The sequence below is a fragment of the Balaenoptera ricei genome, chromosome 7 (assembly GCF_028023285.1).
Source record: "Balaenoptera ricei isolate mBalRic1 chromosome 7, mBalRic1.hap2, whole genome shotgun sequence".
Classification (NCBI taxonomy): Eukaryota; Metazoa; Chordata; class Mammalia; order Artiodactyla; family Balaenopteridae; genus Balaenoptera; species Balaenoptera ricei.
In genome coordinates, this window is record NC_082645.1 from 107452231 (window position 1) to 107574126 (window position 121896).

General features: G+C 39.8%; 1 protein-coding gene, 1 non-coding gene and 1 pseudogene across 2 annotated transcripts; all 3 read right to left on the reverse strand.

Moving 5' to 3' along the window:
- Positions 1-23917: 23917 nt before the first annotated feature.
- Positions 23918-24623, reverse strand: LOC132368825 (proteasome subunit alpha type-2-like; annotated as a pseudogene).
- Positions 24624-62476: 37853 nt separating this feature from the next.
- AP1S3 (adaptor related protein complex 1 subunit sigma 3) lies at positions 62477-119815 on the reverse strand. The gene is made up of 5 exons (XM_059927545.1): positions 119633-119815; positions 80286-80464; positions 77953-78061; positions 69766-69903; positions 62477-64509 (listed from the first exon to the last, which is right to left on the reverse strand). The coding sequence occupies exons 1-5, from the start codon at positions 119813-119815 to the stop codon at positions 64474-64476; spliced, it is 645 nt and encodes a 214-aa protein (XP_059783528.1). The 3' UTR covers positions 62477-64473.
- Positions 64672-64744, reverse strand: TRNAK-UUU (transfer RNA lysine (anticodon UUU)). The gene has a single exon. It is a non-coding gene; the product is annotated as a tRNA-Lys (tRNA).
- Positions 119816-121896: the final 2081 nt, after the last annotated feature.

The window sequence follows — 121896 nt, forward strand, 5'->3', positions numbered from 1 at the left end:
AGCAGTGACATTTACTAAAGGTGAAATGTAAGACAGCAGTGTGTGAGTATTAGATAGAATTCGGCAGAACTGGACAGAAATAAGGCTACATCATTTACAGGCTAAAGTGAGTTGGTCAGTTTCTTCACACTGGGTTGAATGAGCATTTCCTCAGATATTTTCCTCCAAAAATGTTCCATGTAAATTAAAAATAATTTAAATAGCTCTAGACATCTTACCCTACCCATTTGAAACCTTCAACAGCTCAGTACCCAAAGGAAAATGTCCATAACCCTAAACAAGGAACCACAGGTCTTCACAATCTTCCCCAAACATACCCTTCAGCCACCCTTTATCTTCCCCCCAAGCACATACACTGACCCTAGGTCACAGGACCTCATACCTCTGTTACCAGAACATGCCTTTCCCTCCATGTCTTTGTTCATGCTGATCCCTCTACCAATTATACCTTTTTCCTAACCATTGTCTGTCAAAACATCCATGCGTATTAGTGTGCTAGGACTGATGTAACAAAGTGTCACAAACTGGGTGGCTGAAAGACCAGAAATTTATTGTCTCACGATTCTGGAAGCTAGAAGTCTAAGATCAAAGTGTTGGCAGGGTTTGTTCCTCCTGATGACTGTGAGGGAGAATCTGGTCCATGCCTCTCCCCAGCTTCTGGTGGTGTTCTGGTCATTTCTGGCACGCCTTGCCTTGTAGATGAATCATCCCGATCCCTGCCTTCATGTTCCCATTACATTCTCCGGGTGTGTCAGTGTCCAAATCTCCCCTTTTTATCACGACACCAATCAAAGTGGTTTTGAGACCCACCCCACTCTAGTTTGACTTCATCTTAACTTATTACATCTGCAACCACCCTATTTCCAAATAAGTTTACATTTTGAGGTACCAAGGCTAAGGGCTTTAACATAGGAATTTGGGGGAATACAATTCAACCCATAACACAATGGCTCAATTCTTACATCAAAAACTACCACTTCATTTAAAAATGCTCCCCCCTCAAAAAAAAAAATCCCCAAATTCCAAGGCAAGTTGTAAGTTCCTCTCCTCTGAATTTACAAGGTTGATTCACATTGAATGACTTTCAAATGTCTTATGGTACATCATAGACTTCTGTGTTTCCTAGTTGTTCACCATGTATGTTTTTCTCCTGAAGGTAAGATTGATGTCTTGTTGATCTTCATTTTCTCTTCATGAATAATGCCTTATCCGTGTTTGCAGTATAGAATTTTAATCTCCTCTTCATTCTCGTGTAGTCACTTTTTCATTCCTCTTTTTCTACCAAGAAGCCACACTCCAGAGGGTGTTCATTCCCTGGCAACATACATCACCACAGAGCTGAGCTGGTGACATACATGAAGTAACCACATTCCTTAACATTTTAACTGATGTTTTAGAAGCTTTACCATAGAAGCACAGACATTTCTCATAAATAAAGCCACTTGGTCCAGAACACCAGGCTAGTGTCTTACACGGGTAATTATACACATGTTTAAATTCTTGCTCTACTAGCAGAATGCCACTAGACTTACCATAAAGAATTGACGTATTTAACCTGCTAAACCTGCAGCTGAAGACAAGAGCCTCTTCAGATTCCAAGGAGCCTGTGTTGTGTGGCTTTTTCTAGTTAACACTAGTAGCATCTCAGACAACTAGGGGGTTTATAGGTAAGGATTGCAGAGGATTCCAGAGACTACTACTTCTAATGTTATTTCCTTTCCCTGAAAAAAATACACATTTAATCACAGCATCTACATAAATATTAATAAGTTTATGTTCATGCACGTGATGTAATACCTTAAAAGCAGCATTTAAATGCCTGCACCTAAAGCTAGTATTTAAAAGACAAGAAAGACTGATCTATTTGAGATTCCTTACCTTTTACTCTTTATTTCTTGCATATCTGTTGTTATTTAGCTTATCTAAAGTTAAAACAGGCTGGTTTTACTCTCTCTGCTTTACCCATTCCTTTCACAGATTTCCAAGAGCCAGCATGGAGAGGATGGGATGTCTTCCTGCTACCCCATCTGTCCCTGGCTTCACTCTTTGTACAAGAAGCTTGTTAATCAGGAGAATCTTAAATATAAGTCAGTGATTCTTATCCCTGACTGCATATTAGAATCACCTTGGGAGATGTAAGTGATTCTGATCTCTCAACCCCAAATTTTCTGATTTAATTAGTTGTGAAAAGGGTCCATGCACAAGCATTGCTTTGATATTTTTGAAGAGCTTCCCAGTGATTCTAACATTCAGCTAGTTTAAGAACCGCTGAATTAACTTTAGCCTGTATCTCAAAACCATTGTTTCTGAATGTGTGATTCACAGACTTCCTGCATCAGAGTCGTCTGGGAAGATTATTAAAAAGGTAAATTTCCAGGTCTTATCCCAAACCTGCTGAATCAGAATCCGTGAGACTGAGGCCCAGAAATCTGCTTTCAACAAGTTTTAAATGATTCGGAAAACTCGAAAATGACTGTTCTAAGACAGTAGTTTCCCAATTTCTTTTGCTGGGGCTTGTTTTTGGTCAATTTTTGTCACTCAAAGGCAAGACCTAGGACATGCCATGATACACACTGTTGGTTGGCTGACCCAGTAGCCAATTTTAGCCTGGTTCTCCCACTTGCTTTCCAATGTAGATGCCAGAAAAGCTGAATATTCACTTTTGTAGGATCTCTCTCAGCTACTACAAATATGATGTCACTATGACCCAGTTTGGCAAATAACTCACAAGGGGAGACCTGCTAGTGTGACTGGGAAACTCTTGCTTCTTTATAAGAAGGACTTGTGCAAGCTACATCCTCCTGGCTTCACCTCTTCCCTGTTCTTCCTGCACCTTTGAAACTGGATGCTATGCCATCCTGTGACCACGGAGGAGCAAGAGAAAAGACAAAAGACCAGCACACTATGGCTGAAGAAGTAAAACAATGGAACGACGCTGGCTGGTTGATATCATTAAGAAGTCCACAAATGATTTCAGCATTCCTAACTGATAAAGGACTTTCCTCCATAATCCATTCCACAGAAGAACCACATTCAAAGAAGTATGACACATTAGAAGTCTCAATTTTTATTCCTTTTCAAGCATTTAATATTGTCCAAGAATTAGTCTACAAAGCCTAATATATAAACCCTTGTACCCCAGTCTCCACTTCTACTTCCACCCTGTCTAATCTTGGAGGTCTTTCATTCTACTGCCCCCCACCTCAAAAACAGAACTATCTTACCCAAGTCATCTTGCTTCACCTTGAGGTCCCTTGAGTCTTTCATTCTTCCTCACAATGCTCTGTCCTCTCTCGGGGGACAGAGTACATTCACCGGTTATTTCCTTACTCACCTAAGAGAATGGGAGGAGCAAGAAGAATTCAAGAAGGGTACAGAGAGTGCAGAAGCTGTGGACACTTCATTTTAATGATTTCTAACCCCTCACACAAAGAAACCTAAAATGTAAAAACGGCACAGGCTTAGAAGTTTTAAAACTGAAGACACACACCAGTCAGAATGGCAATCATCAAAAACTCTACAAACAATAAAAACCCAGCTCCACTCAATGACTAGCAAGCTACAGTGCTGGACACCCTATGCCAAACAACTACCAAGACAGGAACACAACCCCACCCATTAGCAGAGAGGCTGCCTAAAATAATAATAAGGTCGCAGACACCCCAAAACACACCACTGGACATGATCCTGTGCACCAGAAAGACAAGATCCAGCCTCATCCACCAGAACACAGGCACCAGTCCCCTCCACCAGGAAGCTACACAACCCACTGAACCAACCTTACCAACTGGGAGCAGACACCAAAAACATTGGGAACTACAAACCTGCAGCTTGCAAAAAGCAGACCTCAAACACAGTAAGTTAAGCAAAATGAGAAGACAGACAAATACACAGCAAATGAAGGAGCAAGGTAAAAATCCACCAGACCAAACAAATGAAGAGGAAATAGGCAGTATACCTGAAAAAGAATTCAGAGTAATGATAGTAAAGATGATCCAAAATCTTGGAAATAGAATGGAGAAAATACAAGAAACGTTTAACAAGGACCTAGAAGAACTAAAGAACAAATAGAGATGAACAACACAATAAATGAAATTTAAAATTCTCTAGAAGGAATCAATAGCAGAATCACTGAGGCAGAAGCACAGATAAGTGACCTGGAAGATAAAATAGTAGAAATAACTCCCACAGAGCACAATAAAGAAAAAAGAATGAAAAGAATTGAGGACAATCTCAGAAACCTCTGGGACAACATTAAACGCACCAACATTTGAATCATAGGGGTCCCAGAAGAAGAGGAGAAAAAAAAAAAACGGGCTGAGAAGATATTTGAAGAGATTATAGTTGAAAACTTATGTAATATGGGTAAGGAAATAGTCAATCAAGTCCATGAAGCACAGAAAGTCCCATAGAGGATAAATCCAAGGAGAAACATACCAAGACATATATTAATCAAACTATCAAAAATTAAATATGAAGAAAAAATATTAAAAGCAGCAAGGGAAAAACAACAAATAACATACAAGCAAATCCCCATAAAGTTAACAGGTGATCTTTAAGCAGAAATTCTGCAAGACAGAAGAGAGTGGCACGACATATTTAAAGTGATAAAAGGGAAAAAACTAAAACCAAGATTACTCTACCCAGCAAGGATCTCATTCCGATTAGACCAAGAAATTAAAAGCTTTACAGACAAGCAAAAGCTGAAAGAATTCAGTACCACCAAACCAGCTTTACAACAAATGCTAAAGGACCTTCTCTAGGCAGGAAACACAAGAGAAGGAAAAGAATTACAATAACAAACCCAAAACAATTCAGAAAATGGTAATAGAAACATACATATCGATAATTACCTTAAGTGTGAATGGATTAAATGCTCCAACCAAAAGACATAGACTGGCTGAATGGATACAAAAACAAGACCTGTATATATGCTGTCTACAAGAGACCCACTTCAGACCTAGGGACACTACAGACTGAAAGTGAGGGGATGGAAAAAGATATTCCATGCAAATGGAAGTCAAAGGAAAGCTGTAGTAGCAATTCTCATATCAGACAAAATAGACTTTAAAATAAAGACTATTACAAGAGACAAAGAAGACACTACATAATGATCAAAGGATCAATCAGAGAAGAAGATATAACAATTGTAAATATTTATGCACCCAACATAGGAGCACCTCAATACATAAGGCAAATGCTAACAGCCATAAAAGGGGAAACTGACAGTAACACAATCATAGTAGGGGACTTTAACACCCCACTTTCACGAATGGGCAGATCATCCAAAATGAAAATAAATAAGAAAAAACAACCTTTAAATGATATATTAAACAAGATGGACTTAATTGATATTTATAGGACATTCCATCCAAAAGCAACAGAATGCACTTTCTTCTCAAGTGCTCATGGAACATTCTCCAGGATAGATCATATCTTGGGTCACAAATCAAGCCTTCATAAATTTAAGAAAATTGAAATCATATCAAGTATCTTTTCTGAGCACAATGCTGTGAGACTAGATATCAATTACAGGAAAAAATCTGTTAAAAATACAAACACATGGAGGCTAAAAAATACACTACTAAATAACCAAGAGATCACTGAAGAAATCAAAGAGGAAATCAAAAAATTCCTAGAAACAAATAACAATGAAAACACGACAACCCAAAAGCTATGGGATGCAGCAAAAGCAGTTCTAAGAGGGAAGTTTATAGCAATAAAATCCTACCTCAAGAAACAAGAAACATCTCAATTAAACAACCTAACTTTACACTTAAAGCAATTAGAGAAAGAAGAACAAAAAACCCCAAAGTTGGCAGAAGGAAAGAAATCATAAAGATAGGATCAGAAATAAATGAAAAAGAAATGAAGGAAACGATAGCAAAAAACAGGAAAACAAAAGCTGGTTCTTTGAGAAGTTAAACAAAATTGATAAACCATTAGCCAGACTCATCAAGAAAAAAAGGGAGAAGACTCAAATCAATAGAATTAGAAATGAAAAAGGAGAAGTAACAACTGACACTGCAGAAATACAAAGGATCATGAGAGATTACTACAAGAAACTATATGTCAATAAAATGGACAACCTGGAAGAAATGGACAAATACTTACAAAAGCACAACCTTCTGAGACTGAACCAGGAAGAAATAGAATATATAAACAGACCAGTCACAAGCACTGAAATTGAAACTGTGATTAAAACTCTTCCAACAAACAAAAATCCAGGACCAGATGGCTTCAAAGGAGAATTCTATCAAACATTTAGAGAAGAGCTAACACCTATACTTCTCAAACTCTTCCAAAATACAGCTGATGGAGGAACACTCCAAAACTCATTCTATGAGGCCACCATCACCCTGATACCAAAACCAGACAAAGATGTCACAAAAAAAGAAAACTACAGACCAATATCACTGATGAACATAGATGCAAATATCCTCAACAAAATACTAGCAAACAGAATCCAACAGTCCATTCAAAGGATCATACACCGTGATGAAGTGGGGTTTATCCCAGGAATGCAAGGATCCTTCAATATACACAAATGAATCAACGTGATAAATCATATTAACGAACTGAAAGACAAAAACCATATGATCATCTCAATAGATGTAGAAAAAAGCTTTCGACAAAATTCAACACCCATTTATAATAAAAACCCTCCAGAAAGTAGGCATAGATGGAACTTACCTCAACATAGTAAAGGTCATATATGACAAACCCACAGCAAACATCGTTCTCAATGGTGAAAAACTGAAACCATTTTCACTAAGATCAGGAACAAGACAAGGTTGCCCACTCTCACCACTATTATTCAACATAGTGTTGGGAGTTGTAGTCACAGCAAACAGAGAAGAAAAAGAAATAAAAGGAATCCAAATCGGAAAAGAAGAAGTAAAGCTGTCACTGTTTGCAGATGACATGATGCTATACATAGAGAATCCTAAAGATGCTACTAGAAAACTACTAGAGCTAATCAATGAATTTGGTAAAGTAGCAGGATACAAAACTAATGCACAGAAATCTCTTGCATTCCTATACACTAATGATGAAAAATCTGAAAGAGAAATTAAGGAAACACTCTCATTTACCATTGCAACAAAAAGAACAAAATACCTAGGAATAAACTTACCTAAGGAGACAAAAGACCTGTATGCAGAAAATTATAAGGCACTGATGAAAGAAATTAAAGATGATACAAACAGATGGAGAGATATACCATGTTCTTGGATTGGAAGAATCAACATTGTGAAAATGACTATACTACCCAAAGCAATCTACAGATTCAATGCAATCCCTATCAAACTACCACTGGCATTTTTCACAGAACAAGAACAAAAAATTTCACAATTTGTATGGAAACACAAAAGACCCTGAATAGCCAAAGCAATCTTGAGAAAGAAAAACGGAGCTGGAGGAATCAGTCTCCCTGACTTCAGACTATACTACAAAGCTACAGTAATCAAGACAGTATGGTACTGGCACAAAAAAAGAAATATAGATCAATGGAACAGGATAGAGAGCCCAGAGATAAACCCACGCACATTTGGTCAACTTATTTTTTGGTAAAGGAAGCAATAATATACAATGGGGAAAAGACAGCCTCTTCAATAAGTGGTGCTGGGAAAACTGGACAGCTACATGTCAAAGAATGAAATTAGAATACTCCCTAACACCATACACAAAAATAAACTCAAAATGGATTAAAGACCTAAATGTAAGGCCAGACAGTATAAAACTCTTAGAGGAAAACATAGGCAGAACCCTCTATGACATAAATCACAGCAAGATCCTTTTTGACCCACTTACTAGAGAAATGGAAATAAAAACAAAAATAAACAAATGGGACCCAATGAAACTTAAAATATTTTGCACAGCAAAGGAAACCATAAACAAGATGAAAAGACAATCCTCAGAATGGCAGAAAATATTTGCAAACAAAGCAACTGACAAAGGATTAATCTCCAAAAGTTACAAGCAGCTCATGCAGCTTAACATCAAAAAAACAAACAACCCAATCCAAAAATGGGCAGAAGACCTAAATAGACATTTCTCCAAAGAAGATAGACTGATTTCCAAGAAACACATGAAAGGATGCTCAACATCACTAATCATTAGAGAAATGCAAATCAAAACTACAATGAGGTATCACCTCACACAAGTCGGAATGGCCATCATCAAAAAATCTACAAACAATAAATGCTGGAGAGGGTGTGGAGAAAAGGGAACCCTCTTGCACTGTTGGTGGGAATGTAAATTGATACAACCACTATGGAGAACAGTATGAAGGCTCCTTAAAAAACTAAAAATAGAACTACCATACCACCCAGCAATCCCACTACTGGGCATATACCCTGAGAAAACCATAATTCAAAAGGACTCATGAACCACAGTGTTCATTGCAGCTCTATTTACAATAGCCAGGACATGGAAGCAACCTAAGTGTCCATCAACAGATGAATGGATAAAGAAGATGTGGCACATATATAAAATGGAATATTACTCAGCCATGAAAAGAAATGAAATTGAGTTATCTGTAGTGAGGTGGATGGACCTAGAGACTGTCATACAGAGTGAAGTTAAGTCAGAAAGAGAAAATCAAATTCCGTATGCTAACACATATATATGGAATGTAAAAAAAAAAATTGGTTCTGAAGAACCTAGGGGCAGGACAGGAATAGAGACACAGACGTAGAGAATGGACTTGAGGACATGGGGAGGGGGAAGGGTAAACTGGGACAAAGTGAGAGAATGGCATGGACATATATACACTACCAAATGTAAAATAGATAGCTAGTGGGAAGCAGCTGCATAGCACAGGGAGATCTGCTCGGTGCTTTGTGTCCACCTAGAGTGGTGGAATAGGGAGGGTGGGAGGAAGACACAAGAGGGAGGAGATATGGGGATATATGTATATGTATAGCTGATTCACTTGGTTATACAGCAGAAACTAACACACCATTTTAAAGCAATTATACTCCAATAAAGATGTTAAAAATAAATAAATAAATAAAAATTTTAAAAAGGGTACTAAATGCAGAGTATAATTTCCATAGGTAAAATATGTCATTAGTACCAGTTATTAGTTCATCTATTTTAGTAAAATGATTCTCCTTAGAAACTGATTTTCCTTCGTTAAACATGCTGAACCCAAATAAAATTGAGGGCTTGTAATTACCAGGAGAAGGAAAGATCAACTGCATTGATACTGTTCCATAGGCTGTCCTTTTCATTTCTTCCTTGTGAATCCTATGAACTTTAGTGAGATCTCACACCCATGTTTTTCATTAAGGAACAGGTAATGCATTTAGCTTTCTTTTTATGACTCAGTCTAGAGAACACTATGATCTGGCCCCTGGGGTTTCGAAATAAACAAACTACTTTCTCATCAATATTGAGATAACCTCAGAGAAGCTGAGAGATAGGTTTTACTCAGCATAGGAAAAAACCAGTACATTTTACAAATACATTATATATATATATATATATATATATATATATATATATATATATATATATATATATACACACATACATATACAGCACAGTGATAGAAGTTGTCTGCCAAGATGTGTGACACAACACCCACCTGGGCTTGCAGGTCAGGAGGGTAATTTTCTCTGACACAGCAGCTTCCAGGGTCAACTCTGAGAGGGAGGCTAAGGACTGATTTATCACCTGCATTGGGAGTACTGATTCCCACTGCTCTCCTGATTCAGGCAGTAAATCACCTATACGTTTTGTACCCACATTATCATCTGAGGCACAATTTGATTCTAACTACAAGGTGAGCAATACTCGGGACTCGGTGGGGCTGAGGGGCCGGGATCTGTCTCCTTCACTGGTGGGGCAACATATGTATAGCCCCCCATCCCCATAACCATCTATATACCTTCCCTTTATTTCACAGTCTTGCTTTTCCTAAAATATTCTCAACATAGCCTTCCCTGTTGAGTTAACACATTACTCTTTTTTTAAATAGCTTTATTGAGGTACAATTGATATACAAAAAACTGTATATATTTAATGTATACAACCTGATGAGTTTAGACATATGCATATACGTGTGAGACCATCACTACGATTAAGGTAATAAACATATCCCTCACCTTCAAAAGACTCCTCCTGCCCCTGTGTGGTTTTTTCTTTGTTGTTATTGTGTGTGTGTGTGTGTGGTAAATACACTTAACATGAGATCTACTCTCTTAACAAAAGTTTTAAGTGCACAATACAGTGTTGTTAACTTTAGACAACATATTATTATAAAAATATTGTTGAAAAGTAGCTACATTTGCAGAGTGTGCTCAAGGAGAAAGACTGTTTATCCTGCTCTTCCCCTAGCAGTGCTTCTTCTTGTCATTAACAGATTTTAAATGGTCACTAAATCATGTCATCACTGTCCTAAAGAAAGAGAAACTATAGGATGTATTCTTTAAAATGACTTTGTATGGACTCTTGGAACAAACTGAGATCTAAGCTATATGGACCCAAAATCTTATCCTTTCCCAGAGGCTATTTCTTACCTCTAAATGACATTCATTCAGATGAAGAAGGCAGGGTTTTTTGTTCATTACAAACAAGTACAAATACTGTTAGAAAATATGTCCCAATCTATTCTTAGCACCTTTTGAAGTCTCTCAATTTCATAAAATCTAGCACACATTGTTTCTACTCTTTCCTTGTCATTCAACCAAATTTTCTCTAAGGTCTCCTTCTCTCCAACACAGGAAATGGAGATTGACTCAGTCTGCACACACATACCAAACCAATGTCTTTATCATCCTGACTACAATACAAGAACGAATTCAAGTCATCTATGTCTCAGACTCCTGCCTCTGTGTTTTGAATCCAGCCACCTTGTCCTCTTAGGAATGGCTTTATTATCCCATCTCAACAACTAGCCCTTCTCACTGGTAGAGGGGCATTAAGATGTGACGGGGGAGGAAATTATTGTTTTGGTGCAGAAGCTAAATCCAGGAAAGAGAGGGATAATTGTCAGGTAACTTGAGGTAGGTAACAATTGAAAGGGAGTGGATTTTTGACTCAGTTGTAAAACTTGACCTCAATTATGGGAAAATTTCACATCAGTTCCAAGCACAAAGTTTACTTGGATTGTGTTAGAGGCAGAAAAGGGGATGTGAAAGTTAGAGAAAGTTTAAAGGAGGACAAGTATGTAAGAAAGGAAAATGAGGAGAAAGAGCCTGAACCATTCAGTTAATGTTTAATGATAACTCATGGTGCTGCCCATGAGTCACTTAATATATTGTTGAAAGAAAATGAAGATGCATTTAGATACCTCCCTACCTAGTTAAAAAGAACATAAGGTACTTTGGAGTTCATCATGAGACATCTTGCGTGGATATGATGAACAAAGATGAGTTATGACTCAGTGACTAACTAGAGGAAATGAGTCATAAGATGGAGTATGTAGCTGTTTGAGCTTCTGCACCAAAATCAGCCAATATGACATTCAGTTTGTAAACTTACTGAACACTATTACTATTGCTAATATATTCATTTATCAACATAACATGCATTTCTTGATCCTGTAACTTGAGATCCAACTTTATAATGAAGTTTTCTCTCAAGAGCCAAGAGATTTTTATTTTCTTTTGTTTTTTTTTTTCCAAGTAAACATCTGCATTGATCATGGAATTTATTCAAATTACAGGAAACTCATAAATACAATGAAATAATCTATGCTCTCTTCCTGTGGGGCATAAAAATTCATATGTATTAAAAAGAAGCCAATCATGGCAGCTATGTCACAGCCGCATCATAAAATATACAACCTCAGGGTCTAGAAAATGATTCATAATTTATCCAATGAAATACAAAATACCAAATTTTTCATGTTAAAGGAAAAGATGGTCTTAAATTTCTGTTGCATTTGGTTCTCTTATATTCATCCAAACACTTGGATTCATATTCATAATGAATAAACATCTCTTTTTAAAGCAAAGTGAGACCCTGAAGATAGAACATATTTTCTTTCTTCCAGCTTTATTGAAGTATAATTGACAAATAGGATTGTACATAAAGTGTACAACTTGAGGAATTGATAAATATGTATTATGTATCGATAGCCATAATCAAGTTAACACAAACACCCCCACACAAATCTATGCTGTGTGTGTGTGTGTGTGTGTGTGTGTGTATGGTGAGAATGTTTAAGATCTACTCTCTTAGCGTATTTCAAGTATACAGTACAATATTATTAACAATAGTAACCATGCTGTACATTAGATCTCCAGAACTTATTCATAACTGGAAGTCTGTACCCTTTAACCAACATCTCCCCACTTCCCCTCCCTCACCTCTGACAACCACCGTTCTACTCTGCTTTATGAGCTTGACCTTTTTTTAAGATTCCATATATGAATGTGATCATATAGTATTTGTCTTTCTCTGTCTGGTTTATTTCACTTATAATGTCCTCCAGGTTTATACATTTTGTCACAAATGGCAGATTTGTTTTTTTTCTGGCTAAATAATATTTCATTGTATATATTATACCACATTTTCTTTATCCATTCATCTGTCAAGACAATGAGGTTATTTCCATATCTTGGTTATGTATAATGCTGCAACGAACACAGAAGTGCATGTTTTCTTCAGATATAAACTCAGAAGTGAGTTTGCTGGATCTTATGGTTGTTATATTTTTTATCTTTTGAGGAACTTCTGTACTGTTTTCCATTATTGTTGCACCAGTTTACATTCCCACCAACAGTGCACAAGGGTTCCCTTTTCTCCACGTCCTCGACAACACTTGCTTATTTCTTGGTTTTTTGACAACAGCCATCCTAACAGGTGTGAGGTGATAGCTCATTGTGGTTTTGATTTGTATTTCCCTAACGATTAGTGATGTTGAGCACATTGTTATGTATGTGTTGGCCATTTTTATGTCTTCTTTTGAGAAATGTCTATTCAGGTTATTTGCCAATTTGGATTACTTGGGGTTTTTGTTTGTTTGTTTGTTTTGCTATTGAGTTTGAGCGCCTTATACATTTTAGATATTAACCCCTTAACAGATGTATGGTTTGCAAATATTCTCTCCTATTCTATAGGTTGTCTTTAAATTTTGTTGATCGTTTCCTTTGCTGTGCAGAAGCTTTTAAGTTTGATATAGTCTCACTTTATTTTTGCTTTTGCTGCCTATGTCAAGGATATTTATCCCTATGTTTTCTTCTGGGATTTTTATGGTTTCAGTCTTACATTTAAGTCTTTAATTCATTATGAGTTAATTTTTGTGAGTGGTATAAGACAGGGGTCCAGTTTCATTCTTCAGCATATGGCTGTCCAGTTTTCCTAACACCATTTATTGCAGAGACTGTCCTTTTCCCATTGTGTGTTCTTGGAGCTCTTGTCAAAGATTAGTTGACCATGTATGGGGTTTTATTTCCAGGCTCTCTATTCTGTTCCATTGACCTATGTGTCTGTTTTTAAACCTGGTACCATACTGTTTTAATTACTATAGCTTTGTAATATAGTTTGAAATCAGGAAGTGTGATGCCTCCAGCTTTGTTCCTCTTTCTCAAGATTGCTTTGGCTATCCAGGGTCTTTGTGGTTCCATATGAGTTTTAGAACTATTTTTTCTATTTCTATGAAAAATGCCATTGGGATTTTGATAGGGATTTCATGAAATCTCTAGATTGCTTTGTATAGTATGATATTTTAACAATATTAATTCTTCCAACCATGAATGCAGGAAATCTTTCCACTTATTTTTGTCTTTTCCAATTTCTTTTATCCATGTTATACTTTCCAGTGTAAGGTTTTTCACTTCCTTTGTTAAATTTATTCCTAAGTATTTCATTCTTTTTGATGATATTAATGAGGTTGTTTTCTTAATTTCTCTTTCAGATAACTCATTGTTAGTATATAGAAACACAACTGCTTTTATATATTTACTTTGTATCCTGCAACTTTACTGAATTTGTTTATTAGTCCTAACAGTTTTTTGGTGGAATCTTTGGGGTTTTCTATATATAAGATCATGTCATCTGCAAACAGAGACAATTTCACTTCTTCCTTTCCTATTTGGATGCTTTTTATTTCTTTGTCTTGCCTAATTGCTCTAGCTAGGACTTACAGCACTGTGTGAGTAAATGTGGTGAGAGTGGGCACCTTTGTCTTGTTCCTGATCTTAGAGGAAATGTTTTCAACTTTTCACTGTTGAGTGAGTTTTTCATATGTGGACTTTATTATGTTGAGGTACATTCCTTCTATACCTAATTTGTTGAATTTCTATCATGAAAGGATGTTGAATTTTGTTAAATGCTTTTTCTGCATCTATTGAAATGATCATATGATTTTTGCCTTTTATACTGTTAATGTGGTATATTATCAGATTTATTGATCTGCTTATATAGAATCATCCCTGTATCCCAAGCACAAATCCCACTTGATTATGGTGTTTAATCCTTTCAACATGCTATTGAATCTGTTTTCTAATATTTTGTTAAAGTGTTTTGAATTTATGTTCATCAAAGATATTGCCTGTAATTTTCTTTGCTTGTAATGTCCTTATCTGGCTTTGGTATGATGTTAATGCCAGCCTCATAAAATGAGTTAGGAAGTTTTCCTTCCCCTTCAATTTTGCGAAGTTCAAGAAGGATTGGTGTTACTTCTTCTTTAAATTTTTAGTAAAATTCACCAAGGAAGCCATCTGATCCTGGGCTTTTCTTTGTTTGGAGACCTTTAATTACCAATTCGATCTTACTAGTAATTGGTCTTTTCAGATTTTCTATTTCTTCATGGTTCACTCTTGGTAGGTTGTATGTTTCTAGGAATATTTCCATTTCTTCTAGGTTATCCAATTTGTTGGTTTGTAATTGTTCCTAGCAGTCTCTTATGATCCTTTGTATTTCTGTGATAGCAGTTGTAATATCTCCTCTTTCACTTCTAATTTTATTTATTTGAGTCATCTCTCCTTTTTTCTTAGTTTAGCTACAGGTTTGTCAACTTTGTTTATTTTTTTAAAAAACAGCACTTAGTTTTGCTGATCTTTTCTGCTGTTTTTCTAGTCTGTATTTCATTTTCTGCTCTGATCTTTATTATTTCCTTCCTTCTGCTAATTTTGGGCTTAGTGTATTCTTCTTTTTCTAGTTCCTCAAGATGTAAATGTAGGTTGTTTATCTGAGATCTTTATTTTCTCTTAATGTAAGCATTTTTCACTATAAATTTCCCTCTTATAACTTCTTTTGCTGTGTTTCATAAGTTTTGGTATGTTGTGTTTCCATTTTTCTTTTTTTAAGATACTTTTTGATTTTCCCTTTGATTTCTTCTTTGAATCTTTGCTCAGAAGGGTGCTATTTAATTCCACATATCTGTGAATTTTCCAGTTTTCCTCCTGATTTCTAGTTTTATGCAATTGTGATCAGAAAACATACTTGATATTTCCATCTTCTTAAATTCGTTAAGTCTTGTTTTGTGACCTAAAATATGGTCTATCCTGGAGAATGTTCTCTGTGTGTTCAAGAAGAATGTATATTAATGTTACTGTTGAATGGAATGTTCTGTAATGTCTGCTAGGTCCATTTGGTCTAAGTGTAGTTCAAGACCAGTGTTTCCGTACTGAGTTTCTGTCTAGATGATCTATCCATTGTTGACAGTAGGGTATTTAAGTCCCCTGCTATTATTGCATCACTGTCTATTTTTATCTTCAGATTTGTTAGCATTTGCTTAATATATTTGGGTACTCTAATGTTTAGTGCATACGTATTTACAATTTTTGTATCCTGTTGTGGAATTGATGCCTCTGTCATTATGTAATAACCTGTTTTGTCTTTTGTTACAACTTTTTGTTTAAAGGCTATTTTTCCAATATAAGTATAGTTACCCCTACTCTCTTTTAGTTTCCATTTATGTGGAATATATTTTTCCATCCCTTCACTTTCACCCAATGTCTGTTCTTAAAGTGAAGTGAGTCTTGTAGGCAACATATAGTTGGGTCTTTTTTAAATCCATTCAGCCATTCTCTGTGTTTTGACTGGATAAATAATTTATTTACATTTAAAGTAATTATTGATACATAAGGACTTACTATAGTCATCTTGTTATTATCCTTGTCTTGTTATTTGTCTTCTTGGCTTCAATATGCAACATCATATATTGAATATATATAATTTATTTAAAATATTTGATCAATCTTCATTACCTAAAGGTGTTGGCAGGATGTACAAATTACTTTTGATAGGTAGAAAATCAAATAGCTGCTCAAGATTTTTATTTTCCTTTCCTGATCTCCATGGCTTGACATCTCCTGAGAAATGTAACCTCATCTGGTGTAGGAAAAAAAAAATGATAATGACCCAAAGATTCACTAATTTAAATCAGGAATTGGCAAATTGGCATTTTCTATAAGCGATCAGATAGTAAATATCTTAAGTTTAGTGGGTTTTACAGCCTCTGTCACAGCCTCTGTCACAACTTCTCTGCTGTTGTAACACAAAAGCAGCCATAGACTGTATTTAAAAGAATGGACCTTGCTGTGTTCCAATAAAACTTTATCTACAAAAACATGTGGTAAGTCAAATATGGCCCATAGACATAGTTTTTCTGACCCCTTATCTAAATTATCACAGGTGATTTTACATGTCCTACTCTTCATTAATCAGGCAGTAATGAGAAAATGAAAAATATAAAACAGTAAAATTTAGTCATGAAAATAATCCATAGGACTTTAGTTCTCAGAGAATAACATGACAAACATCTTTTCCTCCATATTTAACTGATAGTAATGTCTTGAACTAGTAGATGGGTTCAAAGTATACTTTGGCAAGAGAAGCAACAGCAAATAGGACTCACTAATGTGAAAGAGGAATCAGTGATGACTCCAAACTTTTCAGCATAAGTAAATGGTGATGCCATTTATTAAAATAAGAAAGACTAGGTAGGAATATACTTGTGGCTGGGGTTAGAATTAAAATTCTAGATTGGAATGTTGATTTTGAAATGTCTATGAAACATCAAAGTAGAACTGCCAGGTAGGCTGTTGAATGTACTCAGAGAAGAGGTTTTTGACTAAAATAAATTTGGGAGTCATCAACTCATTGATGGCATTTAAAGACATAGAAATGGATGAAATTAGGCAGAGGATGTAAAAAAAGAAAGCAAGACAAGGAAAGATCTTGATGTACTTTCTGAATCATCCAAGAAAGAACTAATCACGTTCAGCATAGTTAACCAGTGCTAAGAGGATTTTATTGTACTCTCAATCTTGGTGAATCTATAATATGTGAGTGGCAATAAACCCACTATTTTATTCCCCAAATCATTTTTTTTCAAATTTATTGAATCACATAACCTTTTTCCAAGAACTGTCTTGGTGTACATGTTCATCTAAACAAAATTTGGGAAATGCTTATAATTGTGATTAGTGTAATATATTTAATATAGCTTTTTTTTTTTTTTTTTTAGTCACGCGGTGCAGTATGCAGGAGCTTAGTTCCCAGACCAGGGATTGAACCCATGCCCCCTGCAGTGTAAGTGCAGAGCCCTAACCACTGGAGCACCAGGGAATTTCCATAGTATAACATTTTTTAATAAATTCATTTTCTTATACACATCACCTATTTTTTTCTAGTCAAAGGGATAATACTAGCCTTCCCAGCATGAAGAAAAGCTGCTGATTTCAAATAATCTCTGCAATTCAGACTTGCACTGCATTTTTATTTCTATCTATATAGCATACTCAATGCACTCCCTCTTTTGGTGTTACCTGCCCAGAGATATAGGTAAATTCCCTGCAGTTTAATAATGTGAAGAGGACAAAAAAGAGTGGATACTTTCTGTCATCTGCTCAAACATTCTACCCTTCACATGTACAAGACCACTCCCTATTTTTAGGAAGGCAATAGGAAAAGGAAAAGTGAATAATAGGTGAGAGAAGAACAAAAATGCTCAAGACAATGAATTTTTTGCAAACAGCCATTCCATTTTCTGGAGAATGGGGAAAGAGGTGGTGTAGTTCTACTTTCAGTATGGTTGAGTGGCTCCTATCAGACCAACCCTCCAGGAAATAACAACTACAAACTCTGGACAAGGTATAAAACAATTAACTGAAGGTACTGAAGGGTGAACAGAAGCAGGCAGAAAATGGAGTGGAGTCAATACTTGTAAAAAGAGAATGGCACTGGGTAAAATTTTAGTTTTATAACTTTCTGATGGATGGGAGTCTTAAGGATAAAAGAACTGAATTGAAATTTGAGCTGCCACCTATTGCAGGAGAGACAAAAATTTTCAATTTCAGTTCAGCCAAGTTACCAGCCTGATTCTTTTTTAAAAAAATCAATATTCTTCAAAGGAACATAATAGAATCAAGAGTTTCTATAACACATTCTTCACAATGACCAGGATACAATACAAAATTTCTCAACATATAAATAAATAGAAAAACATGGCCCATTCTCAAGAGAAAAGACAATATAATATAGACCAGTCCTGAGATGACTCTGATGTTGACATTAGCAGACTAGGATTCTAAAGCAGCTACTATAATTATGCGCAAGGATGTAAAGGAAAATACTCTCATAGTGTGTGAAAATTAGGACATCTCAGCAGAAAAATAAAAACTATAAAGGGATCAAATATAATTTCTTCACCTAGAACATGTTATATCTGAAATTAAAGTGTTACCAGATGGGCTTAGCATCAGAGTGGAGATGATAGAGGAAAGATCAGCCAACTTGAAACTAGATCAGTGGATGTGATCCCATCTAAAGACGAGTAGAGGAACTTCCCTGGTGGTCCAGTGGTAAGAAATCTGCCTTCCAATGCAGGGGACACAGGTTCAATCCCTGGTCGGGGAACTAAGATCCCACATGCTGTGGGGCAACTACTGAGCTCACACACCTCAATGAGAGAGCCTGCTTTCCACAAACTACAGAGCCCACTCACACTGTAGCCTGCGTGCCACAACAAAGAGACCGTGTGCCACAACTAAGACCCGACGCAGCCAAAAAAATTAATTAAATAAGTAAATAAAATAAATAAATATTTTTAAAAAATAAAGACAAGTAGAAAAGAAGATTGAAAATATGAAAGGAACAGAGCCTCAGGGACTTGTGGGACAATATCAAAAGTCCTACTATATGTGTAATTGGAGTCCCAGAATGAGTGAAGAGAAAGTATGGGGTAGAAAAAATTTTTGAAAAAGTTTTCAATTTCAATAGTTGAATTGTTTTCAAATTTGGTCAAAGTAATAAATTTACAGTGAACACCAAGCAGAATTAATGCAAAAAGAACTATTCCTAGACCCATCATAGTCAATCTGGTGAAAACCAAAGAGAAAATCTTAACAGTAGACAAAGAAAAATAACACATTGCACACAAAGGAAAAAGAATCACTGACTTCTCATCAGAAACAACGATTTTTAAAGTGCTGAAATGATTTTTTTAAATAGTGAATGCAAAATTTTATCTCCAGCAAAATTATCCCTCAAAAATCAAGATCAAATAAGGACATTTTCAAATAAGAGAAAACTAAGATTTCATGGCCTGCAGACCTGCACTGCCAAAAATGCTAAAGTTCTTCAGGCTGAAGGGAATGGAAACCTAAATCTTCAGGAAGAAATAAAGAGTATGAAAATTGAAAAATATATGAAAATATGTAAGAGATTATTTTTCTCTTAAATTTAAAAATACATATGACTATTTAAAGAATCACATTGATCCAAATATTTGAAGATAGACAGAATTTTTCACTTTTCATCTAAATGTTATCAAGTTTAGATCTTACAAGGTCATCAAATGTGTCCTGGCATGAAACTGACATTTGAATATAATGTAGTTATTATTTTCTGAAATTAAATATATGTTTTCTATCAACATTTACTTGTCACATTCATTCTATTTACATTTTTTTCTCCCCTTTGTAGAGAAATGTGTCTAGAGTTAACAAGCTTAGCAAGCTTCTAGCCTAATAGGATTATTCTCAGAACATCTCTTTTGAAAGGGAGACATTTCCTAATAGACTTTCTTTTAAAGAGATTTCTGAGTTGTGAATCAATGAAGCAATAAATAATGAACACACTCCTGTGTAGTTAGAACTCCTAGGTCCCAGAACATGTACTTTGTTTATTGACTCTGTTGACATTAAAGTTAAAATAAAGATCGAAACATGTTCAGATAAGGGTAAAATTCTTAGAGGAAAACAATAAAATTTATACCCCCTGGAAAAGAATTATAATGTAAAATTCCTCCAAAAAAAAGTGTAATTTAAAAATTAAGTTAAAAATGCATTCAAATGCTGGTGGACAGAAGAAGGAAATTATATACTATTTAAAATCTTGAGCAAAACTATCCAAAATAAAGTCATCAAAATCATATTATATTCAGAATCTTTTCCTAGTTTCTAGAGGTAAACAAAAAAAAAATTATTTTCCCAGTTCCTGCATTTGCCTGCTGGACATTTGCTCTGGGCGCTCTAACAATGCCTCAGTATCTATATATCAGCAGTTAAAGTCACCTTCTGTCTTGAAACGTTTTCTCTCCTAACTTCTCACTCCCTAGTTTCACCATTGTCGTTGCCTCTGAAGTCCCAAACTTAAAAATGAGCTTTGGTTTCCTCTTACCTCTCATAAAAGGATTGACCATGTCCTGACTATTTTTTAATTGCAAAGTTTCTCTAAACTAAATTTTTCTTTCCATTGCCCCTGTCTCCAATCTAATTCAGGCTACAGAACATGTCACTTTGGGCCAAGAAACCTGGATTTGGGGTTAAAGAATACAGAGGGAAAAAAGATATCGTCCAGGCCTTAAATTAACTGGTATGTATTGAGCATTTAAATTAATTCATCTAATCTTACTACAACTCTATGAGGGAAACATTATTATTACCCTAACTTTAGAGAAGAGAAGACTAATATAGAGAGAAATTAAGTAACTTGTCCAGGTAATGCATATGTGTACAGTAGGCCTAGACTGAAGTCAAGTCAAAACATAAGTCTTAATCAATACAAGTGTTGCCTTCCAGGGTCAGATACTCAGGTCATAAGGTAACCTGACGGCATCACCATGCTTTTACTCCAGGACAAGTCCTCTCCAATCAATTAAGTTCAATGTGCCAAAACACGGTAGTCATAGAAATTTGTTCCATGGATCAATACCTGTTTTTTTCTGTTATCCTCTCCTTCACCTTCAGCTTTAGAGGAAAGATAAAGATGGAATCTATCTAGCTAATTGGCAATATTTTCTTGTGTAAGGGGACCAATCTATCCTATATCCCAGTGGGTTCAGCTTCTGCTGGGTTGGCCCTAATTACTTATCGCTTCCCTGCTCTCAGTCACTAAGGTCCCTCCTATCCAGAGGAAGAAGCATAAGATGCAAACAAATTTTTTTAACTTTTTATGTTATATTGGAGTATAGTTGATTAACAACGTTGTGATAGTTTCAGGTGTACAGCAAAGTGATTCAGTTATACATATACATGTATCTATTCTTTTTCAAATTCTTTTTCCATTTAGGTTGTTACATAATATTGAGCAGAGTACAGTATAGGTCCTTGTTGGTTATCCATTTTAAATAAGATGCAAAAATTTTAAAGCAGCTGGAGTTTAAAAGTGTCCCTGCCAGACCTGGAAGAAGATAAAAGAACCGTTGCTACTGAAAACGCCAGTACCACCAATAGAAAGCTATTCTTCCATGATCCTGAAGATACAGAAAGAGAAGAGCTGGAGAGGGAGAGGAGAATTTATGGGGCTGCCAAGGCTGCCTCCATAACTGGAAATTTTTCCATTGCCTTTTGGGATGAACTTTCTTAGTATGAAATCCATCTTCAATTGTGCATGAGGCCTGTGGTGGAGGAACTCTCTTCCCCTCTAAATCTGATTATCCTATTAGCACAGATTAGGAAGAGGGTCCCAGAGACTGGGCTAGGATAGCCTGGAGGTCAAGGAGGATTTGCTCCATATGGGAGCCCAGGAGCAGAACATTTCGTCCAGCCATCTATGCATCATCTCCGCAACCAGTGTCTGCAAGCAGCTTTCAGCCAGAGCCACGGCTTAAGGGGCCATACTCCTGGGTGAAATTGGCAGGATCTGAGCTTTTAGCCTGTCAAAATCCATACTGGCTGGCCAAGAACAGAGATTCCTTTTAAAATTGAACATGTCAGCCAAATTAATCCTATTAAACTCTAAATGACCCTCCATTGAGGAAAGCGCATTAAGAAGATGGTTGCTATATTACAATTCCTTCTCTACCGCAGAAATCTTCTTAGGAAAAGAGAATTTTTTGAAATGTCGTAGAATGTCAGAGGTAGAGGTAATCTTGAAAGACTATAGACTGCCTTAGTAATCATCCCACCCAACCATTTTGTTTTACAAATGCTTGGCATAAGGAGAAAGAAAAATTCATCAAAGTATGTGAATCACCTAAGGTATTTGCCTTAATTGAAACATAAAATACATATAATATATCTATAATTTGGTTTATGAAATAAAATAATAAATTCTGATGACTTTTAGTCCCTTAAAATAAATCTCAGTATAATCTAATCCAAAGCCTCTTCTAAGGATAACTTGAAATACCACTCCTGTGTTGATGCAAATGTCTCCTCTGGCCAGACTGATCTTCTCTCCACCATTAGAATAAGCCTTACAAAGCATTTCTTTCTGAGCTCTAACCCACTCTTGATCTATTTTCACAGGTTGAGTGCACTGTCTTCTCCCCTGTATCACTATACATATCTTGACTTCCTTCTTCCCTGTGGACTTAATTCTAGGTTGAACTTTTAACATGGTAGAAAGTTCTCAAACTACAGGTTTTGGGCTTCCAGTGTCAATCAGACTTCAGGAAAAACAAGCAAAGTCCAGCATGAGATACACTATTGCCAACTATCACTAATAGTAACATTACGGCTAATATGTAGAGAGTGCTTAGAAAGTGTGAGACAACTTAGTAAGTGAATTACCTCATTATCACGGCACCTGAGTTTATCTGGAGGTTGGTGATATTAAACTCTCCATATTTCCCACAAAGAAAGAGGCTCAGGGACTTCCCTGGTGGCACAGTGGTTAAGAATCTGCCTGCCAATGCAGGGGACATGGGTTCGAGCCCTGGTCCGGGAAGATCCCACATGCCGCGGAGCAACTCAGTGCGTGTGGCACAACTACTGAGCCTGTGCTCTAGAGCCCGTGAGCCACAACTACTGAGCCCACATGCCACAACTACTGACGCCCACACACCTAGAGCCTGTGCTCCGCAATAAGAGAAGTCACCACAATGAGAAGCCTGGGCGCCGCAACGAAGAGTAGCCCCTACTTGTCGCAACTACAGAAAGCCTACGTGCAGCAACAAAGACCCAATGCAGTCAAAAATTAATAATTAATTAATAGTTAATTTTTAAAAAAGAAAGAGGCTCAGAATTAGGAAATTCTCCCAAGGTCACATAATTAGAAATAGTAGAACCAGAATTTTAATCCTAGCAGTCTGATATCAGAGTCCTCTCTCTTAACCACTATGCAAACCTGCCTATAAGCCTATGATGGACCATAGTGAGAGACAAAGCTGGAAAATAATTTGTGATTAGATTTATTGGGAGGCTTTAAATTTTGTGCTACAGGGCTGAATATAAGAGGGGCACCTAGCCCAGCCTGGGGGGAGTTCCGGGAAAATTTCATAAATGAGTTTCCTTCAGAGCTGAGTGTTGAACAAAAAGTAGGAGTCACACACTATGGCAGAGGTGTTCTCTAATCAGTGGGAAGACCATTGAGGAAAGAATGGAGGTATAAAAGGGTGTGGGGAACTTTTTTTTAACAACTTATTATGATTTGTGTGTCATTTTAAAAATATCAGTCCATTAAACTATGTAGAAATAAGTATGCAAAAAGTTGACAAGACAAAGTATAATTTAGATATGTTTAAGTAGATAGATTATCTGAAATTCTGGATTTTTCAGTCACTTTATTATTATGCTAGGGCAGCTAAGTAATCCTTAACTTCAGCTGGAGTAAGACTTGTAAACCTGGCTTCACTGAAGATTCCAACTTCTATGTAATCTTCTGTCCTTTGCCCTTCCAAACTTTCCTTTAGCATTAATTTGGCTATATGAGTGGCATCTTCAAGTTCCAGATCTTGGTTATGTCTTTTCTCAAGGAAAGGTTTCCCATTCACATAGTTCTTTCCCATTGATGTGACTTTCCAGGCAAAGTAAGGTCCAGATGGATCTGACTGAAATAAATATGGCCATCCCTCATTCCAACCACAAGTAATGAAAAAAAAAAAAAACCTCCAAGTGGAGACACTGACTGGGTGTATTCTTGCATCACAGAAGTTAAGCTCTGTACTAGCAGAGTTGTGAGAATGCGTTCTTGGTAAACAAGATAGATTGCTGAACTAGTTTTCCAGCTCTGCGCACCCGCGCTCTGAGATCTGGACTTATGCCACCGTACACCAAACCTCTACGCTCGGTCATCACTTCCACTTGGTGCACGTTTCACTCATCTTACACAATGGATTTCTGTTTCTTCTCAGTTGCTGATACCACACCATTTGCAGCTATACTTCCCACTGAAGGGGCTCCTCCAGCTACAGCAGACAAAGCATATTCAATCTGGACAAGTTTTAGATACAGGCTGAATTCGGTCAGTGAAAAGCTATAAATGTGTCCCACCATCTTTACCTGGAGATCCCTTTTTTGTCGTTTATAGTAGCTTTATTCATAATTGCCAAAAACTAGAAACAACTCACATGCCCACTCATCAGTGAGGAAAGCAGAGTGAGTTCACTGATTGTTGAGTAGGCAGTTGGTGGGTATCAAAGGATAACATTAAAAACTCCCAAACCAGATAGTGAAGATTAAATAATAAAACAGAGGAACAGAGGCCTTTCAAAAAGATAACAGTGCAAAAGTAACTACTAGAAAAGTAAAACCTTCCTAAATATCAAAAGGAAAAAAAAAATTAAAGAAAAAAAAACACATCACACAAAGAAACACAGAAAACAGTATAGTACCTAGAAAATAATTTGAAAAAGTTAAAACCAAACACAAAAACCCTATCAATAAATGTGAATGGATTTAACTCACCTATTAAAAGAAATAAATCTCAATTATATTCACAGAGCAAGACCTAACTTTATGCTGTATTCAAGGGACACATGTAAAACAAAGTGATTCAGAGGTTTAAATGAAATGGGAAAAAATATACTAGGAAAATGGAAATAATAAGAAAGCAAGTCTTCAGATTCTGATGTCTCAAATAAATAGAATTCAAGCCAAAATTCATTAAAAATAACCAAGGTCCATATAAATACTGTCTTAAAATTCACAAAAAAGATCAAACATCTCTGAGCATCAAAGCACTAAATAAGGTAGAAGCTAGTTTTATTAAGCAAAACCGTAGGAGATGCAAAGAGAAATAGAAACATACTAATAATAGGAGATTTCCACTCTCAGTACAAGATAAATCAATAGACAATAAATAAATATATAGAAGACCTAAATAATATATTTAATAAGGTAGCTCTTACAGACGTATACTGAACTTTAACCCTGATAATAGAAAACACATTTTCTTCTCAGGAACACATAGTCTATTTACAAAAGTGATCAAATATTAGGTCACAAGGAAAACAATAGTAAGTTGCATAAGACAGAAAAATAACTCTCTGATGACAATGCAATAAAATCAGTAATTATTAATAAAGTATTTTTTAAAAAGCTGAAAGACCCTTCCTCCTGGAACTTTGAAAGCTGCTATTTAACTGGCACAGGCCAGAGGACACTAAGGAGATATGACAACTAAATGTAATGTGATCCCCTGGATTGGATCTTGGAACAGAAAGAACATTAATGGAAAACTGAAAAATCCAAATACAGTCCGGAGCATAGTTCACAGTATAGTGTACCAATGTTGGTTCTCAGTTTTGACAGATGTACCATGATAACCTAAGATATTAACAACAGGGGAAATTGGTTGAAGACTATATGGGAATTCTGTATTATCTTTGTAACAGTTCTGTAAATATGAAATCATTCCAAAATAAAAAGTTTGTTTTAAAATTTTTCAATTGAAAAACACTGCTATCAAATAGCTATTAAGTACAAAGAGCTTTATAACCGAAATAACAGAACTTCTAAAAATTATTATATTATTTTTGACTCAGATATTTATTACTCTCTAAGACATGACCAAATGGGCCTACTTATCATTCATAAAGCCTCCAAAAATCTACTAAACTTTCTAATGTCTGTACACTGAAATCAGTATTACAAGCCATATTATTAAAGAATTATGATAGCAAAACTGAGTGCTTGAGAGATTTTGATATAGAACCTAATATATAGGTAAGAGAAGCCAAAAGAAGACTCACCGTTCCTCATTAATCTTTATAATTGGTTGAAACACTACAATTCAGAATCTGTGGGATAAATTTAAATCTGTTAATAGAGGAAAATTCGAAGTCTTAAATACTTTATCAATATAAAAAAATTGTTTTAAAAGCTGAACTCCCAACTCATAAAAGCCAAAAAGAAAAAAAAACCCACCACCACTACAACAATAAATAAACCATGGGCTTCCCTGGTGGTGCAGTGGTTAAGAATCCGTCTGCCAATGCAGGGGATACGGGTTCTAGCCCTGCTCTGGGAAGATCTCACATGCCACGGAGTGACTAAGCCCATGCACCACAACTACTGAGCCCGTGAGCCACAACTACTGAAGCCTGCACATCTAGAGCCTGTGCTCCGCAACAAGAGAAGCCACCGCAATGAGAAGCCTGTGCATCGCAACAAAGAGTAGCCCTTGCTCGCCGCAACTAGAGAAAACCTACGCACAGCAACAAAGATCCAACACAGCCAAAAATAAATAAAATAAAATAAATAATTGTTTTAAAAAGCTTTAAAAAAATAAATAAATAAACCAAAATATAAAATAAGGAAAGAAATAATAACTATAAAAACAGATATTAATGAGGGAGATGACAGAAAAGCAGCATATCTAATTAGTAAGACAAAATATTATTTTTTAAACATTAACAAAATGAATAAAACACTAACTTAATTGTAGGAGAAAGCACACTTATACAAAATTAACGCATTGGGGGAAATAATCATTGAAATAGAATACTTTTAAAATAAGATTAATTTGCAGACCTCTATACAAATACATTTGAAAAATTAGATGAAATGGATAATTATGTAGGAAAATACAGTTTTCCAAAACTGACTCATTAGATAGAGAGTTCAAAGAGATATATTGCTGTAGAAGAAATATAGAAAGTTTATAAATTGCTTGTATAAATTAAAATAAATAAAAAGAACAAAAAAAACTTTTAAAAAACTAAAAAGGTGAATTCTAGACTCCCCACCTATTCTGAAGTTCTTCACTTTGATTCATTTTATTTTTTTCCTGGTACTATCTTCTGCCATTTCCCTCCATATTTTTCAGCTTGAACACTGGTTCAGAAAGAATTTTCTCATGTAAATTTCTCTTTTTTGGCTTCAATGCATATTAGGAGATCTCCCAGTAACTTTATCAATAATGTAATTTCAGTTTATTGTTCTTACATCTAATCCCAAATGTCAAATATAACTTTCATATGCCCTTCTGAAAATCTTATTGCTGCTTAAAATACTAATTTGTTAAAGGCTAGGAAAAATTCAAATTCCAAACAAGAGATTTGGCTTTACATTTGAAATAGGTCTCTTCACAATTGGACTTGATCAATGTCTTACAAACTGTCTTTGAATTCAAACCTGTCATGTTTCCTTCTGAACTCCTCTTACAGGTACAATCTGATCTCTCCCCTCAGAAGCATTTCTCCTTCTCATAAACCATCACTTGAGTGAGTAAACAAGTTTCTTTTTGTCATTTCCTCACTTTGCCATCATTGTGATATTGGGTGTTTTTCTCTGAATTCCATCAGCCCTAGTGGAAATCACTGGCATGAACGATCAAAGCCATTTATGTGATTCACAATGAATTAAAGTAATTCTTATTTTAATGGGAATAATAAAGTACTGAATGACCTTTGTTATCAAATGATAAAAAATATTGCTATTGATTATTCTTTGATTATTTGATTATTCTTTGATTATTCTTTCTTTTGAGTTTGATTATTTTTTTGTTGAGCCAGACTCTTGAGAAATAATGTTAATTGGACCAGTGCTATTTTTTCATTTATATGTTTCATGCTGTCAGCAGAACTTCAAATTTTAAAGAAAATCAAGCTTTTCTTCTAGAGGAGTTATAATGAATGTACAGATAACTCTGTATAAGATTCAGTTGAGACTGTGTCTTTTTAGTTGCAAAGAGGAAAATACAATTATTTATCATTTTTTCTTAAATATTCTCAATAGAATAAAAATTTTAAGATGCTAGAAAGTGTCCTGGTTTTATCTTTCACTTCCCTCTGCTCTCTCTCTTCAATTTCCTTCTTTCTGTGACTTCTCTTTTCTTTTAGAGCTCAAGACAAATTTTGTTTTTCATCATTATCTTGGGTTAAATTCGGTTGGGAAAGAAATGAGAAGCATAGGAGTTGATAAGCACAAAAATTCAATTCAAATAAAACTGGCTTTTGCATTTTTCAGTCTTCAAAGAAGAGTCACAGTTAGGTTTGGGAGGGACATTCATTCTGCTGCAGTATTGATACCCACTTCTTATTCAGTAAGTATATCCTGCGTGCCAACCACTGGGAAGGGGTGTTGCTGGACTCTGGGGATAAAATGGTGAGAAAAACAAGACAGAAACCTGACCTCACAAAGTATAGAATCAAGTCAGAAGATTAATTAAATAATCATGTAAATTAATGTAAGTTTGGAGCATGCAAGAAAGGAAAGGTAGGTGGCCTGATGAGCACATATTACAGGGAGATCTGGAGCATTCCATCAGGGTCAGATGAGGCTTCCCTAAGGGAATGGCATTGTGGTTGAGAGTTGAAGATGGGTGGTAACTAGGCATGGGGTAGAGGATGAGCAGAGTAGTCGGGTAGGGGAACGGACTGTACGAACCTTCTGTTTTCTGCAGAAGGTTGGTGTAATAGGAGCCATAAGATGTGCTTCATAATATAACGTCACAGTAATGCATCAGTCATTTTGAGGGAAAAAATAGAAAAATGGGTCACAGTACTTAGCACAGAATAAGTACTAAATAAACTTGGGCTTCTATTATTATCATTTTCCATTTCAACATGCCAACTCCCACCTTTCTCCACAGCTGCAGCTCTCCCAGCCAGCTTCCAAACAGCTTCTGAGGATGACAGAACTGTACTCTCAGCCCCCAGGCGAGAACCCCTTGCGATGCATATTCTATATTCTGTGACATAGCAGAAGTCTTCCTTGAATACATAAAGTTAATGTATGGTTCATTTAGCAAATACGTGTTAAGCAAGTATGTGATTAACAATAAAGGCAGCTAACATTTGCTGAGGATGTACTCTTGTGCCAGGGATATCTTATGAGTAGTGAGCTCTTCAGAACAATTTTATGAAGCAGGAACTTTCGTGGCCATCATTTAGCAATGGAGGACAGAGAGGTTAAACAATTTCTCCAGGGCCACATACTGAGAAAGTGGCAAGGCTGGACTTGGAATGCAAGAAATCTGTCTCCAGGATGTGAGAGCTCCACACTGCCTCTTTGAAGACAGACAAGGCATTTGCTCACCTAGAGCTTACAACCTACTTGGAAAGAGGCAGGGAGGTGGTGGAAATTCAATAAACAAGTAAATGAATAAGCTGGATAATTGCCATTTGTGATTAGTCTTACAAAGCAATTAAACTGAGTGATAATGATGAATAGGGATTAAGGGTAGGCAGGGGAACACTAATTTAGAAAGAGTATTCAGAGATGACTTCTTGAGGAAGGGGCCTTAGAACTGATACTTAAAAGATGGAAAAGAGACAGCTCTGTGAGAAGGGGAAAGATTCTCAGCAGAGGAAATAGCAGGTGCAAAGATCTTGAGGTAGGGCAAGATTGGTGCATGGGAGGACTAAAGGAAACCAGAGCAAGAAGATGAAAGAGGAGGGAGATAAACCAGATCATGTAAGACCCTGCTGCCATGATGGGAGGTTTGAATGTCACCTGAAAAACAATGGGAAGCCAGTGGACATTTTAAAACAAGAACCAGGGTAAAAAGATCTGGTTAATATTTTTAGAGTTTCACATTAACTTTCACAGTGGAGAATAGATTATAGGAGTCAAGAATGAAAGAAGAGGGCTTCCCTGGTGGTGCAGTCTTTAAGAATCTGCCTGCCAATGCAGGGGACATGGGTTTGAGCCCTGGTCCGGGAATATCCCACATGCCGCGGAGCAGCTAAGCCCGTGCACCACAAATACTAAGCCTGAGCTCTAGAGCCCGCAAGCCACAACTACTGAGCCCACGTGCCACAACTACTGAAGCCCGCGTGCCTAGAGCCCGTGCTCTGCAACAAGAGAAGACACCGCAATGAAAAGCTCGCGCACCGAAATGAAGAGTAGCCCCCGCTCACGGCAAGTAGAGAAGCCTGCGCGCAGCAACGAAGACCCAATGCAGCCAAAAATAAATAATAAATAAATTAAATAAATTTAAAAAAAAAAGAATGAAAGAAGAGAGACCAGTTCAGAGCTACTGTTGTCAACCCAGTGAGAAGTGGCGATGGTTTACATTAGAGTATTGACATTGGACATGGAGAGATGGAAATAAAGATATAAATTTAAAGTCTTACTCATGAATTGGATGTAGAGAATGAGGCCAGGAAAACCAAAGATGACTCTTAGACATTTTGGCTTAAATAACTACAAATGGTGGTCCCTCCTAAGGGAGACAAGGAAAGAGCAATTTGGGGGCAAAAGTCATGAGTTCCACTTTGAATATGAAGACTTAAATACCAATCAGATCTTCAAGTAAAGGTGTAAAGCACAAAGTTGTATATGCAGTTGGATCCTAGGGCTAGAGAAAGAAATGTAAGAGTCATCGACATGTATGGTCTACAAAGCCATAGAGATCCCCCAAGAGGGTAAAGAAGAGAAGAAGGCTTAGACCATAGTTCCTCGGTATCACTGGCTAGTTCACCATCCCTTTCTGGGTCTCAGATTCCCTACCAGTTCAATGGAAGCAAAGCAATAATGATACATCCTGTCTCAGGCTGGAGGAATTCCTTTTATTCATTCTTGATCATTCCTCTACATTGCTGGCGAGTAAGGAGATATTTTTATTCTTTTCCCTAACAGGTTCTCAAATAGGTTGAAAGATTGATGAGGGCTTTGGAGCAAAACAAAGAATTATTCTTAGAACACAGTTCAATTTTCCTTCCACTGAATGTGGCCTGCAGATAAAGCTCCAGAAAAGTCCTTATTCATTTTGCTTTCAGAATGTTTATGATAATGGAGCCAGGGATGTTATTAACTTCTTTATGTAAATCTGATGAACCTGAGTGACATTCCATGGCTCTAAGGAGTAAATAAGCACAAACCTCTGTATTCCAACCACATAATCATACCTGAAAACTCAGTTTCAGCACCAAGATTTACAAGGACCCAGATGCTTTTGTCAGTCAATCAACAAGTATTTACTGTGTGCCCTTAGGGTGCCTGGTAGTGGATGAGACTGTATTTGTGAGCAAGCAAGTGGGTTCTCTGCTTTGAAAACAGAAATTTAATCTCTTTTTCATCCAAGCATTTCCCTTCAGCTTTTCCAATATGCCCTTTTTTGTGAATGACTAACAGAATAGCTCCTGCAAAGGCAGCCTGCAAATCCCAGGCAGAGGCCCCGAGAGGAAAGATGACTCATCTGCACCTGACATCAAAGCCTCTGTTCCTTTCAGAGGAGTAGGAAGAGAATGGTAATGGCCTGGGTAAAATGACCCAGATGCCCTCATGAGTCTGTGTGGGTCATGACGGCTTACTCCTCCCCCGCCTGATGATGATTTCAACCCAAAGAAAGTTTAAGCTGTGAAAACTCCAACTTCATTGTCAAGTTGACTGGAAAACTAAAAACAGGAGTTTTTCTTCCTGTCAAGTAATAGCCAATCTTTGTTGTGAGTTTTCTTCTCTTTGGAAAATGCTGAAGGAATGCAGTCCCTTTCATGGTGTGTTTTGTATTGATTTGTGTCTTAGTTCAGGCTACTGTATCAAATACCACCAACTGGATGGCTTAAACAACAGACGTTTATTTCTGGGAGATCCAAGATCAAAGTGCCAGCAGATTCGGTGTCTGACCAAGACCACCTTTCTGGTTTGCAGATGGCTGCCTTCTTGCTATATCCTCATGTGATGGAAAGAGAGAGAGAGAGAGAGAGCGAGAGCTCTGGTCTCTTCCTTGTTTTTTAAGGACACTAATCGCACCTGGGGGTTCACCATCATGACTTCATCTAAGCCTAATGAACTTCCAAAGGCCCCACCTCCAAACACCATCACACTGGGGGTTAGGGCATCAACGTATGAATTTGGGAGGGACACAAACATGCAGTAAATAATAATTTACTTACAACATATTAAAAGTGATCATTTCCAGTTTGTCTTTTACTTCCTGATTTCCAAGGACTTTACCAGGTTATGCACAGAGCCATTCCACTATTTAATCATACTTATTCAAACAGAGGTTCAAGTGCACCAAGTAACCCCTGGGTCACAGTTCAACAAAGCTCTGACAATAGTCAAAAAAGTCAAATAAATGTGCCCCTGGAAACTTTCTGGCCATGTCACAGTTCAGCCCCCTTTGATATTGGTCCTGGGGCCTCCCACCCAGGCTGTCTCATTGTTTAGTCTCCTGGGTCATCTGATCTATTCTAAATCCTTCTCTTTTTTCCAGGGAAACTAGATATCTAATTAACAGATCAAGCCTAGACTGATGATTGCTAATGGGTTACTTGGTCTTCCTCTGAAATCTCCATTCAAGTAACCATCCACTCCAACACCCACAGATCACTTGATTCTCTGAACTTCTATTTCATAAAGGTCCTTGCCACGCCTTTCAGCATTTTTTGATATACTATTAAGATTTCATTGTACCTTATAGTTTGTTTTGTGGCTCCTGAGAGAGGTAAACTTACTTTATCGTCATCCTAATTTTTCTTTTGTTCTTTTACTCAGAGCACCCATCACAATGCTTTACACTAAAAGTTCACCCAATAAGAGTTTTTGAGGTTAAATATAATTTACATGATGGTGACTTCTGGAACTATAGTCTAATGGCATAAATCTAATAGTAGCATTTCAGATATTATAGTAAGTGGGTAAGAAAGATAATTCGGGGTAAGAAGGACTTTTGGGACCTCTTAACATATCCACCTATACACTATTGATGTGGGAAACTAATTAATTTGATGCTAGTCCTGCCCCAGCTTAGGCCTCAGTGTAACGTCATCACCCAAATTCACACAGGACTGATTAGTAACAGAAAACCAGTTAACATCATGAGAGAAGGACCTAGCCTATGCATGACAACACTAGCAGAGGGCCCTTCCTAGAGTACAAGTTTGCTAAGGAAAGCAAATTACAACAAAAAGTAGATGCCTGATGAATATCGGATAAGAGTTAAACAGAGATATTCTCAACAAGCTTTGGAAAGCTGATGAATTGCCCTGTCGTTCTCTAGACGGATAAAATTTTGGTCTCTTGAAATTGGAACCCCAATCTTTGGAAATGCCTAGAGTCACCAAGACCAATTCTTGTTCTCTGACTCCTTTTTCTAAAGTTTATGTAAATCTGTATCTTCTGAATTCTATATCTTCATTTTATTTCGAAACTCTCTTCCTTTCCCCCTGTCTTTAGGGGGGTCATTGCTGTGCTGGTTGTTACTATTATCACTCGCATTGAGACTCTCACTAATAGACCCCTGAGGAACATCTGCCTGGTAGCCTCTAACCCTTTGTATTCAGCATTCAATCTGGAATGTCCCAAGTTTGGGTGTGTGTCTAGAATGTGAATCAGTTACAGGAGTTCATCCTAAAGAGATCTAAACTCTCGGCATCTACTGGGGAAAAAAGGGAGAATCATAAATAATTACTAGAGTACATATATAACTGATTCACTTTGCTGTACAGTAGAAACTAACAACATTGTAAAGCAACTACACTCTAATAAAAATTTTTAAAAATCATAATAATAAATAAAACCATGTATCATAAGGTAATATCATTAAAAATACTGCAGTTTTTCAATTCACATTCAAGAAAACAATAGTATTCTTGCTATATTCATGTATCATCCACATAAGTATCTTCATCATAAAAAATTATTATTAGAGATCAGAAAAAGACAGGTGGTTCATGGTTATTATATGGGAGACCTTTAGGGAAAGAGCAGGCCCAGAATGAAGCATGTGATAAGTGCAGGAGGAATAATGGCACTTAAATTTTAACTCTATAAAATCAATGTGTGATGGTGTAATAATAATCTCAAGGTTTAATCATGTGAGTAATGTCACAGCTTGTGATAAAGCTGAGATTTGAACTAAGTTCTTGTCTGGCTCAGATGCTTCTCTATATTTCCCACCATGTGCTGGGCCCGTGGGTTGCTGCCTCTCACCTCCAGGAACCAGTCACTGTATTTCTATTGACTTTCTACTTGTTTTCGGTAGGCATTTCATCTCTGCCAACATCGATGTTAAAGTGGAATAAAAATGAGCTATATCTGCATGAAATATATCCTACGTTTTCTTGAATATTACCTCATTTTATATATTTACTTCTTCATCCCATTGCTGAAATACATCAAGTCGAATAAATTTCCCAATATGGTAAGTATAAACTGATGTTCCAACAGCCTTGAATGAACCTTCATTTTCTGTCCAACAATAGTTCCTACTGTTATTTCTCTCGTTCTTCCATTAGTGGAAGGTCTGAATGTCAGTAACTCTGCAGGGCCACTGCTTCCCCAACCCCCAAGTCCTGAAACTCACCAGAGGCCCAGGCCCAGCTCTGGAATATTCCTTCTCCAAGATTCTAGGTTCCAATAACTCCAGCCTCTTTCCTCCTTTCCATAAGACTGTGAACGACCTCTATGACACATGATGATTCCCTTTTAGCCTTTTCAACCTTCCATCCTGTCCAACAAATTCTTTACATTAAGTTCTTTCTGCTAAAATGATGGATATCTATTTTCATGACCGAACCCTAACTGATACAGTTATTGATACCAGAAATTGAAGTTCTTTCCCACTCACTGACTCACATTTGCTTTAGTAAGGTACCTAAAGTAACTGGTATTTCCTGTTCACCTAAGTCCAATGGGCACAATGTCATTGATGTTATAGACTAGTGTATTATTTTTTGGAATATCAAGATGATCAACATCTTTGCATACTACATTGTGGCAGACAGTAAGGGAGTGAACACAGCCCTGAGCCTATACTGAGAAGATATACTTTTGGCCCTGTCAGGTAAAAGCAAACTACGTCTAGTAGTCCTTGCAAATTGGCATAGGGACAAAAGCAGTCGTGAGGTCAATCACTGCATACCAAGCACCAGGGGCTTTCTGATTTGCTTCAGTAAAGATACTACATCTGGAACAGAGGCTACAATTGGAGTTACCATCTGATTAAGTTTATAATAATCCACAGGCATTCTCTCACATCTCTCTTCCTTCTGCATAAGCCAAATAGGCAAGAAAAATGTGGATATATTAGATTTTACCACCCCTGTATTTTACAAGTCTTTGAGGTCATTTTGTGAAAGGCTTACGGAAAGACTTAGAGTATATACCTGTGATTCTGTGTGTGTGTGTGTGTGTGTTTAAATCAATCAGTAATGATATTTTCTCAGCACTACTATGTATCAGACACTGAGCAAAGGATGAAAAGATGATGAAACAAGAGGGCTGGCTTCAAGGAGTGTTTTTTTCTGGAAGAGGCAGTGCGGTAGAAGTACATGTACACAGATAAACTGTAATACAATCATTAAGAGGGTATGATGATGTACAAAATTAAGTGATGTGGGACTACTTTACATAAGAAGAAAGCTACCATTTATAGAAAAGATCCTTGAGAAGGCTGTAAATACATTATTTTGGAACTGGCTTGAAGCCAGTATTAGTAGTATAATCCAGGTCTTCCTGTTAGAGTAGGATAGTGAGAAGGATTCATTTTCTTTTTTTAAATTAAAAATTTTTTAATTTTCTAAACTCTCTCTAATAAACTTACACTTGTTTTATAATTTGAATAAATCTTGTTTAAAAAATCCTCTCAGGGAATTCCCTGGTGGTCCAGTGGTTAGGACTCCACACTTCCATTGCAGGGGGCATGGGTTTTGATACCAGGTCAGGGAATTAAGATCCCACAAACCACGCAGCATGGCCAAAAATAAAATAAAATAAAATAAAATAAGATTTAAAAAATAAATAAATAAGATCCTCTCAAAAGAAAGCCCTATCTTATTTAATAACTACACAATAATCCTCCTTCATATATAGTCCCCAAAGCCAGATATAAGTAATGGTGGTAATAATGATGCCTGTGACGATGATAATCCAGTTTCACTACTTACTTACCAGCTGTGTGATCTCGTACCCTCTGATTGTTCCCTCAAATGTTAAATGGAAATGATAAGAATATCTACTTAATAAGATTGTTGTAAGAATTAAATGCACAAAGAAATACAAAGCCCCTAGAAAAGTGTGTCCCACATAGTAAGAACTCAGTAAATAGTAGCAATAATAACAACAACAACAAAATAATTGCAACTAGCATCTATTGATCACTCACTGTATACCAGGCACTGTGCTAACCATCTCAGTGGATACTGTCATTTGCTCTCCCAACCAGATGTAACTAATGAAGATGAGATGTTAATTTCAACTGCCTTAGTTACCCACATTCACAGTCTTGCGTTAGAAAATTGTGCACAGGTATGAATAATTCATTACTCCATTAGCTACTCATGTCTATAATTCTTTTCAGTCTTTCTGCTTAGAAAACAATAGGACAGATCACATCGTCACACCATGACCTTGGACTTTTTCCCAAAACTGAACAAAAGCTTTGGACTCTTCCAGGGCAACACAGACTTGCTTTTATGACTTGCCCTTTGGAATAGGGACTGACTTCAGCATGGACCTTGGTTAGCAATCTCACTGTCAAGTGATCTAATTACTGTCATGGTTGTATTTCCACTCGTTTAATGAGGCTTCAGTGGCCCAAGAAGGAGGAGGAGGAGGGGGAGAAGGAGAAGGAGAAGGGGGAAAGGGGGGAAAGGGAGAAAAGAGAGAAAAGAGAGGAAGGAAGGAAGGAAGGAAAGAAGGGAGGGAGGGAGGGAAGAAAGAAAAAAAGAAGGAAGGAGGGAAGAAGGAAGGGAGAAAGGAAGAATGAAAGAAAGAGAAAGGAGAGAGAGAGAAGGAAGGGAGAAAGGAAGAAAGGGAGGGAGAAAAATGACAAAAACAAACAAACGAAATCAGCTTTGAATATGTTCTGTACTGCAAGTCACAGGTGTAGGTATTTTTTAACCTTAAATGAGGATATCTTTAATAAAATGCTTCTTGCTCCCAGTTTATCCAGATAAACCAGATTAAAAGGGACAGGCTCGAATGGGAGCTAGATGGAAACCCTGAGATAAACTTTTGGCAATCTCTTTTATAAATTGCCTGGGGCTTTTGAAGCTATATTCAGTCTTCTGAATTCAAGTGCACATCATAAATACAGTAACTAAGGGGAGCCTGATGTAACTGATATGCAGGCTGCTGAGTGTTTTTGAGGAGTATAATTCACACATCAACACCAGTTATTCTTATTTTTCTGCGTCATTCCTTCTTCAGGGACAATTTTAAATCATCTGTGGGTAGACAGTTCAGCCAACTAAAAGTAACTTTTTCAATTTTTATAACATAGATCCTTACAATAAAACAAATGAACATAAGGGCAACTTATTCTCCTTTTTTGGGGTATTTTTCTCTCTATTTGCATCCTCCTTAGCACAATAGACAAACTCATTCATCCTGGAAAAGACTGTGGGCTGAGTATATACTCATACCTTCAGAAAATATTTAGCATCCATTTCCATATACAAAGCCTTGGTGCTAAACTCTAGGGATAAAAGGACAACCAACACAGAGCCCCTGGTCTCCAGGAACTCATTGTCTAGAGATGAATACAGATAAATAGACAAGCAGCATAAAGTGCTAAGCCAGGGAAGTACTAGAGAGTAAAGAAGTACCAAGCCTGAGTATATGAGTACATTACTACTGAGTAGGGGGAATCAGAGGAGGCCTCCTGAGGGTAACATACAGGCTGAGGTAGAAGGAATTTAGTATCAGTCCTTTATTCAACAAATATTTATTGAGCCGCTTATCTGCACAACCTTGGGGATACGTAATGAATAAGACAGAACCCCTGCCCTCAGGTGGTTTATTGAGAGAGATTGACAATAAATAAGTAGATAATAAACATATACTATCACTTTAGGTACTGATAACTGCTAAAAGAAACTAAAGCGAGGTAAGGAAATAGAAAGAACTTCTGAAGAAATATAAATAAGGTAATAATATAAATAAATAAATTTATTTTATTAAAAAATAATAATAAAAAAATAAAGAAATAGAAAATGATGGAACAGTCAGGAACAACCACTTTGAGTAGGAGACATTCAAATATAAATGAGTAAAGTGAGGAAGTCAGACAGTTGGCTTTTTTTTTTAACATTCCTTTTTTTTAATTGAAGTACAGATGATGTACAATATTATATAAGTTACAGGTAAACAATATAATGATTCACAATTTTTAAAAGTTATACTCCATTTATAGTTATTATAAAATATTGGCTATATTCCCTGTGTTGTACAATAACAGATAATTGGCTCTTTATTGCCAAATGGTGCCTATAACAAACAAGCATGGAACCTCTGTGGAATATAGCACTGAGCTTGTGTTTCCCACATGTCCAGGGGGCTTAGCTAGGTGTCTGCTGATCTTGGCTGGGCTCCATCACAAATCAGGGGTGAAAGCCAATATGGCCACAGTAAACCAAAGGGGAGAGCAACCTGAAGGTAGAGATGTTGGCTTGAGCCAGGTTCATGCAGATGATGATAAAGAATTTGAACTTGATATATGTGTGATGGGAAGCTTTTGGAGGCTTTTGAGAAAAGAAGTGTCATGATGTGATTATTATTTCAAAAAGATCACTCTTATTGTTACAGGATGAACTGTAGTAAAGCAAGAATGGAAATGGCCAGCTAAAGGACCTTTATGATATCCAGGCAATAAATTTTGGTGGCTTGACAGACTCAGATATAGAGAACAAACTAGTGGTTACCAGTGGGGAGGGGTGGGAAGGGCTATATAGGGGTGGGGCCGGGGAGGTACAAAATATTGGGTGTAAGATGGGCTCAAGGATGTATTGTACAACCCAGGGAATATAGCCAATATTTTGTAATAATTTGTAAATGGAAAGTAACCTTTAAAAATTGTATAAAATTTTTCTAAAAATTTGGTGGCTTGAACTAGGGTAGTAAAGGCAGAGGTGACAAAAATAGTCTGAATTTTTAAAAGCTTTTGAAGAGACATCTGACAGGTCTCAGAGGTGAGCTGGAGGTAAGGGAGAGGGATAAGCAAAGCCTAGAAGGAGATTCTGCAGGCTGGACTCACCAGTCAGCCCCACAGCAACATAGATTGGGTTCCCTTCTTAGCCCCTCTGACAGTTGTCCAGAGAGGTGACATTGCCCCTCTCCTCCACTCTGACAGGAGGCATCAGCAGCTCAGACATAAAGCAGAGTGTCCCTCACCCCTGATTGCCAGTGGGAACACTGAATCCACACCCAGCAGGCTCAGGGTCAGCAGTCTTGGGATTAAACCCTGTCTCTACAGTCTCTGCAAAACTGCTTCACCTCTTGAGTCTTAACTTCCTCTTTACAATGGAAGTAATGACTGACAGCAGCAAGTGCTGGCAAAGATGTGGAGCAACAGGAACTCTCATTCGTTGCTGGTGGGAATGCAAAATGGTACAGACAGTTTGGAAGACAATCTGGCAGTTTCTTAAAGAACTAACATACTCTTACCATACAATCTAGCAATCACACTCCTTGGTGTTTACCCAAAGGAGTTGAAAACATAAGTCCACACAAAAACCTGCACACGGATGTTTATAGCAGCTTTATTCATAATTGCCAAAACTCGGAAGCAACCAAAATGTCCTTCAGTCAATAAATGGATAAATAAATTCCAGACAATGGAATATTATTCAGCATTAAAAAGAAATGAGCTATCAAGCCATGAAGTCATGGAGGAAACTTAAATACAAATTGCTAAGTGAAAGAAGCCAATCTGAAAAAGCTACATACTCTATGAGTCCAAGTACATGACATTCTGGAAAAGACAAAACTACAGAGAAAGTAAAAAGACCAGTGTTTGCCAGGATTGGGGTAGAAGCAGCACACAGAGGACTTTCACGGCAATGAAAATATTCTGCATGGTATTATAATGATGGATGTATGTCTTTATAAATTTGTCCAGGCCCATAGAATGTATAATACCAAGAGTGAAGCCTTAAGTAAATCATGGACTTTGAGTAATTATGATGTGTTAATGTAGGTTCATCCTTGGTGAAAAAAAGAAAAATGTACCATTCTGGTGAGTGATGTTGATAATGGGGGAGGCCATGCATGTGCTGGGGTAGGGAGTATATGGAAAACATCTATAACTCCTTTGATATTTTATTGTAAACCTAAAAATGCCTAAAAAATAAGAAAATTCAATGGGGGTAATAATGTCCACTCTGTAGGGTTCTTGAGCACTAAGTGGGAAGACCGTGTGGACAAGCACCTACCATGGTGTGGCCCTCTCCCCATAGGAGCATCAACTTTACATAAAGCCAAGGCAGCGTCCCCCAGGAAGCATTAGTTCTCTGGGTTGTTAATAAGTACTTTCTGGAAAAAATGTTTCTATCACGCAAATACAATTAGGAAACACCAAATTCAAAGGTCTCTTTGCAGTAGGAGTTTCCCAAGCCTTCAATGGGCTCAGATGTACTGTGACTCTCCACGAGGGAGGAGAGACTGCAAAATTTCTGAATGTTTCTAAAGCATTTTTCATCACAGGACCTTATTTTGAGTATCTCCTGCAAAGACTTGGATGTTTCACACCTAGGGGAGGAGCGGGGTAAAAGCAGAGTAGTCCAAGGACCCCCTAGTAAATACTCAGGAGAAGAAACCATTAACCCACTCACCTTCTCTGCAGGGAAGTGGGTATGATGAGGTCCAGTCTCAGCCTTCAAGCTGCTGGGAAGGGTGGTTCGGAGGAGTGGACTCCGAGGCTAATTCCAAGAGGTCAAATACCAGGGAAGGTTCTGGAGCCACACGGAACTGGGACGAGAGTGCAAGCAAGGAACCTGAGGTCAGAGGTCAGAGGTCAGAGTTGGAAAACCCCACCTCTATGGGCCCCAAAGCTGGGGGCAACAAAAGAAAAGAGGGAATACGGAGCCAGGGATGAGCACAGGTCGACAGAGAGGGAGCCACGTTCAGTCTTGGCTCAAGGCAAACCTTGTGACTATGGAATTGTGACCCTGTGTCCCTCCCCTGATCTCTGGCTTGGCATGTTCTATTCGGGCTGGGGCAGGGCCTCTTAGAGGCAAGGACTGCTTCAATGATTGGGATGTTTGCATGGATTTGCCAACGGGACAGAAATGGGTCACTTTGCACCAAGGTCGGGTACCTCTGCTGGAGCAGCAAACATGGAGAGACCCCTTGGAGAAGGTTGGGGACAGGGAGGGACTCCAAGCAAGAGTCTGCAGAGAAGAGCCGGAGACGGGCCGCATGGTGAATGGCTTGTTTCTCAGTGTTGCACGGGCTTAGCTTGAACCCACAGCGATTTCTCTCACTCTAGGTCACAAGTCCACAGAGGACCCTGTGCAGGATCCTGTGTATCTCCAAGGACATCCAGAACTTGGAAGCACCTGAAAGACACAACCACATTCCTCTCTTGCCCTCCTCCTTCTGGTCGAACTTCCATTCTTCCGTTTTGAGCACATTCTTGGCCAATCTAGGAATAGGCAAGAGTCCATTTTTAAAAACACTGAGAGGCAGGAATTTGACCTTTCACTCAGCTGTTTCTTTGGCAAAGTTCCTCAACACATTTCTCATCTGCCCACTCACCAGCATCCCGGACCAATTTACTTTCTGACTGCAGTGTGGCTGCCTCAGAAGAATGTCTGTCACTGCAACAGCTCAGTTCCACTCATTCAAGCACCCATAACTGGCTTTAGCTGACATTTATTGAGGACTTTCTGATTGTTAGGCATTGAGCCAAGCTCTTACAAGCTTTATTTCATTTAATTCCCACAACAACCTTAAACAAAAAGGGGATTTTTTCCCCCTCAGTTTCACTGATGAAAAAATTGAGAAGTTAGGCAAAACACAAGGTCCCACAGAGAATAAGTGGCAGAGCTGAGATTCAAACCCAGCTCCAGCTTCAATATTAAATATGTTAACTATGACATCGAATAAGGAATTCTAGTCTAAACATGGCGTTGAATAAGGAATTCTGGTCTAACTTCAGCACTAAACAAGAAATCTGGAGATGTGGGTTCCTGCTCCAACTCCGCAATTCACTATCCAATAGGAAAGTCACTTGCTGAAAATAAATTTATTTTAAACTTATTCGAAAGCTTTTCAATTATAATAAAGACATGGGGTACGGGAAAGTGTTAAGGGTGAGAGAGCTAGATAGCAACTTAACTGGAGTGATCAACAAAGAACTCTCTGAGGAGGTGACATGTACGTAGTAAGTTCCAAACATGCAAAAGTGCAGAAGAAAGCAAGAGCTTATCACATGTTGGAGGTGCAGTTACATGGGGTGTACTGTGATCACTGAGGTAGAGAGACTGGGACAAGACCTCGTTCCACACCAAGGAGTTTGGACATTATCTTACTGGCACCAGGGGACCATGGCAGGGTTTAGAGTAACAAAGGGAAAAGTATCTTAGCTGTGCTTTGCTCAGTCCCAAAGAAATCACTGGCGCAGGACCTGAGTTAGAAAATTCCTCTCAAATTCTTCATTGGAAAGACTGAAACAATCAACGACTCTTTCCCTGAAAAAGGGCAAACAGGGGGGTCTGGGCAAGATGGCGGAAGAGTAAGACGTGGAGATCACCTTCCTCCCCACAGATACATCAGAAATACATCTACACGTGGAACTGCTCCTACAGAACACCCACTGAACGCTGGCAGAAGACGTCAGACCTCCCAAAAGGCAAGAAACTCCCCAAGTACCTGGGGAGGGCAAAAGAAAAAAGAAATAACAGAGACAAAAGAATAGGGACGGGACCCGCACCAGTGGGAGGGAGCTGTGAAGGAGGAAAGGTTTCCACACACTAGGAAGCCCCTTCGCGGGCGGAGACTGCAGGTGGCAGAGGGGGGAAGCTTCGGAGCCACGGAGGAGAGCGCAGCCACAGGGGTGCGGAGGGCAAAGCGGAGAGATTCCCACACAGAGGATCGGCGCCGAGCAGCACTCACCAGCCCAAGAGGCTTGTCTGCTCAGCCGCCGGGGCGGGCAGGGCTGGGAGCTGAGGCTCGGGCTGCGGTCGGATCGCAGGGAGAGGACTGGGGTTGGCGGCGTGAACACAGCCTGAAGGGGCTAGTGCGCCACGGCTAGCCGGGAGGGAGTCCGGGAAAAAGTCTGCAGCTGCCGAAGAGGCAAGAGACTTTTTCTTCCCTCTTTGTTTCCTGGTGCGCGAGGAGAGGGGATTCAGAGCGCCGCCTAAACGAGCTCCAGAGACGGGCGCGAGCCACGGCGATCAGCGCGGACCCCAGAGACGGGCATGAGACGCTAAGGCTGCTGCTGCCGCCACCAAGAAGCCTGTGTGCGAGCACAAGTCACTCTCCACACCGCCCCTCCCGGGAGCCGGTGCAGCCCGCCACTGCCAGGGGCCCGTGACCCAGGAACAACTCCCCCAGGAGAACGCACGGTGCGCCTCGGGCTGCTGCAACGTCACGCCGGCCTCTGATGCCGCAGGCTCGCCCCGCCTCCTCCGTACCCCTCCCTCCCCGCGGCCTGGTTGAGCCAGAGCCCCCGAAGCAGCGGCTCCTTTAACCCCGTCCTGTCTGAGCGAAGAACAGACGCCCTCAGGTGACCTACACGCAGAGGCGGGTCCAAATCCAAAGCTGAACCCCAGGAGCTGTGCAAACAAAGAAGAGAAAGGGAAATCTCCCCCAGCAGCCTCAGGAGCAGCGGATTAAAGCTCCACAAACAACTTGATGTACCTGCATCTGTTGAATAGCTGAATAGACAACGAATCATCCCAAATTGAGGAGGTGGACTTTGGGAGCCGGATATACTATTTTTTCCCCTTTTCCTCTTTTTCTGAGTGTGTATGTGTATGCTTCTGTGTGAGATTTTGTCTGTATAGCTTTGCTTTCACCATTTGTCCTAGGGTTCGGTCCGTCCGTTTTTTTATTTTACTTAAAAAAATTTTTTTTTCTCAATAAACTTTTTCTTAATAATTTTATTCTTATTTTTTATTTGCAAAAATTAAAAAAAATTTTTTTCTTATTTTTTATTTTAAAAAATTAAAAATATATTTTTTCTTAATAAATTTTTTCTTAATAATATTTTTCTTATTTTTTATTTTAATAGCATTATTTTATTTTATCTTACTTTATTTTATTTTATTTTATTTTATCCTCTTTCTTTCTTTCTTTCTATTTTTTCTCCCTTTTATTCTGAGCTGTGTGGAGGAAAGGCTCTTGGTGCTCCAGCCAGGCATCAGGGCTGTGCCTTTGAGGTGGCAGAGCCAACTTCAGGACACTGGTCCACAAGAGACCTCCCAGCTCCACGTAATACCAAATGGCGAAAATCTCTCAGAGATCTCCATCTCAACACCAAGACCCAGCTTCACTCAACGACCAGCAAACTACAGTGCTGGACACCCTATGCCAAACAACTAGCAAGACAGGAACACAGCCCATCCATTAGCAGAGAGGCTGCCTAAAATCATAATAAGGCCACAGATACCCCAAAACACACCACCAGACGTGGACGTGCCCACCAGAAAGACAAGATCCAGCCTCATCCACCAGAACACAGGCACTAGTCCCCTCCACCAGGAAGCCTACACAACCCACTGAACCAAGCTTAGCCACTGGGGACAGATACCAAAAAACAACAGGAACTACGAACCTGCAGCCTGTGAAAAGGAGACCACAAACACAGTAAGATAAGCAAAATGAGAAGACAGAAAAACACACAGCAGATGAAGGAACAAGGTAAAAACACACCAGACCTAACAAATGAAGAGGAAATAGGCAGTTTACCTGAAAAAGAATTCAGAATAATGATAATAAAGATGATCCAAAATCTTGGAAATAGAATAGACAAATGCAAGAAACATTTAACAAGGACCTAGAAGAACTAAAGAGGAACCAAGCAACGATGAAAAACACAATAAATGAAATACAAAATACTCTAGACGGGATCAATAGCAGAATAACTGAGGCAGAAGAACGGATAAGTGACCTGGAAGATAAAATGGTGGAAATAACTACTGCAGAACAGAATAAAGAAAAAAGAATGAAAAGAACTGAGGACAGTCCCAGAGACCTCTGGGACAACATTAAACGCACCAACATTCGAATTATAGGGGTCCCAGAAGAAGAAGAGGAAACGAAAGGGACTGAGAAAATACTTGAAGAGATTATAGTTGAAAACTTCCCTAATATGGGAAAGGAAATAGTTAATCAAGTCCTGGAAGCACAGAGAGTCATACAGGATAAATCCAAGGAGAAACACGCCAAGACACATATTAATCAAACTATCAAAAATTACATATAAAGAAAACATATTAAAAGCAGCAAGGGAAAAACAACAAATAACACACAAGGGAATCCCCATAAGGTTAACAGCTGATCTTTCAGCAGAAACTCTGCAAGCCAGAAGGGAGTGGCAGAACATATTTAAAGTGATGAAGGAGAAAAACCTACAAGCAAGATTACTCTACCCAGCAAGGATCTCATTCAGATGTGATGGAGAAATTAAAACCTTTACAGACAAGCAAAAGCTGAGAGAGTTCAGCACCACCAAACCAGCTTTACAACAAATGTTAAAGGAACTTCTCTAGGCAAGAAACACAAGAGAAGGAGAACACCTACAATAACAAACCCAAAACATTTAAGAAAATGGGAATAGGAACATACATATCAATAATTACCTTAAATGTAAATGGATTAAATGCTCCCACCAAAAGACACAGACTGGCTGAATGGATACAAAAACAAGACCCATATATATGCTGTCTACAAGAGACCCACTTCAGACCTAGGGACACATACAGACTGAAAGTGAGGGGTTGGAAAAAGATATTCCATGCAAATGGAAATCAAAAGAAAGCTGGAGTAGCAATTCTCCTATCAGACAAAATAGACTTTAAAATAAAGACCATTACAAGAGACAAAGAAGGACACTATAGGGCTTCCCTGGTGGCGCAGTGGTTGAGAGTCTGCCTGCCAATGCAGGGGACGCGGGTTCGGGCCCTGGTCTGGGAAGATCCCACGTGACACGGAGCAACTGGGCCCGTGAGCCACAGTTGCTGAGTCTGCGCGTCTGGAGCCTGTGCTCCGCAACAAGAGAGGCCACGATAATGAGAGGCCCGCGCACGGCGATGAAGAGTGGCCCCCGCTTGCCACAACTAGAGAGAGCCCTCGCACGGAAACGAGGACCCAACACAGCCATAAATAAATAAATAAATAAACTCAAAAGTTAAAAAAGAAGAAGGACACTATATAATGATCAAGGGATCGATTCAAGAAGAAGATATAATAATTGTAAATATTTATGCACCCAACATAGCACCTCAATACATAAGGCAAATACTAACAGCCATAAAAGGGGAAATCGACAGTAACACAGTCATAGTTGGGGACTTTAACATCCCACTTTCACCAATGGACAGATCATCCAAAATGAAAATAAATAAGGAAACACAAGCTTTAAATGATACATTAAACAAGATGGACTTAATTGATATTTATAGGACATTCCACCCAAAAACAACAGAATACACATTTTTCTCAAGTGCTCATGGAACATTCTCCAGGATAGATCATATCTTGTGTCACAAATCAAGCCTTGGCAAATTTAAGAAATTTGAAATCGTATCAAGTATCTTTTCCGACCACAACGCTATGAGACTAGATATCAATTACAGGAAAAGATCTGTAAAAAATACAAACACATGGAGGCTACACAATACACTACTTAATAACAAAGTGATCACTGAATAAATCAAAAAATACCTAGAAACAAATGACAATGGAGACACGATGACCCAAAACCTATGGGATGCAGCAACAGCAGTTCTAAGAGGGAAGTTTATAGCAATACAAGCCTACCTCAAAAAACAGGAAACATCTTGAATAAACAACCTAAACTTGCACCTAAAACAATTAGAGAAAGAAGAACAAAAAAACCCCAAAATTAGCAGAAGGAAAGAAATCATAAAGATCAGATCAGAAATAAATGAAGAAGAAATGAAGGAAACAGTAGCAAAGATTGACAAAACTAAAATCTGGTTCTTTGAGAAGATAAACAAAACTGATAAACCATTAGCCAGAGTCATCAAGAAAAAAAGGGAGAAGACTCAAATCAATAGAATTATAAATGAAAAAGGAGAAGTAACAACTGACACTGCAGAAATACAAACGATCATGAGAGATTACTACAAGCAACTCTATGCCAATAAAATGGACAACCTGGAAGAAATGGACAGATTCTTAGAAATGCACAACCTTCCGAGACTGAACCAGGAAGAAATAGAAAATATGAACAGACCAATCACAAGCATTGAAATTGAAACTGTGATTAAAAATCTTCCAACAAACAAAAGCCCAGGACCAGATGCCTTCACAGGTGAATTCTATCAAACATTTAGAGACGAGCTAACACCTGTCTTTCTCAAACTCTTCCAAAATATTGCAGAGAGAGGAACACTCCCCAACTCATTCTACGAGGCCACCATCACCCTGATACCAAAACCAGACAAAGATGTCACAAAGAAAGAAAACTACAGGCCAATATCACTGATAAACATAGATGCAAAAATCCTCAACAAAATACTAGCAAACAGAATCCAACAGCACATTAAAAGGATCATACACCATGATCAAGTGGGGTTTATCCCAGGAATGCAAGGATTCTTCAATATATGCAAATCAATCCACATGATACACCATATTAACAAATTGAAGGAGAAAAACCATATGATCATCTCAATAGATGCAGAGAAAGCTTTCAACAAAATTCAACACCGATATATGATAAAAGCCCTGCAGAAAGTAGGCATGGAGGGAACTTTCCTCAACATAATAAAGGCTATATATGACAAATCCACAGCGAACATCATCCTCAATGGTGAAACACTGAAACCATTTCCACTAAGATCAGGAACAAGACAAGGTTGCTCACTCTCACCACTATTATTCAACATAGTTTTGGAAGTCCTAGCCACGGCAATCAGAGAAGAAAAAGAAATAAAAGGAATCCAAATTGGAAAAGAAGAAGTAAAGCTGTCACTGTTTGCAGATGGCATGATACTATACATAGAGAATCCTAAAGATGCTACCAGAAAACTACTAGAGCTAATCAATGAATTTGGTAAAGTAGCAGGATACAAAATTAATGCACAGAAATCTCTTGCATTCCTATACACTAATGATGAAAAATCTGAAAGTGAAATTAAGAAAACACACTCATTTACCATTGCAACAAAAAGAATAAAATATCTAGGAATAAACCTACCTAAGGAGACAAAAGACCTGTATACAGAAAATTATAAGACACTGATGAAAGAAATTAAAGATGATACAAATTGATGGAGAGATATACCATGTTCTTGGATTGGAAGAATCAACATTGTGAAAATGACTCTATTACCCAAAGCAATCTACAGATTCAATGCAATCCCTATCAAACTACCACTGGCATTTTTCACAGAACTAGAACAAAAAATTTCACAATTTGTATGGAAACACAAAAGACCCCGAATAGCCAAAGCAATCTTGAGAACGAAAAATGTAGCTGGGGGAATCAGGCTCCCTGACTTCAGACTATACTACAAAGCTACAGTAATCAAGACAGTATGGTACTGGCACAAAAACAGAAACATAGATCAATGGAACACGATAGAAAGCCCAGAGATAAACCCACACACATATGGTCACCTTATGTTTGATAAAGTAGGCAAGCATATACAGTGGAGAAAAGACAGCCTTTTCAATAAGTGGTGCTGGGAAAACTGGACAGGTATACGTAAAAGTATGAAATTAGAACACTCCCTAACACTGTACACAAAAATAAACTCAAAATGGATTAAAGACCTAAATGTAAGGCCAAACACTATCAAACTCTTAGAGGAAAACATAGGCAGAACACTCTATGACATAAATCACAGCAAGATCCTTTTTGACCCAGCTCCTAGAGAAATGGAAATAAAAACAAAAATAAACAAATGGGACCTAATGAAACTTAATAGTTTTGCACAGCAAAGGAAACCATAAACAAGACCAAAAGACAACCCTCAGAATGGGAGAAAATATTTGCAAATGAAGCAACTGACAAAGGATTAATCTCCAAGATTTACAAGCAGCTCATGCAGCTTAGTATCAAAAAAGCAAACAACCCAATCCAAAAATGGGCAGAAGACCTAAATAGACATTTCTCCAAAGAAGATATACAGATGGCCAACAAACACATGAAAGAATGCTCAACATCATTAATCATTAGAGAAATGCAAATCAAAACTACAATGAGATATCATCTCACACCGGTTAGAATGGCCATCATCAAAAAATCTAGAAACAATAAATGCTGGAGAGTGTGTGGAGAAAAGGGAACACTCTTGCACTGTTGGTGGGAATGTAAATTGATACAGCCACTATGGAGAACAGTATGGAGGTTCCTTAAAAAACTACAAATAGAACTACCATACGATCCAGCAATCCCACTACTGGGCATATACCCTGAGAAAACCATAATTCAAAAAGAGTCATATACTAAAATGTTCATTGCAGCTCTATTTACAATAGCCAGGACATGGAAGCAGCCTAAATGTCCATCATCAGATGAATGGATAAAGAAGATGTGGCACATATATACAATGGAATATTACTCAGCCATAAAAAGAAACAAAATGGAGTTATTTGTAGTGAGGTGGATGGAGTTAGAGTCTGTCATACAGAGTGAAGTAAGTCAGAAAGAGAAAAACAAATACAGTATGGTAACACATATATATGGAATCTACCGGATAAAAAAAAAAAAAGGTCATGAAGAACCTAGTGGCAGGACGGGAATAAAGACGCAGACCTACTAGAGAATGGACTTGAGGATATGGGGAAGGGAAGGGTAAGATGTGACAAAGTGAGAGAGTGGCATGGACATATATACACTACCAAACGTAAAATAGATAGCTAGTGGGAAGCAACCCCATAGCGCAGGGAGATCAGCTCTGTGCTTTGTGACCGCCTAGGGGGTGGGATGGGGAGGGTGGGAGGGAGGGAGATGCGGGAGGGAGGAGATATGGGAACGTGTGTATATGTGTAGCTGATTCACTTTGTTATAAAGCAGAAACTAACACACCATTGTGAAGCAATTATACTCCAATAAAGATGTTTTTTAAAAAAAAGGGCAAACATTGTGAACTATATGTGATGTTTTTCAACAGAACAAAAATGTGACCATGATTATATTCCTGGTCAAGCCTCTGAAGACAGACTTTTACAGAAATAACCACAAAAGCCACAAGAAATGAGATATATGTAACAAGCCTTACAGTATCTGGTTTCAGAAAGACATAAATCAATTAAAGAGCGTAAGAATCCCACGCACCCACAGCATACTCTGTGGAAATGTGGAGGAAGGGGTCCTGAGAGATGCTGGGAAAAGGAGAAGCTTCTTTAAGAGAAAATGAAGAATAGAGTGTCCTGAGCTTGAACACCTCTCCAAGTAAACTGTGCAACCCTGGTCGCCTCCTTGCTACAAGGGTCCTAAAAGCCAGAGCACAGGTTTCAGGAGCTGTCAGGTCTATTCCTTAAGTTCAAGGCAGAACATCCTCAAATTTTTAAACGTGCAGTTTATCCAACATCTGCATTGAGCACTTAGGAGTGAGAAGACGTGGGTGAGCCATGGCAATCCAGAAAGCGTTCCTAAGACAGACAAAATTCACAATCACAGACCCGTGGCCCTCACTAGCCATCACTTTATTGGTGGTCAAACATCCTCACATGAATTACTTAATAGCTACATAACTATCCCTCTATCCTAGGACCAATAGATCTAAATCTATCCATTTAGATTGGTCCTAATCTTTTGAACTATTGCAAAACTATTGCAAAGATCATCCTTGTTCAAGTAGATGCTCCATATTTTGGATTATTCCCTAAGTAAGATCTGGAATAGGCAAATTTATTGTGGAAAGGGCCAGAGAGCAAAAATTTTAGGCTTGTGGGGCATGCAGTCTTCCTCCTCCTCCTCCTTTTTTTTCTCTTTCCTCTTTTAATAATTCTTTAAAACTGCACATCCATCCTTACCTGGCTGGTCATACAAAAAGAGTCCTTGGGTTGGATTTGGCCCATGGACCAGTTTGCCAACCCCTGCATTACATTCTCAAAATTCCTGGGTCAAAAGATATGACCATTAAAATGTTATTTACATGCAATAACATTGCTTCTTCAGCAATGTATGCTGTTCACCTGTGGCATCCAATATTGGGTGTTATTTTTAGTTTTCATTCTTTTTTTGCTAAATATCACTTGAATTTTCATTAAAGAAATTTTGCCAGAAATTCTTATCATTTCAATTTTACTAAAACTTTTAAGAGTTTGGAAATGGAGCCCATGGCCCCAGAAAAATAAAATGCCTCCTTATGCCTTTCTTTTAACTGTACCGTGGAGAGGAAGCCTAACCATATCATAGAAGGTAGCCGTGTCACGTCAGACCCTCAGCACACTGAGGATATTACGCTCCAAGATTAGCCTGTGGCCTTTCCAAGCTATGTAAAAATTAGCTTTTCATTTGGGAATTACCCTGAATATGTCAAAGGAAGAGACTATTTTAAACCTAGAGTTTGCCTATGATTAAAGCTCGTCTTGTGTCAAATTTGTCCTCTTGGCCTCAGGGGTGATATTAGTCTCATGCTTGCTTTCTCCAGTGAAACAAGAAATTCGTCCTGGCCCCCATCACAGCTGCAGGCAAGAGTCCAGGAAGGACCCCACGGGGAGAGGGGGAGGAGGAAGACCACCACGTTTGCCTTAAAGGAATCCTCTTCTTTGAATTCAATATGTAAGAACTGGTATTCAAGTGCAATTTCTGTCATCTCTAATTTCTGTAAACTCACAGGATGCTCTATTTTTTCTTCCATGAAGCTATTTTAGGCAAAACAAACCACCTCCCCAACATCAGAGTTGGGATAGCTCTTCTGCCACTTATCAGATTGACCTCAGATGGCCTGGATTGGCAGCAGCTTGAAGCAGGATCTCAGTTCCCCGACCAGAGACTGAAGCCAGGCCACAGCAGTGAGAGCCCTGAATCCTAACCACTAGACCATGAGGGCCAGTGGCTAGCGACAAGGCCCTGGCTTGTCTGCTTTGTAGAAATGAATTTCAACAAAGAGACGGAAAGTAGTGAAGCAAGTAAGGTGTTTAATGGGAGGAAAAAGAGTATAGTACTTGTGGATAGACACAGGGGTGGGTTCAGAGAGAGAGTCACACCTCCATAGTAGTTTGAATCACTTATATGGGGCATTTCTTCTGGGTTTCCTCTGGCCAATTATCTTGCTTTACCTGGCTCTGAGTCTGCATTTGGTTTATCTCAGGGTCCTCCCCGTGGGTGTGTGCATCTCTTAGCCAAGATGGATTCCAGCCCAGAGAGAGGCCTGTGGGAAGGTTGACATCACCTATTATGAGGGTGGTTCCTCCTCCCTTTTTGGCCCCCGAGGAACCTTTCTGCACAAGTGTAGTCAGGAAGTTCTCCTTGACCTCAAGAATGAGAAATATGTGGTCTGTTTATCTCTTATCTGGGCAGGACTCAGCTCCTCCTTTCCCCCACCATTGTCTTTATCTTGGAGTATCTGTCTACAGGGGACAGACTTCACTGCTCAGCCTGGGGCCTATCTATCTCCTGCCTCAAGATGATCCAGAAGACAAACCAACACCAGCATTGACTAAGCACTTTCGAAGTTCCAGACCCTGTCCTGAGCACAGACAGGAAATTGAGGCCAGCGGAATATACCTGCCAAAGTCACACAACTGGTGTGTGACTGAATCCTGAAGTTCCAGGTCCAAAACCCACCTTACTAATCAATTCAGAGATTCTAGGTACTAATTTCAAGAGTTTATAAAATGGAATACGTAAGGAGATTCCCCTGGTCTTAGAAGCTGAGAAAGACCCACCTCTCCCCTTGCTCCCGTGCAGGTCTGCCTTTCCTGACCCTCAGAGGGACCAGTCCCAGCAAGGCTGATGGACAACCTTCCCCGGGCAGAGTTAGAGCCCCAAGTCTGCAAAGTTGTCAGTTCTACATACTTAACTTTTGTTTACCTCATCTTTTTCCCTTGGGAACGTGGAGATGCCTCCAATGTCGGAAGAAATAGAGCTAAGAGTCTTTCCCCAGCCACTTCAACTCTGGCTCTAACTATGTAATCCCAGGAAAGAGGAAAGACCCAAACTCTTCACAGGACCCACTACACTCTGCCCCCAAAACACCTTCCCTGGCTTTCCCCTTACTGGTCTCCATAATTATTTGTTTTCAATACCATACTCCTAAGCGATAGCATCTGACTAGGGATGTTGTCGGGGGTCTGCAAGACCAACCTCAGGCTCGATAATTCACTAGGACTCACAAGTCTCAGAAGCTATGAGGCACAGTTACAGTTTATGGCGGTAAAAGGATAGAAAATAGAATCAGCGAAGGGAAAAGAGATGTGGGGCAAAGTCCAAGAGAAACCAGGCACAAGCTTCCATGTGTCCCCTCTTGGTGGTGTTGAAACAGGAGGGAAAGGGGCAGGGCACAACTTTTAAAAGAATGACATAGCCCAAGGACATGACATAAACTGATTAGAACCAAACAGGTCCAAGATGGCAGACTTCCACTAGATCTTGAACCTCAGTATATGCTCATTGTAACACATCAAGAAGCTAAATGACACACCCACACGCTCCATGACAGTTCCAAGGCTGGCCATAAAGGTCAAAAAGTGGGCAGTGGCCCAATTCCTGGAAATCCTCACCCCTTCCCCAGAATAGCTGGAATAATCCTCCCACTCATTAGCCTATGAAATGACCCACCCCTATAAAAACTGACAACCCCATACCCTGGTGCCACTCTCGCCTTCTGAGATGGCCCACACTCTGACTGCGGAGTGTGTTTCTCTCTAACTAAATCCACTTCTTACCTATCACTTTGTCTCTCACTGAATTCTTTTTTTTCAATATATAGTGTAATATTTTATTGAGGTATAACTGATATATAACATTATATTAGTTTTAGGTACAACATATTGATTCAATATTTGTATGTATTGCACAATGATTATCACGATAACTCTAGTTAATCTCTCTCTCACTGAATTCTTTCTGTGATGAGACATCAAGAACCTGAGCTTCATTAAGTCCTATTACCAGGTGTGTCATCTCAGTTAGAGAACCATGGGTTCAAGACCCAATCTCAGTTGCACGGTTTCAGTGTCACATGGGAATACGCTTAATTCTCCCAGCAGCCATGTGCACAAAACATGCTAAGTGCTGCCAACTGGCGATGCTCACTGGGCCTTGGTATCCAGGAGTTCTACTGGGGATCAGTCCTGAAGGAGGGCAGAGCCCATGTGACTGATCTCAGGTACTCAGACTTCAGCCCCAACCCAGAGTTAAAAAAAAAAAAACAGGTGTTCACCATCAATCACATTGTCAGGATAAACTGTCACACTGCGGTAGCATGGCCCAGCCCTCAGGCATAAAAAACACTCTTATCAGGCAGAACACTCCAAGGGCTCAGAGGTTATCTCCCTAGAGCCAGCCAGCTGGAGGCAGGTTTTTATTTAGAATGTGCAGGGTCTGAGCAACCCAGACCTGCTGAATTAACCCTTTCCTGTACTAGTTGTGATCTGAGAAAAAGATATATATATATATTTATAGATATATAAATAAGGTTACTTTTCTAAGTCCTCTCTCTAAGGTCAACTTTGTAAGGCTAGCTTTTACTGGGTAGTTTATGGCAGTTTCCCAACATTTTTTACATCATAGCACTCATAAAAAATAATCCAACTTGGCTCTCAGACCTCCTTGACAATATTTGCTCATTCTAAATCCTTATGCTACTATTTTTCATCTATTAACAGGAGCATGAGATGAGAGAATCAATAAATGGAGAACCTTTACATTTACCAACACAAAATAACTTATTCTCTTTTATGCTGCCTGTCCTTCCTTACCTGCTCATCTGTTCTAAATTTTTAAAAGAAACGGCCTTTCTTGTCCCTTATAAGTAATATCTTAGCTAGGTCTAGTGTGAATTGTAATTTATTGGTGGTTACCATTCCCATGGCAAATACCACCTTCCGCTATAGTAAGTTTCTTTGAAAGGTGTTTTTCCATTTCTGTTTACCAATGTGCCTTCATACCTTTGTTTTCACATCACTTGCGTTTGTACAGATCTCACATGGTACCTAAAAAGCAAGTCAACTCATTTTTGGAGCAGAGGGCAAAGGAATACTGAAGAGACAGAGAGGAATTAGCACATCACTACTTTCTACTCCATGAGTTAGAAAAAAATAATCAGAAAGGGAGGTTCCATTCTAACAAAAAGCCAACCCCTGTAATAATCACGTAGAAGAGTCATACATTGTCCATGTGACACAGTTAAAAACACAAAGAGTGTACACCTTTGGGTAGAAGTGAACCATATATATATATATTTTAGGAGGCTGTTCTTCTTTGTACAACCTCATCAACAAAACCCTCGGGTTCTCTCACCTTGCTGGTAAGAGCTGGTGATGGGTTTGCCACCCAGATGAATGGCTTCAACATAAAAGCTCAGTGTCACTCACATAAAAGATATTGAATTAAGGCTGACCTGGAAATGTGATAGTTTAACTTCCGGTCCCAACTCACTTGTGTTCTTTTCTTGTTTCTTCTTTCTCAAGAAAATAAATATATCTTTATGGTACCACCACTAAGCGCTCAGTTTTAAACTTAAGTCAAGTCACTTTACTATCACAGGAACAACTGCAGCCAATTAGTTGCCATATTGAATTTAGTTTTTTGTCATCCAGTTTCATTTAGCAAACATTTATTGATATTTTACTGAGTGTCAGGCACTGGTAAGATTTCTGGGGACCCAGCTGCAGACAGAAGTGCAGCAGTGTCACCTGAAGTTTTGGGAGCCTGTCGTGCTTCAGAAATACAAGATTTTAATGCTATTTCTTATTTATTTGTTTGTTTGTTTGTTTATTTAGGCTGCACAGGGTCTTAGTTGAGGCACGTGGGACCTTCGTTGTGGCATGTGGGCTCATAGTTGCAGCAAGCACGCGGGATCTAGTTCCCTGTTGGACCACCAGGGAAGTCCCTAATTTCTGAACTCAAGACAATACAAGAGATAGTATATCTTGATCAAAAATAAGCTATTCTGGTGATATTCTAGAAATGAGCAGACTGCTTGCTGGTCTAATGAATTTCTTTTTTTGTTTTTTAATGAATTCCTTAAGGTTCTTCAAAAACATTCCAATCTGGGAGTGTTAAGGAAAATATACCTTTTTAATTTTTTTTTTTTTTTTTTTGGCCACACCATGCGGGTTGTGGGATCTTAGTTCCCCGACCAGGGTTTGAACCCAGGCCCATGGCAGTGAAAGCGCCGAGTCCTAACCACTGGACCACCAGGGAATTGCCAAAAAAACATACCTTTTTAAACGGGGGAGTTTCAGATTCTGGTTTGATATCTATAGGTTTCCTCCATTATCCGAAAGCAGGGTGTCCTATGAAACATTTCGTAAGCCAAAATGGTATAAAAGCAGATAAAGCACAGATGCTTATAGACACAGTTCAAAGCTATGGTGGTTTGAGGCTGAGATGCTGACTGTAGCTCCTGGGGAAGGAGCTTGGCAGTGCCAGTCTCCTGTTCAGGGTGCCCACTGCCTTTATAATGGCTCCCCGCAAAACACACACTGAACCCTATTTCGTTTTCTGCTTTTTTGTAAAATCAAAAATCCTCTTCAGATTTCTTTTGGTTATAGAAAACAGGTACTAATGCAGGTCTTTTGTAAAAGCCAAGGGGCGTAAAGCGAACTTTCGAAAAGTAAGGAATAACTGTATGAGAAATTGTGTCAGTGAATATAAGACTTTAACAGGCCCTTTAGGAGATTCAGAAAAGCAATCTTTCTCTGGCTGTCTGTCTCTCACTCACACACACACACACACACACATAAACACACACATACACACACACACACACACACATGGCTCTCAAAGACTGTTCATGTCAGCAAGAGATAGGGCACATATATAAATATTTATAATATAATACTAAAAATAAGTACCCTGGGAGGTACAAATGTAAAACAAAGGGGTCTTAGAGGAGGAAGGAAGGCTGGAATAAGAAAGGAGTCATGAAAGTGACACTTGAGCTGGGTATTAAAGAATCTGGACATGGGGAGGGGGTAAATAACATTTCAGGTAAAGGGAAAAAGTAGAACAAGCAACAGCCAAGAAGAAGAGTAATACATCGACCTGTGAAAGGATAGGATATGTGACTTGGAATTCAGATCATGGAAGGTCTCAAAAGCCAGACTAAGAAGCTGCATCAGCAACCACAGAAGCAAGGTAAAAATTTAGGGTGACAAGTGTGTAAATCGGTGAGGTGGGCAGGTATAGCAGTGGGGACTGTAGAAGTCAGCAGTGCACACCCTCTAGCTTCAGTTGATTACTGCATGCAGATGTGCAGGCCCTAAGTGGCCAGTCCTTACAGTTTTTCAAGAGAAGGGGGAAAAAATCCAAGTTTTATATAAAATCACAAAATTGATTCCATTTTTCATACAGTGAGGGCCAAACAAAATTTGTATGCAGACTCCGGGTAGCTTGTGGTACCCAATTTGTACCTCTACAAAACTGACTTCTTGTGTGGATAGTAACATTATCTTTCTACTTCTCAGCAGCCTCAATTTTTTTTTTTTTTTTTTAATAAATTTATTTAGGTTTTTTTTTTTTTTTAATTTTCATTTTTGGCTGTGTTGGGTCTTTGTTGCTGTGCATGGGCTTTCTCTGATCCCACTGATGGTAGCCCACGATTGTTTCATGTGTCAGGGTAGGTTCACCGCCCTAACCAACAAATCCAGGAGTTCAGGGACTTAACACCATAGAAGTTTACTTCTGTCACACATGTGTACTTCTGCCCAGTGTGACTATTCCTGCTTGGTTGGCTTTCCTGACAGTTTTTAGGTTCCTTCCATCTCATGGCTCTCTGCCTTCTCTGGATCCTAGAGTACTTTCCTTTGGCTATAAACCGGGAAAGACAGAGAATGGAGGGTCACACATGGGAGTGTTTTAAGAGTCAGACCTGCAGTTGGGCATATGTTACTTGGACCCACATGCCACTGGTTATGATTCCATTATGGATAAACCAAACTTCAAGAAGGGTGGGAAGTGAAGTCTAGCTGTAAACCCAGGAGGAAACAGGAAATGGTCTGGTAAACGAACATCTGGTCTCTATCATATTTTCCAAGCAGTGCTTTGGTTTCATCCAGCACTGGCTCCTTGACTCAGAACTACATGTGAAGGTCTTACTTCATAGTTAGGTATAAACAAGGTTGAAATGACAAGCTTTAGCTGAATGCAAGAAATGTCACATAATTCAATGACTTTTCTAGATCATTAGTCCCTTTTATTCACATTAGCCAAAAAATGTATTGCTCTTCTGTTCTCTCCTTTCACCTAAAACACGTAAGATATTCCACCTCCAAAATTCACCAATGCAACCTTGGTGATTCACTCTATCTGTAATCCAAGAGCAGCTCTTCTTTCTACTCCTATAATGGCACCCTTCATCTAAAGTGCACTCAATATACTTCACTTGTATCATTTAAAAGGGTGAAAAACATGCTTGAATGTCATTAGGCTTTTATTTCATACCAGGAAACAAGCTCATCAAATACTTTCATGAGGGGCTTCCCTGGTGGCGCAGTGGTTGAGAATCTGCCTGCCAATGCAGGGGACACGGGTTCGAGCCCTGGTCTGGGAAGATCCCACATGCCACGGAGCAGCTGGGCCCGTGAGCCACAATTACTGAGCCTGCGCGTCTGGAGCCTGTGCTCCGCAACAAGAGAGGCCGCGATAGTGAGAGGCCCGCGCACCGCGATGAAGAGTGGCCCCCGCTTGCCGCAACTGGAGAAAGCCCTCGCACAGAAACGAAGACCCAACACAGCCAAAAATAAATATAAAAAGAAATAAAAATGCAATAAAATTTAAAAAAATACTTTCATGAGGTAACACCTTTGATCAAGGCAAGATTTAATTAAGCAAATGATTAGCACTGGGACCTGATCAAAACATAAATGTCAATGTAATGATTATTCTTTCCTCTTCTGTATAATGAGTGGTTCAGACTAGCTCACTTCCGTGATCCCATCTGATTCTGCCATTCCATCCATTCCAAAGAGCAAGTGCATGAACCTTGTCAGTGGTACATGCAGGACAAGCGTGAAGGCTCCCAACCCCTAGTCCATTTTGATGCTCTAAACATCATTATGACACTTAGTCTTATGTCTCAGAACATCCCTACCAGAGAGAAAACCCACTTGCTTGCTCTGAGACTGATGGGTGAAAATCATATGCAGAAGTTTTAGAAATGATAAGCAATTATTTCCCATCGATTCAAAAGTTCACAAGAGTTGAACTTATATTTGAATAGCATTTGGATGGCTGCCTCAGAAAAATTCCTAAATTCAGTAATTATGCTCATACGATTTTGAATACAGAAAGCACAGAGAACTGATAGGGCGTAAATAAAATATACACACATGGGGCTTCCCTGGTGGCGCAGTGATTGAGAATCTGCCTGCCAATGCAGAGGACACGGGTTCGAGCCCTGGTCTGGGAAGATCCCACATGCCACGGAGCAGCTGGGCCCGTGAGCCACAATTACTGAGCCTGCGCGTCTGGAGCCTGTGCTCCGCAACAAGAGAGGCCGCGATAGTGAGAGGCCCCCGCTCGCCGCAACTAGAGAAAGCCCTCGCACAGAAACGAAGACCCAACACAGCCATAAATAAATAAATGAATAAATTAAAAAAAAAAATACACACATGTAACACTTCCAGATGAGGTAGTCTGATTTTTACTTTATGATTTATCATTCTTGAGCTTCTTTGTGTGTAGGTAAAAAGTTTAAATTTTCTTCCAACTTAATTTGCTCTCTGCTCTTACATTTTTAATGAAGTGTTCAACTAATAGCGGAAGTATGTATACATCATTTTCTTTACAACTATTACTATCATCATATAAGATTAGACATTTTAAGTAGAACATAATTGATTTTATCCATTTTTCTTATTATGTGCCTTGGTTTATTCACTCATCCATCCATCGTTTCAGTTTTAGCTTTTAATATTATAATTAGCCAAACTCTGACCCAATAAAAGAGCATTAAAATTTGGCTTCAAGAAATAAAAATACTTATTTCTAAAAACAGGAAAATATAATCAATCCTTTAAATACAGATTCTCCAAGATTATTTAATCCTACATAAGTGAAAGTTATGTTTATAATTTAAGACATTTTTAGAAGTTTATTTTATTAAAGGGAAATTAATATTTTAATACTTCCAACACTGACTGCATTCATCTTCAAAATTATATTTTTAAAATTTATTTTTGTACCATTCTTAAATACATAAAAACTTAAATTATTTTTGAAACAATTTTCGACCATAAACCCCTTACAAGTCCGTTAGTTTTTGTTCTTCACATTTATACAGTCTCAAATTTTACAGATATTTTTCTACCATAGAGGAAAAATTTTATTAAAACTGGAGGCTTCACAAATTCAACAGATTTCTCTCCCTCCAAAAAACAGTATAAAAGAGAGTTTAAAGTCACTATTAAAGCCGTATGAGGATTATCTCACGTTTGGAACCAAGTGTTCTCGTAATTTTTCCTCTTCTTCAGTCTAAATGTCTTATTTACTTCAAAATATTATCAAGTAAACTATGCTGGCATCTTTCTACTAAACATCCACTTTACACAAGATTAACATTTTAAACATGCACAAGTATAAAATAAGAAGCAAAGTTCTCTTATAAATTATAGCAATATCAGGTGTAGCTCATAAAGCTAGTTATAAGATCATGCTAACAACAGCAAAAGCCCACATTAACTCACACAATTGCATAAATGCTCTCTTTACCACCCTCCATGGAAACACTCACTATTTTGCAAAGGAATGAGTAAAAATTACCACTTTGGAATAATACTATTAGTTAAACAAAGGACATGTCAACGACATGAAAACAACTCTATCTAATCTAGAAGACGGTTAAGTCTACCCTTGTTAGGAACTATGCTGTTAAGCCCTGAAGGGAAATGCTTAGAACGTTCAATAAGGATTAAAAAAAAAATTTAATGACCCTCCCTTCACAAATTATTGAAAGAGTCATTGGCTTGCTTACTCACATTCCAGAGCATCTACTGAACTTAATTTAAAATTGCAGGGACCATGTGAAAAAAATATATTAACACTTACCAATAAAGTTTATTGATTAAAACTTAGAAAAGTAAAGTTAAAGACAGTTCTGAGTGATATTTCATGGGTATTATAACACAAATCCTAAAGAAGAATTACTAGCTGTAGAAGAACAACATTTGTTGTATGTTTGATGAAAAAGCTTTATACTGTTTTAGAAGACTTGACATGGGAAGAAGTTTGAATTAACAATTCACTTGGGCTTCCCTGGTCATGCAGTGGTTAAGAATCCGCCTGCCAATGCAGGGGACACAGGTTCGAGCCCTGGTCCGGGAAGATCCCACATGCCGCAGAGCAACTAAGCCCCTCTGCCACAATTAATGAGCCTGCGCTCTAGAGCCCTCAAAACACAACTACTGAGCCTGTGAGCCACAGCTACTTAAGCCCGCACGCCTAGAGCCCGTGCTCCGCAACAAGAGAAGCCACCGCAATGAGAAGCCCACGCACCACAACAAAGAGTAGCCCCCACTCTCCACAACCAGAGAAAGCCTGCGCGCGGCAACGAAGACCCAATGCAGCCAAAAATAAATAATTTTTTTAAAAAATTCACTTGATTTATCATAAGAAATGTCAACTTTACATTTGTTAATGAAAGAAAAGTAGTAGATTTAAAGGGTGATTGAGTCATTAACTACGTGTAAAGAGATCAGATTATCAAAATGTAGGTGAATGGTGAGAAAAAAGCCAATAGGAGCAAAACAATAAATTCTCTTCTCTCATTTGCTGTCACCTGCTTATGAAGTTCCACCTTGATAGGTAATTGCCTAGAAAATGAAGAGGTTATATTAGAAGGACTTCACCAAGAATTATGGGTAGCAATTTCAAGCATAAAATCTGATTTTAAAAAAATTATATTCATAAAAACACGCTTAAGTTCCTCAATAAAAAACTTAAAAAAAATTTTATTTGGAAGTTTTTATACAAGTTTAATATTTCTTATCTTTCCTTTCCCTTGGTGGTTTTATTACAATTATATGATATACAGAAAACATAATGACAATTATATGATATAAAGAAAACATAATGATTATTTTCACCAAAGTCCATGTAAGATGTCCCCCAAATCCCTCAAATTTACCCCAGAGTGCCATATCATTATGTTCACGCTCTACGTGTGCTGTTGACACGAAGTCTGAGGAGGCCCCGCTATAACTAGACAGTGTCTAATATGGAATTCCCCAGAATATGTGGAGTACATTTGAATGAGATTCAATCAATACATTCATCCAAAAATGGTGGAGAGCTTCAAAAGAACCAGAAAAACTTACATCAATTTACATAAAGTTTATCTTTACACAATGTTTTTTAAAATAAAGAGTTCTGCCATGTTAAAAAAAAAAAAAAGCTAAAGCACAAAATCAAAGATCTAAAGTAAACAAAGTGATAAAAATGACAAACTTCAATCTGATGCCCTAATTGTAAATACATGATTAATTTGAGGAAATATTAGATATTAAAAGCCCCATAATTACTTCATATACTAACCTGAAGTATTTCCTTTTAATAATGGTTATATTTTGGAGTTGGTCAATTTTTCCTCATGTTCTTCCACTCTTGTCTTGCCATCTTTCCCTAAATACGTCCGGCATGATGAATCAAAGAGGACATTTTCCCCTCATGTTGGATTCTCCAACAGCAAGCACACTCTTCTCTTAGGAAGAATACTAGAAGGTCCCTAACCACTGCAACATGATGACATTTGACCTCAAAACTAACATTGAAAATGTACAGGTAAGACATCAAAAGCACGGCACCAGACGGAACAGTACAAGCTATTTCCCTAGAATGTCTGATCACTTCTACCACCTGGTTATATAGAACTTTCCAGGAAGCATGAATGCGACATAGTCATAATAATAACAGTCAGCAGCAAATATTTTCTTTGGGAGATGAGGAAAGAAAAAGGAGGAAAGGCACCTACTATACAGGCTGCAATAATATTAAATGCTCCAAGTAAGCCTTCAAATATATTAGATATACATGAAAACATACTGGAAACAAAAATCTCTCAAGCAACTAAGGGTGCTTGTAACATAAAAGATTATTAAAATAATAGTATTAATAAGTATTATTGCTACTGTTATTAATCTTTATTATACTATTTTTATAGTAAGGGAAGTTATAGACACTTTTTCAGATGTCTCAAAACCTTAATAAATACATAGAGTCTGTACAAAACACAACCTTATTGGAATGCCCCTTATATTCAATTAAAAGGTAAAATTAAAACCTCAGCCTAGATAGCAGCTTCCAAGGCATCAAAAACACTTAAGGCCTATACTATCTTTGGTTGTTGCCCTTAATTCCAGCTCTGAAAAATTAATGAATTCAGGACATTAAAATCAGATACACTGTATCTGGACTGAAATTACAGTATTAAGTGTATTAAAAATGTCTAACGTCATGTATGAACTCTGAACTATTAACATAATTTTGAATCATTATACAATTTAAAAAGCTAAACATTTAGAAAAAGTATTATCGATACAAGATATACTTTACATTCAAAATCATGGATAATGACAACATAGTTTACACCCCGTCAGGAGAGGACCAAATGCAACAAAATAAATGTATTTAAATTAGCTCAAAAATATGACATGGAGTTAAAACACTGCAAACAAACATTCAGCCTATTGAGCCATGAAGCAGTTGTTTTAACATCCAAGTAGTCATATACAGTATAATACAGACACGAATAATGATAAATACATTATGTTAAACAACTTTAATTTTTGCTAATTAAAAAAAATCCCTTTTAAGTTATTTTTGGCATGGTGCCAGAGGCTCTGTCAAATAACTGGATGCAAGGCACTACTTATTTACAGGTTCACAACATGTAGCACTTGGAGTCTTCAAGTAGATGCATGGTTAAAACGTAGGCTTGTTCATGTATTCTTCCATTGTCTGAAAGAGAACCATAGATTAGAGCAATTTTCCCTTAAACCACATCCTTTAGCGGACTGTGAAAATTCTTCATTCTCTTACTCATTTATTTTGCCATTAGAGGAAAGAAGTTTTTGTTTTTGTTTTTGTTTTGGCTGCACCACGCAGCTTGTGGGATCTTAGTTCCCCGACCAGGGATCGAACCCAGGCCCGCAGCAGTAAAAGTCCAGAGTCCTAACCACTGGACCACCAGGGAATTCCCAAAAAGAAGTTTTTGAAGTGTACATGGTCATAAATCTTTGCATTCTAATCAAGAAAGGTGCTTCAAAGTTTGAGTATAATTTGTATACACATCCATATGGCTGGAATTAAATAACTTTCAACAGAGAAATGGCTAAGCTTGACCATAAAAGGAATGTCTGATAAGAGAAATGCTAAAGTAACAGCTGCGAAGCTATCACTGTTGACTTCAGAAAAATGTGCCTGCTAAAATAACCATGAGGACTACCTCCAGACACAGGCATTAGAGAAATTTGAATTGTATTTGTATAACGTATGCATCATTACATACATACATAACATACGTATCATTACACATACAGAACATCTTATTGCCAAGACATAAGGGATAAACAGACCATAATTCTTTTTTTTTTTTTTTTTGAATTTTTTTAAACATCTTTATTGGAGTATAATTGCTTTACAATGGTGTGTTCGTTTCTGCTGTATAACAAAGTGAATCAGCTATACGTATACATATATCCCCATATCCCCTCCCTCTTGTGTCTCCCTCCCACCCTCCTTATCCCACCCCACTAGGTGGTCACAGAGCACCAAGCTGATCTCCCTGTGCTATGTGGCTGCTTCCCACTAGCTATCTATTTTACATCTGGTAGTGAACACATGTCCATGCCACTCTCTCACTTCATCCCAGCTTACCCTTCCCCCTCCCTGTGTCCTCAAATCCATTCTCTAGTAGCAGACCATAATTCTTAAGAATTTCTTTCACGTATTTTGAAAAGGCTTTCCTCCAAAGTACATAAATTATGTTTCTTCATCCTCCTCATCACTTACCAAGTTTGTTAACATGCCACAAGGCCCTAATTTTTCCCCAGTACTTTAAAAACAATGTTTAAATGGATTCACAGCCACAGGCAGAGTTCAAAGTTACAGTCATGCTGCAAGCCCTTTATTATGCATGATGGATGGACTTCCTCTTCCACTCTCTCCTGTTATAAACATATGTTTGTGTAACAAATATATTTGTGTAACAAGGCCCCTGGGTTGAATCAATCAGGGAGCTCAAGGGGCCAGCCCTTGGTAACACCCCTACCTCTTCCATGGAAGTCACAGCACAGCCAGCAATGCTTAACCTGTTCTTAAGCTTGAACCCCAGGAGATGTGATTCACGTGCACCTGCCAGGGAAGACATTGACCAGCCTTGCCCAAAGAGACCAAGACCATGGCTAAGCAAGACTGCTCAGAAGATACTAGGGTTAGAAATCAGGTTTTCTAACTGTGTTCACCAGCTCTACGTAGAACTCCAGTCCTCCTCTGCTGAAAATACCTGTGGTCCATTATCCACACTTTTCTTATAAAGCTCTTAAACCTCCTGGATGAGCAATGGCCAAGAGAAGCCCACACCTTAAGACCTCTGCCCTGTCTCTCCTCTTACAGATACTGCCCATGTCTGTCAACTTGACAGGGGTATCACATTGGCCAGGGGCCCATGACTGTTTCTTGGTAACTAGAGTTTATCCCATTTAGAAGAGTATACAAAATTACAAATATAAAATTGGGTATAAAGTTTACTTAGAATGAGAAAAAAATGAAAGTAGATTACAATTTTGTTTTAAATTACAAATATCACAAAATCCAGAACAATAGCAGAATGGGTTTTATTCATTAAGTGCCTGACACACTTCTATAATATCTTATATGTTCATTATGTGGCCACAAATTCTTTGCAGCTGAGCTATCTTACCTTTGCAAATTTGACCATATGAGCCTGCAGCCTTAGAAGGGGTCTGGGCCAGGAAAGGCCCTGGAGTTGTCACTTCACTGGCTTCACAGTTCATTGGCCTCTAGCTATTGGCACTGCTTCACACCACCGGATAAGTCAATCTGCCTGAGGCTACGCTGGCTGCCCTTTCTGAGCTGTGCTGTTACTTAGAGTTACATGAGCCAATGACATATGAGGTTCGTACTTTCTTGGGCTTGCCCCTTTAAAAGCTGGAACAGACTTTTAAGGCTGGCACAAACTTAAAGAGCTCTGCCCTAGCCTTTCACAAGAGGACTAGGGTATCTTGGGACCCCAGTTATCCATCCAGCACAGCAGTGTTTCTTGTGCATTCAGCACTATGCATGCTACGAGTTTTTATTGCATTATGGTTTAACCTGGTTAAACCATAATGCAATAGCTGTTTAACATGGTTTGTGCCTTTAAGGGTGACAGTGTTGGGGTGCACCTAGCCAGTTCTCATGAATCCACACATACACATATGAGGAATCCCATTGCTTGACCTAATGAGGTACCATTTGACCCTCCCTTCTTAACTTGCTTTCTTATTCTGTGGTCGGAACATCTTCTGTTTGTCGCCCCCACTGGTGATCCCAAGAATTGCAACCTCTGTATTTAAGGATCACTACCTTCTCCTTTCAGAGTTTCTTTTTCCCTCTAATCATTTTTGCACCATTGTCCACAGGTACCTTCAAAATAAGGTACCTCTTAAGGTCATTCCCAACCAATTAAACTGTTCCTTTCTTTCCATATTATCAACATCTAGCCCCGGTACACTCAGAATAAGCTCTGAGCATTTAGGGCTTTAAGACTACGTATCTTCTTACTAAAAATGTAGAGACAGTCTTTTTATTCTAAAAAACTTTTATTGGGTAGGGGTCAGGGAAAAGACCAGGGCCTACTCTGAGATTTTCAGTTGTGCTAAAAGTAAAAGCAATATTACAAAGGCCTCCCTTAAACTTAAGCAACTAAGTTTGTATTCAATACAAATACGTGCTCAGGTCCAAAGGACAGGGAAAAAAGAAAGCAATAATTTTTTTCTCTTTATGCAATTATATTACTTGTGCCTATTCATATGCTCAACTGCTCTGACCAGATATACAAAGCAAACCATATATACAAAGTCAATTTTCCAGCCAGCTCGCCAGACGTTCATCGACTTAGCTGAAGTACCAGATCCCAAGAGAACACCGGTAACACTGTTTCTATTTGGCAGGTGCTGTGAATTCAGTGAAAGATTTAGAGGGCAGTCATGATACTGCCTGCCCACTATGGGGAAACGGCAGCTAAATGGAGGGTCCCCTGAGACTCACCTATCAAGACCTTCCACTCAGTCACCAGGGACACCAGGGAACGACCAATTAATGTTTAATTGTGAAAGGCCTCTCTCTTGAAATAGCAGTCAATACCTGCTTCCCAGATTTAAATGGAACTAGAAGCACCAGATAACCCACAAGCCCTTTAAATTCTACTTCCTACAGAGGGGAAATTCAAAATAACCCAGGTATATCTTGGCCCTAATTCAAGGAGCTTTAATTACTGAAGTGCCAAAGACCCTGTTAAATGTCTGTTTCTCCTATAACGTGATTCCACAGTAAGGACCCTGAGGATAGAATTATAAATAACCCCCTGGCATATTTTAAGAAAGGTTATGTAGAATTTCCAAACCACTCGATTTCTCAAGTACCTTGTAAAATTCCCTTCCTGTGTCATTTGGAGAGAGCCAAGTGAACATCAGAAAGTTTAAGTGCATTTTTTTGAGGTGATAACACGTCTAGAAATAAATGCATCAGCTTCCTAATAGGCAAGCACAGAGGCTCAGGGGTACCCTGTATCTTTCTCGGTATCCATTCACCTGAGGACTGGTTCCCTAGATGGGCAGCAGCAAGTAATCAGCTCAAAGATGTGCCAAAACTGTTGCTTGGAAGTCGTGTCTAATGTTTTATTAACTGAAGCAGGCTCTTATTTCCAAACAGCAGCAAGAATGGCTTTAATGCCAATTTTAAAAGACACTTGATAATGCTCTGGAATCTTCTGACCAGCTATCATGAAAATAGAAAGATAGATTCAGTGATGCTGTGAGAAGAAGAACCTAGAGGTGGCAGAGCTGGGATGGAACCCAGGTCCCCAAAGGCATGCTGGGAGGGCAAAGTTCAGTGGGGTGAAGCGCTCTTTCTCACAGTGCCCACGGGAGGACTGAAGGGGTTAATGTAGGTACGTTCCGTTATTAGGGACGATGCAAATCTGGACTGTATCTACAAGAAAAGCCCCAGTATATTTTATATAAGTATCACAGAGTCAGGAACATGACCAAACGGCTGCTGCAGGGCCCATTTATCCCTTGACAAGCAAGCCACAGAATTCCCAATTTATTTATGCAAATAGGAGCACACATACAGCCTCCCAGGAAGGTAGGAAATTTTCATTAATATGATGATCGCCATCTTCAATAATAAAGCTCTAGTATCCCTGGCAAGTAAAATCATGATGTATTGCTAGTCTCCTTTCCCAGGGCAGCACAGATATTTTAATGAAAGGCTTTTTATACCTCCCATAAAATTATTCTTGAAAAGAATAGCACCAAGTATGTAATCCCTTTTCGATAGTGTGGTGTCCTCACTGAAAAGCTCAGACATGAAGAGCAAAGACTCTGGAGCCCAATTACCTGGGTTCAAATCTCTAACCCATGCTTACTAGCTGTGTGCGGTTGAACAGTCATTAAACCGCTCTGTGTCTTAGTTTACTCATCTTTAAAATGAGGGTAACGATATACCTACCTCTTAGAGTTGCTGTGATAAATAAGTTAATACACGTAACTTACTTAGAAACTGTACCCTGGGACTTCGCCGGTAGTCCAGTGGTAAAGAATCCGCCTTCCAATGCAGGGGACTCTGGTTCGATCCCTGGTCAAGGAACTAAGATCCCACATACCACGGGGCAACTAAGCCTGTGCGCCACAACTACTGAGCCTGCACGCCTCAACTAGAGCCCGCGTGCTGCAAACTACAGAGCCTATGCACTCTGGAGCCCACGTGCCACAACAAAAGATCCCACATGCTGCAACTAAGACACAATGCAGCCAAAAATTTTAAAAATAAAATAAAAATTAAAAATAAAGAATTTACCTTAAAAAAAAAAACTGTACCCAGCACAGAGTAAACACCCAGTAAGTGTCAGCCAATCTATCACCACTACCACCATCACCATCACAGCACCACCATCATCTTTTCCCAGGGCATGAGAAACTGTGTACTGACCTCCTGTAACATATCAGAATCCTCAATGGCTTTAACAGCAGATTTCTTGGATGTTTCCTGAATTTCTCCACCGATTATAAACTCGTCCAGGATAAAATAAGCCTTTTCAAAATTAAAGATAATATCTAGCTCGCAGACCTGGTAAGACAAAAACGAATATTTTGATAAACTTGCAGTAGTATCAGGGGAAACATGGGCCAGTGATTCAAGCTTTTCAACAGTGACACCCACGTGGCACACCAAAGATAAAAATATCAGATGGTATTTTAAAGCCAGAAAAGTAGAACTACGGAAATCCGGGCCCTGAATAAAAGTAAAACCACATTCTATTAAAGCAGAGCATGTCCTTAGATAATATTGTTTAATGTCACAACAGGAAATTTGAGACTCAGTCCAGGAGTCAAGCTGCCCAACTCATCTCTCCATCCGCACAGATAAAAGCTGAGCCGCCCTGCGTTTCAGGCACGAGGGCTTCGTTGCTCCTGCCCTCTGGTCTGTACATTTGGCTCCTAGCTTTAGAACTCTCAGAAGCTCATTCTTCAGAGGCAAATTAGCTCAATTGTGTTAATTTTTCTCAAAATTATGTCCCAGGCCGGTGCTTCTCAAACTACAGAGTATATCCCAATCACCCAGAAAGCTCATTGAAACACACACTACTGGGCCCTACCCTGGAGTTTCTGATTCAGTAGGTCTGGGTAAAGCCCAACAGTTTGAACTTCTAATGGGTTCCCAGGTGATGCTAATGATGCTGGTGTGGGGACCACACGTCAAGAACCGCTGCCACTGTCACAGACCAAAGCAGAGTCTGATAGATTTGGTTAAATGTAGCAAGTAGCAAGACCACTCCCCATAATCCAAATAAGGCTCAATTCCAATGCTTCAACCAGACAGCCACTCAGGCACCATCCTTGCTGTTTCCCTTCTCACGTATCCCTCAACTCTCGCTTTCCACACCTTACGGAAGGTCTGCTCACTGAAAGTTTTCAGTCCTCTCCCACCTTCATGGCTCAACAGCAACTGATACACTTCACCCATCCCTTGTTTGAAAATCTCCTCTTGCTTACTCCCTGATGTTGGCAATACCACTCAGTGCCCGTTTTCCTCCTCATCATTTCTGATGATCATCTCTGATGATCCTTCTCAGGCTCCTTGGATGATTTATCTCCCCCCGGAAACTTGCATTCATTTAAGAAGTATTTACAGAATGCTTGTGACACATCAATCGGCAAAACAAACATCTCTGCAGCAGGATGCTTACATTCTAGGGACCCACCTTCTTCTTAAAGACTGGTGCTTCCCAAGAGAGCCTCTTCTCTTTGCAACATGTACATTCTCCTAGATAACCTCATTGACTCTCTATATCTGGGTCTTCCATGCAGGTGGCTTAACAAAGTGAGATCTTTGTCTGGGCCTGATCTCCCTCTGCAGCGTTAATCCAATATTTTCACCCACTAACCAGACATTTCTGCCTGGATATTCCTCAGTCCACATCCCCGTATTCCAAACTGAATCAAGCATATTCTTTTCCCTTTAGTCCCTATTTTGCTTAGTAGCTGCAAGCTCTATCTAGTGGCTCAATCTAATTCATTCTACAGTTCAGCTTAAGTTCCCCTCCCTCTCATTCCTCTCTCCCCCTTGATCTCATCCCTCTCAATTTGATCACCAATTTCTATTGATTCCATCTTGTAAATGAACCTCTAACCTCTTGTCCATTTTCGCCATTGCTCAGGCCTGCAATGTCTCTCGCTTGGGGTGCTGCCGTGACTTTCTAGGTGGTGTCTACCCACGTGAGTCCAATGACCACTAGCACTTTGCTAAAATGCTGATCTGGGTCCTTTCCTGGGTGAGGTCTTCTGTTCAGGACAGTTTTGATTCCTCAGCATGGCATATAGGAATCTTTACAGCCCAGCTCTCTGGCTTCCTGTGCCGGTACCCACACCATGCTAAAGCTACACATTCCACAAACTCACCCCGTTCTTTCATGCCTTTGCCCTTTGCACATTCCAGAAATTCCTGGAATGTTCCCCAAATGTCTTTTCCTTTATTCTGCTGGCAAAATCAAACTCATTTTTCAAGGCCAAATTCAAAAGGTATGAGCACAATGATTCCCCCAAATCCTCTTTTCTCCCATAGAGATTCTGCATCACTTCCTTTGTGTTCTCTTACATCTTGTGTGCCCAAGTATACGTTTACTTATCAATCACTTTCCCTTGTATTGTGAGCTCAGGTACAGAAATTGTCTCAGTCATCCATATACCTCTGGAGCCTGGCACATAGTAGGATGCAATAAATGTTCGCAGGATAAATGAATGAGTCGGCCACCACACAGGCCTTATTTTTATGATGCTGGGGACTAATGGCTTCCCAGATCAACAGTCCTCTGATCCTGCTGAATTCTATGACTTTACATAAAATGGATGCCAATATTTTAACAAATTGCATCATATATTTAGGATTTAGGTCAATAAACTTGCAGACTCTCCAAGGAAAATGGTTTATATTGACAGATTCAACTGAATCTAGAAGCATAAGAACAAATAAGTACAAAACCACTGTAATAAATGGCCAGCTCAGAAAAACTAATGTAATGAATCTGCAAAGGTTATCATCTCTTCATTCGTTAGAAAACAGCATCAAATCAACAAGTGTGTGTGTGTGTGTGTGTGTGTGTATACACACACGCACAGCTAATTTCCCCTTCCCTACAGGGTCTGTCTCTTTCTCTCTCTCTCCACACATACACATACACACACATATATGTGTAAAACCAGTTGAAAATAAGAGTCTATTCACTGGGACATGATACTATAATCCAGGACTTCCCCAGAACTTTAGGGTTCCCTCTTGAGAACAACCATCAGAAAAAGGATGGCATCATAGGAGGAAATATTCTCAGCTTATAAACCCCTTTATTTCTAGAACACTCACTCCAGGAATTTGAATGAGACTAGAATTGAGCTTCCCAGGCAAAAATGTAGAGATCAGAGTACAGGTTAAAAGTACAACAATGGATTGGGAATAGTATTTGCAACATATATAACAGAAAGGAAAGCATAATATCCATGATATAGAAAGAATTCTCATGAATCCCTAAGATAAACACCACAACATAAAATATCAAATAAAGGCTGTCAAGAAGCAATTAATAGACAAGGCAAGAAATGGAAAAGGCCAATGCACATCTAATAATATATACAGCCTCACTAGTAATCAGAAAAATGCAAATTGAATTAATGACTATCTGACTATTAAGAAGAGATAATATCCATTGCTGGTTAAATGTATGGATAAATAGGTACTCGCACTCACTGTTGGTGGGATTTGTAAATTTTATAGACATTTTGAAGGCTCAAATTGTAGTGTCCATCAGTTTCAAATGTATAAATCCTTTGACCCAATAATTCCACAAGGAATTTATTCCTATGCTATACCCAAACCAGTGCATAATAATATATATTAACAACAAGGATGATGGCAGCATCATTTATAATAAAAATTGGAAAAAACTCAAAAATCCAGCCATGATAGAATTGCTTAAATAAAGTATGGTCTACCCCTACTTGTGTATCATATTATATACCATGGGAATTCTATGAATAAAGTTGGAAAGAATGAAGTAGATTTCCATGAATAGACGTGGAAATAGCTCTAAGATAGACTGGTAAGGGGAACAAAAGAAAGTTGCAGAATAATATGCATAATACAATACCATTTTTTATTTAAAAAACTGTATATGTCTAGAAGGATATGTAACAATATGCATTATTTTGCAATTTTAAACAATATAGATAAACAGAAAGAAAGCACAGTAGATTAGACATTCATGCACATTAAAGAAGGTACAAGAAGTAAGCAGTTACCAGAGATCAGAAGAGGTGGGAAGTCAGGATTTATAGTAGCAAGAGCTGGGGAATCCCAGAGTTCAAGGCAGGTGTAGACCAGGAATCCAGGACAGACAGGAACCTCATGAGAAGAAACGAGCAACCAGAATCCTGCAAAGTGAACTTGACAGATACTAATGCAAGTTCTCTGGGAACTTCTCATACCTCACTCTCCACTCTCCTAGCAGCAACCCATCCCCAAGGCTGCAGGGCTCGCCAATGGCCACGGGGCAATTAATTTACTGCACCTAGTTTCAAGGGGTAGGGATAAGGTTAGGTAATATGCAAAGTCAGATACACACACACACACACACACACACACACACACACACACACCCCTTGATTATACAGTTACTATCTCCAGATTATAAGGGAAATGGCTACACAAGTTCTACTGGCCTTATAGAGAATGTTACAAATAAGCAAGTCATTCATATACAGCAACTTCAAAATACTACTCTATTTGCTATTCTTTGAGTCTAACCCCAAGGGGTTATTGTACCTGAGAGTAAGAAGAGAAAACACCTCAGAACCTGAGACATAATGTAGATTTCTTCAGCTACTGTCTAATTCCTCAAATACTACTCCTAATTCTACCTTCAGGGTGCTGCCCCAGTATATCAGAAATGTACCCTTGATGCTCAGATGACTGCACTCCATCTAATTCTGCAAAAGCACATGGCTTCTGTGTTAATAAACACATGAGCCTCTTTCCTTATTTTTTCTCATTTTCTCATATCTCTATATTCTGGAAGAAAGCTTATAAAAGGAAAAAGCAGTGGTAATTTAATGTTATCTTTGATCTCCTAGTCTTGTGCTTTACTACAATTTTACTATAATTTGGCTTGAGGAACTTCTGTTATAGCATAATACATGATGTAGTGAGATTATTTCTGGCATTTAAATAACTAAATCTTTTTGGATAGAATCTAAGAGGGACCTTCCTTTACTGAATTCTGTTCTAAAGTAAGTACAAAAAGTTCAAGTTATGTACAGCAAATGCATAAAAGGATGTATAAAATAATAATGCAAAGTACAGTTACATAGCGATTAGCAGTTTATAAGTATTGTTAATTACACTATGTCTTTGATTCTCATAATAGCCCCCATGAGATGAGCAGAGTAAATATTTCTATTCAACTTTTTGAATGTCGTTTTTCTTATCTGTGAAATAGAGATCTATGATGAGTCACATCATGGGTTTGGTGAGAAAGCCAGCTGACACCAGGATCCAGCAGGACACAGAGCACCCCTCCCCCGACAACAAGAAAACTCCCTGAATCAAGACAGAACCTCTCCAGCGCAGCAACCTCTGCACCGTCTGGGGGCATCAGTAAAACCTCCCATAACAGCCTGTAATGGGAAAATATGGCAGGTGTCTAAGTCCTCAAACTGACCCTTATCTACTGTGAGACTCTGAGGCATTGCCTCTTAGCCTCTATAAACTGGGCTTCATGCTACTTACTGAAGACCGAAAGATTAACTAGTTAATCCTTGTAAATCTCCTGGGAATTGAAAAGTGCTAAAAAAATAAATAAATAAATAAATTAGTAGCCAGAGATTTTGATTTATCTGTCATAGGAAGGTAATATTTTCTAGTCTTATGAGAAACTCAGTACAGAGTTCTTTTCTGGGATAATATAAGGGTAAAATTCAAGGAAACCTTCAGGATTAACACAAGAGGAAAAGAAAACCAAAGAGAAATATATCATTCCTGAGACAATGTCATAAGAATCAGTATTGCTGGGCTTACTCATCACAGCGAATTAATAAGAATTGAACATGTACTGGGCACAGAGGCTTGAACTGCTTTTAGCTGCTCTTAGCTTAATGAAAGATTCATTGAATTTTTTTAGTGAATTAAATTTTGGTCCATGACAAAGACAGAGCTTCTAAAGGTATGCCAAAATAGGATGAAAAATTAATAATATTAGAGAAATAGGAATGCATCCTGATTCTACTGACACTTTAACTGGGCTTAGAATTAGTGAAGTTGATTCAAATTCTCTCGAGAAAGCAACGTGTTCTGAAATATCTGATATTTGGTCAGATAAGATTGAGATAAAATTCAATCCCAATTCACATGATCACAGTTGGATAAATCTAAGAAAACACAACAGGTCAAACCAGAGTGTGGAAACGAGGGGGAAAAGGCAGGCTATGGGAATCTCTGGGCCTCAGGAGAACTATTTCAGGGTTTTGCTAAAGGCCAAGTCTGCGGTTTATTTCAAAAGAAAGTACTGCAATGTCAGAATTCCTCTGAATAATTGAAAGCATAAAATTAAATAATCTCAGGTTTGAAAACTTGCCACAATATATTTTCAAATCTCTCTTTTAAAAAATGAAAGTAAACTTGGTGAACCAGGAGACAGCAAAAGAAAAATGGTCTGTCTTATTATTTCTATACACTGACCAACAAACTGAAATCTCTGAAGCAATATTTAGGTCTTATAACATAACTTACAAGACAAAAAAAAAAAGAAGAAGAAGAATCAAAGAGAGGGAGAGAGGGAGGGAAAATTATTTCAGAAACCTTTCAGGTACTCATCCTTGTGAAAACTGTTGCAACAAATCTGATAAAACCTTAAGCAATACTTCAACTGCTGTTCATTCCATTATATAGAATACAGTATAGAAAACTCTTCTGAAAACAAATTCTCCTAACAGCACTTAATAAAAATCTTCAGTGAGCCAGGAAATAGGAAAGAGAGTATTACTGAGAAGAAAACATTTTCCTAATCCACTGATTCATTTCTTGAGACTGTGAACTAGATAAACTGTTTCTGGAACATTCTTTAAAATCTGGCCCAGAGCTGGTTCCAAGTGTTGAAAAGTCGAACAGATAAGTCCCAGGTCATGATCTCGAGATACTGGCAATTTGGTGGTCAGGCAAATCCTGCACAAGTTGAGGATGATACAAGGCGGCTCCGTGTGGCTGGAGCCCTGGATATGTCAGGGGTAAAAAGACAGAGAAGTGAGAAGGCTGGAGCAGTGGTCTGGGACCAATGTTTACAATGAGTAAATGCCAAGCTAAGAAATTTGAATTGTATTCACTAAAGATGGAGGAGAGTGACTGAATGTCACCAGAGATCTTTGCATTGGAAGGAAAATGGTAACAAACAGGCCAGGAAAGGCAGGCAGAGATGAGCCCAGAGGCAGAAAGGGGGAGAGGTGAGGTTTAAAGGAAAAGCAAAACTGTAATCCCAAGTGAAACTATACTAGTGAGAGTGAAACGAGATGAATTTTCATCCAATTTGAATAGACAGAGGCAGACTTAAGTAAAGGGTGGAGAAATATGTAAGGAACACTGTCCTTCTGCATTGAAAGATCCTAGGACATAATAATTTCAAGCACAAGACTGAACAGGTTTTCAGGAGCTGATTTTTTCTTGTCACGTGAAGACTGAGGTGACTGAGAAGCCCAGTGAAGACCGTCATCAGCAAAGTGAAGAAGAGTCATCTGGTGATGGATTTCCAGGAGAGAGAGTCTAGTAGACACACAGGAGAGAAGAAAGAAAGAGCAGGAGGGCATTTAGAGGGCAGGGGGAGGGAGGGAGCTGGGGAAGAAACCAAGTTGGGGCCTTCAGAAACACAGGATGAGAATTAGCAGAACTCAGAGTCAGGGCAGAATAAAGAGGAGCAGATTTAAAGAAAGGATTGCACTGAGCAAGGGTCCAGTGCTGCAGAGAGGTTAAGGCAGGTGAAGATTAAAGCAGCATCACTGGTGTTGACCATTATGATTTCCTTGCAGGAGTAAAGGTGAAGCCAAGCCATAAGCTGCCGCAGAGTGAATGTGTTCTGGGGATCAGGGCACCTCGTAGAGTGTATTCCTTGGCAGTAAATGCATGGAGACTGAATAGCAATGTGAAGGAAAAGGATTTTGGTTTTGTTTGTCTGGTGTTTTGTTCTTTTTTTTCTTATGTATAAATAATATTAAAGAACACTTGGAGCTTAGTAAAAGAAACCAGAGAGAGGATAAAAAGTCACAATAGAAAAGAGAAGACAGTCAATGGGGAGTAAAGGACAAAATATCAAGGAATCCTTCACAATTAAATTCTAGTTTATTGAAACAAGGTGTCTAGTGTGGCTGTGGTCTGGACATACACACACCACCTGCCTCTGGAAAGCTCTGGATCTTCCATTTACTAAGAATTACAGGAAAGGGGGAAAGCCTTGCATTCTGATCCTCGGTGCAAATGCAGTTCATATTTTAGACTTGAGAGAGAGAAGGAATGTGATGACAGACAGAACTGAAGTCAGAGCTGGGGTGGAGACTGACTCAGTCTAGAGACCAGGACACCACTTACATTTCCAAAGTATTTGTCCAGCATCTCCACATAACGATGCACAATCTCTAGTGTCAAGAGCTCATTGTCCTGATTTTCTACTGCACAGCAAAAATATAAACTAGCATACCTTGAAAAGAAAAGAAGATAACGTAAAATATAATGGCACATTACACAACCTGAAGATGGTTTTTTCCATGAATATGCAGTTACCACTTCCTCTCCTGGGATTCTCCTGTCCACATCCAAGAGGGAAATCATTATTCATCATATCCAATATCCTCCCAAAATGTAAAATAGAATATATAAAAAATATGGTGGGGATTGGATTACTTCTGTTAATTATGTGAAAGGTCCTCAAAACTTTACCTTGAGGAGCTGTGATCAGGGGACAGAGTCCTTTGACCCATGGCAATCAGGGTGCCCGTTCATGCCCCGCCCTGGATTGTGAATTGTCCTTTCTAAACTCCAGAGCCCTGACCAAGGGGCCCAGGGGCCCACGTGCCCACCCTCTTACTTCATACTGTACTGCAGTGTGTCTCCCATCCTCAGCTTATCAAGTCCTCCCCTCCCACGTGTGTTTCTTCTGCCTAAAATGCTCCTCCTCCCCCCATACATGTGGCTCACTCCTACTTCTCCTGTAGCTCTGAGCTCGGATGTCCTTTCCCCCAGGAAATCTCCGTCCTCTCCGACTGCACTGGACGCCCCTGCTATGCATTCCTCTGCCTCCCTCACAGAGCATCCAGAGCTCTTTCTTTTTCTTTATAAATTTATTTTATTTATTTATTTATTTTTGGCAGCGTTGGGTCTTCGTTGCTGCCCGCGGGCTTTCTCTAGTTGTGGTGAGCGGGGGATACTCTCCGTTGCGGTGCACGGGCTTCTCACTGCAGTGGCTTCTCTTGTTGCGGAGCACGGGCTCCAGGCATGTGGGCTTCAGTAGTTGTGGCTCGCGGGCTCAGTAGTTGTGGCTCGTGGGCTCTAGAGCGCAGGCTCAGTAGTTGTGGTGCATGGGCTCAGTTGCTCTGCAGCATGTGGGATCTTCCTGGACCAGGGATCGAACCCATGACCCCTGCATTGGCAGGCGGATTCTTAACCACGGCGCCACCAGGGAAGCCCGCATCCAGAGCTCTTCATTCCGTATTTCATGGCCTGTCTCTCCCCCACTAAATCAGTGGCTTCCCAAAGGCAGGTACTGAGTCTGAGTTGTCCACCGTTGTTTACTCAGTAGTTATAGATATCTGTTGAGAGAACTGCTGAAGCCTATTCTTCATGTAATGGTTTAAATCACAACTGAACCCCAAGTTGTAGAAACCAGGCAGAGAGTAGGGACAAGCCTTTTGTCGGCAAGTATTTCTGGGACTCTGTCTTTCTATCCCTGGGATGCTTATCACTATAAGGGGCCTTTGCTGACATCTCCCACGATGCTAGTACGAAAAGTTTTGACCCTGGGCCCAGCAAGAGAAGCTTGCTCCAGGCACTTCCTGGTAATTTACTCCATTGAATACAGCCTTTGATGTTACCTCTGTCTTTCCCCTTCGTTTTATAAACACACCTTGTGAGAGCAAACACATCCCTTTCTAATGTGTGTTTTCCCTCTGAAAGTTGCAGTATGATGTTGGATGCAGGGTCAGATCGGTTGTGTTCTGGTCCTGGTTTAGGCATCAGTTATCTGGGTCTTTATGAGCAAAATGGCTTTACCTCTCAGGGCCTCAGTTTCCTCACCTAGAAATTGAGGTCCCTTTCTAGTATGGTCTTGCCATGGCAAGCAGGTACAGTAAAGAGAGGATATACAGTCTTTAAAGTCAGAAAAATCTGGATTTGAATCCTGACTCTGCTAATTACCACTCAATTACTGTGACTGGGAACTAATTACTTAAACTCTCTGCGGCTTCAGTTTCCTCATCTGCAATGTGAATAATAAAGAGCTGCCCATCTCTCTATCATGTTAACCTTTTTTCTATAGCATTTGTTACTAACTGAAACTGTTTTGTTTGCTTAACAGATGAATAAGTTCCAAGAGAGCAGGAATGTTCTGTGTCTTGTTTGCTACTGTATGCACAGTCATTAGAACAGTGCTGGAAATATAATAGATGCTCATAATTTCTTGAATGCATGTGTGCATTATCAACACATAAATTAAGTATCTAGAATAAGTATCTAGAATCCATCCTGGCACATGGAAAGCCTTTCAATAAATGAGAGTTCTCTTCTATTTAGTCTACTGGTACAAACATTTGGGCTCCAGCCTTCAAAGATTTCAGCAAATGACAGAATTGGTGTTGCAATCTAAAATGCTCAGGACTAAACAAACCAAATAGTAATAAGAAATTCAGTTCTCATAACGTTACTCACACCTTTTATAAACAAGTTTTAGCTCCTTCCAATCAACAAAACTGCTTGTCCTCTGACCACGAGAGAGAATAATCTGAACGATTTCCCGGGTGATCTTTTTCCTTTCCTTGTCAGGGAGAGTAGTGTACCATTTCTGCAGCCGTAATTTCCCTTGTCGACTGAAGAGCAATATGAAATGAATCTAGAACAAATAAAGGAGAGAAAAAAAAACAGAATTTGGTCAGCCAAATCATTCTACCATAGATATTAAAATACAGCAGCAGGGTTTACAAAGGATTATTCTGAACAGAGGAAAAAAATAATTACCAGCATGAAAACTATCCCATCTGACAATTACATTTAACCGAAAAAGAACAAAGAAATGTATACACCACAAACATAGCTTATTTATACTATAGGAGAGAGATAAGTTTTCTTTTATGAGTCACAGACTCATAGTGAGAAAAAATATATCAAGGCAGAATAGAACTCTTTTGAGAAAATATTAAATTCTTCCTTCACAAGCCAAAAAATAGTTAAAAACGGTAGAAGGGTTTACTTTAAAAATTATACTCTTGTTTCATATCACAAGTATAGAAACCAAATGATAATATAGACATAAAGAAGAGAAGTAAGGGAAGGAAATAAGGATGAAGCAAGGGGGAAAAGTGAGAAAACTAGAAGGGGACCATATTCTAATTTTTTAATAAAAATTATATATATATTTAAGGTGTACAGCATGATGATTTGGTATACATATACATGGTGAAGTGATTACTATATTCAAGCTAATTAACATATTATCTCCTCACACAGTTCTCAGTTTTTGTGTATGATGACAGCACCTGAAATATACTCTCTTAGCAAATTTCCTGTATTCAATCTAGTATCATAAACTATAGTCAGCATGCTGTACACCAGATCTCTAGATTTATTCATCTTACATAACTGCAACTTTGTTCCCATTGACCAGCGTCTCTCCATTTCTCCCACCTCCCCATCCCTTGTAACCACTGTTCTACTCTCTGCTTCTGTGGGTTTGATGTTTTTAGATTCCACATATAAGTAAGATCATGTAGTATCTGTCTTTCTGTGCCTGTCTTATTTCATTTAGCATGACGTCTTCTAGGTTCATCCACGTTGTTACAAATTACAGGATTTCCTTCTTTTTAAGGCTGAATAATATTCCATTGTATGTATATGTACATATGTATACACATACACACAGCATACTTTCTTCATCCATTCATCTGTCAATGAACACTTAGGTTGGTTACACGTCTTAGCTATTGTGAATAACACTGCAATGAACATGGGAGTGCAGATATCTCTTTGAGAAACTGATTTCATTTCCTTTGGAAATATACCCAGAAGTAAGATTTCCCTTGGAAATATACCCAAAAGTACTATCATATGGTATTGCTATTTTTTAATTGTTTGAGGGACCTCCATACTATTTTCCATAATGGCTATCCCAATTTACATTCCCACAAACAGTGTGCAAGGGTTCCCTTTTCTTCACACCTTCACCAACACTTCTTATCTCCTATCTTTTTGATAATAACCATTCTAACAGGTATAAGATGATGTCTCATTGTGGTTTTGATTGGCATTTCCCTGATGATTAGTGATATTGAGCATATTTTCATATACCTGTTGGCCATCGGTATGTCTTCTTTGGAGATATGTCTATTCAGGTCTTTTGCCCATTTTTTTTAAAATTGGATAATTTGTTTTCTTGCTATTGACTTGTTTGAATCCCTTATACATTTTGGGTATTAACCCCTTAACAGATGTATGGTTGCAAAAATTTTCTTCTATTCCATAAGTTGTCTCTTTACTTTGTTGTCTCCTTTGCTGTGCAGAGGCTTTTTAGTTTGATGCAATCCCATTTGTCTATTTTTGCTTTTGTTGCTTGTGCTTCTAGAGTCGTATCCAAAATATCATTGCCCAGATCAACGTCAATGTCAATATCAATGTCAAGAAGCATTTTCCATAGGTTTTCTTCTAATAGTTTTACAGTTTCAGGCCTTACATTTAAGTCTTTAATCATTCTAAGTTGATTTTTGTATGTGAAGTGAGATAATGGTCCAATTTCATTCTTCTGTGTGTGGATGTTAGTTTTCCCAACACCATTTATTAAAGAGACTGTCCTTGTCCCATTGGGCGTTCTTGGCACCTTTCTCAAAGTTCAAACTAAGTCTCAAATGTAAGCTCTTTACTCCACTTTGTGGGTTACTTGGCTGAGAGTTTTAGAATCAACCATCTCAAGATACAGTTTGGCATCACAATAAATGTTTACAATATAAATAGTATGTTGACCACATTAGGAAGAAACCTGATTTTATTTTCAATTAAGTTTCAAAGTATGTATTTGAAATTCCTATTTCAATGAATTTTGAAAGCTTTACATGAATAGAAGACGCTGTAGAAATTTACCGTGGAGCCTGGGAGGTACGGAAGATTTGTTTTTCAGAAATTGTCAGATGGTCCGATCTTTATTTTATGAGATTAAGTTTTCTCAATCCACGGTATGAGAAGATCAAGTTTAGAATCATAATTTATTCTGTTGCGTGTTTGTTTTGTTTTTAAAAAAATAACTTTCATTATTGAGGTTAATTGTGTCATGGAGGGAACAATATATACTAGGAGCCAAAATAATTAAAATTTTAAAACTTTCTACACATAAAATATTCAACTCTTTTTATTAAAGAAATTTGGCTCTGAATGTCACAGCACAAATCTTACAAACTCAGTCGGTGGATAATATCCAAAGACCAACAGAAAACAAGTTCTCTCCTCACAGCATCCCCTCCCCCAACCTACAGAATTTGAGGTCTTTTTTTTTTTTTTAAACATCTTTATTGAAGTATAATTGCCTTACAATGGTGTGTTAGCTTCTGCTTTATAACAAAGTGAATCAGTTATACATATACAATATGTTCCCATATCTCTTCCCTCTTGCATCTCCCTCCCTCCCACCCTCCCTATCCCACCCCTCTAGGTGGTCACAAAACACCGAGCTGATATCCCTGTGCTGTGCGGCTGCTTCCCACTAGCTATCTATTTTACATTTGGTAGTGTATATATGTCCATGACACTCTCTCACCCTGTCACATCTCACCCCACCCCCTCCCCATATCCTCAAGTCCATTCTCTAGTAGGTCTGTGTCTTTATTCCCGTCTTGCCACTAGTTTCTTCATGGCCTTTTTTTTTTTTTCCCTTAGATTCCGTATATATGTGTTAGCATACAGCATTTGTTTTTCTCTTTCTGACTTACTTCACTCTGTATGACAGACTCTAACTCCATCCACCTCATTACAAATACCTCCATTTCATTTCTTTTTATGGCTGAGTAATATTCCATTGTATATATGTGCCACATCTTCTTTATCCATTCATCTGTCGATGGACATTTAGGTTGCTTCCATGTCCTGGCTATTGTAAATAGAGCTGCAATGAACATTTTGGACGTGACTCTTTTTGACCTATGGTTTTCTCAGGGTATATGCCCAGTAGTGGGATTGCTGGGTCGTATGGTAGTTCTATTTGTAGTTTTTTAAGGAACCTCCATACTGTTCTCCATAGTGGCTGTATCAATTTACATTCCCACCAACAGTGCAAGAGTGTTCCTTTTCCTCCACACCCTCTCCAGCATTTATTGTTTCTAGATTTTTTGATGATGGCCATTCTGACCGGTGTGAGATGATATCTCATTGTAGTTTTGATTTGCATTTCTCTAATGATTAATGATGTTGAGCATTCTTTCATGTGTCTGTTGAGGTCTTCTTAATAAACTCTATTCTTTCTTAGAAAGGAAACATCTGTTAATAAGGACTTGAAAACCAAGACATGGCCAGTGAAAAGAAAGCAAGTTAAAAAGCCCTGCTCGGGCTTCCCTGGTGGCGCAGTGGTTGAGAGTCTGCCTGCCAATGCAGGGGATACGGGTTCGAGCCCTGGTCTGGGAAGATCCCACATGCCGCGGAGCAACTGGGCCCGTGAGCCACAATTACTGAGCCTGCGCGTCTGGAGCCTGTGCTCCGCAACAAGAGAGGCCGCGATAGTGAGAGGCCCGCGCACCGCGATAAAGAGTGGCCCCCACTCGCCGCAACTAGAGAAAGCCCTCGCACAGAAACGAAGACCCAACACAGCCATAAATAAATAAATAAATAAATAAATAAATAAATAAATAAATAAATAAATAAATAAATAAAGTTCATGAAATATTAAAAAAAAAAAAAGCCCTGCTCAACTAGCAGCTTTAAGAAAAATCACCCTCCGTCTGGAATTTTAAGCATCTGCTTAGAACAGAGCATTTTCTTAAATACACGTTTCACTATCAGCACAGGTATAGATAATTCAATAATGAAACACAGCTGCCGCTTTCTAAGAATCACATTGAGAAAGGTATTTTTTGCTTCCAAGAAGAGTTCATCATAAAAGTGACATTCTAAAAGTACACAATTGAATGGGAATAGAATAATAAAACCTCAGGATCTTGAGAACAAGGTTCAGCTTTGGATTATCACCGGTGGCTAAGACTCTTCAATCCTATTTCTAGTGACTGGTCAGACCTTTGCTAGAGAAATGAAATCCACACATTTTCTTGGTGTTTACTTTGCATTTCCTGTCAGAAAATTTTCTTCTTCACATCTAACCTAAATCTTTTCTGTTACAATTTAAACTGATTTTCCCTGATTTTATCCACAGAGCATATTAAAAGACAATATATCACTACCCTTGAAATAATAACGAACTCTTCAAATACTTGAAGATAGACTTTAAAGTGTACCTGGAGTCCTTTCCTTCCGGAAGAAACTACCCTGGTTTCATGTCTTCTTCTTATTGGTTCTATTATCAGATTTCAAAACCATCATTGTTACAATTCCTCCAGGATTACTTCATAGATAAATGTCGCTTTTAATTTAAGGAGCTCAGATCAAGGAGCTCCAGTGAGTGGCTGGAACTATTGTTGAGTTTAATTATGGATTACTTTCTATTTCGTCTATTGCAACTTTCTCTCAAGATCAAGTGCCTGCCTTCTTAAACCACTCAACAAGGTAGACAATAAACAAATAACTCTTTTTCATTCTAACAATGAATTCAAAGAGAAAGGATGATCAGGAACGTAATACACACATCCATAAAGCGATTTAAAATATAAAAATGTGTTTCAAATTCAAAAGAAGTAACAAATAGGTTCAAGTTTATCCAATAATTGCATTGCATAAGACAGTGTTGACAGATTTCATCCTCTCAAGTTCTGCTCTGAGGGAGAAGTAGTGTCGCTCACTCTCCAGAGTTAACAGGGTAGCATGAGAAAACTGGTGGAATGAATTGTAGTGATTCACAGGAGTTCATCACCTCGAGCAATTAATTGTATCCAATTTATCAGTTTAGTCATTCAAGGCATATTTGGATAATATGTTTCAAGAGGTTAATCAAATACCATTTTTAATTAGCATTAGCTTGAGAGTATGAGAAAAAGGCAATTGGGAGGGTTTGGGTTTTTTTCCAATATTTACAAAGAGCCAACTTCAACTCAAGTTGATGTCATAAACAAACTTCAACTGACTTCAGAACACCCAGGTATTTTGTTTCAATAATAGTGCTGGCAAGAAAGGAATAATGGAGAGGCTGATTGGTAATCCTCTTCTGGGAAACACCAACTCCAGAAACAACCATAACATCCAACGAAGTGTGATGAGCAAGGCTGACTTCTTACATTTGGCCCAAATGCTCTGGCCTTAGGTAAGGCATCTGATTTCACTGAGATCTCCCCTCCCTCATTCAAGGTTAACCTGAGACAATCGCAGAGGAAATAATCACATAGGCAGCTGAATTAATTGTATTTTAGAGACCTTAGGGCACAGATCATTTATTCACTCAACGCATATTTACTGAGGGCCTACTCTGTGCACTATGAACCTACAATGTAAAACTTGGTTCTTTACCTTGAAGTGCTTTTAATCATGATAAAGAATACAAAAAAAAAAAAAAAAAAAAACCCAAAGTAAACATATTGAATTAAACCACAGGGCTTTATCTCCTCTACCTCCCAAAATGTCACTAAAATGACAATAGTAGAAGTTTCTTAAATGCATTAACCCTCAAAGACTAGGAGAATGACAGGGGATGTGATAGCAGCCAAGAGATTTCAACAGATCTTTGGAAGATGGAAGGAGACAGAAGAGTGATAACTAACTTAGCAAAATAAGGAAAATCGTAGCTTAAGAGGCAGATTACAAAGACAAACCAGCCAACTCTCCCAGAGAAAGCCTGAGGGCAGCACTTGTGGGTACCATGGCTCCACAAAGTTCTAAAAACAGGGACACCGGCTAAAGGTCTACCTACAGAGTGGTTGGCATGGACCACCCGTGGCATTTCCAGGGGATTACAGCTAAGTGAGGACCCTCACGCATGTGTACACACATAGCACACATGCACATACAAGCACTCCTCAGTGAGTTCCCAGCTGCTTTATTCAAGGGCACAGAAATTTAGTGGAGCTCATGCAGTTGAAGCACCTCTTAGCTCGGCTTCCTCTGGCCCCCAGTCAGTAATGGATAGCAAGCAGCTGCCAATGACGATCCAAACAAGGCACGGTTTTTACTCAACCTGAGAAGCTCAAATTTGTGCAATGCCGTATTTCTTCTCTACTGAAGGCTCTCAGAGACCTTACACAAGCAATCTATGCCCGTAAGAAGAAATATTTAGAGACACCTGCAACCCTCCTGGATCTTAAACGTAATTCAGAGCCTGCAAAGCTATATATGTATCTTCACTAAGAGAGAAACATGTCCCTGCACCTCTACCACCAACTCTGTTGTATAAAAAACCCATCTCCTAATCAGGAAATGGAATGATTCCTCCCTGGAGACACTAAATGGCAGAGAAAAGACCTCTAGGTACTAACAATGGAGCTTTTCAGGCCACCTGACTATGTCCTCAGAACTGCCTATTAGCATCTTAGCACCCACTTTTAAATATGAGCAGAGGCCAAGGATTACCAGACATTTGAGAATAGTCTCTAATGTCAAAGAAAGAGACTGAGAAAAACAAATAGAAAAAAAGTAAGCACTGGATACAGTAAGAAAGCATGGAGCAGGACAAACTGTTACACACACACACGCACGAACATGAATATGTTCAGAGAGTTCAAAGAAGATGGAGTTCCTATATCAATAAAACAAAAAGCATTCTACTGGGGAAAAAAGAAAAAAAAACTCTTGCAAATTAAAAAGTATGGTAACCAAAATAAAGTCAGAGGACTCTCCAACAGATCAGAACAAACAGAAAAAGATGGAAAATTAGAGGAAAAAATAAAACTATTAAGGGGTCAACCCAGAAGGTGCAAAATCCAGAGAGCTACAACAGAGATAATGGAGAGGAAGAAAATCTCAAAGAAAGAATTCAAAAAATGTCCTAGGTCTAACAAGATGAGACTTTAGATTAGAAGGGTCATCACGTGCCCAGCACAATGAATTTTAAAAGTACATTGCATGAAACTTCAGAACAGTTATGATAAGGAGAGCAGCCTAAGAGATTCCAGGAGGACAAAAAGTTCACACTCAATGGATCAGCAATCAAAAGAGCATCAGGGGACTACCCTGGTGGTGCAGTGGTTAAGACTCCACTCTCCCAATGCAGGGGCCTGGGTTCAATCCCTGGTCAAGGAACTAGATCCCATATGCATGCCGCAACTAAGAGTTTGCATGCCACAACTAAGGAGCCCACATGCCGCAACGAAGGAGCCCATGTGCCACAACTAAGGAGTCCACCTGCCGCAACTAAGACCCAGCACAACCAAATAAATGAAGAAATAAACATTTAAAAAAACAAAACAAAACAAAAGAGCATTGGACTCCTCACCTACATTTGTTGGAAGACTACACGCCTACATCCAACCAAATTATCAATCGAGTGAAAGAGGGGAAGTGACCTTTGAATTTTCACACTTGCAAAGACTAAAAATAGAGAAAAATAAAGAAATTTGCACTCAGTATATCTTTCTTAGGAAGCCACTGCAAGACATCTCTGAGCAAAGAGTAGAGAAGAGTTATATATGGTTACCTAGGGCACAGGGAACGCAAAGCAAAATGATGCTGAAAGGAAAGGCCAGAATGACAGCCACATATCAGACCAAGAAAGCCAGCATTCCAGACGGAAGTGGTGGAGGCTGGAGGAGGGGGAGGGGAAGGGAGAAATAGAATTTATTGATCATTTCATTTCTTTTTACAGTTGTAAAAAATATTGATAGCCATCTGAAAGATCTGCTAGTGCATTGGTGGGAAAAAACAGGGATAGATACATAGAAAACCAGGCCAGTGGAAAAAATATAAACTCCAGAAAAAGAAATGATACAAGCAAGAAATCATCATCCTTAAAACTACTTTGGGAGAAAGAGAAGTGAGGAAATATGCATGTGAGAAGGACGTAAATGCCCAATTACCATGACAGGAAGGCAGGAGACAATGTAAAGAATTAGTAGAAAACTGCCAGCATAAGCATATTATTTAGAAATATAGACGTAACTACCCAAAGAAAGACTGCAATTATTGAAAGTAATTACCTCGAGGAGAAGAACGTGGTAAACGAAAAGAGTTGCTGTGTTTCATTATAAATTATATGTCCGTTTGATTTTTTTTAACTATGTACCTATATTACTTAGATTTTAAATTTTTTTAAGGAATTAAAAATAAATAAATAAGGGATGGTGGAATGCCTGTATTTGACAGTGACATTAAAAGCATATTCTGAGGGACTTCCCTGGTGGCGCAGTGGTTAAGAATCCGCCTGCCAGTGCAGGGGACACGGGTTCAATCCCTGGTCCGGGAAGATCCCACATGCCACGGAGCAACTAATCCTGTGTGCCACAACTACTGAAGCCCGCATGCCTAAAGCCCATGCTCCGCAACAAAAGAAGCCACCACGATGAGAAGCCTGCGCACCGCAACAAAGAGTAGCCCCAGCTCGCCGCCAACTAGAGAAAGCCTGCGGGCAGCAAGGAAGACCCAATGCAACCAAAAATAAATAAATAGAAATAAAAAATAAATTTAGTTTTAAAAAAACGTATTCTGAGATATTTTCTCTTCTCCCTCCTAATATTAAACTCTGAAATTTAGAGGGAAAAATCCTTAAATACATTAACTATTCTAAACTATCAGTTATGAGCTCTCATTTGATTTTATCTGAGGCAGTTTTATATTTCAACCTGTACCAGTTCATGAAGAAGAGTGCCATTAGTTTACTAGCTTCCAGGTGGAATAATACATTTTATGCCCTGATTTTACTTCAAGCACATAACATTTGACCAGAATTTTACTGTTCCTAATATAATTTTTGAAAAGAGAGGATGGATTAAAAAGTTTTTGCAGATTCTGTACCTATCCTTCATGTACTAACAATTCACTATACATCCCCCTTAGCTTTCACCTGTGCAGCAAAGACATTCACCTCTGAAGCTTCTTTTCATACCATGGGTTTCTCAATTCCCTTATCATTTTGCATGTTTCTTCCTGGATCATGTCTAACTCGACTCTTTGCTCATAACAGGGACTTAGTAAATATTGGTGGAAGTGTTGAATTTTGAGAAACGGCAACTAGCCCTTTATTAATATTCTGAGTAGAGAACTGGGTTTTCTATAAGGGTTAGAGAACACTGTGGTTTGGGGTTTTACTGGGGTCATATGCTTGTAACTGGGATTACTTTTCTCCAGATGCAATAAACTCAACTCTCACTTGCTGTATTTGCCAGATCTTCTGGCAGCTTATCCTGTCCGGCTTAACAGTTCTCTGGCCAGAAGAGCTTAATAGCATTTAAAAACCAAGAGCTGGGCTTCCCTGGTGACGCAGTGGTTGAGAATCTGCCTGCCAATGCAGGGGACACGCGTTCGAGCCCTTGTCTGGGAGGATCCCACATGCCGTGGAGCAACTGGGCCCGTGAGCCACAATTACTGAGCCTGCGCGTCTGGAGCCTGTGCTCCGCAACAAGAGAGGCCACGATAGCGAGAGGCCCGGGCACCGCGATGAAGAGTGGCCCCCGCTTGCTGCAACTAGAGAAAGCCCTCGCACAGAAACGAAGACCCAACACAGCCAAAAAAAAAAAAAAAACACCAAGAGCTCCCGCTGCCCTATTCTCTCTGCTAGATCAGTTGTAAAAAATGTTACCCACAACTGGTCTGGGCACTCATTCCTTCGGGGTCCCACAGTTGATACTTGCAGGTAGGAATGATCCCTTTAACAATTAGCCTGATTTCCTTCCTCTAAGCCTGCTCGGAAAGCGACAAGACCAACCTTCCAAGGCTGCTGCCTCTCACGCATCTCCCTTTGGTCAGAACCCCTATCAGAGGGGTTTCCAGAAAGTAGAAAGAAGGGATATCCACTGCTTCTTCACCAGCCTCATGTATTCACCTTCTCATTGGGCTCCAGTTCCCTCTTCCACAAGCCAAGTTTCCTTCTCTCCAAAAAGGTCATTTGCTTAAGCTTCCAGTAATCTACCTTTATTATAGATGTTACCAGCATGCCCCAGGTGGAAATAAGAAGATGATGTCAGGGCTTCCCTGGTGGCGCAGTGGTTGAGAGTCTGCCTGCCAATGCAGGGGACACGGGTTCGAGCCCTGGTCTGGGAAGATCCCACATGCCGCGGAGCAGCTGGGCCCGTGAGCCACAACTACTGAGCCTGCGCGTCTGGAGCCTGTGATCCGCAACAAGAGAGGCCGCGATAGTGAGAGGCCCGCGCACCGCGATGAAGAGTGGCCCCCGCTTGCCACAACTAGAGAAAGCCCTTGCACAGAAACGAAAACCCAACACAGCCATAAAAATAAATTAATTAATTAATTAATTAAAAAAAAAAAAAGAAAAACCGCAATTTGAAAAAAAAAAAAAGATGATGTCAGACCACAAAGTTTCCCAGAAGTCATTTACTCGTGTCCTTAGGACAAAGGTTCATGGACAACTGGCTAGACCTCTAACTTAGTGACCCTTTGAAACAAACTAGTTGCATGCTGGAAATTTTTTTTTTCTTGGCCATACCACACGGCTTACAGGATCTTAGTTCCCCAACCAGGGATTGAAACCAGGCCCCTGGCAGTGAAAGCACTAAATCCTAACCACTGGACCACCAGGGAGTTCCCTGGAAATTAAAATTTTAGTTTTTTCAAACTCGCTATATGCCACCCAACCCAAATGGTGTACCTCCACCGCTGTTTCAGATTTGATCCAGGACATGCTGTGCGTTTACCACCAGGCCAACCCAAATTGGATTCAGCACATGAAGGGCATTTATCACTAGGCCAGGCCTTGGCCAGGGCTGGGGGGCAGTAGAGCCGGTTGGTTGTTAAGTGGGAAGACTCTGGTGATAGGCAGCTTGAGAGTTTGCATTTGAATCCTGGTTCTGTCATTTGTGAGCTAAGTGGACTTGGACAAGTTACCTGACCTCTCTGGTCCTCAGTCTCCTCATCTGTAAGATAGGGATGACAACAGTAATGACATCAGTAATGTTAGAGGGATACGATGATGTCACACGTCTACCTTTTAGTGCGGAGCCTAGCACAAAGTAAGCTCTCAATAAATACTTGCTATGGCTAACGAATCATCCAGGAGTCAGCCCAGCCCATTTACAATCCCATTTATCTTTATTGAGGCAAGCAAAAAATTCCCTGCTTCCACCTTTGGAATCACTCCATGTCTACCCCGTCACTTTTCCACTCATTGGTCCCCACATTCTGATGGAAAGTGTCTGTGACAGCCATTTCATAGGTACCCAGAAAGGCATTCTGCTGTTTCTTTGGATAATAAACCATCCAATTTCTAGCTGATTTGCTACCTTGCCTTCTCAGTCACTCTGTCTCATCAACCACCTTCTCAATGCTTAAATAAGGAATTTGGTCCAGAGATAGCCCAAACGTGCAGGTAGTCCTTTAGGGTTCCTTTCTTTCTTTGGACTGCTGACCAGTGGTATTCTGATCATGTATTTGTTAATTCTCTCCAAGTTCCCTGTAAGGTGTTTACTTGGGGGTTCCTCATTTTCTCACTTGTGTGTCTGTGTATGGCTCTAGTTTCTTCTTCTATAATTGAGTAACAGGTGTTCAGGTTTTTCACCTTCCCTCCTGACTCTTTGTTTGAACTGCATCACACTTCTGTGGTGGGTCACGCTCACACCTTCCCCACCAGTTTCTCTTTCACGGGGCAACAGGGCTCAGTGGGAATTCCGGGGCAGGTGTGGCACTGAATCCGCTGTCAGCTCCCCTCTCTGGGCCTCATCTCCTCCTCTAAGAAACAGGAGAGCAGGGTCACGTATTCAAATACCTTTCACAGGCTGGGCAGAGGCAGGCAACATTTTCAATGAGAGTAAGGGTTCCGTATTCAAAAGGGGTGGAAGACACAAAGTCAAACTGTAAATCACAAGTTCCATCTGAAGGGACAGCCTCAACTCAGCCATAGGAAGGTATTGCCAAGAAAAACATTCGGCCAGTATTGCCAGGCCTTCAGATATTTTTTCTTTTTTCCAGAAGAAGCCTGAAACCTGGATGATTACGTGAAATACTGGGATTGTTTTAATATTGGCAATTAATAGGAATAATGATAACAAAACCCTGTGCAAGCCAAACAAAGCACATTGTGAGTGGCTGTGGTCTGTGAGCTGCATTTGGGCTGCAGGCCTCATTTGAAACTGCTGAATTAAATGACAGCTGAAGCGCCTTATTTCACAAATGCCTTTCTACAGCTTTATTGCGCTCAACAGATTTCCCCTTTTTTTGTGGTTTCTGAATCTACCTGTTTGAGGAAGTGGCCCTCAGACCCCAGAATCTGGCTTCCACCTCTCAGCCTACTATTACTGTTGAAACTATTCTCAGATCAGTGTCTCCTGTTAACTCTTATTCATCAAAATTTTTAACTGTTTTTTTTCCCTCAAGATTTCCAGCTCAGGTTTCTGCTTCCACAGTACAGGAAGAGAAAATGTATATAGAGAAGTAAAATCTACACAATCTCAGGATCTCATTTTTGGCTTATTATGTCAACTTTCTTCCTGAGATAAAATGTTGAAAAGCTGCCACTTCGGCCAGTGTGTTTCAAATCCTTTCCCAGGCCTTGCACACCATCTGGTGGCAGAACTATCTATTTATAACAAGTGAAATGCTCAGTGAAGAAGGAAAATTAGGTGAATTGGGTGAAGAAGAAAGAGTTAGGAAGAGTAAAGTAAGAGGGGCAGCAAGAGAAAAAAAAAAAAAAGGAAATGAGATGGAAACAAAAGTCATGAGTAAGCCACAAATTAAAAAGTTAACTGCTGAGAATTAGCTCGAGGCCATTTATGTAAAGCTTTAAAGATGCATCTAAAATTGTCTGTTATCCATCTGCTTGTATTACACAGTAATGTTTATTGGAAGAAAGGAAGGAAGGTAAGAAAGAAGGATGGAGAGATGGATAGTTATACAAAAAGGACAGGATAAGCAGCCTGTTAGGAGTTGAATTGCATCACCCAAAGATTCATATGTTGACATGCTTCCTAACTCCAGCACCTCAGAATGTGACCTTGGTCACTGCAGATGTAATAAGTTAAGATGAGCTCATACTACAGTAGGGTGGGCCCCTAATTCAATATGATGGGTGTCATTATAAAAAAGGGAAATTTGGACAAGACATGCACACAGAAAGAACACCATGTGAAGGTAAAGGCAGATCGAGGTGATGCAGCAGAAGTCAAGGAACACCAAAGATTGGCAGCAAGGCACCAGAAGCTGGAAGAGAGGCATGGAACAGACTGTCTCTCAGAATCCTCAGAGGGAACCAGCCCCGCTGAAACCTTGATTTTGGACTTCCAGCCTCCACAACTATGAAACTATACATTTCTATTGTTTAAGCCGCTCAGTGTGTGGTACTTTGTTACCACAGCCCTGATATACAGCTTGTCTCTGGCTTTTCATTTTGTCTTTTTTTTTTTTTTTTTTTTTAAATCTCAATATCACCACCATTGTTTTCTGTCATTACGATTCAATATCATAAAACTAAATCATCGGGACTTCCCTGGTGGCGCAGTGGTTAAGAATCTGCCTGCCAATGCCGGGGACACAGGTTCAAGCCCTGGTGGGGGAAGATCCGACATGCTGTGGAGTAACTAAGCCCACGAGCCGCAACTACTGAAGCCCGCGCGCCTAGAGCCCGTGCTCTGCAACAAGAGAAGTGACCGCAATGAGAAGTCCACACACCACAACGAAGAGTAGCCCCAGCTCGCCGCAACTAGAGAAAGCCTGTGTGCGGCAATGAACACCCAACACAGCCAAAAATAAATAAATTTATTAAAAAAAAAAAATACAATCATCTCAACAGATGCAGAAAAGGCTTTTTAAAAAAATTATCTACATTCCAGAGATAAAGTCAGCAGATTCCATTCAACTTAGCAAATATTTATTCAGTGTCTACCCTAGTGAGGTATTTAAAATGAAATAACCACTCATTCCTGGACTCACAAAATGCTAATAACATTAGAAAGTACAGCAGAGCTGATTTGGTGCAAACCTCATCTCAAGACAGAGAGCTGGTGACTGGACCCTCAGATGGGTAATTAGCAAGTGGCAGAGTTAAGACGATCTCCTGGCTCCCAGTCCAAGGCTCTTTGCACTTGGCACCTTAAACCACTTTTTTCCGGCAAAGCTAATTAACTACTATTTTTTTTCCCATTTATGCAAATAATTACAATAGGCAAGTCTTATGCTAATCCCAGAGACCTATTTACAATGACTGGCATGTGTTGAACATGTGCCAACACCATGCTAAGCACATTACATGCAGTACCTCATTTAACCCTCATTAAAACTGTAAGATGTAGATACTATTATTACCCTCATTTGACTGGTAAGGAAACTGGGTCCCAGCAAAGTTAAGTACCTTGCTCTGAGTTAATCAGCAAGAAGGTTCCAGAGGTGGGCTTTGATTCTGGGGCCCACTTTTTAAATTGCTCTGCAACATCACCTCATGGGGAGACAGCACAGATACAGACACAGGCACCAATGAGGTTGGATTCACCCACTTCTAAAGTCAATATGATATTGACCATCTTTATTACTAGAAGGTAGTCCCTGAAGCTCTCCCTGCCCTATCCAATACCAAGAGCTTCTGTAACAATTTTTAAAATGAGCAGGAAGGGCCAAACGATCTGTACTTATAGAAATCAAAATAAGAGAAATAAATATTCAACTGAAGATAATAATGACGTTAGCACTGAATCACTCTGAGTCACTACTATTAAACATATCGCAGCAGTGACATCAAGATGGGTAGAGAAAGTATTAAGCGAAGTTTATTGGACTGGAAACTTTTTGCTAGCAGAGAAAGATCATCTAAAGCCATCTATGCAGTTTAGCTAGATCCAACATGGGCCCGTATCATTTCTCATATAAATGGGAGCAATGAGGAACTTGAACTTGGGAAAAATTTGCATGGATAACTTTACTCAGGGTCTGTAACATTATTTAGAGGGAAGGCCATTACTTCCTTTGAGGTGATAACTAAAACAGGGCCTGTATTGGTAGGGAAGTCCCTGTACCTAACAGAAATGGGGTAGGAGGTGGGGAGGAGCATGGCAAGAAAAGAGAGGAAGAAGGTACAGCTGCTGCCTGCTGGGCTTGCTTTCTTATTGCAAATGCATAGAATTTTACTTTTCTTCCTTTCTTTCCTTCTTTCACATATTCATTCAGCAAGTATTTAGTGAATATCTACTATGTGCCAGGTACTGTGTCAAGAGATGAGGATACCACCAAGAGCAGAACAGAAAAGTTCCTACCCTCATGGGGCACACCTTCTAACAGAGGGAGATGGACAACTAAACAGGATGAATTCTATCCGAGCCCGATGCGTTAAAGCACAAGTAGCACAAAGAGCTATGGGAAAATAAAATAACCTTGTCTAACGGTCAGGGAACCCTTGGGGAAGTGACATTCAAGATAGGATCTGAAAGATGAAGAGGATCAGCCAAAGGGAAACAGGGAAAGGAAAGGGTCAAGCTAAGTAAGAATGACCAGGCAGAGGGAACAGTGGACAGGAAAGCCACAGGAAGGAAAGGCTACGGCATCTTCTGCAAACTGAGGACAGCACATGTGGATGGTTGACTGGAGAGGAAGAGTGGGGAGAAATGGCACAGGAGAGATGGCAGAGGCAAACAGAAGGAGGGTCTTGTAAGCCAGGGTAAGGAGCTTGGACTTTAGTCTAAGGGAAAAGGGAATAAAGAAGCCCAAGAATGGAGTAACACGTGCAGTAGATGACAATAGTGGCCTCCATCACTGTAGCAGTGAGGATGGAGAGAAGTTGAAGGACTCGAAGCTATTTAAGTAGTAGAACCAATGGGACTTGGTTAGCTGTGGGTGTGAGAGGGAGAGAAGGGTCAAGGATAATTCCCAAGAGTGGTAGCAAATTTTCTGAGCCAGGGAACCCAGGAAGAGTAGGAGATAAAACCACCAAAGAGGAGAGGGCAGTCATGGCGGTGGCAACAGGCTTGGAGACTCAACCAGGTCATGCTTTAAGATCCTCTGGAATGTAGAGACTGTTCTCCAGCAGAGGCTTAGAATAGAGTTAAGTGAGAAGAACCTTTCTAAATCACTGGCTCTAATCCCATGCTTTTAAATAAAGCAACTGAGGCACAGAGATGGGAAATGACTCACCAAGACCACAAAGGAAGTGAGTAAGATCAGATGTAGTATCCAGCCCATGTCCACCAACCTACAGTGCTTCTCATGAAGCAAGAGTCAAACTCTTTACCCCTTCCCATCACCTCCCTAGAGCCAATCTGTACAACCTGGAGAGAAAGACAGCATTAGTTATATCCTGTGTTGCTTATCTATTTCTTTTTAAATTTTGGATTCACTAAAGAACATTTCAAAATGTCTCAGAAAAAAAGAAATAATACTATGTCGATTGGGAGTGTCTCAGTATTTTGCAATAATGAACCACTTTCCAATAATAAACCATGTAATCAGCAATGCTTCTATGCAGGGTCCCAATTAATGTTATTTTAACATGTAAAAAAAATTCATAGTGATTTTTGCTAGATTGTTATAGCCATTTCAAAGGTTTTCAAAATAAGGACAAATAAAAGTATTTTCTTATAAAACACAATGTAAAAATTACTAACAGTCTTTTGCCTTTTTGATTCCCAGTAATGAATCCCATTTTTAAAAAATAATTTCCAGGGCTTCCCTGGTGGCGCAGTGGTTGAGAATCTGCCTGCTAATGCAGGGGACGCGAGTTCGAGCCCTGGTCTGGGAAGATCCCACATGCCGTGGAGCAGCTGGGCCCGTGAGCCACAACTACTGAGCCTGCGCGTCTGGAGCCTGTGCTCCGCAACGAGAGAGGCCGCGATAGTGAGAGGCCCGCGCACCGCGATGAAGAGTGGTCCCCACTTCCCGCAACTAGAGAAAGCCCTCGCACAGAAACGAAGACCCAACACAGCCAAAAATAAATAAATAAATAAATATTAAAAAAAATAATAATAATTTCCAAAATCATAAATTACATTCTTAAGCAGTATGTGAACTATGTTAAAGAATAGTAGCTCTTACACAGTTTTAACCAAAAAACCACACAAATCCCAAATGCAGCAAAGACAAACTGTTTTCCTCTATTGAACCTCAGTGTCAAGTAAATTAAGAGTTTCATCAATGGTTTCAAAAAGGAGCATTCTTTTAAGTGTTTAGTCCTCTCCACCATCCACAGTTCTCAAAAGGAATATCTTTCTGCAATATAGATAATCCAGAAATATTTTTGAACAATTAAGCATTTTTTATAGATGAAACTGCAATAAATAAGCATCTACATCCTTGGCTATATAAACTAGTATATGCTAGAACCAAAGTAAGATGGTTTTCCAGTTATGGCAATCTACTTAATTGTGTTAAAGTCTGAACATTTCCATCAATCAAAATTTCTGTATTGGTTGATAGTTCAGACCAACGTTTTTCTATGACTACTTGAACCCTGTTTAGGGTAACTTTAAACTGCAATGATGTTATCAAATGCAAATAAACACACATCAGCAGTCAAGTTTTTTCTTCGTGTAAATCATTGGTACTCAGTGAAGACAATCCACCCCAACTCCAAGATCTATCCTCAAACAGGTCATAAATTCACTTATCAGTCTTCCTCTTTTAGAAAGCTAAAGCTTTATTCAAAGTTGAATGCAACCAGTTAATTTTTTAAATTTATATCCAAAGTGATCAAGAGGCACCAAAATGGCATGCAAAAATTAGAGACTGTTAGTAACGTTTATAATGCCCCAATTTCATGGTGTAAGTTTAGTGTCACTAAATGTTACTGCTCAGCATTCCATATGTAAGTGCTTTCACTTCATGCAACAATTAATTGGTTTTACCCTAATAGCATGGCACCTAGCGTGAGGGTAAAAGTGACAGGTCAGACTCAAAGAAAATTGTTCTTAAGAAGTGCCAGGATGGCAGGTCACTGATTATCTGGTTTGAAAATTAGGTATCCAAAGAATACTTAATAATGAGTACAATTTCCCTGACCTTTGAAAGGTGGAATGGACAGCACAAATGTGGAGTGTAAGGATGTCTATTCAAACTTAAGTAGAATGTTGATTTTGACCCAACCTACCCTGCATCTCCCCTTTTCCATAGGCTGAATAATGGCCCTTTAACAAAAAACAATGTGTGATGAGAGTCAGGCAAAGCTAGACGTGGAGAACCTTCCAATTGACGCCTAGGTTCATGCCCCTAAATTTAGGTCCCACCCATGACTCTAGCATGACACAGCAGCCAGTAGCTGAGCACACATCCCAAACCCAAATTAGTGGCTGCAAATCTACGCTGCCAACACGGAGGTGGAACCACTAATTATCTCCACAAGGAACTCTCAAGTGAGCATGCGTGCTTTGCCAATGCCATAATCACCTTTCTTCCAGTTTTCCAGGTCCCTGATTCCAAACTAGGGGAGGTTGGAAAAGACAAGACTCTTCTGGATCAAATGAAAGGAAGGGGAGTTTCTAAAGTAAGGATATTAATGGTAAAATTTACAAATTGCGTTTGTATGTATGTCCATCTTGAATACTGAATCTTAGGTGAAGTCTTAATTTTGCAGCAGTGTTGTAGGGAATGGGCACTTTGTTTCTAGTTAGTTGCAAACCACCTTAAACTAACAGCTAAAATTATACAGGCATTAAGCTCATATGTGTACAAGTCAAGTAAAACGAACCTGTGAGAAAACATTCCTGGAGAAACAAGTGAAGTAAGAATCTGCCTCTGAATGGCCAGCAAAGAAAAGGCCAACGTTGTGAACAGAAGCCTTTAAATCCATCAGTGGGCATAGGAAGTAGGAAATAGTGACCATTACAGCTTTAACATATGTTGATGTACAATTTTCCAAAATACTTCTGAAGATTGTGCCTTTATATTTACAATATATGGTGCTACACTTCTGGTGTCAAGACAAAATTATTTAGTCTCAGAGTTTATTCCGCTTGGTAAGTGATCCATCGGATACTTTAGATGTGTATTTAATACCATTCCAAATTACTTTAACAAATATATGCTTAATGCCTCGTTGTCATTCAGAGCTCCATCTGACTTCTTATACTTCTAAAAAAAAGTATTTTGGTTTCTCACAGGCTGTTCCTCGACCTACTTTGCTTTGAAGTCTCAGAGAGGGTTTTCTTTCCCCCTTTTGCTTTACTTGTTTTACCCAAGTAGTATACATAATTGAGTTACAATTTTTTTCAGAACTTTTGCAAACGATGGTGAATCTGAGGTTAAATTTGAATACTTTCCGTGCCTTCACTAGTTTAAGTATACCAGAAACCTCCATTTCTAACACTGATCAAGTACAGAATCAAATGTTACAGGAGAGTTGGTGGTACTAAGTAAAGGTTTTAACAAATGAGAGACAGAGAAAGAATGTCAAACTTTTAACTTCTAGAAAAACAAAAATAAAGACAAACTTGAGTACAAACACTAGAAAAACTGCATAGCTCTCTAGCAGGTATGCTTGCCAAGTTAAAAAGAAACCAGACAGGTTCCAACTGAGTGGATGCTTTCACTTTTGAAAGTGCCAAACCCAAATAACCCCTCCTGGTAATCAGGCCAGTAAATGCAAAATGCATGTCTTGTGAAATTCATGGTCATATTTCAGTTTTTGGTATAAGGGAAGAATTATTTTTATATCATTTTAGCTATATATATTTTCATATCATTTAGCTATTGTTTTTATATAATTTTATATCCTTTAGCTGTATTTCATATCATTTTAGCTGCATATCATTTTAGATTCCCCTTTTTTCTTTTCTTATTTTTGGAAGTTAACTTTATACTTTCACTATTCAGAATATATGTAAATACTTATATATAGATATATAATATATATATGCTGAGATATTGTTCATGTTTACTTTTTATAGTATTTGAAGAAAAAAGTAATAGTATAAACAACATTGCAGTGGTTCTCCCAAGGCAGCATTTCAGGTGGTTTTTATTTTCTTCTTCGCATTTCTGGGGTTTTTCCCTAGTTTTCTATAATAATTATGTATTAGTCACAATTTAAAAAAAATTTAAGTTACAATTCCTAGGGAAATATAGAATATAGTAGCTAATCCAACACAGGAAGGGAAGAACTGGGCTTTCTGGAATGCTGGATAGCTAGAGGCAGAGCTATTACTCAGGGACACCGGAGCAAGGACTCTGCCACACACCCCAGCCCATGCCCCAACACACTCCAGCCAAGAAAATATGGCTTTGCTGATGTTTGGCTTACATCAAGAAAGAGACTAATACTTGTAAGAATTTCCTTAATCAGAAGTGAAAAGGGGCTTCCCTGGTGGCGCAGTGGTTGAGAATCTGCCTGCCAGTGCAGGAGACACGGGTTCGAGCCCTGGTCTGGGAAGATCCCACATGCCGCGGAGCGACTAGGCCCGTGAGCCACAACTACTGAGCCTGCGCGTCTGGAGCCTGTGCTCCGCAACAAGAGAGGCCGCGATAGTGAGAGGCCCGCGCACCGCGATGAAGAGTGGCCCCCGCTTGCCGCAAGTAGAGAAAGCCCTCGCACAGAAATGAAGACCCAACACAGCCATAAATAAATAAATAAATAAAATTAAAAAAAAAAAAAAAAAGAAGTGAAAAAATCGGTAACATAAATTCTTCCCAATGGCAAGATAAGGCCTGAGAACACAAGAAGGTGACATAGGTAGAAAGGGCTTCAAGGATTTGGAGAAGCCCATCTTGTCACCCTGTCTTCACCAGCAGCTGCTAACCAACATCATCCCTGAGGGCCCCCGGAAGCCAGGCTGAGGAGCTCTGCTTCTGCTTCTCCCTGTGTAGCCCCATCCCTTTGGATGAGTTTTAAATTCTAGGCTAATTAATGGGGATTTAATGCTACATGGAAGGGGGATTTTTTTTTTTTTTTTTGGTCATTCCATAGGCCGCTGGAAGCATTACAGAAGGAAGGACTCTTTCCAATCACTTTTCATTTGAAAGTTGTATGATGTATAAGTTCTAATTTTAAATGACATCTTATCATTAATGCAGACCTAAATAGGCCCCTACATTTTGATTCTTTGATGGCAAATCAACTAGAACGCACTAGCATCATGAACTAGGAAACAATGCAGCTAAATTTCCTTGGAAATATTCAACATTTTCTTTTCAATAAATTTTGACAGGCTGGAGAAGTTTTAGGAGAGCTCATGAGGAAGATCATAACAATTATTTCCACCATTGCCCCCTTACCATCTGTTCTTAATTCAGCAGCCAGATCAATTGTAGGTCAGAGCAGGTCATTCCCCTCCTCAAACCCTTCTCTCCAAGCAAGAGCCAAGTCCTTACCATGACCTACACGAGACCTTACTCCACATGCCCCTCTCTACCTCTGAGGTCATCATCTACTCCTGCCCTCTGCTCAATGCTCCCGTCCCCCAAATATCTGCTTGCCTCACTCCCTCACCTCCATCAAGTCTATTAAAAAATCTGCTTCTCAGTAAGGCCTACCCTGAACACTCCGTATAAAACGCGCCACTCTCACTACCCTACCTCAACACTCCTACCACTGAACCCCGCTCCATTACTTTTCACAGTATTTTTGACCTACTATTTTACTTATTATGTTGTTGCTACTCCACACCCTACAATGTAAGCTCCAGAGCCAATGATTTTGCCTTTTGTTCACTGTTGTTTCCCACTCTTCCAGAACAGTGCCCAGCACATAGTAGGTCCTCAAGAAATACCTTCTGAATGAATGGATGAAGTTCTATGGCAGATCAACTCTTGTGTGAAGATAATAAAGCAACAATTTACTTAATAGTAGTTCCATAATACAAAAAAGAAAATATAATGTGTAAAATATAATTACTTAATTAACTTACAATAGAACTGTGAGAATTCAGAAGATTAATGTTTAGAATATTGATGGGTTTCGAATTATGTCTAAATCCATTGCTGCCTCACATTTTAATGGCAGATTTTGCCTGTGGGAGAGGAGATAAATTAATTTTTTCTGGAAATTGTTGATGTACTATCAGCATACAAGTATATTTGGTGTCAATCTCTGATGAATAATTCTAGGACAACTAAAATACTAAAAGCAACATGAAAACACTATGAATTTTCCTTCCTGTAAATGTCATTGTAAAAAAAAGATGCAATGACCCATCATAGCAAAGTCAAAAAAAATCTCCCTTAGCCCATTTATTGGTAAGACTAACAATCATAAAGTAACTGCCATGGGGACTGAACATTTACTTGAACTCAAAACGAAGAAATGAGCATTTAACTTTTCTAACTGGCTATCAAATATCTGTTTTTCCAATACATTCAACATTATCCCCTCCTAGAAAATGAGACAGAGACAATAAACAATCAGAAAACAAATAATGGCCAAAAGAAAAGTCTTGACAACACAAAAGTAGACTAGGCTGTGCATTTGAGATGCACCTAGATTATGAGAATTCCCACTGTACAAAAGCAGAAAACAAGCCTCTACCTAAGGACACTTGAAACTGTAGGTAAGTATGAATTGAAATTTAAGAGTTTTCTTAAAGACATTATTAGGGGTAGCCATTTTACTTTTTTGTTTTTCTGGAAAAACTTAAGTTTTAATTTCCAAGCCACTAAATTCAGAATGGGGATCCAAGCCTTTGTCATCATCCATCCCCTTCTCTTCTCCTTATGATTTTTCTAGGTGTCCTTCAAGTCACAGAACAGCAGCAATGTCCACCAGCTGCAGAACGCTAGAATGAGTGAATAACTGATTCCATCAGCACTAGAATCAAGGGCTTCATAACAGTTTTCCCAATAATGTTTCTATCAATAAGACTGAGAACGATGTAATAGAACACCTTCTAAAATCAAGAGGCCTTTACATCTTTGACCATGGCCCTTCTCAAGTCAGGGCTATTGACTGAGTCCACTAGGCTTCCTATGGTTCATTCAAAATCAATCTTGGAGTTTTTTTGGTTTAGAAATTAGAAAAGAGCTATATGGATCAAGAGCAGAGAGCAAAATCTGTGTGAGCGATTTTTCTATGACTTTCAAAGCCTGTCGTTTAGAATTGATACCTAGAGATGGAGTACAGCATCTCTATGCAGTATATTCATGGGTCTTCATCTCCTACCTGAGCCCAAGAGCAAAAGAACAAATAGATTAAAATCTTGGGGAGAAGAATAAATAGTACAACAAATAACAGTAATTTATCACCATTATACATTATTCAGAATATCATTTGCTACCAGTCAGTTTCCATTTCTTAAGTTGGGGCAACTGAGAAACAGAGAGGTTAAGTAACTTGTCCAAAGTCACACAGCTATAGTTGATAGAGCTGGGCTTGGAAGCCAGGCAGGTTGGCAGCAGATCCCCAACTCTGAATAATTTTTACCAACTATAGCCCTGTTTGGAGGACACAGCCTGGCTAAGCCCACTCTGACACAGCCCCTGCATGCCTCTTGTAAGCCATTTTCCAAAATATGGGCACTATGAGTGCCAATGTGTGGGACAGCAAAGACAGACAAATCAGCCTCGGAATCGGAGGTAACCCCACTGAATGAAATTTAGAATCATGCATTACTCAGACCGTCACAGAAAAAAACCAATGAGTCTGAAAGAGGCATTCTTTATGTGGCTATAAGCTTGTATCCCACTACCAGTTCAAGATCCTGGCATACACAATGAATCAATATATTTTTATAAATCCTTAAAATATTTTGCAAAAGGCAAAATGGAAGTGCACAGAATTTTATGAACACTGCATGTATTATCTTGTTAGGCATAAGGTTTGAAAAGGTGCCACAATACTTATAGCCTTGCTTGGGTACTTCTTTGTTTTGTCACATGCCAGTGGCTTTAGACTATGGAAGTGGCCTGGGCTTTGTTCCCCCTCTGCCTCCCAGGCTCTAACCCGCTGTGGCTCTCATTGCCAGGAAGACTGTGCTGGGCAAGTCAGAGAAAAATCACAGGGAAGAGACCACGGTGGACAGAGCTGGCATCATTGAGTATCCCACCCTCTGTTCTTTGTTTCGTCCGTAAACAGTGGTAAGCAGCTGTTCTCTGCCTTTCCTTTTCTGTTCTGCTCTGTTTAGTTCACAGCCTAGGAGCAGAGACCATGCCCATCAGTACTGAGCTTAACAAAGAGGCAAAAATGACAAAGGGCTGGCCTTTCTGCTTCTCAGACATCACCTAATTCTGAAACTGAATATGCTTGGAAGCTAACATTTAAACCATCCCTGGCCGCCCTCTAGGCCACAATAATCAGGGGCATGTGGCCAAGACAGGTTTTCCAATGACACTACCAAATAGCACAAATAAAATTCTCACTGATCATGTAAACAGCCACCATTTGCAAAATATGTAGTCTCATGTTTCAAATATAGTTGTACTTCAATCAAAACGAGGCTTGTACATTAAACAAAAAAATACTAAGACTGTATAGGAGATTTCAGGCTGACCATAATAACAAAGACCCAATCTTTATTTTAAATGAATGTGATTTCGTTTTTGATTTGGACTTTTGGACTTTTAATTCATTCTACCAATAGGATATATAAAGTTAGGAAAACAATACCATTGATTCTGAAAGTAAATATCAACGTTCTATAAACCACATTGGAAAACCTTTGAGAATCTTTTGCTATAAAACTAGGACATTCATTGGTTCTCCTTGGTTGGTAAACTTCAGTTGTGGTCTCCAGTGTAGGTCATATTTTCTTTGAGAGGAAGAGTCTGAAGGAACTCATTCTGGAAGAAACCATCCGGGGTTGATTTTGGATGTAATTCAAGGAAAGCAGAGACTGGTTTAAATTCTAGACAGACCCAAGTAATGATTCTTCAGGGTCTGACTCAACTCTCAGATAACAATCACTTTCCCTCCTAAGTTTATGAACTAACTTCAAATTCTTAAGGACTGTGGTAGAAACAAGCCTAAAATGAATATTGCATAGATTTGTGAAACCAACCTAACATGTGAACCTTGTAAGAAAAACAAAGGCAATGGGTCCTAGTTGACTAAAATCTAAAATTTTTTAAATTCCACAGCAAATAATCCAAGCGCATAAACCATTCTTATTTATACATTATTCTGCATTCCATAGAACACAATACTACTAGAATGAACTTTGTCATCAGCTAGGTTAATTGGTTAAATTAGGAATGTGAGTAATATATTCAATGATAAATCTCCATGACAGATAGTAGATGATTATTTTTTCCATCCCCATGCGTTTGAAAAACCTACTTCAGCTGGTCACTTGTCAAAAGCGAATCAACAGATCAGATGGCCCTTTGTGCACAAAGCCAGGGTTCCAGGCATGAACACGCAGCACTGCTAAAAGAAGCAGGAAACGTAAGTAGTCACAAGCTATCACCATCAAGATAACCACCAGTAAGGAACAGATAGTGAGTGTTCATTTGAGGGCATGGATAGATGCACCGTAATACCTACATTCATGACTGAGCTGTAAGGCTAGTAAATGGCAGAGAGGGATTCCAACACAGATCTGACTGTAAAGCCTGAGGTCTTCCCGTTATCCACACATCAGTCCTTCCCACAATCAAAGGCAGTCTTCATATGTGCACAGTGTAGATGGGACTGCTTTACACTACATGAGTCTTTTGAGTCTGTGTTAAATAAATGCATAACACTAGGCTCAACAATACTGCAGACTGATCACAAATGACTATGTGCAATCCCCATAACTTGGCAATTAAAATAAAATAGTCCATAGGCAGCGTGATTAGCCCTCTGCAGAAGACATGTTCCAATCAACACAACCACGGTGTGGTCAGAGGACGACACGGCTGGAATGACAATCAGAAAGTGGCTCCAGGATCTACTCTACAGGAGCCTGTCTGAAGAAAGCTGTGTTAACAGCAGTGGTCTGGTTAGATTCCTTGAAAAAGAAGACAGTTTGGAAGAATTTGTGAACGCACCTCCAGGGGCAAAGGTGCCCCCATCTGGCCTCTGTGATTATCTGCTGTTGACTTCTTTACCTCAAGTGGAGACAGATGCAACAGCTATGAGTTATATGACACTAGAGACATTGTCACCGGCCCACCAACTCTCACTACTCCGGTCCTAAGTCCCCCAAAAATCTTCTGGTCATCATCTAACTTCTCAGGGGGCCTTTCCTCCAGGAAGATGCGAATCTGCTGACCAACTAAAATGAATGCAGTGTTCCACATGACAATTATAGTTATCAGTAAAAATGGCCCACTGCATGGCAGGCACAATGCTGGGTATGTTTATATGCATTATATTGTTTAATCCACATATCGAGGCGATGTACCAACATTAAAGACAATAATAATAATAATAATAAATTAAGTTTCTGACACTTAAAAGACTTTCCCGGAGTCATCAAGCTATAGATGGCAGGGCTGAGTATTGAATTCAGGTAGCATTCTATAGCTTTACAAGAAATGTCCAAGGTCTAAGGATAATCTGGAAGAGAAAGGTAGACTTGTTGGTAGACTTCCTAAAAGTATATTTTGGATTTATGAGCATTGCTCTAAGGACAAAGTGCAGAAATTTTAGCAGATTTCTGAAAGGATTCTTACCCCAGAAAACTTTTTAAGAATCATCAGCTGCTTTGAAGAGGACATTATTTAATAGTCACAGATTTAAGCTTCAGTCATGGAGAAATAGTTTAAATATATTTTAATTGCCAACAAAGTAATTTCAGGGCAGTTACATGATAGTGAGTCTGGGTTTCCGCTCAAATCTCATTATATAACCCCTTTCTGGGCTCCCTCTATTCTTATAACGTGATGAGACTAAGGCTGGGCAGTAAATAAACGTGCACCGGCTAGAGTGCACCCGTTCTCTACCTGGCGGTCTCCGGCTCCCTACACGGCAGTAGCTCAGGGAACACCAGACCACACCCAGCACTGGCCTGGCCCATCTTGGGTTCATGACAATCAGCCATGTGCAGGCTGAAGATGGACTTGACATCTTCAAGTCTGAAAACTTGTTTCTTTTTTCATTGGACCTGCCAAAGAGTATGACTTTCTTAAGGGGAGGATGCGACAGATATTTTGGGGTCACTTTTGCGGGAAATAACCATTCTTTACGTCATCCAGCAGAGAAACAGGCAATGAAAGAAAAGCACACTCTATTTTTCTCAATTCTTTCCCTTGCCTAACATTTTAAATACTTATTTAAAATTCAGAAATCTAACCTAATTTTAGCAATGTATAACTACAATATAAACTGTAAAGTCATTGGCACCCATAAATAAATGTGGCAGTTGGCAGTAAAACTGATGTTTAATTATAAATCTTTCAAGCATGTTACCAAAAAAATACCACTCCAAGATGCTCTGGTCTATTATATCTCAATAAAACTGGGAAGAAAAAAGAAGCTTTGGAAAGAAAAGTTCGATTCTGTTTGTGATTATTTCACAGTTAATTAAAAAAGAATTTGCGCCTTTTTTTTTTTTTTTTGGTCACTTTTTCAAGGTCCAAAATTTTTAGCTTCCATATCTAAGACTCTAGTACAGAATATAATTCTAAATTGGAAGAATATTATGGAAGCATTCATGTTGTAAATATTTGCTAAAAATATAATGATTATTGCAGTTAGTTATCTTAAATATTCTGTTCTTGAGCTCTTACTGATAAAACACAATTGTCTTCACTGGTTATAAAAAGGAGCTCAGAAAAATGAGATTTAAAAGCTGACTTTGTTTAAAAGTCTTGACATAATTCTTGTTAGAAAGATTTAGTGGGGTCTTTAAAATATCAATGTTTTGATCCCAAAACTGACTTATGTGCAGCAGAGATGGCACTAACGCAAATTTTATTGGCATCATGTTTGCTAAGCAGTTGCTCCAAAAATTACTTTCTATCATGATTTAAAAGGCATTTTTGATACTGATTTTACTAATAAATATGGGTCAACATCAGTTAATCACACAAGCCCATTATTACAAAGCAAGTCACTTTAAAAAGGTTTTTTCTCAGACCAAAAGTTATTTGTCTTACAATTGACATAGGATAAGTCTTTTTCCAAATGCTTTACACAGGAGCAAGAGTTGAAGTTTTCACATTGGTCCATTATGTTTTAAAATATTTTATTCTTCAATAAGTTTAATGGTTTGAATTTAAACAAGCAATGACATATAGCTGCTCAATAAATAAATATATTTGGCCTGAATTTCCTTAAAATAATGACCATGGGTGTTAACTAGACTTATTGCAGTGATCATTTCACAATATATACATATACTGAATCGTTATGTTATATTAGTTACACCTGAAACTAATATAATGTTATATGTCAGTTATATCTCAAAAAAAATTTTTTTTATAGCAATTTGGCATTGCCCCAACACCCAAGCTCATGATCAGGAGGTTCATCTCAATAAAGAGGAAATAAAAAAGAAAAAATTATGAAAGATAGATTCAAGTATTTCTGAGATATGGGTGTAGTTGTTCAACTTACCTACTATAAAAGAAAATGAACATAAAACTTTAAATTTCACTTTAAAATCTTTCTGAACAGAAAACAAAAAAGCCAGACCTTCCTGAACTGTCCTCCCAACAAATGACGGGAGAAAATCTCCTCTGGCATTCAACATCCTCCACCAAATGACTCCACTTTTTCTCGGGAACTAGGTTTCTGGGTGTGTATGTTTCCCAAACTGATTCCCAGATGCAGCCACGCCAATCTGCTTGCAGGCCCTGAAACGCGCCTTGTTAGAACCCATCTCACACCCCAGCTCCTCCTTCCTCTCCCATGCCCGAAATATACTCCTCACCCAACCAAGTCTATAACATCCTTTCAGAATCTCTCATAAAATTTACACTTTTCCCCATGTACCCTATCCCATCCCAGCTACATCTCTATTTTCGACATTCTTGAAAGAAACGTGCAAGTTGTTCTATTTATGTTTTCCCTCCCTGTGGGATAAGAAGCCTAATTATTTCTGTCTCCTTTATATCTCTTAATAATCTCCAATTCCGGGTACAGACCACACAGTGGGTATTCAGTAAATGTGTACCTACAGCAAAATAATAATGCTGTGCTTCTTTTACACTTGACTTGATTGAAGCCAAAAGTGCACTTAATCCTGTGCCTAAACACACACACAGATAGATGTGTGAGCAATGCAATGATTCGATGTAAAGTTACGTGAGCTCTGTGGGTATGGCCTTCATGGTACATGACAACCCCACCTGCAAGCTGCACTTAAGAGGAGCACAGCTCCTGATCAACAGCAGCACAAGAACATATGAACCAACAGTTCAGCAGCAGGCTTGCCCTGCTTCTGAATCTGACACATGCAGAAAATAATGTATATTGGGTTTGGAGAGGCATATGACTTTCTTGTAGCTGATTACAAACTGTGAGAGCCAGAAAGGATTTTTAAGATTCTCTCTCACCTCAAGTGACAGCTGAGGACTGGCCCCGGGAAGTTAGGTAACGTGGTAAATAAAGGTCATGGTTATTGGCATAGCGGGGTACAGGACCCGAATCCCCTTATCTTCCCGTCTAGCAATCCTTCCAAGCATCATGCTCTTGTGTCTTTCTAGTGATGTTTGTCTTAGGCTGCTATTAAAATAAGCTTTCCTTTTCAAAACATTCATTAGAGTGATGGAGGAAGGTAACAGCAATTGTTTCTTAGAGATACACAAGGAAACTAGCCCACTCAGAGACAAAACACACACACACATCCCTGAACACACCTGCAACTTCAGTAACATTGTTTCCTGGCTGCTAAGAAGGCAACCCATCTCCAAAACTATGCAGCTGCATGAAGTGAGGCTCCTCCTGACTCTGGACAAGCCTCAAGCTACTTTTGACCCATTTCCCCGAATGCTTAAGTAAGATATTAATATTTTTTTTAACTCTAAAATAAAAAGTTTGTCCTTTTTCATTATCTGTAAAGTCAGTGAGAAATGTCATTCCTGATAATACTGGATAAAGAATTTCTTAGTGGGGTTGACTGGAGGGCAGAGTTAGAGATGGGAGAATCAGTAAGAAACCAGTTTGGACTTCCCTGGTGGCACAGTGCTTAAGAATCCACCTTCCAATACAGGGGACACGGGTTTGATCCCTGGTCCGTGCGCCACACTACTGAGCCCACATGTCACAACTACTGAAGCCTGTGCACCTAGAGCCCGTGCTCCGCAACAAGAGAAGCCACCACAATGAGAAGCCCGCGCACCGCAACAAAGAGCAGCCCCCGCTCGCCGCAACTAGAGAAAGCCCGTGCACAGGAACGAAGACCCAACACAGCCAATAATTAATTAATTAATTAATTAATTAATTTAAAAAACTGATTAAGGAAAAAAGGTACATCTTTAAAAAAAAAGAAAGAAAGAAAGAAACCAGTTTGTCATGGTAGACCTTCAGCAGGCCCTCCTCCAGGACTTACATTTTCTTAACACCACCTTTCCGTGTTGTCTACTTATTAACCCCTTCCCACTCACATACATACCAGACACACACACCCTTTTCTGAAAAGCTGAAGGCAGGGTCACCTGCTCTTCCGGGCTCAGCCCCACGCCTGTCTCTCCCATGAGCCCCTCCCATGTCCTCCTGCACGGAATTCCTGCAGCAATTATGTAATCTGAACGACATACTTCACAGCTTAATTATCTACTCCCATACTCATCTAGGTTTCCTATGCATGTGAGAAATTTCTTCCCAACAACACAAGTTTCTTGTAATCAAGAAACAGATCTCACACTTGTGGGGTTTTCTTTTCTAATAACCTCCTTGGTTAAGAACACAAGGATTAACAAATGAAGAAGAAAAAAAAAACCCTGAAAAGTGATTCATGTACTATTTCTCCATTTATCATTTCATCCGGACAAGGTAATCAACTTAGGGTATATCAACAATACCTGTTGGTGGTTTAATTTTGTCTTGTAGTTAATATGTCCCTAATTAGGTTTTCTCCTGGAGTCTTTTGAGAGGCAGACTGGCCTTTGGTTCTATTTCAAATCATTCAAGGAGGAAAAGGTCCTAGATATAGGGAGCAGAAATTCCAAGCAATTTTCAATTCGCCTTTGAAGTCGAATGAAACCTTAATAACTTGGGACCCCATTCATATTTCATAGTGATGCTTATTTGATCTTTCTTAATGTGAATTTTTTTGTGGCCGGGAACAACTTGCTATGATTACTATGCTAAACTCAGTGCCCTGCATCGTAATGATCACTTAAACGTTTATTAAGAACCTTCCTTTTTCTTCCTATTGCAGCCTATACTCCACACTCATTAAAAATCTGTCCCCAGGGCCTTTATATCTCGACAACCATGCCAACGGTTGTGCACAAAATTTAAGAGGTGGGAGATTGCACATCCATCACACTCTTTGAAAATTCAGGTTCAATCTGACAGACAGACCTGCCTTGTTATATAGTCAAGCCTCCTCTTTTCCCCTTATTTTTTTTACAAAGATTGTCAACGTAGACTAGATTTTCTGCATTCTTAAAGTATCCAAATCGTGAGGCCAAACAGACTTAGAAAGGTAGGACTCATACACAGGACACTTTGAATTGAGGACCTGACTTCTTACAAAGAAACTGGAGGCAAGCAGTTGTTACAGAAATAAAAGGAAAACGTTCTGTACACACTCTGAGTTTAGAATCACATTTTTTTAAGTGTGGTATTACAGTAACCCTTATCTTCTCCCACCTCCCAAATATCTGCAGTCTGTGATATTTTGTTTCTTTGTTTCATCCGTTCAAATAAATTTCTCATTAAAAAAAAAAAAAACTTAAGAACTATTTTTAAGTTTTTCATTAGCTTTTTCCTATTTCCCTTAAAAATGTCCTGGCTAACATTTATGGAATGTATGCCAGGTGCCAGCCCCCGAGCTAAGGGTTGAACTGGATTGGCTCATTCAATCTTCAGGGAAATTTAGGAAGCGGGCCTGGTTACGAGAGCAAAGAACAGAGCCTCCCAGATCACGCAGCCTGCACCCAGGAGCCCAGGGCCGTCTGCCTCACCACCACGTCACATCTGTATCCCACACCTGCCTTTGGAAATGAGCACAGGCAGGCTTCCTGAAACGCTGTAGGCATGTCACCTCCACAGGCAACGTGTGGCTCAACATTTACACAACAGAGATGTCTCCTCCAGCAGCACTTCTGCCTCCCGAGGAAGTTCGGACACTTCTCTTAAAAGAAACAGTCATCTTTTTCAGGCCTCTTGTAGCCTCACCTGCATAATGAAAAGTTGCTGCCCTGATTTTTTTTTTTTTCAGGGAAGCCGAGAGAAGCTGTAGGTGGGCAGCAGACACTGAAACTGGGGGCTGAACTATTCAGTCACAATCTGAATCTGGTACCGGGCTTGACTGGTCCTTCCTGACTCTTTCAAGGACAGGACTTCTCAATCTTGCTAGAATGTTCCACTGTCTACTGAACACAGTGAGGCCAACCCTAGTTCATCTGACAAGCATCTCTGTGCTTTCATGGTTCTGTCCTGTGAAGTGACTAGCAATATTATTTTACCTTTTTACCAAAAGTTTTCAGAGTCGCTGAAGTGAGAAAGATGGATCACATTTTTTTTCCCCTCAGCTAGTCTCGATTCTCATTCAAAAGCAAGGTACAGGGCTTCCCTGGTGGCACAGTGGTTGAGAGACCGCCTGCCAATGCAGGGGACATGGGTTCGTGCCCTGGTCTGGGAAGATCCCACATGCCGCAGAGCAGCTGGGCCCGTGTGCCACAACTACTGAGCCCGCGTGCTACAACTACTGAAGCCCGCACGCCTAGAGCCCGTGCTCCGTAACAAGAGAAGCCACCGCAATGAGAAGCCCGCGCACCGCAACAAAGAGTAGCCCCCGCTCGCCACAACTAGAGAAAGCCTGCGAACAGCAACAAAGACCCAGTGCAGCCAAAAATAAATAAAATAAATAAATTTATATATAAAAAAAAAGCAAGGTACAAACAGGAGTCCTGGAAGCCTGACCAAGAGCCCAAGTTAAAGAGAATAGAAGAGAGAAAGTGTCCATGTGTGTACATGTATGTATGTGCACATGTGTGTGTACATGCATGTGTGTGTCTGTGTGTGTGTGTGTGTACGTATTTTAAGGAAACTTCTGCTTCCATCCCAAATTCCAGACACATCCAGGCTTAAGAAGTTACAAAACATGGGGAAAAACAAAGCAGAGTTTTGCTGGAGAAGTAATATAAATGGGAACATTTTTTAAGTCATTTTTCATATAATTTAAAAGGTGCTACGTTCAAATACAAAAAAAACTGAGATGTCTAATAGAACACACAATAAAAAGTGACTCTTTTTACAACACCAGATGCTTAGAGCCCTTCCCAGAAACCATCACTGTCTCTAGCATACCCTTCTACAAGTTTTCTGTTTATTTGCAGGTATATCTGTGTCATCATTTTACACAAATTTGTCTAAGCTGACAAATTATACCACACCTGATGACCAGGGCAGACCCAGGAAGAGCTGGGGAAGCCATGGATGGCATCCCGTGCCCCGGGCTCCGCTGGGACGTGGACAAAGGCAATGAGAGTAGCAGAAGCACTAACCCAAGGATCTAACCTGCAGCAAACGCGGGGAGACGGATACGGCTGAGAACTCCCCATCCAGTCAGAACTGGCTCAGGAAATGGCCAAGCACAGTCTGAGCCAGCTGGACGAACGGCCCCACGACCTCAGGACAAGAAGGGAAGGGGTGGCAGGGCCTGACGTAGCCACCAGGATTAGCACTGCTCGGGTCCCCATGCCACCTGCCTGGGAATCATCTACAACTTCCATGAAGTAAAAATGAGATGATGACGAACCAGTGCTTTAGAGTATAATCCTCTTCTGTATGCTTGATACAAAATACATTTAAGAAAGTTTAGAGAACTTCCCGCCAAGAACGTGGGCTCCAGGAGAGCAGGAGAGCTTCTGGCTTGTTCAATACAACCTCTGGGGCCTAGATCCAGGGCTGGCTTTTGTGGACACCAGAGCCCTGGGTTCACAAAGGGAGCACCCTTGATTTAATGCTCTGCTGCCATTGTCTTGAAATTCCCAATAAATTCTGAACGAGGGATCCTACATTTTCATTTTGCACTGGGCACCACAAATTATATAGCCAGTCCTGCCTGGAACACTGCTTGTCATAGGGCAGATGTCCAATTTATTTGTCAAATGTACACATGAGTGAATTAATGGAAGTTGCCTGAAAACATGGGTCTACAGAACAAACTCAGCCTCCAGGCCGATTCTGGCCCTCCACCTCTTTTGGTAAATAAAGTTTAATTAAAACACAGTCACAAGGCTTCCCTGGTGGTGCAGTGGTTGAGAATCTGCCTACCAATGCAGGGGGACACGGGTTCGAGCCCTGGTCTGGGAAGATCCCACATGCCGCGGAGCAACTGGGCCCGTGAGCCACAACTACTGAGCCTGCGCGTCTGGAGCCTGTGCTCCGCAACAAGAGAGGCCACGACAGTGAGAGGCCCGCGCACCGCGATGAAGAGTGGCCCCCGCTTGCCACAACTAGAGAAAGCCCACGCACAGAAACGAAGACCCAACACAGCCAAAAATAAATAAATTAAAAAAAAAAAAAAAAAAAAAGCTCAGCCCAGTGCTAAATGGCCTCCGTTTATTTTTAAATAAATAAATAATAAGTAAATAAAATACAGTCACAGCCATTTGCATCTTGTCCGTGGCTCCTTTCACTCTACAACAGAGGGGTTGAGTAATAGTGACAGAGACTGTAAGGCCCAGAAAGCCTAAAATATTTACAATCCGGCCCTTTACAGAAAAATGTTTCTGACACCTGCCTTAGAACACTGTCTCAAATTTCTCTTCCCAAATAATCAGAACTGCAGAAAAGGCAGGTAGCCTTGTGAGACCTGGAGGGTCAGCCTTACGCAACTAGCCATAAACAAACTATTTCTTAGGTTTTTATCTTTAAAGTTTATGTGAATTTTGCCTCTTGGACCCAAATGCATTGATGTTTTAATGCAAAAACAAAAAAAAAAATTTTTTTTAACCTATAATGAGCTGGATGAGTTGCTTTAACCCCTGGAGGTCTCCCCTTGACAAGGGTGAGTATACAAAGGGCAGAAGCACCACAGTTTGCAGACTGTGGCCTTAGTTCCTCCTCCTTAATAGACCCAGTGTAGAAGGAAGTCTCCAGTAGCATCTAAGTGGCCACTGAACCTTGCCACACACCCATCATTTCTTACCGGCCCAGAAGCCCTGCTAGAGAAGATCCAACAAGGACATTAAAAATGGAATCCTGCATGCCTATGTTCTTGACTGAATGTAATATAGGTCTATGCCCCATCGCACTGAGGGACTAACAAGTGGTTATATTATTTTTCCCCAGGCAGTTTTCAGAAACTATTTAGAGAGAGCTATTTCAGAACCCAGCTCTACCTGTTGGGAAGTGTTCAGACTTGGGACTTTGTGGGAGATTTTTTGAAGGAAGGACAGCTTCCTCAAAATGGTCAGTGGCATTTCATTTCTAACTGAAACAGTGTGCAGTACCCCCTTTCCACTGTAAAAATTCTTAATTTATCCCACGTTAGCAGTCATGCAAGAAGTACATTTTCTCTTGTTAGTCAGAGTGCTGGCAAGACAGTTTAGTACACCCCTGAGAAGATTTTAGGGGTGCTTGCCTCTGATCTCTGCGTACATTCTTTTACATCACAGGATCTGGAAAGGGAGCTTCTCCTGGGTAAAGGGCTAGAAAACAAAGAATTGCATCAGAGAAAAACAAGATTCGTGAGAAAGGGAGACTATTAGAGAGGCAAGGGGACTTTCCCTGGTGGCGCAGTGGATAAGACTCCACGCTCCCGATGCAGGCGGCCCAGGTTCGATCCCTGGCCAGGGAACTAGATCCTACATGCATGCCACAACTAAGAGTTCACATGCCACAACCAAGGAGCCCACGTGCTGCAACTAAGGAGCCATGAGCTACAACTAAGAGGCCCATGAGCTGCAACTAAGGAGCCCACATGCCGCAACTAAGACCCGGTGCAAACAAATAAATAAATAAATATTAAATAAATAAATAATTTAAATAAAATGGTGTAGCTGCTGTGGAAAACATTAAAAAAAAAGAGAGAGAGAGGCAAAGACAGGCCCCAGGAAAGAAGGAACACCAGTGAAATCTCAGCTCACTCGGAGAATCTCTGTACAGTAACAAGAAAATAAAATTGAAAGAATGATTCATAGAGATGTCAAGGAATGCTAATCTTTGGGGACTCATACAGGAACTTTCTTTATTTGTGTTAGGGGAAGGGGTGACTTTATCCATTATGTCTTCATCCGTAATAAAATAATTCATGGGACCCAAAAGGACAGACATTGGAAACAGTGGGGCAAATACACAATCTGCTGACCATTTCCTGCCAGCTGTTGTCAATAAAATACCACACAAAAATCATAACCTGCTGACAGTATGTGTCACAGAAACCAGTAATGGGAACTCAGAAGTAACAACCCTGGGGAGGGGTAAACACAAGTCTCACTGGTGCTGTTGGGAGGCCCGTGGGAAGGGCCTGTTGCGGGTGAACCCTTTTGGGAGAACCGAACACCGCAGAGGGTCTCTTCCCAACCCCTCAACCCCACATTAAGTGCTGGCCAGCAGCCCAGACTACGTCTCAGTGGAGGACAGCGCTCGCTACTGCTGCCATAATAGGCTTCCTCACTCTCAAGCTGGAATTTAAACCACCAAAATAACAATACATACTAATCACAATTTACTTAAGCCTCAGACAATAAAATTGATATATTGGGTGTTGGAGACAAGGTCACATGCAGGATCTCCAGGTTCAGAGTTAGATATCTCCACCCTCACCCTCTTGGCTTCTCACCGTTCCTATTTCTCTGTAATACAGTGAGATTATGATGAACGTGGGAAACTTGGAATTACCCTATTTAGGAAAAGGAAGCACTCATGCTGTTTCTAACGTAAATTCAGACAAAGAAATAACTTCAGAGTTCAGCTTGGGAAGGTGAATTTACTGTATTGTATTGCAAATTTAAATAGAGAAAAATTTTAGATACTTACTGATTCACTTAAAAATTATAATCAACCTATTACACATTATCAGAAACAACTCTTTAATGAACAGTAACAATATTTTCCAAAGCAAAAAAAAAATTAGTCAGAAGAGTGGCACTGTTTTACTTTTTGGCAAATTTCCTTAATGTCTGGCTCAATAGGAGACAGCTGGACTCTGCTACCGCTTTTGCATTCACTCTGTTGCACTCTCCCAGGTCACGTTAGCCTTGAGAAAACTTCATGTACAGTCATGTAGGGATGAACGTGTAAAGGGCAAAGAATATCTCTGTGCTATTATGAAAATCGTTTTGGCCTTGTGGACCTCTAAAGTCTTGGGGACGCCTAAGTGTACCCAGACCACACTTTGAGAACCACTGCCTTATGAGTTGGGAACAGTTATTATCTCCATTTTACAAATGAGCAAACTGGCATAGAGAGGTCAAGTCATGGGCCAAGGACACATTGCTGGGACAGGTCAGAGCAGGTAAAATACAAAGAGCATGATACCCTCATTTGGTTGTTTGTTGCAAGAACTGACTGAGATCATGAAGGTAAAGAGTTGAGCATCCGCCTATCACAGGCACTCAACGACATCAATATTTCCCATTGGGCTAGATCTAGTAGAAAAGCTAGGGAAACTGCACATTTCTGATCAACTCGTCATTTGACACCAGCAAGAAAAAATAAAATTCCACTGCAGGTGTTGTCCAGAGCATGGACCCTACACAAGCTCTCGGGATGGAAGATTTTTGCTACTCAGAAACTCCAGGGCCTTACTCCACCCTCCATTAGGCAAAAAATGTGGCGGGCTGTACACATGTCACCTTCTTCCTTGGGAAACCTGAGCAAGCCAGGAGAGATGCTCCATTATTTACAGCCTCCTTTTTGCATCATGCTATATTTACAAGGAACCCTCAACAAACAACAATGGCGCCTCCAGTCTGTGCAGCCAAACCTCTCCTTGGAAAGCATCTGTGGTCTTCCCGTCCAGGGGCTCGGCACTCCACATCTCTCCTTGTCCATCAACTATCATAACCCACAGGGCCCTCCTCCTCCTGCCTGTGGTGGGTACTCAAGCCCAGAGTGCAGGTCACTTCTGTTCCTCCTCTGAATGGGAAGTGAGCTCAGCTGGGGAAGTGGAACTCGTGCAGTTCAGGCCACCGAACTCTCAAAACACTACCCTAAACAGAAGGCAAGAACAAGAGGTGCCTGAAGCTATTGCTTCCATCCAAGTGCAGGCAACCAGGATCTCTCACCTGGAGCACTGCAAACTGGTCTCCCTGTCTCCACTTCCACACCTCCTCACACACGTACCCCAGGCTACTCTCCACCAACAGCCAAAGCGATCTTTAAAAAGTATAGAAGGGATAAAGTCAGTTTTCATGTTTAAACCGCTCCCAAGGCTCCCCCACTCAGTGGAAATAAAATCCAAACTCCTTCACTTCGTTTCTTAGGACCTGCCTCATCTGGCCCCTGCCTACCTTTCTCCCTACAAGCAAGGAAGGGTCCCTTCTCTCTGGCCTTTGCTCTCTCTGCTCCCACTGCCTGCAGAGCCCCCCTAGGACTTCCAACAGCTCAGAGGTCACCTCCTCAAGGAGGCCTTCACTGCCTGCCCGCTCTGCAGCTGCCGCCTCTCCATCCCTCCATCCGGTTGTACTTGAGACTTTAGAGCACTTACTCTAGGAAGTTATCTTCATTTTACTGGTATATTACTCATCTCCCTCCTTCCACATCGTCCTCCTAGAAGGTAAGCCGCCTATAGCAAGGGCTCCACCTGGTCCCCGCGACATCTCCAACCGCCTGGCACCGCGCCTGGCACAGACTAAGCGCTCAGCAAACGGTGGAATGAATGAAGCGGCAGTGCCCGCGAGTCCCAAGCTAGCGTCCCTAGCGCCCCAGGCGCATCCGCACCGTCCGGGCGCCGGGACTACAGGCGCGGGCGGGCCGGCGGGGCTGGGGGGCCGGCGGGGCGGGACGAGGCTGCTCGCCCACCCGGCCGCGCGCCCGGCTCGGCGCAGCAGGTGCCTCCCGGGAGCGCGCACACACACGTCCGCCCTGGTCCGCGCCGCCGCCCCGCTCTCCAGCACTAACCATGGTGGCCGGGCCGCCGCCGCCGTCCCCGCGGGCGAGAGACGAGCGCGGTGGACTCGAGGGCGAGAGGCGAGCGCAGGAGCCGGCGCAGCTGACAGGTGAGGTGCCCGCCTCAGACCATGGCTGCTTCCCACAATGCCCTCGAAGCGAAAGTTTGCAGACTCCTCCCCGCGCCTCTGCCCTCCCTCCCCTCCTGCTCCTACCAGCTCCCTCCCTGCCCCTCTCCCCCCTCCTCCCCCCTCCCCCCTCCCCCCTCCTCCCTCCTCCCTCCTCCCTCCTCCTCCTCCCGCCCAGCCCCGCCCCGCCCCGCCGCAGCTGGCCCCGCCCCGCGCCGCGCGGGCTGCCCTAGGTGCGAATACACCTGCGCGCGCGCCTCTGCCTCCAGCCTCTTAGGCCCAGGCGCCCGGAACCAGAGCCCGGGGGCTCCGCGCTGAGCAGCCCCGCGCGGGGAGCGCCGAGGGGGCTGCTTTCCTGACTCTGCGAGCGAGTGTGCCATTCATTCATCCCACAAACGTTGATCAGACCTGGCTAAGAGATCTCCCGAGACACTTGCGGGAAGTGTCACTGGTTGTCTTGTCCTAAACCGCATAAGGGGGGGAGCGTTTGGCAGATCTGGAACTCTGCTGGCAAGAAGCGATTTCTTGCCTCGGATTTCTTTCTTTTCATATATATATACATAATCACACATATTCATGCATTATATATATATATATATATATCTGCAATCCAAGGGCATAGGTCATTTTAAACTGGCCCGGTTTTAATAGGTCTCTCCTAAGACTGTGGCGTGGAGCCTCTAATCTCTCTCCTTCTCCCCTTGGTTTTTCTTAAGTCTGGAGTTTCCACCTGGGCCGTTAGGAGTCTCCAAACCCCCAAGTTGTAAGCAGAGTTATGAGTGCATTTTTATGTTCGTTTGGGAGAGTCGGTTTTATCAAATACCTAAAGAGATTTGTGACCCTAAAAGAGATCTGTGCCTGAGTGGTTTCTGGAAGCCAAAATTGGTGAAAATCCTCAGATCTGCCTTCTGCGGTGTGGTCCAGCCCAGGTGACCTGGAAATAAGGGAAGCTCCATCCATCTGTGCATTGATGCCACATTAATCAGTGCTTTCTCTGTGCAGAGTCCTACAGAAGGAGGGTGGAAGATCCAGCTGGGAGCAAACAAGAAGCGCTTTCTTCTGAAGCTTATAATCTCTTGTGGCTCAACAAATAATAAACAAATAAATAGATCATTACAAAGTAAAGAGTGCTAAGTATGTGAGAAGATTACCAAGAAGATGAGTACAGGTTGCTGGGACAGGCACAAGGGAAGCTACATTTATTTAGCTGGGGTGTCAGGGAGAGCCTCCCCCTGAGGAGGTGACATGAGATGTGGAGGTGAGATACCAGTGCACTGAAGGAAAAAAAAAAACAAGAGTTGTCCTTCTCAAAAGACCCCAAAGAGAACCTCTGTGTCTGGAGTTAAGTGAGAGAAGGTCAGAGGGTGGGCAAGAGGGAATGGGTCTTCCCTACCTTAAGGCAACCCATGCACTAAAAGCCACCAAGACAACCCCAGTCTCCAACCTGGAAATTCTCAACTTGAAGAGGACTATTTAAGCAATAATTAAACCCCTGGCTATGGGATGATCTGCAATTTACTGTAAATTTAGGAGAGCTGCTTTCTAAACTAATTCTACCCCCAGGGTACATTTTCTTCCTTTCTTGGGCATTTTGGCTTCGGTCTGAACTTTGTGCCTCCTCCTTTCTATCTGACTTCAGGGCAGGGCCCAGCCCTGTCCCACCCACCTTGCCCATTCTGTGAAGCTTCTGCTTTAAGGATTTTGTTGCTAGTGGAAAGAGATGGGAATGCTAAAGGTGAGGCTTAAAGCTATAGAAGTCTCAATGCTCTTGTCATGACAGTTAAGTAAAAGATAAAAGCAGAAGAAAGTTCCCTTACTGTATGGCCCAGGTTAGGAAAAGCTTGGGTCAAGAATAGGAGCATCCTTTGCCTTCCCTCACGACCTTGCTGAGATGGGCAGAGGACACTCTCCTGAGCTTCTGCCCCCTAATGTTCTTCCCTCCAAATTCCCACATCACAGCCAAAATCA

Bases quoted from the DNA above. Each gene is read 5' to 3' on its own strand.
- AP1S3 (XM_059927545.1), bottom strand. From the start codon at position 119,815: ATGGTTAGTGCTGGAGAGCGGGGCGGCGGCGCGGACCAGGGCGGACGT. The intron at 78,062-80,285 runs GTGTGAGTAACG...TTTCTTTTCAAG, and splicing joins CTAAAACTTGTTTATAAAAG to GTATGCTAGTTTATATTTTT. The intron at 64,510-69,765 runs GTCAGTACACAG...GTTCTCTTTCAG, and splicing joins ATTCTGATATGTTACAGGAG to ACAATGGAAGAATACATGAA.